The sequence below is a fragment of the Manis pentadactyla genome, chromosome 16, assembly GCF_030020395.1.
Source record: "Manis pentadactyla isolate mManPen7 chromosome 16, mManPen7.hap1, whole genome shotgun sequence".
Taxonomy (NCBI): domain Eukaryota; kingdom Metazoa; phylum Chordata; class Mammalia; order Pholidota; family Manidae; genus Manis; species Manis pentadactyla.
The window spans coordinates 65,871,531-66,015,709 of NC_080034.1; the positions used below are offsets into that span (position 1 = coordinate 65,871,531).

The 144,179-nt window shown below is 38.5% G+C and overlaps 1 protein-coding gene across 1 annotated transcript; it reads left to right on the plus strand.

The window, feature by feature from the left end:
* Positions 1 to 4,425: 4,425 nt before the first annotated feature.
* LOC130681266 (bromodomain adjacent to zinc finger domain protein 2B-like) lies at positions 4,426 to 111,612 on the plus strand. Its single transcript, XM_057493903.1, has 25 exons — positions 4,426 to 4,549; positions 28,213 to 28,348; positions 28,755 to 28,876; positions 46,405 to 46,615; positions 51,262 to 51,354; positions 51,469 to 51,530; positions 54,736 to 54,801; positions 63,602 to 63,667; positions 65,303 to 65,365; positions 74,516 to 74,575; positions 78,284 to 78,424; positions 80,686 to 80,940; positions 81,885 to 82,099; positions 82,969 to 83,043; positions 83,843 to 84,056; positions 88,982 to 89,044; positions 90,810 to 90,954; positions 95,005 to 95,589; positions 95,766 to 95,961; positions 96,170 to 96,467; positions 100,717 to 101,027; positions 101,415 to 101,550; positions 109,479 to 109,615; positions 109,890 to 110,033; positions 110,304 to 111,612. Exons 3-25 carry the CDS (start codon positions 28,820 to 28,822, stop codon positions 110,428 to 110,430), a joined length of 3,720 nt encoding a protein of 1,239 aa, XP_057349886.1. The 5' UTR covers positions 4,426 to 4,549; positions 28,213 to 28,348; positions 28,755 to 28,819; the 3' UTR covers positions 110,431 to 111,612.
* The last annotated feature ends 32,567 nt before the right edge of the window (positions 111,613 to 144,179 follow it).

The window sequence follows — 144,179 nt, forward strand, 5'->3', positions numbered from 1 at the left end:
ATATTTATAGATTCAGAAAAAGTATCCAGCACCCATTCATGATAAAATCTCTCATCAGACTAGGAGCAGAGGGGAACATCCTAACTTTGAAAGAGTATATCTACCAAAACCCTGCTGCTAACATCATATGGAATGATGAGAAGCTGGAGACTTCCCTACTAAGATCAGGAACAAGGCATGGGTATCCCCCTCGCACCATTTATATTCAACATTATATTAGAAATCCTAGGTAGTGAATAGTACAAGAAAAATGAAAAGTGTACATAGATTGGGAAGGAAGAAACAAAATTCACCTTGTTTGAAGATGATGTGACTGTGTATGCAGAAAATCCTAAAGGGTCAACAAAACTATTAGAATAAGCAATAATAGCAAAGCTGCATTATACAAGTTTATTATACAAAAGTCAATTGCTTTCCTATCAGTAATAAACAAGTGGGATTTGAAAAAACCTCTAGCCAGAATTATTAAGAGAAAAAGAGAATCTACATGCATAAACAGAATCAGAAATGAGAAAGGAAAAGTCACTACGGACACCACAGAAATACAAAGAATTATTAGAGAATACTATGAAAATGTATGTGCTAGTCAACTGGATAGCCTAGAAGAAATGGAAAATTTTCTAGAAAAATAGAACCTCCCAAGGCTGACCAAGCAATGAAAGGAAAATCTAAACAGACCAATTACCAGCAATGAAATTGAATCAGTAATCAAAAAACCACCCAAGAAGAAAACCCGTGGACCAGATGGATTCACTGCTGAGTTTTATCAGACATTTTGAGAAGACATAATACCCATTCTCCTAAAAGTTTTCCAAAAAATAGAAGAGGAGGGAATACTCCCAAACTCATTTTATGAAGCCAGCATCACTCTAGTACCAAAGCCAGGCAAAGACACAACCAAATAAGAAAGTTACAGTCCAATATTCCTGATGAACATAGATGCAAAAATACTCAACAAAATGTTAGCAAACCAAATTCAAAAACACATCAAGAGTTTTATCCATGATCAAGTGTGATTCATCTCAGGGATGCAAGGATGGTACAACATTTGAAAATCCATCAACATCATCCATGACATCAACAAAAGAAGGACAAAAATCACATGTTCATCTCCATAGATGCTGAAAAAGCTTTCGATATAATTCAACATCCATTCATGATAAAAACTCTCAACAAAATGGGTATAGAGGGCAAGTGCCTCAACATAATAATGGCCATATATGACAAACCCACAGCCAACATTATACCTAAAACAGAGAAGCTGAAAGCTTTTCCGTTAAGATCGGGAACAAGACAAGGATGACCACTCTCCCCGCTTTTATAAAACATAGTAGTAGAGGTCTTAGCCACTGCAATTGGACAACACAAAGAAATTAAAGGCATCAAGATGAGTAAGGAAGAAGTCAAACTGTCACTGTTTGCAGATGACATGATACTATACATAACAAATCCTAAAGAATCCACTCCAAAACTGCTAGAACAAATATCTAAATTCAGCAAAGTTGTGGGGTACAAAATTAATACACAGAAATCTGTTGCATTCTTGTAAACTTATGATGAACTAGCAGAAAGAGAAATCAGGAAAACAATTCCATTCGCAACTGCATCAAAAAGAATAAAACACCTAGGAATAAACCTAACCAAGAAAGTGAAAGTCCTGTACCCTGAAAACTACAAGACACTCTTCAGAGAAATTAAAGAGGACACCAATAAATGGAAATATATCCCATACTCTTGGGTAGGAAGAATTAATATTGGCAAAATGGCCATCCTGTTTAAAGCAATCTGTAGGTTCAAAGCAATCCCTATCAAAGTCCCAACAGCATTCTTCAATGAACTGGAACAAATAGTTCTAAAATTCATATGGAACCACAAAAGACCCTGAATAGGCAAAGCAATCCTGAGAAGGAAGAGTAACGCAGGGGGGATCTCGCTTCCCAACCTCAAGCTCTACTCCAAAGCCACAGTAATCAGGACAGTTTGGTGCTGGCGTAAGAACAGAGCCACAGACCAGTGGAACAGAATAGAGAGTCTAGACATTAACCCAAGCATATATGGTCAATTGATATATGATAAAGGAGCCATGGGTATACAATGGGGGAATGACAGTCTCTTCAACAACTGGTGTTGGCAAAACTGGACAACAACACGTAAGAGAATGAAACCGGATTATTGTGTAACCCCATACACAAAAGTAAACTCAGAATGGATCAAAGATCTGCATGTAAGGCATGAAACCATAAAACTCTTAGAAGAAAACACAGCAAAATTTTCTCGGACATAAACACAAGCAACTTCATGAACGTATCTCCCAGGACAAGGGAAACAAAAGCAAAACTGAACAAGTGGGACTGTATCAAACTAAAAAGCTCCTGTACAGCAAAGGACACCATCAACAGAACAAAAAGGCATCCAACAGTATGGGAGAATATATTCATAAATGACAGATCCGATAAAGGGTTGACATCCAAAATACATAAAGAGCTCACGCACCTCAACAAACAAAAAGCAAAGAATCCAATTAAAAAGTGGGCAGAGGATCTGAACAGACAGTTCTCCAAAGAAGAAATTCAGATGGCCAACAGGCACATGAAAAGATGCTCTACATTGCAAATCATCAGCGAAATGCAAATTAAAACCACAATGAGATATCACCTCACATCAGTTAGGAAGGGCAACATCCAAAAGACAGACAACAACACATGCTGGTGAGGATGTGGAGAAAGGGGAACCCTCCTACACTGTTGGTGAGAATGTAAATTCAACTATTGTGGAAGGCAGTATGGAGGTTCCTCAAAAAACTCAAAATAGAAATACCATTTGACCCAGGAATTCCACTCCTGGTGATTTACCCTAAATGCAGGAGCCCAGTTAGAAAGAGACATATGCACCCCTATGTTTATCGCTGCACTATTTACAATAGCCAAGAAATGGAAGCAACATAAGTGTCCATCAGTAGGTGAATGGATAAAGAAGATGTGGTACGTATACACAATGGAAGAGAACAAATCCGACCATTTGCAACAACATGGATGGAGGTAGAGGATATTACGCTCAGTGAAATAAGACAGGCGGAGGAAGACAAGTATCAAATGATTTCACTCATCTGTGGAGTATAAGAACAAAGTAAAAACTGTAAGGGACAAAACAGCAGCAGACTCACAGAACCCAAGAAGGGAATAAAAGTTCCCAAAGGGAAAGAGACTGGGGAGGATGGGTGGGAAGGGAGGGATAAGCGGGGAAAAGGAGCATTATGATTAGCGCACCTAATGCTGGGTGGGGGGGGCACCGGGAAGGCAATATAGCACAGAGAAGACAAGTAGTGACTCTATAGCATCTTACTGCGCTGATGGACCGTGAGTGTAATGGAGTATGTGGTGGGGACTTGAAAATAGGGGTAGTGTAGAAACCATAATGTTGCTCATGTAATTGTACATTAATAATACCAAAAAAAAAAAAAAAATGAGGCTATTTGGGTGGAGCTTTACTCCACTCCAAGAGATGTCCTTATGAGAAGTTGGGGCCTATGGAGAAACACCAGGTATGTGCATGGCAGACAGAAGGCCATGTGAAGGCGCAGCAAGGAGGCAGCCGTCTGCAAGCCTAGGAGAGAGGCTTTGGGCCAGACCAACCCTGCCAGCCCGTGGATCTTGGTCCTTAAGCTCCAGAACTCCATGAAAATAAGTTTCTGTTGACTAAGCCACCCAGTCTGCGGACTCCTGTTATAGCAGGAGTGCCTTCTCCCTCCCGCCAGTCACCAAGTCCTACCCACCCTACTTTCTAAACATTTCTGCAGTCTCTGCAGCCTAAGCTCTGCATACCCATTCAACTGCCCTCGTCCAGCACCCCATCAAATCTTTTGTGGATGCCTGTAGCATCCTCTGAGTAGTCCTTCTGCTATCGCTTTGCCCCCACGAATCCAGTCTCCAAAGAGAGGCCAGAGTGCTCACTTAAAAATGGAATCCTTTCCCCTGATCTAAAACCCTTCAATCTCTCAAAGAATAAAATCAGAACTTAATTTGGCAGGCAGGCCGAGCATGATCATGAGGGCCGTCAGTCGGGGACGGGCAGCCATTGGGCGCAGAAAGCGTAATCCGGGGGCGGAGTAGTAGCTGCAGGCTCCGCCTCCGTCTTTATTCAACCGTCAGTAGCACGTTGAGCGTTGCAGGGATACCATCGGCCGCCGCGTCCTCCGTTCTTCGAGCCGCCGTACCGTGTGCGCAGCGGGCCGACGGAGACCAGTGATGGGCCCGCGAAGTTCTGGGCCCGCTGTGTGCTTGGCTGCGCCTTCCTCCCGACCTCGGCCCCCAGCCTCGGATCGCCGCGTCGCACCCGCTGGGCTCCCGGCGCCGCACTCGCCCCTTCTCGGCTGTTCCGCGACGGGCGGAGGGCGGCGGTCGGCGCGGACATGGAGCCGCTGGCCCGGCCGGACTTCAGAGACCTCGGCTGAGAAGCGGCTCCCGCTTCCGCGGATCTGCGGTGGAGTGTCCCGAGCGGGCCCCGCCGCTTCAGGGGTGAAGACGACAGCGACGGCCCTGCGGGCTGGAAGGTACGTGGCCGCGGGGCGCGGCGGGACCCCTGCCTCCGCCTGAGGGCACGGGGAAACCGGACAAGGGGGCGGCCGTGCGAGTTGCTCGGCGAGCCGCTCGTGGCCCGTGGGGCCGGGAAGCGGCCGACGCGGGTGGTGGGCGCGCGGGGCCCGGCCGGGGGCCTGGAGTCGGCGCGCTCCGCCGGAGGGGCCGCCCGGGAAGGGAGGGAGCGGAGCAGGTGCGCCCGGGCGGACGTCCGAGCGGCCGGCGAAGTTCGCCGGGGCAGAGGGGAGAGGGGCTCGCCGGAGCCGCTGCTCCTCGGTCCCGGCCCAGGTGGTGAGCGCGGCAGCTCTCCTCCCCGCGGCGCGCGTCCTCCCAACCCAGGGCCGCGCCCCCGACCTGCCCCCGCCGCCCGGGACGGGGCCGCGCAGACGGGGTGGCCGGTGGGCGTTTTGTCGTGTTTGGATTTTTCTCGGCGGGGACCTCGAGGGCGAGGGCCGGGCGGCTGAAGTTCAGGTTGGACGGGCGGCGGGGCGGCGGGGGAGAGGCCCCCCGAGGCAGCGCCTTTAAAATAAAATATTTTTTCATTAGGTACCTCTCGTTTTTTTAATTGGGAATGAAGTTTCTTTACTTTGATCTGGGAACTGACAGGGAATTTTCTTGTATTTAGAAATTCACATTTTTCTGGCATTTCGGTTTGTAATCTGCAGCTGAGTAATTTGTAACTCGCCACAGAGATTCTGAGACAGGGACCGTGGGTGTAGTCAGAGTAGCGTGAGGGCCTCTGGAAAAAGACGCCTACCAAAACTCCGTATTAAACAATTCAGCAAAGTCAGAGTCACATTAATTCTTTAAAGTAAAGTATCAAACTAGGACTATAAGCATTCTTAAGTGAAGATTAGTTAAAACCAAAAAGCCAGGAGTAACCCGGCCTGGAATGTTTGAACATCCCCCAGATAAGAAAGTAGCTCAGCATAGCCCATGTCTTCATTGTGTCAATTAAAAGAGGCTATTGTAAAATTTACTTCAGCCTGCCTAAAGGCCCAGTTTATCTTTAACTTTGCCCAGATGCCTCCTCCAGCCCCAAGTCAAGGACTATATAACCTGGGCAACTAATGTGGTAATAAGCCCAGTCACAAACAACAAAGTAAAAGACAGGAAGCATCCCGTCTTAAAGATAAGATTGCATTTGAATAGCCAGGAAGTTAACAAGATACTTTTCTTTTTTTACTAAGGTATTACTGATATACATTCCTCTGAAGGTTTCACATGAAAAAAACAATGTGGTTGATACATTCACCCATATTATCTAGTCCAGGCCCCTCATACCCCATTGCAGTCACTGTCCATCAGTGTAGTAAGATGCTACAGTCACTATTTGCCAAGAAGTAAGAATCTTTATTTTATTTTATTTTATTTATTTTGGTATCATTAATCTACAATTACATGAGGGACGTTATGTTTACCAGTTTACCCCCTTCACCAAGTCCACCCCACATACCCATTTGTCACTGTCCGTCAGTGTAGTAAGATGCTTTAAAATCACTACTTGTCTTCTCTGTGTTGCACAGCCCTCCCTGTGGCCCCCCCACCACATTATACATGCTAATTGTAAGGCCCCTTTCTTCCCTGCCCCCCTTCTCCCTCCCTTCCCACCCATCCTCCCCAGTCCCTTTCCCTTTGGTAACTGTTAGTCCTTTCTTGGGTTCTGTGAGTCTGCTGCTCTTTCGTTCCTTCAGTTTTTCCTTTGTTCTTATATTCCACATAGGAGTGAAATCATTTGGTAGCTGTCTTTCTCCGCCTGGTTTATTTCACTGAGCATAAAATCCTCTAGCTCCATCCATGTTGTTGCAAATGGTAGGATTTGTTTTCATTTATGGCTGAATAATATTACATTGTGTATATGTACCACCTCTTCTTTATCCATTCATCTACTGATGGACACTTAGGTTGCTTCCATGTATTGGCTATTGTAAATGGTGCTGCGATAAACATAGGGGTGTATCTGTATTTTCAAATTGGGCTTCTGCGTTCTTAGGGTAAATTCCTAGAAGTGGGATTCCTGGGTCAAATGGTATTTCTATTTTGTGCTTTTGGAGGAACCTCCATACTGCTTTCCACAATGGTTGAACTAATTTAAATTCCCACCAGCAGTGTAGGAGGGTTCCCCTTTCTCCACAACCTCGCCAACAATTTGTTGTTGCTTGTCTTTTGGATGGTAGCCATCCTTACCGGTGAGAGGTGATATCTCATTGTGGTTTTAATTTGCATTCTCTGATGGCAGGCGATGTGGAGCATCTTTCATATGCCTGTTGGCCATCTGAATTTCTTCTTTGGAGAAGTGTCTGTTCAGCTCCTCTGCCCATTTTTTAATTGGATTGTTCACTTTTTGTTTGTTGAGGTGCGTGAGCTCTTTATGTATTTTGGTTGTCAACCCTTTATCGGATCTGTCATTTATGAATATATTCTCCCATACTGTAGGATGCCTTTTTGTTCTGTTGATTGTGTCTTTTGCCATACAGAAACTTTAGTTTGATGTAGTTCCATGAGTTAATTTTTACTTTTTTTTCCCTTGCTTGAGGAGATGCATTCAGAAAGAAGTTGCTCATGCTTATTTATATTATGTTGTCTTTTAAGAGTTTCATGGTTTTATGACTTACATTCAGGTCTTTGATCCATTTTGAGTTTACTTTTGTGTATGGTGTTAAACAATAATCTAGTTTCTTTCTCTTGCATGTAGCTTTCTAGTTTTGCCAACACCAGCTGTTGAAGAGGCTGTCATTTCCCCCATTGTATGTCCATGGCTCCTTTATCGTATATTAATTTATCATATATGGTTGGGTTTATATCAAGGCTCTCTTGTCTGTTCCATTGGTCCATGGGTCTGTTCTTGTGCCAGTACCAAATTGAGACACTAAGTTTCTTGTCAGTTTTCTGGACTATTTTGCAGAGTTAACATAAGAAATTTAATGCTTTGATTCTTTCCCAGAATAGTAGTTTCTTGGTTTGGGAACATATCAATCAAGGCTGCCTGCCCTGCTTTCCAGATGGGCTGAGTTATTGTCTGTTTGTTAAATAATAAGTTAAGAATCTTGCTTCTTAACTTCTTGAGTGTTAAAATGCAATTTTATCTTTAAGGTGGAATCCTTCCTGCCCTTCACTATGTTTTTTACAGCAGGGCCTGCCTGCTGTATTAATTGCCCAGGTTATATATGACTTGATTAGGGGCTGGAGGAGGAAAAGCAGCATCTGGGCAAAGTTAAAGAAGATAAGCTGGGCCTTTTAGCAGCTAAAGTAAATTTTCCAATAGATTCATTTTATTGACACAATGAAGACATGGGCTATGCTGAGCTACTTTCTTATCTGGGGGATGCTCAAACATTCCAGGCCAGGTTACTCCTGGCTTTTTGGTTTTAACGAATCTTCACTGAAGAATGCTTACATTCCTAGTTTGATATTTTACTTTAGAGAATTAAAGTGACTCTGACGTTGCTGAGTTGTTGAATATGGAGTTTTGGTAGGGGTCTTTTTCCAGAGGCCCTCTCCCTACTCTGACTATGCCCACGGTCCTTGTCTCATTATGACAGCTAATTATTTTTGCTACATTAAATGTTAATATAAATTGAGGTGCGAATGGGCATAACATCCTCATTTCCAAATTGTAGCTTTTATCATGTGTATGAGAACCCTCCTGAAATGACAAAGCATTATACTCAATGAGTATTTTTAACATTAAATGATTAGGTATTACAGGAAATAACTGATACTTTACTTCCTGGCTTAACCTCTCCAAGGGCCCAAGGGCCAAATTTAGAGTAGGCAGGTAGCCTAGCACAAGTAAATTTACGCACCCACCCCAAACCCATCCGAACTCTCTTTACACCAATTTACATTCCCAGAAGTAGCATACCCAGGTTTCTTTTCCACCACATCCTTGCCTAAACTTGTCTCTTGTTTTGTTTTGTTTTGTTTTGTTTTGTTGATACCTGCTATTCTGACTGGCGTGAGGTGATATCTCATTTGGTTTTGAGTTGTATTTCCATGATGACTAGTGATGTGAGAATCCTTTCATGTGGTTGTTGGCCATCTGTATGCCTCCTTTTGAAAAATGTTTGTTCAGGCCCTTTGCCCAACTTTTTATCACATTGTTTTCCATTTGCTTTTGGTGTTGAGTTGTATGAGTTCTTTATACATTTTTGGTATGAGCTCCTTATCAGATACGTCATTTGCAAACACATTCTCACATTCATTAGGTTGTCTTCTCACATTGTTGATGGCTTCCTTTGCTGTGAGGAAGTGTTTTAGTTTGGTGTAGTGTCACTGGTTTATTTTTGCTTTTTGTTTTCCTTGCTGGGGAGACATATCTAGAAAAAAACTGTAATGCCAGTGTTCAAGAGTTTACTGCGCATGCTTTCTTCTAGGAGTTTTATGGTTTCTGGTCTTACTTTAGGTCTTTAAACCAGTTTGAGTTTACTTTGTGTATGGTGTAAGACAGCAGTGCAGTTTCATTCCATTGTATAAGGCTGTCTTGTTCTCCCAGCACCATTTTTGGAGACTGTCTTTTCACCATTGCGTATACTTGCTTCCTTTGTCACGTATTAACTGACCGTATAAGTGTAAGTTTATTTCTGAGCAATCTATTCTATTCCATTGATGTGTGTCTATTTTTGTGCCAGTACCTACTCTTTGATTACTGTAGCTATACAACACAGTTTGAAGTCAGGAAGCATGGTCCTCTCTCTATCTTTATTTTTCTTTCTCGAGATTTCTTTGGCAATTTGGGGTCTTTTGTGGTTCTGTACACATTTTACATTTATTTCTCTAGTGTTGTAAAAACATGCTATTGGTATTTGATAGGGATTGCATTGCACCTGTAGATCGCTTGGGGGTATTAAGGTCATTTTAACTATATTGATTATTCCCGCCCATGAGCATGGAATAGCTTTTTTACATATTTGTGTCAAATTCAGTTTCTTTCATCAGTGTCTGATAGTTTTCAGAATGCAATCTTTCTCCTACTTGGTTAGATTTATGTCTAAACTTCATTCATTTTTATTATTTTTTATCTTTGTATTTTTATTTTGTTATGATTAATGTACAATTACATGAAGAACATTATGTTTACTAGGGTCCCCCCTTCACCAAGTCCCCCCCACAAACCCCATTATAGTCACTGTCCATCAGCGTAGTAAGATGTTGTAGAATCACTGCTTGTCTTCTCTGTTGCAGAGCCCTCCCCATGCCTCCGTCATATTATACATGCTAATCGTAATACCCCCTTTCTTTTTCTCCCACGCTGATCCCTCCCTTCCCTCCCATTCTCCCCAGTCCCTTTCCCTTTGGTAACTGTTAGTCCATTCTTGGGTTCTGTGAGTCCGCTGCTGTTTCGTTCCTTCTGTTTTTGCTTTGTTCTTATACTCCACAGAGTATTGGAATCATTTGCTACTTGTCTTTCTCCACCTGGCTTATTTTAGTGAGCATATCACCCTGTAGCTCCATCCATGTTGTTGCAAATGGTGGTAGGATTTGTTTTCTTATTGCTGAATGATATTCCATAGTGTATATGTACCACCTCTTCTTTATCCATTCATCTCCTGATGGGCACTTAGGTTGCTTCCATTTCTTGGCTATTGTAAATAGTGCTGCGATCAACATAGGGGTGCATATGTCTCTTTCAAACTGGGCTCCTGCATTCTTAGGGTAAATTCCTAGGAGAGGAATTCCTGGGACAAATAGTATGTCTGTTTTTTGGATTTTTGGGGAACCTCCATACTGCTTTCCACAATGGTTGAACTGACTGACATTCCCACCAGCAGTATAGGAGGGTTCCCTTTTCTCCACATCTTCACCAACATCTGTTGTTGTCTGTCTTTTGGATGGTGGCCATCCTAACTGGTGTGAGGTGATACCCCAGTGTGGCTTTAATGTGCAGTTCTCTGATGATTAGCAATGTGGAGCATCTTTTCATGTGCCTGTCTGCCACCTGAAATGGCTTCTTTGGAGAAGTGTCTGTTCAGATCCTCTGCCCATTTTGTAATTGGATTATTTGCTTTCTGTGTGTTGAGGTACGTGAGCTCTTAATACATATTTTGGATGGCAACCCCTTATCGGTTATGTTATCTATGAATATATTCTCCCATCCTGTAGGATGTCTTTTTGTTCTACTGATGGTGTTCAAACGGAATCTTATACCCCGTGCCATGTCATTCCAATTCTAATTTTTTTTTTTCCAGAACACCAATTGACTGAGAAAACTGTTATGAAGAGGAGAAGATGTGATACAGGAAAATCGAGCCTAAGCTGAGAAGTGAGATGGTGTGGAGACTGGTAGATAGTATCTTTCCATGTGTTGCTTTCAAGGGTCATAGCGAAAAAAGGTTGCTAAGGAGATAAAGCCCTGGGTGTTTACATCACCTGGTATCGGTGGAGCCACCTAGCCACTAGCCATTAATGGGAAGGCTAGCATGCGGCACTGTTATCTTTCCTGCGGAGTTAGACGTGTGGCATCCCCCGTTTGCAGTTCTGTCAGACCCTGTGTGGGACTGTCCTGGCACTGGTGGTGGTGGACCTGAGAGCTCTGCCATTCCTGCTGGGCTGTTCCAGCATCCCTCTCAGAACAAGGCCTCAGTAGTGCGCCTGGTAGAGAGAGAGAGAGAGAGAGAGAGAGAAAGAGAGAGAGAGAATTGCACTCAAGAGACGGGCAGTTTTTTTCTGTAGCTCCATGAGCATGTTCCTGATGTTTATTTTGAGATCTGTTTCAGGAAGATTGATTTGAGTCCTGTTACCAGGTTCCTTTGACGGTTCATATTTGTAGGTGACGCCCTCTAGCTCCCAGAAGATTTACTCTCTGGGGCTGCTCAGCCCTTTGGGGGGATGGCAGGGGTCACGGGAGCAGCGCTGGTGCCCTCCCCTGCCGGGAGGAAAGAGGTCTCTCCTGCTTCCCGGCCACAGTGCCTGTCTCCACTGCCAGGGCCAGTTTGCGGAGCACGCAGGGAGAAGCTGCCGTAGGTGGGGACGTCCTCTCGCTGGCCTGGTGCGATGGTGGGGGCCGCCGGGTAGCAAGCCAGTGCCGGCAGGGAGGCAGGCCGTGTATCAGTCACAGCACGGTAGGGGGGCCTCGGAGCTGTGAGGCCAGCCAGGGGGACGGAGCGACTGGAGCTCCTAAAAGTTCTCCCGCCTGCTGGGCAGAGTGCACCCGGGCAGTTTGGCGCACCTGTCCTTTCTCCTTAGTGGCAAGCTCTGGAAGCCTTGTCCCTTTAGCAGCTGTCTCGCTGTTAGGAAGTCTCTCAGACTGCCCGCCTTTCTTTTGTCCCATAGCGGCCGGATGTGGATCCCTGTGTTGTCCCACAGTGGCTGGAATCTCAAGTCTCTGGAAGTATTCTGCCTGTCTTGGCTTTCCAACCCCACCGATCCTCCAGAGCGCACTATGTATGGTAGGTTTGTGCTCCCAGAGCACATCTCCAGGGCTGGGTGTTCAGCAGTCCTAGGCCTCCACCCCCCTCCCCGGTTCCGTTTCTCTTCCTCCCTACTGTGAGCTCAGGTGTGGGAAGTGCTTTGGGTCCCTGTGGATCACGGCTTTGTACGTCACCCTTCTCCTTGAGGTGACAGCCTGCCGCAGCAGCCTTCTTCCCTGCTGCTCTTCCAGAATTTGGGGTAGTTGTTCTATTTCCATATTGTACATCTGTATGTGGTTCTGGGAGGAGGTTTCTTCCTCCCATCTCACGCCGCCTTCTTCAATCCCATCAATCCATCTTTTTTTTTTTTTTTTTCAATTACACTTGTGTAGGGTTCCTTTCCCCACCCCTTTGACTTGTAGTTTGTCTGTGTCCTTGGATCTCAAGTGAGTCTCCTTAAGGGAGCACGTAGGTCATCCTGAGTTTTCATCCCTTCTTCTAATCCTGTTTCTTTTGATTGGAGCATTGAAAGTCTGTCCTTTCATTCTGATAATTGATAGCTGTGGCCTTATTGCACTTTTAAATTTTTTATTTATTTTTTATTTTGTTACTATTAATCTACAATTAGATGAAGAAAATTATGTTTACTAGACTCCCCCCTTCAAGTCCTCCTCAGAAACCCCATTACAGTCCCTGTCCATCAGCGTAGTAAGGTGCTGTAGAATCACTGCTTGTCGTCTCTGTGTTGCACAGCCCTCCCCATGCGCCCCCCCACATTATACATGCTAATCGTAGTACACCCTTTCTTTTCACCTGCCCTTATCCCTCCCTTCCCATCCACCCTCCCCAGTCCCAGTCCCTTTCCCTTTGGTAACTGTTGGTCCATTCTTGGATTCTGTGATTCTGCTGCTGTTTTGTTCCTTCAGTTTCTCTTTGTTCTTATACTCCACAGATGAGTGAAATCATTTGGTACTTGTCTTTCTCCACCTGGCTTATTTCACTGAGTATAATACCCTCTAGCTCCATCCATGTTGTTGCAAATGGTAGGATTTGTTTTTTCTTATGGCTGCTTATTGCACTTTTTAAACTGGATTTCTTTCTTCTTTTTTGTTTGTAGTTTCACTCTGTTCTTTCATCATTGCTCTCCTGGTCATGAGCAATAGCTTTGTTATAATTGATATGTATCTATATCTATCTATCATCTATCTGTCTAATCATATATCTGTCATCTTTCTATATCTTTCTATCTATCTATCTGTCTTTCTATCTCTCTATCTCTCTATCTATCTATCTATCCATCTATCTATCTATCATCTGTCTATCTAATCTATCTATCATCTATCTATCTATCTATCTATCTATCTATCTATCTATCTATCTATCTAATCTAGTCTGTCTATCCATCTATCTATCATCTATCTATCTATCTATCTATCTATCTATCTATCTATCTATCTATCTATCTACCTATCTTATCTATCTATCTATCTATCTGTCTATCTATCTATCTATCTATCTATCTATCTATCTATCTATCTATCTATCTGTCTATCTATCTATCTATCTATCATCTATCATCTGTCATCATCTTTTTGTCTGCCCATCTATCCTTAAGTACAGAACAGTTAACAACACAGCTTATATGTCACTTCCCTACATTGTACTTCCAAAAATCTTGCAAGGTAACTAGGCTGTAGAGATAGCACTGCATTCACTGAGACACTTGCAGGTCGAGTCAGCCGCTTGTGCTTACAAAACCAGTAAATGGTGGTGCAGGGACTTCAGCCCATATCTCTGTCCTCTGTCCTCTTACCTCCTTATCACTTGCTGACTGTATTCTAGCCACATTCATTGACTAAGTGCTCCCTGAAGACCACAAGTATCCTTCCTCTGGGCCTGTTGTAGACAGAAACCTAAACTTGGTGCTTTGCTCACCACCGTGTTTGAGGCACATCGGTGTCACCGCTGATAGGAGGAGGGACAAATGAAAAGGAACACCAAGTTCTAGACAGGAGCAGTTGGGAGCAAAGAGTGTGTTGTTGAGTGACGTGTTTGAGTGTCCAAACTTCCCTCTTTATCTAGTTAAATACTTCTTTACATTTTTAAACATCATGAAATCTACTGATTTCAAAAGCCCAAACACATGTTATTACAGCAATTCAATTGTTGAGGTGAGAAAAAATGAGAAGGGCTTCACTCTACCACTTAATCTATGACTGCATACTATTAAAACCAAACAAAAAGAATCCACTGTGGCTGGAAGGGCTCTTTTGTACTCACTGTCTCTCTGGAGACTCAAACAGAATCCCCCTTTTTTTTTCAGTTTCACTTGTGTAGGGTACCTGTCCCCACCCCTTCAACTTGTAGTTTGTCTGTGTCCTTGGATCTCAAGTGAGTCTCCTGTAAGGGAGCACGTAGATGATCTTGAGTGAGCGATAGCTTTGTTTAGTATTATGATTTCCTGTCTACCTACCTACCTGTCTATTTATCTATCCATCTATCCATATCTATCTATCTACATATGTATGTATGTATGTATCTAATCTATCATCTATCTATGTCTATCTACTATCATCTATGTACCTAATTAATCTGTATGTATATCTATCTGATCTATCAATCATCTATGTATGTATCTATTTTCTCAGTTTTGTCAATGTTCTGTCACTAGGTGCACATTCATTCCTTAACCTTCCCCACTTAGAATGCAGTCTGTTTCCAGTGAGTCTCAGACTAAGACATATGGATACACATACACAGTAATGGCTTAGTGTGATGTCACATTTCCTCCTTGTATTGACCTGCTTCACTGAAAGTCAGCATTTCTCTTAGATTTTTTATAAAAGTTCACATATATGTAAATGGAAAATTCACTACCGATATGCTGTGCTTGAGTGGACAAACTACCTGACTTTTATTTCCAACTAATTTTTGTGTCTAAAAATCCTATCATTAGCCACTCAAACAAAGTAATGAATCGAGAAAATTCTTTTGCAGCAAATATTTATTTAAACGCTTAGTATGTCCTTGGCATTGAGGTAACTCTATCAATAGAAGAGTCAGCAAGTATCATATATACTAGTGCAAGTGATGTATGTAAATTATTTCCTTTGATTATCTCAACAACTCTGTGAAGTACATCGTGCACCAGATGAGTCTGAGGTTAGTTATTTTCCCCAAAGTTACCCGAAGCTGTTAAGTGAGAAATTTGGATTTGCACAGAGTGTTTGATTATAAATAGTCTACACTATTAACATCTTCAGCCTCTTGTATCTTCCTTCTTTGGAAATTGCAGCTTCAGAAGAGTGGCAGATGTTGTTATGCCAATGATTATATCAAATATACCAACAATTGATTTGGAAACAAGGGTACAAGTGAGCTGAACAGGTGTTTTAGTAATTGTATAGCAGGAAGAAGCAGTTATGTAGTGATGGTACTTAAGCTAGAAAATGAAGACTATGTAGGAGTTAAGCAGCAGAACAGGGAGTGGAAGAGTATTTCTAATAGAGGAAATCAAGTGGCTAAAGGATGTAGAGCAGGAAAGAGACTGGGACATTTGAGGAAAAGATAGAATGTGGCCAGTTATTGCCTCAAACCTTGGAAGAGTGGGGAAAATAGGCCATAGAGTATGTCAGTTTAGATAGAGATGCTCATATGTGGGTTTCCATGTTGAAAATATTGGAAATTTTTAGCAATTACCTGTGTCATGAAACAGAAGGGTAGGTTTAGGAGTAAGACTCCCCAAATGGGAAGTTTTGTAATAAAAAAACAATAAGTAAATAGATACCTTGGTTACTTTGTAAGGCTCTGCTGTACCACAGTACTACACACTGGATTGTTTACACCACAGACATGTATCCTTTCACAGTTAGGGGTCTAGAAGTCTGAGAGTGAAGTGTCACCAGCTGGGTTCCTGCTGAGGGCTGTGGCCTGGGGTCGGCTCCATGCCTCTCTCCTAGGTTCTGGTGGGTTTTGGCAGTATTTGGCTTATAGAAGTGTTCCCCCAAACTCTGTCTTGTCAGTCACATGCCATTAGGCCTACATGTATATCTGTGTTCAAACTTTTTTTTTTTCTTGTTATTAATCTACAATTACATGAAGAACATTATGTTTACTAAGCCCCCCTGTTCACCAAGTCCCCCCCACACACCCCATTACAGTCACTGTCCATCAGTGTAGTAAGATGCTGTAAAATCACTACTCGTCTTCTCTGTGTTGCACAGCCTTCCCCATGCTACACCCTACGTGGTAATTATACATGATAATTGTAATACCCGCTTTCATTTTCCCTGCCCTTATCCCTCCCTTTGCACCCATACTCCCTAGTCCCTTTCCCTTTGGTAACTGTTAGTCTATTCTTGGGTTCTGTGATTCTGCTGCTGTTACGTTCCTTCAGTTTTTCTTTGTTCTTATGCTACACATATGAGTGAAACCATTTGATACTTGTCTTTCTCCGCCTGGCTTATTTCACTGAGCATAATACCATTTAGCTCCATCCATGTTTTTGGGAATGGTAGGATCTGTTTTTTTCTTATGGCTGAGTAATATTCCATTGTGTATATGTACCACATCTTCTTTATCCATTCATCTGCTGATGGACATTTAGGTTGCTTTCATATCTTGGCTATTGTAAATAGTGCAGCGATAAACATAGGGGTGCATCTGTCTTTTTCAAACTGGAGTGCTGCATTCTTAGGGTAAATTCCCAGAAGTGGAATTCCTGGGTCAAATGGTATTTCTATTTTGAGAATTCTGAGCAACCTCCATGCTGCTCTCCACAATGGTTGAACTAATTTACATTCCCACCAGCAGTGTAGGAGGGCTCCCCTTTCTTCACAGTGGAGAACGTTGCCAACATTTGTTGTTGTCTTTTCAATGATGGCGATCCTTACTGGTGTGAGGTGATGTCTCTTTGTGCTTTTAATTTGCATTTCTCTGATGAGAAGCGATGTGGAGCATCTTTTCATGTGCCTGTTGGCCATCTGGATTTCTTCTTTAGAGAACTGTCTATTCAGCTCCACTGCCCATTTTTTAATTGGATTATTTGCTTTCTGTGTGTTGAGGTGAATGAGATCTTTATATATTTTGGATGTCAACCGTTTACATGGTATGTCATTATGAATATATTCTCCCATACTGTAAGGTACCTTTTTGTTCTACTGATGGTGTCCTTTTCTGTACAGAAGCTTTTCAGCTTGATATAGTCCCACTTATTCATTTTTGCTTTTGTTTCCATTACGCGGGGAGATATGTTCATGAAGAAGTTGCTCATGTTTATGTCCAAGAGATTTCTGCCTGTGTTTTTTTCTAGGAGTTTTATGGTTTCATGTCTTACATTCATGTCTTTGATCCATTTCGAATTTCCTTTTGTGTATGGGGTTAGACAGTGATCCAGTTTCATTCTCTTACTTGTAGCTGTCCAGTTTTGCCAGCACCATCTGTTGGAGAGACTGTCATTTCCCTGTGGTTATGCCCATGGCTCCTTTATCGTATGTTAATTGATCATATATGTTTGGGTTAATGTCTGGAGTCTGTATTCTGTCCCACTGGTCTGTGGCTCTGTTCTTGTGCCAGTACCAAATTCTCTTGATTAGTGTGGCTTTGTAGTAGAGTTTGAAGTTGGGGAGAGAGATCCCCCCCACTTCATTCTTCCTTCTCAGGATTGCTTTGGCTATTTGCGGTCTTTGGTGTTTCCATATGAATTTTTGAAGTATTTGTTCCAGTTTGTTGAAGAATGTTGTTGGTAATTTGATAGGGATTGCATCAAATCTGTATATTCCTTTGGGCAGGACGGCCATTTTGACGATATTAATTTCTCCTAGCCAAGATCATGGGATGGGTTTCCATTTGCTAGTGTCCTCTTTAATTTCTCTTAAGAGTGTCTTATAGTTTTCAGGGTATAGGTCTTTCACTTCCTTGGTTAGGTTTATTCCGAGGTATTTTATTCTTTTTGATGTAATTGTGAATGGAATTGTTCTCCTGATTTCTCTTTCTATTAGTTCATTGTAGTTGTATAGGAAAGCCACAGATTTCTGTGTGTTAATTTTGTATCCTGCAACTTTGCTGTATTCTGATATCAGTTCTAGTAGTTTTGGGGTGGAGTCTTTAGGGTTTTTTATATACAATATCATGTCATCTATAAATAGTGACAGTTTAACTTCTTGTTTCCCAGTCTGGATTCCTTTTATTTCTTTTGTTTTGCCTAATTGCGGTGGCTAGGACCTCCAGTACTATGTTGAATAACAGTGGGGAGAGTGGGCATCCCTGTGTTGTTCCCGATCTCAGAGGAGAAGCTTTTAGTTTCTTGCTTTTCAATGTGATGTTAGCTGTGGGTTTGTCATATACGGCCTTTATTATGTTGAGGCACTTGCCCTCAATGCCCATTTTGTTGAGAGTTTTTAATCATGAATGGATGTTGACTTCTGTCGAATGCTTTTTCAGCATCTATGGAGATGATCATGTGGTTTTTGTCCTTCATTTTGTTGATGTGGTGGATGATGTTGATGGATTTTTGAATGTTGTACCATCCTTGCATCCCTGAGATGAATCCCACTTGGTCATGGTATATGATCCTTTTGCGGTATTTTTGAATTCGGTTTGCTAATATTTTGTTGAGTATTTTTGCATCTACGTTCATCAGGGATATTGGTCTGTAGTTTTCTTTTTTGGTGGGGTCTTTGCCTGGTTTTGGTATTAGGGTGATGTTGGCTTCATAGAATGAGTTTGCTAGCATTCCCTCCTCTTCTACTTTTGGAAAACTTTGAGGAGAATGGGTATTATGTCTTCTCTGTATGTCTGATAAAATTCTGAAGTAAATCCATCTGGCCCGGGGTTTTTTTACTTGGGTAGTTTTGTAATTACTGCTTCTGTTTCGTTGCTGGCAATTGGTTTGTTTAGATTTTCTGTTTCTTTCTGGGTCAGTCTTGGAAGGTACTATTTTTCTAGGAAGTTGTCCATTTCTCCTAGGCTTTCCAGCTTGTTAGCATATAGGTTTTCATAGCATTCTCTAATAATTGTTTGTATTTCTATGGAGTCCATCATTATTTTATCTTTCTCGTTTCTGATTTTGTTGATGTGTCTTGATTCTCTTTTTCTCCTACTAAGTCTGGCTAGATCCTTATCTATTTTTATTTTCTCAAAGCACGAGCTCTTGGTTTCATTGACTTTTTTTCTGTGGTTTTATTCTTCTCAATTTTATTTATTTCTTCTCTGTTCTTTATTATGTCCTTCCTTCTCCTGACTTCAGGGCTCATTTGTTCTTTTTCCAATTTTGATATTTGTGACATTAGACTATTCATTTGGGATTGTTCTTCCATCTTTAAATATGCCTGGTTTGCTATATACTTTCCTCTTACGACTGCTTTTGCTGCGTCCCACAGAAGTTGGGACTTTGTGTTGTTGTTGTCATTTGTTTCCATATGTTGCTAGATCTCCATTTTAATTTTGTTGTTGATCCATTGATTATTTAGGAGCATGTTGTTAAGCCTCTATGTGTTTGTGAGCTTTTTTGCTTTCTTTGTACAATGTATTTCTAGCTTTATACCTTTGTGGTCTGAAAATTTGGTTGTTAGGATTCCAATCTTTTTGAATTTACTGTGCCTCTTTTTGTGGCCTAGCAATGTGGTCTATTCTGGACAATGTTCCATGTGCACTTCAGAAGAATGTGTATCCTGTTGCTTTTGGATGTAGAGTTCTATAGATGTCTATTAGGTCCATGTGTTCTAGTGCGTTGTTTACTGCCTCCATGTCCTTACTTATTTTCTGTCTGGTGCATCTATCCTTTGGAATGAGTGGTGTGTTGAAGTCTGCCAAAATGAACGCATTGCATTCTATTTCCTCCTTTGGTTCTGTTAGTATTTGTTTCACATATGCTGGTGTGCTGTGTTGGGTGCATATATATTTATAATGGTTATATCCTCTTGTTGGACTGACCCTTTATCATTATGTGATGTCCTTCTTTATCTCTTGTGACTTTCTTTGTTTTGATGTCTATTTTGTCTGATACCTGTAGTGCAACACCTGCTTTTTTCTCCCTGTTTGGATGGAATATGTTTTTCCATCCCTTGACTTTTAGTCTGTGCATGTCTTTGGGTTTGAGGTGCATCTCTTGTAAGTAGCATATAGAAGGGTCTTGCTCTTTTATCCATTCTATTACTCTGTCTTTTGATTGGTGCATTCAGTCCATTTGCATTTAGGGTGACTATTGAAAGATATGTACTTATTGCCATTGCAGGCTTTAGATTTGTGGTTACCAAAGGTTCAAGGTTAGGTTCTTTAGTATCTTACTGTCTCACTTAACTCGCTTATTGTGGTGTTATGAGCACTGTCTGGTGATTCTTTATTTCTCTCCCTGCTTATTCCTCCCCCTCCATTCTTTATATTTTGGGTGTTTTATTACGTGCCCCTTTGTGTTTCCTTTGACTGCTTTTGTGGGTAGTTGATTTTATTTTTTGCCTTTAGTTTATTTGGTTGGTCTGCTTTCTTTGCTGTGATTTTATTTTCTCTGGTGACATCTGTTTAGCCTTAGGAGTGCTGCCATGTAGAGCAGTCCCTCTAAAATACTGTGTAGAGGTGGTTTGTGGGAGGGAAATTCCGTCAACTTTTGCTTGTCTGGGAATTGTTTACTCCCTCCTTCATATTTAAATGATAATCGTGCTGGATACAGTAATCTTGGTTCAAGGCCCTCCTGTTTCATTGCATTGAATATATTATGCCATTCTCTTCTGGCCTGTAAGGTTTCTGTTGAGAAGTCTGATGATAGCCTGTTGGGTTTTCCTTTGTAGGTGCCCTTTTTCCTCTGTCTAGCTGCCTTTGAAACTCCTTGTCCTAGATCTTTGCCATTTTATTTATTATGTGTCTTGGTGTTGTCGTCCTGGGGTCCCTTCTTTTGGGAGTTCTGTGTACTTCCGTGGTCTGATCAATTATTTCCACCCCCAGTTTGGGGAAGTTTTCAGCAATTATTTCTTGAAATACACTTTCTATCCCTTTTTCTCTCTCTTCTTCTGGTACCCCTATAATGTGGATATTGTTCCTTTTGGATTGGTAACATAGTTCTCTTAATATTGTTTCATTCCTTGAGATCCTTTTATCTCTCTCTGTGTCAGCTTCTAAGCGTTCCTGTTCTCTGGTTTCTATTCCATCAATGGCTTTTTGCATCTCATCCATTCTTCATTAACATCCTTCCAGAGATTGTTTTATTTTTGTAGTCTCCCTCCCTACTTTGTCCATTAGCTCTTGCATTTTTCTCTGCAGCTCCATCAGCATGGTCATGACCTTTATTTTGAATTCTTTCTCAGGAAGATTGGTTAGGTCTGTCTCCCCAAGCTCCTTCTCAGGGGTTGTCTCTGTTAGTCTGGTCTTGATCAAATTCTTCTGACTTTTCATGGCGATAGAGGTAGTTGTGGGGAGTTGACGCATATGTCAGCTGGGAGAACATCCCTTCTTGCTATTTTGTGGCCTTAGTCTCCTGTGAGAACAGCGACCCCTAGTGGCTTGTGCTGGGCAGCTGCATGCAGATGTGGCCTCTAAGTCTGGCCCGAGCGGCTGCTCTCGGTGTGGCCGGCCTCAGGTTGCTGCTCCACTATGGCAGAGCATTGCCGGAGGGGGAACGTGCCGGAGGCTGTTCATCGCCGTGAGGGGCCTCCAAGCTCCACTGCCGCCCAGGGGGTTAGGGCGCCCAGAGTTCCCCATGATTCCCAGCTTCTGTGCTGAGCACGCCAGGACGCTTCCATCCAGCTGTGGGGCCCCTGTCCCTTAAAGACTTTCAAAAAAGCCCTCGCTTTTCTTTTGTCCCAGGGGCGCCAGCTGCGCTGACCCACTTGCAGGTTTTACCGTTCTGTTTCCCTAGTGTCCAGCACACCATGCACTGTGTGTCTCCGCTCCCAGTGTGGATGACTGGGGCTGGGTATTTAGCAGTCCTCGGCTCCTTCTGCCTCCCCGCTCCGACTCCTCTCCTCCCACCAAGGAGCTGGTGTGATTGGCACGCTCGGGTCCCACCAGGCCGTGGTTTGTATCTTACCCCCTTCGTGTGGCGCTAGGGTCTCGCAGATGTAGATGTAGACTGGCTGTTGTACTGTATCTTCTGGTTTCTCTTTTAGGAGTATTTATATGTGTTGTATTTTCAAAAATATATGTGGTTTTGGGAGGAGATTTCGGCTACTCTACTCACGCCACCATCTTCGCTCCTCCTCCCTCTGTGTCTTTTGATTGGTGCATTTCCTGCATTTACATTCAGGGTAATTATCGATAGATATGTACTTATTTCCATTGCAGGCTTTGCATTCGTGGGTACCATAGGTTAAAGGATAGCTTCTTTGCCATCTAATCGTCTAACATTAACTCACTTATGCTGTTATAAACACAGTGTGATGATTCTTTATTTCCCTCCCTTCTTTTTCTACCTCCTCCAATCTCTGTGTTTTAGGTGTTTAATTCTGTACTCTCTTGTGTTTCCCTTAACTCCTTTTGTGGATAACTGATTTTATTTTTTGGCTTTAGTTAGTATTTGTTGTGCTTTCTTTGGTGTGATTTTATTTTCTCTGGTACCATCTATTTAACCTTAGGAGTACTTCCATCTAAAGCAGTTCCTTTAAAATACACTGTACAGGTGTTTTGTGGAAGGTAAATTCCCTCAACTTTTGCTTATCTGGAAATTGTTTAATCCCTCCTTCAAAATTAAGTGATGATCTTGCTGGATACAGTATTCTTGGTGCAAGGCCCTTCTATTTCATGCATTATGTATATCATGCCATTCTCTTGTGGCCTGTAAGGTTTCTGTTGAGAAGTGTGAAAATAGCCTGATTTGTTTTCCTTTGCAGGTGATCTTTTTTCTCTGGCTGCTTTTACTACCCTGTCCTTGCCTTTGATCTTTGCCATTTTAATTATTATGTGTCTTGGTGTTGTTCTCCTTGGGTCCCTTATGTTGGGAAATCTGTGGGTTTCCATGGTCTGAGACTATTTCCTTCCCCAGCTTGGTGAAGTTTTCATCAATTATTTCTTCAATGACACTTGCTATCTCATTTTCTCTCTCTTCTTTGGTACCCCTATAATGCGAATATTATTCCATTTGCATTGGTCACACAATTCTCCTAAGTGTTCTTTCATTCCTGTAGATCCTTTTGTCTCTCTCTGCCTCAGTTTCTCTGTATTCCTGTTTTCTATTCCATCAACAGTCTCTTGCACCTCATCCAGTCTGCTCTTAAGTCCTTCCGTTGTTTGTTTCATTTCTGTTGTCTCCCTCCAGAAGTCATCCCTGAGCTCCTGCATATTTCTCTGGAACTCCATGAGCCTGGTTATGACTTTTATTTTGAATTCTTTTTTAGGAAGACTGGTTATACTGGTCTCACCAGGCTCTCTCTCTGGAATTTGAGTGATTTTGGACTGAACCAGGTTGTTCTTCCTTTTCACGGTGATAGAAGTGATCACTGGCGAGTGGTATGTGTGTCAGGTGGGAAAACAAAGTCCCTTCCTGTTTTCTGGTCGCCTTGCCCTTCTCTGCTTCCTGTGCCCGTTAACTGCACACAGGGAGCAGTCTCTGGGTTAATCCCCTGAGCTACCTTGGGTGGGGCGGCCCTCAGGATCGCCTTAGGCACTGGCAGGGGTTGCAGGCGAGCTGCATGTGTTCTCCTGCGAGAAAGGCACCCCTTTGTGACTTCTGGACTTTGCACCGGCTTCATTAAGCTTGTGCCAGGCAGCTGCTGCGCACAGGGGGCAGGTTCTGGCTCTGACTCTGACTCGTTTAGGTGTGCGCTGGGAGAAGATTCTGTGTGGTTGCTGTGAGTGGGGCTGCTCCCCTGCTGGTCTACAGCAATGGTGCTTCAGTGGTTTGCTTGCAGCGCCCACCGGGGAGAATGAACAGGCTGCTTATCGCTATGATGGGCTTCGGAGCTGTGTTGCTACCCAGGGGTTTAGGGCACCTGACGTTCCTTCACATTCCCAGCCTGCTTTTCTGTGTGTGCCTGGACGATTTAGTCCACCTGTTAAACCCTTGTCCCCTTACGACTTTTAACGTGCCTGCTTTTCTTTTGTTCCAGGGCAGCCAGCTGTGGGGACCTGTTCCTGGTCTCCTTCTCGGAATTTACTTTCCCATTTCTGTCATATCCCGTACACCGTGCTATGTGGGTCTGTGCTCCCAGTGCAGATTACAAGGGCTGGTTGTTGAGCAGTCCTCTGCTTGCACTCCCTCCCCAGGTTGATGCTCTTCCTCACCCCAGTGAGCTGCGGTGGGGGGAGTGCACGGGCCCCACCATATTGCAGTTTTGTATCTTACCCTTTTCGTGAGATGCTGAGTTCTTGCAGATGTAGGTGTAGCCTGGCTGTTGTCCTGTATCTTCTGGACTCTCTTTTAGGAGTAGTTGCATTTGGTGTATTTTCAAAATCTATATGGTTTTGGGAGGATATTTCTGTTGCCCTACTCACGTCGCCATCTTGAGTGAGTCCCCTCGTGGTTTTAATTTGCATTTGCCTGATGATTAGTGATGTGGAGCATCTTTTCATGTGACTGTAGGCCATCTGTATGCCCTCTTTGGGAAATGTCTCTTCCGGTTCTCTGCCCATATTTTAATGGGTTCTTTGTTTTGTAGTATATTTATCCAGTATATATTGGATGTCAGCCCCTTATCAGATATATCACTTTCAGATATGTTCTTCCTTACAGTAAGTTGCCTTTTCATTTTGTCGATGTTGTCCTTTACTCTACAGAAACTTTAGATCGATGAAGCCCCTCTTGTTTATTCTTTCTTTAGTTTCCCTTGCCTGGGGAGGTGTGTCGAGAAAAAATTTACTCTTGCTGATTTTCAAGAGATTCATGCCCATCTTTTCTTTAAAAAGTTTTGTGCTTTCATGCCTTTAGGTATTTAATCCATTTTGAATTAAGTTTTGTGCATGATGTTAGACAGTGATGCAATACCATTCTCCTGCATGTAGATGTCTGGTTTTCCCAGCACCATTTATTGAAGAGACTGTCTTTTCCCCATTGTATATTCTTGCCTCTTTTGTCATATTTTAATTGACCATATAAGTGTGGGTTTACTTCTTAGTTATCTGTTCAGTTCCGTTGATTCATATATTCTTGTGTCAGTACCATACTGTTTAATTCACTGCAGCTTTGTAGTATAGCTGTTTACCCCCAGCATTGTTCTTCATTGTCAAGGTTTCTTTGGCTCTTCAGGGTCTTTTGAGGTTGCATATAAATTTTAGGATCTTTTCCTCTAGTTGAGTGAAAAATGCCATTGGTTTTTTTATAGGAATTGCATCGAATCTGTAGGTTGCTTTGGATAATATGGCCAATTTAACAATATTCATTCATCCTATCCAGGAGCACGGGAGAGCTTTCCATTTATTTGTGTCTTCCTCAGTTTCTTTCATCAGTGTCTTAGAGTTTTGAGAGTATAGGTCTTTATCTGCCTTGGTTGAATTTTATTCCCAGTGATTTTATCCTTTTTGAGGCAATCATAAATGGGATTCTTTCTTAAATCTCTTCCTGGTAGTTCATTTGTATGTGTAAATGTGGCAGATTTTTGTGCATTGGTTTTGTTTGCTGTGACTTTTACTGAGTTCATTTATTAATTCTAGTAGTTTTTTGATGCAGGTTTTAGGGTTTTGTCTATACAGTATCATGTCACCTGTAAGTAGGGGCAATTTGACTTCTTCCTTGCCAGCTTGGATGCCTTTTACTTGTCTGGTTGCCGTGGCTAGGACTTTCAGGACTATGTTTAATAAAAGTGACAGTGGGCATTCTGGTCTTGCTCCTGACCTTAGAGGATAAGCTTTCAACTTTTTGCAATTCAGTGTGATGGCAGCTGTGAGTTTGCCATATATGGCCGTTGTTATGTTGATGTATGTTCCCTCTCTACACACTTTGTTGAGTTTTTAGCATAAAAGCATGTTGGGTTTTGTGATCCTTTTTAGTACCTATTGTGATGACAATCGTTTTTGTCCTTCCTTTTGTTAATGGGATGTGTCACATTGATTTGCAGATACTTCACCATCTTTGCATCCCTGGAATAAATCCTACTTGTTCTTGGTTAATGAGTTTTATAATGTATTTTTTAATTCAGTTTGCTGCTAATTTTTTTTAGGATTTTCACAAATGTGTTCACCAAGGATGGTGGTGTCTTAGTGTTCCTTTTTTGTTCTGTTTTTGTTGGATTTGGTATTGGGGTGATGCTGATCTAATAAAAAGGTGTGAAGTTTCCTTCCTTTTCAATGTTTAGAAGTAGTTTGAGAAAGGTAAATGTTAACTGTACTTGAAATGTTTGGTGGAAGTAATTTTTTAAAACCGTCTGGTCCTTGACTTTGTAAACAGTGTTTTTTTTTTTTTTTGATTATCAGTGCAGTTCATTACTGTTAATCTGTCAGTGGAGATTTTCTATTTCTTCTGTCTGGTTCAGTTTTGGAATATCGTGCATTTCTAGGAGCTTCTTACAACAGCCTCTTGCAGTCCTTTGTGTTTCTGTTGTGTCAGTTGTAGCTTTTCTTTCATTTCTGACTTGAGCTGTCTATTCATTTACACATGGCCATCCTTTTGCCTCGTCTCCATTTGTTGATGTTGGTGAACTCTAAATAAGCAAATGGAAGAATAAAGTCTAAAGGCCCTGTTTTCTGTGTGGAAGTGCTTTCATTTCTTTGGCGAGGTTCAAGATTCTGTAATCTGTTGGGTCCATTTGTGAACTGTCTGTTCTATTTCATTTATTTGTGTGTATTTATTTATTTATTTACTTTTATTTTATTAATCAGGAGAAAAGAAGTGCAATTTATAGTGTGGCTTGACATTTAAGTCATAAGTTTCATCTTAACACACCTGCCCAATAAAAGGGTGAATGACCTGTGGAAACCTCTGGTAAGTGTTGGTTCTAGACATCAACATCAAGACAGCTGGGTTTTTTAAATGGAGGGTGTCAAGCACGCATTTGGTTTTGACTGGTAAAGCAGGTGGTTAGAACTAGTTGAGTTTTAGGTGTTTGAAAATATTCAGGCTAATGAAGACAGGTTTACAGATCAGGGTAATACTGTAGAATGGAAATACAATTTGTTCACTTAATCTAGTGCAGTTTTATAACTTTCTAATATGTAAGTTGCTTGCCTCCTGAAATTGGAGTTACATGCTTGGCAAGTCTGTTATCCACTTGCAGCCAGGAGGGTCCTTGTTGTTGGAGCACAGATAAGAAACAGGGCAACTAGGAAGACGTGCTGTGTTATTTTTTTTCTATAAGTTTGGTAGTTAGTTTGAAGATTTTTAAATAGCAAGGCAAAATCTAATTTCTCAGTCATCTTCTGGATCCATTAGGATGAAATCGCTGCTTTGGACAGTTACCATGAAGTCTCAGTCAAGGGCTGTCAAGTTCTGTTCCTTCAGTGGTTTCTGTCAGGGCAGAGAAGGTGTCAGTGCTTTTGTGGTTGGGAGACTTGTTGTTTGGGGTTACTCCGATGCCGGGGTTTTTGTTCACGAAGTCGAAGAATGAGCTTCACAAACACTCAAGGTAGGAGAGCAAGGTACAGGCTTTTATTTAGAGATAAAGCGAAAGGACAGAGCTCGTGGCTCACACCTGGAGGGGACAAGAGAGGCCCTGTGTGTATTCATTTTAAATATGTTCCTTTAATTATTGCAGCTGTGCAATTAAGCTTGAAATTTTAACATTTGAGTTCAACTTCTTCTTTATCATTGTATAGATGAACAGGTATTCAAATGAATTGTCACTTCCTGCAATATAGTGTGGTAAGGTTATTGTTGGGATTACTTGGGAGCTCTAAGTCCATTTGAGGAAAATGGACATCTTAGTAATGGAATTTTGATTATGGGCAGTATATCTCTGTTGTTTTGTTTTTTCTTTCATTGCTGTCAAAAATGTTTCACATGTTTTTCCCCAGAGATCTACAAGTATTTTGTTGCATTTGAGCATTTGTATTTTTGCATTTTTTGGTTTTGGTGGATATAAATGATACTGTTTCTAACATATTCCCATCATATGTTAATGTTTGACTGAAAATCAGAATTTTTTATGTTCACTTTGCTCTTAAGTTTATGGTATATGTGTAAAATCCCATCTGGCACAGAGCATCAGGCTCAATTTCTGTTTAAACTTAACCATATATTTTTCACTGAATAATCATATATTGGATTTGAGCCCTTTACCAGGACTTCTAAGAAGGGGCCCAACCATCAGTAGTGACTATGTTTGAGCTATGGGATGCCTGAACCTGCCTTTTCTGGCACGCATTGAGCACGTGTGCTCATCCTGTGCACTCTGGTACCTTTGCTAGAGTGAAGACTTGAGCTTTTGTATCTGCAGGACGCAGGAGGCTGGGCTGCAACTTTGGGATGCCTTGGGAGCCCAGTCCACCAGGAGGAAAATGCGTCCTGTGTTGGGGTCCTGACACCTGCAGATGGGGCTTTGCCATGATTTCTTCTGGATGTTTCTGTAAGGAGTGAGTACAGAACCTGCCATTTTCTGTCATATTCCTAGATGCTTTCTTTATTAAATTCTCATATAGTATTGTAACATTTTTTTTTACGTGTGTTGCATAAAATTTCTTAGGTAAATAGGGCTGGTGTTATCTATACAATAAAACTGTTATGAAAGACCAGAATTAGATTATGTAATAGCTCCAGGGTCTGGGGCATAGTGTGTGCCCAGAAAGAATAATATTTTGTGAATTTAAAATGCTTTATGGAAGCAGATCAAGTGAGGAATGAGCCAGCTCTTAGAGCTTTGTGCCCTTGTGTGAGTCATCTTTAAGGATCTGACCCCGTAATAATTAATGCGCAATGTTCCTCATTCACTGAGGGTTTCTAAGGATTAACTTTATATTATTCTGTATCGTTTTGATTCAGGATTGTTTCTGTAGAGAAATGCCACTTCAGCATCATATACACAGTCATAAAATTCATATCAAGAAATGGGAGCAGCCAGTCTTCCCTGGAACCTGAGGCAAAGAGGAAAAAGTCACACCCTAGTAAGTCCCTTCACTCACCTGTATTGTTACTTTTCCAACATTAAAGTAATTGAGATCCACTGAAAAGTGGAAGTTTAAGTACATTAAAATTCAGAACATTATTTTGAGTTCTACTATTTTATTGATACCAAACCAGAATTTAGTATGCTTTTATGTCCCTAGCTTTTGAAAAGCTAACTTATCAATATGTTGATATCCCTTGTGGCTTGTCATTTTCAAATGGGATTATCATTGTGCTTGATGATTTCTCCTGAATGAGTGTTGAACATAATTTTTAAAAATTAACTTCCTTCACTAATATGTTCTTTGCCAGACCTCTGTGTGAATGTATTTGTTAAAAACATGCATAAATTAACCAAGGGAACATCTATCTATTTTGATACATGATTTGAGTGAGCAAATTTTATGAATCAGGTTTAGAACAAAATACGATGATGTCTTTTGTCTCCATGCCACCTACTGGATGCTGCTTAACACCATCTAAGGTGAAGTTGTTACCAAATGAGACACACCTGTTTCCACTCAGTCAGCATACAGCAAAGCCAAACACTGACCTGAGCAGTGAAACCAAACCCTGACTTTGGGATGTGGTTTTTTTTAACATAGGGAAAGAAGGTGGGCGTTCCCCAAGCAAGGAGAACGGATAGCTAAAGTTTGAAGCCCTGCACTCACTATTGGCTTACAAGCAAGGGCTTGTAAAGGTTATGGGAAAGGGTTGCAGGATGTGTGATGAGCTTGTGGCATTGTTCTGACGGGTCCGTGGTGAGGTGACGGGACTGTTTGAGGAGTGTTAGCTGTCAGCCTTCTGGCGCCACTGAGGCTAGAGTTCACTTGCTCATTGTCAGGAGGTGGCTCGTCTGGTGGAGCCTAAATACCTGTAAAACAAGTCAAGGATACGTGAGTCAAGAGTCAGTCTGTGGCCTTGAGGGGGAAATCAGAGTCCTGGGCCATTTTAGTTTGCTTTACCTTGGTTTGCAAACCCCATTTTCTTTCTTCTTAACTTACACATTCTGATTCCCATACTGTGGGTCATATTTGATGGACCCAGTCTTCTATATCATTGAGATGTCTGAGGGCCTTTATTAGACAGGGAATGCCTGTGCAGTCACAAAACACCTTTAGGACTGAAATCACCGTAACGCTTAAGAGCCAAAACATTGGATGCTTTTTCTAAATGACATGCATTTATGGAAAACAGATTTCCTTAGGTTCCAAGTAGAAATCTGAAGGTACTTTACTTTTGTGTATCTTGGTTTCTGAGATAACAGTGAGATGTTTCTAATCTCCTTCCTATTTCATGTGCTTCCTTCTTGTAATAATTGCAAATTCAAGTTTCTTTTTAGCATGCACATTCCTTTACTTTTTTGGTCTATTTTGAGCTTCAGAAAAAATGTACATAAAACTTGCTTTAGCTTTACATTCCTCTAATATACTTTCTACCTAATGTTCTTTATTGGTAAGCTAGATGACAGGCATTCTAACAAGCATGAGGAATTACATATTGTCCTGGTTTTTCACTAGAGCTGTTTTTTAACCATATGTTTATGATTCATATGATCATCTCATCATGATCAAGTGCATTAAGTTTGAGAGTCTGTCTGTGCCAGCGTGCTTCTGAGTTTAGCACTGTGTATTTTACGTGTTACAACTCCTGAGGGAGTTTTCTTAATTACTAAAGGAATCTAAAATTTTCTGGACTATTCACAGGGGTTTTGTTTTAGTTTCTCATAACTATTGTATAGAATCTTTATTTTACAAGGGTGTCTATGTCTATAAAACCTATAGCATGCTGTAGGATTTACTTCTTCTGAATTGCTTTCATGGAGGAAGCCTGACACAGATTCACACACAGGGGAAGTGGGTGTACAGTCAGGGATTGTCTGCTTGAATTGTGGACAGTATCTGACCATGGAATTCAGATGCTTTCTACCAATGCTTCTATTAATTCTCATAATGGTTAATTTCCTATGACCTTGGAATAATTGAATTTCTCTTAAATATTTAAAGAGCGTATGTATTATATCTCACAATGTAATATTTCAAGTTTACATATTTGTACTAAAGCCAGAAACATTTTCAATTTACTGTTTTTAATTTTCAAATTCATGAAGTATATACGTGTGCCTTATTAAAGTTTTACATTCGTACAACATACTTCCAAATTTATATCGTCTCATTGTGTTTTTAAAAACGAGTGAACTTATAATCATGCTGCTTGGTTAAATTGTCAGTTTTCAGGAGAGTCTTAAAATTATCAGGAGACACCTAAAATTTATTTCCAGTACTCAAAATACCATTCCACAGTGCTAATTTGCATAGAATTTAGTAATATTTTGTATCAAGATTTGGATTCAGCGTAGTGTATATTCTCCTTTGATATTCCATGTATTAACTTTTGAGTCATGTTAACCTGTGTCAAAGTGCACCAATTCCATGTAGTCCCCTACGGCAGCACAGGGGATGTCTGTTCATCACATAGCCCACATACCTCTGCACCATGAATTCCCCTCAAGGTCACGTTGCTCCTTCCTGCCGCTTGCCCGGTAATTTGTCCTTAGAGAATCCCACCCCAACAGAGCCAGAGTGGTGATTCTCTCTCTCCAGTCCCCTCTTCATGCTGCTGGGTCATACCTGCAGGGACAGACTCAGAGCAGCACCATGCAAGAAGCAAAATGACAGCTGGGACCCCAGCTTCTGTCCTCCGTCAGCCTTGTGGAGAGGACTGGATGCAGTAGTTTGGGGGCGCCATGGGCCTTAACGGGAGGAGCGGCAGTAAGAGGGAATGCCCTTGTCCCTGTCCTGTGCCCTGTGGCAAGGGTTCGAGTGTTTTCATAGCAGCCAGGTGAGGAACGGCGTCATGATAGAAAAAGGGGTTTAAAGTTCTCAGTGTTTCCCCAGGCTCCACAAATTATCTGTCACACTGAAGGTACAGTAACAATACAATACTCATGTACTGCCTTCTAAATGTTCAGTTTCTTACAAGGTTGATTAGGTTTAGCTTTACAACTTGGTTCATCTGGGGTAAATCAAGCTCTTCGTCTGTAACGTATTTTGTGGTCAGGTTGACTTAATGGCATAGTATGAACACAGTCATTTAGAAGAGTGTTTTCAGATAATTTCAGACTTACAGAAAACCTGCAATATCCCTGATATTCCTTCATTCAGATTTTCCAGTGGTCACTGCACCACTACATTTGCACCATCATAGAGAGTTGTCCACTGTATTTTTCCAATTAGAGGCATAATTTACCACAGAAATCCTACATGACCCACATTAGAAAATCAAAATTGTTGATAATTCTTACCTGCAGACCAGCTTTAAATATCAGTAAGTGCATCAACTATGAGAAAAATATGTCTGCATTCTGGACCATAGACTTTCTGTCATTTTCATGACCTCACTAAGAATTTTGCATCTATTTTCAATAAGAATATTGGTCTGCAGTCATGTTTTTTCATGGCATCCTAATCTGGATTGATGTCAGGGTAGTGGTGGCCTCATAGAGTGAGCTTGGAAGTGCTCTGTACTCTTCAGTTTTTTCGAAGAGTTTGAGAAAGATTGACATGAATTCTTTAAGAGTTTGGTAGAATTCTCCAGCGAAGCTCTCCGACTACCAGAATCTCTTGTACAGCAAGTGTTCTCCTTTTTTTCATTCATTTATTCTTTCATCAAATATTTATTTATTTTATTTTGGTATCATTAATACACAATCACATGAGCAACATTGTGCTTACTAGATCCCCCCCATTATCACGTGCCCACCACATACCACATTACAGTCACTGTCCATCTGTGTACTAAGATGCTATAGAGTCACTACTTCTCTTCTCTGTGCTTTACTGTCTTCCTCGTTCCCCCGACTATGCTATGGGTGCTAATTGTAATGCCCATTACTCCCCTTCTCCCTACCTTCCCACCCACTCTCGCCAGTCCCTTTCCCTTTGGTAACCATTAGTCCAGTGTTGGGTTCTGTGAGTCTGCTGCTGCTATGTTCCTTCAGTTTTTGCTTGGTTGTTAACACTGCACAGATGAGTGAAATCATTTGGTACTTGTCTTTCTCCACCTGGCTTATGTCACTGAGCATAATACCCTCTAGCTCCATCCATGTTTTTGCACATGGTGGGATTTGCTTCTTTCTTATGGTTGGATAGTATTCTATTGTGTATATAGAATACTCCTCTTTATCCATTCATCTACTGATGGACACTTAGGTTGCTTCCATTTCTTGGCTATTGTAAATAGTGCTGCAATAAACATGGGGGAGGGGGGTTGCATATGTCTTTTTGAACCTGAGAATTTGTTTTCTTTATGTACATTCCTAGGAGTGGAATTCCCAGGTTACATGGTATTTCTATTTTGAGTTTTTTGAGGAACCTCCATATTACTTTCCACCGTGGTTGAACTACTTTACATTCCCACCAGCAGTGTGGGACTGTTCCTCTTTCTCCCCATCCTCGCCAGCATTTGTTGTTCCTGATCTTTTGATGTTGGTCATCCTAACTGGTATGAGGTCAATATTGTGGTTTTAATTTGTATATCCCTGATAATTAGCAATGTGGAGCATCTTTTCATGTGCCTGATTGCCATCTGAATTTCTTCTTTGGCGAAGTGTCTGTTCATATCTTCCACCTATTTTTTAGAACGGTTATTTCCTTTTTGGGTGTTGAGGTGTGTGAGTCATGTATTTTGGATGATAACCCCTTGTTGGATATGTCATTTACAAATATATTCTCCCATACTCTAGGATGCATTTTTGTTCTGCTGATGGTGTCCTTTTCTGTACAGAAGCTTTTTAACATGATGCAGTCCCATTTGTTCATTTTTTATTTTGTTTCCCTTGCCTGAGGAGATGAGTTCAAGAAAAAGTTGCTCATGTTTATATTCAAGAGATTTTTGGCTATGTTTTCTTCTTAAGAGTTTTATGGTTTCACGACTTACATTCAGGTCTTTGATCCATTTTGAGTTTGCTTTTGTGTATGGGATTAGACAACAATCCAGGTTCATTCTCTTGCATGTAGCTGTCCAGTTCTGCCAACACCAGTTGTTGAAGAAGCTGTCATTTCCCCATTGTGTGTCCATGCCTCCTTAATTTTATATTAATTGGTCATATATGCTTGGGTTGATATCTGGGTTCTCTTGTCTGTTCCATTGTTGCACGGGTCTGTTCTTGTGCCCGTACCAAATTGTCTTAATTACTGTGGCTTTGTAGTAGAGCTTGAAGTCGGGGAGAATGATCCCCCCAACCCTCCACTTTTTCTTTTTTCTCAGGATTGTTTTGGCTATTTGAGTTCTCTATGGTTCCATACAAATTGTAGAACTATTTGCTATAGTTCATTGAAGAATGCTGTTGGTATTTTGATAGAGATTGCATTGAATCTGTAGATTGCTTTAGGCAAGATGGCCGTTTTGACAGTATTATTTCTTCCTATCCTTGGGCACAGGATGTGTTTCCATTTGTTGGTATCTTCTTTAATTTCTCTCCTGAGTGTCTTGTAGTTTTCAGAGTATATGTCTTTTACTTCGTGGTTAGGTTTATTCCTCGGTATTTTATTGTTTTTGATGTAAATGTGAATGGAATTGTTTTCCTGATTTCTATTTCTGCTCATTTATTGTTAGTGTATAGGAATGCAAGAGATTTCTGTGTATTAGTTTTGTATCCTGCAAATTCGCTGAATTCAGATATTAGATCCAGCAGTTTTGAAGTGGATTATTTAGGGCTTTTGATGTACAATATCATGTCATCTGCAAACAGTGAAAGTTTAACTTCTTCCTTACCAATCTGGATGCCCTTTATTTCTGTGTGTCGTCTAATTGCTGTGGCAAGGACCTCCATAACTATGTTGAATAAAAGTGAGAAGGGTGGGAATCCTTGTCTTGTTCCTGATCTTAAAAGGAAAGACTTTCAGCTTCTCGCTGTTTACTATGATGGTAGCTGTCGGTTTATCATATATGGCCTTTATTATGTTGAGGGTACTTGCCCTCTATACTCATTTTGTTGAGAGTTTATATCATGAATGGATGTTGAAGTTTGTCGAATGCTTTTTCAACATCCATGTAGATGATCATGTGGTTTTTGTCCTTCTTTCTGTTAATGGCTTTTCTCATATTGTACCTTCCTTGAACCCCTGGAATAAATGCTACTTGATAATGGTGGATGATCTTTTTGATGATAATTTTGATTTCTGTTTGCTAATATTTTGTTGAGTATTTTTGCATCTATGTTCATCAGGGATATTGGTGTGTAATTTTCTTTATTTTGTGGTGTCTTTGCATGGTTTTGGTATTAGAGTGATGCTGGCATCATAGAATGAGTTTGGGAGTATTCCCTCCTCCTCTACTTTTTGGCAAACTGAGGAGGATGGGTGTTAGGTCTTCTCTAAACGTTTCATTAAATTCAGTGGTTTAGGCATCTGATCTGGGGGTTTTGTTCTTTAGGTAGTTTTTTTGATTACCAGTTCAGTTTTGTTGCTGGTAATTGGTCTGTTCAGATTTTCTGTTTTTCTTGAGTCAGTCTTGGAAGGTTGTATTTTTCTAGAAAGTTGTCCATTTTTTCTAGGTTATCCAGTTTGTTAGCATATGATTTTTCATAGTATTCTATTATCATTCTTTGTATTTTTGTGGTGCCCATAGTGCTTCTTCCTTTATCATTTCTGATTCTGCTTACTTGTGTAGAGTCCTTTTTTTCTTGTTAAGTCTGGCTAGGGACTTACCTATTTTGTTTATTTTCTCTAAGAAACAGCTCCCACTTTCATTGATTCTTTCTGTTTTATCTTTCTCGATTTTATGTATTTGTGCTCTAATCTTATGTCCCTCCTTCTGCTGACTTTGGCCCTCATTTGTTCATCTTTTTGTAGTTTCACTGTGAGTTTAGACTGTTTATATGGGACTGTTCCTCTTTTCTGAGGTAGGCCTGTATCGCAGTATACTTCCCTCTTAGGACGGCCTTTGCTGAGTCCCACAGAGAGTGTCAGAACAGACTCCTGTAAGTGTCTGGCCAGCTAGGCTGAGGGACGGCAAGAAAAAATGGCACCCCACAGCCCCTCTTCCCCTGGATACATCTCCAGCATATCCCATCCCTCTGACACACATCCCAATGTTAATCCATAAATCACATATAATTTAGGTGCTTTTCAAACTGCTGGGTCTCAGATGGATCATCAGCACACCCGTCCTCCAGGAGCAGAGGCTAGGCCTCCGAGAGTCCTCTGGCCGTCCCAGAGTTCAGCCACACTGATTCTCAAAGCCAGAGGGCTCATCTTCCTGGGGCGGCCCTGGTGTAGGCTTCATCCCCTCACCCCCCATGCCTGCTCCCTCTCATTCATGGGGGGTGGGGCAGGACAGGAGATGGGGCTGACCACAGCTCTGCCCTTTTACCCTTCTCAGTGTGGCCTCTTCTTGTCATTAGCTATGGAAATTCTGTTTTGTCTTTAGGTTATTTCCAGAGTGGGGCATATTGCATGTAGTTTCCTAGGTGTGTACATGAGAAGAGGTGATCCCAGGGTTTTTCTGCCACGGTCTTCTCAGAATCCCCTCTGTAGCCTACTTTTCTAGGCCTTAATTCCCTCATCTGCAATGTGAAGAATATATATATATATAAGCAGGCCTTTAAGATTAATTCTCTTTTAGGTAAGATATTCCAAAAGTCTTTTTATAAACTAATTACCAGGAAATAAAGGATTCTGGAAGTACACTTACAAATAGACAGGTGGTTTTTTTAAAAAAAGAAGGTAACATTGTTTTATTTGAGCTATAGTTAAATTTACTGAAAATTGTTTAGCCAGAAATAATTTGGTAAATGATCAATTCACTGAATGACTAACAGACCTAAAACCGTCAGATCAGACACCTTAATCCAGGTTTAAAACATTCACCACAGGTATTTCAGGCAAGGCCTAGAATAGGTACAGTTTCCATTTCTGAAAAATGTAAGTTCATTCATTCATTTATATAACATTGATCAGTCAGGAAGTGCTAGGCATCCCAAATATTAATGTGAGAAATTGACAGTTGCCTAGGACTGCAGATCTGAGAGGAAATACTTGAAGCAAAGGTTTGGTGATACTAAAACTTAAAGAACAAAACAACAGCAAAAAAAATCTCAGTAAGGGATATGGCTGGTAATTGTAGGTCTGCTTTTGTTATGTAGCTGTATTCCTATTATTGTTATGTGTGTATGCAATTTAATTAGTAGTTTGATAAAACCTGTACCTGCTTATGTTACTCTACAAGAAGATATGTCAAAGAAATAATCAATCTTCCCATGTTTTCTTCTGTCTGCTACTTCTGTAGCTTTTCTTCTTCCTTCCTAATTACAACCCTTAAATAGAATTCGTGCCTCATATCAAATTTACCGAGTATCATAGTTCTTCCAAGTGGTAAAGATACCTCAAGACAAATGCTGGGCATAGAAGCCACAGGGCATAAATCTGCAAAGAAGTAAAAAGCTAACCTTGTCAAACAATATTGCTTCTCTCTCACCAACTTTACATTTCCCTGTATGGCCCCGGAAGATGACTGGTTAGCCAGAGACGGGTAAGATTCCTCAAGGGAGGAACAACCTAAGACAGGCACAGTCGCAGGGGGGCCATCAGGTGAGAAATTGGGGATCAACAGAGGTGAGGCTTAGAACTTCACCCCCCCTGTTTTGAGAGAAATCTTCTGCATACATGGATGTTTTGTCGCCCTTGTCTAGATTGGATTAACACACAGTCTACAGGCACAGACCTGATCATCTACATTTGCCCTCTTAGAGCACTAAATTATGTTTTCTACCTTTATCTTGCATCTACCTACCACTCCAGCATTTTATCTAAAAAAAAGATAATAATAATAAGGGAGAAATGTGGGATTCACATATAAATCAAGTATAAAAATCAAATCTGACTTGATTGTTTATAGTTCATGATGCATGATCAAAACTGAAAGTTTCTGTTATATCACTGCCCTTGCACTGTTCCCCATGTAAGAACTTATTCACTATGTAAGAAGTTGTTCACCATGTAAGAACTTGTTCGTTATGCTTCAGAAGATTGGAGACTGTTGAGAATTAGGCTTGGGGTGGATTAATGATTGTGCATTGAGTCCCCTATACAGAATTTTATTGTTAACCACCATTTGATCAAGAAATATGAGAGATGCCCTCTCAAACAAACAAACAAAATGAACTCAAAATTGATCATAAGCCAACATGTGAAGTGTAAGAGTTTCAGAAGAGAACACAGAACTATTCAGGAGTAGGAGAAGGGGAAGAGTTCTTGGCACCAAAGCGCAATGCATAAATTAAAGATTGATAAATGGGATTATCTCAGAATGCAAATTAAAAGCATAAATACATACCAGTAGACTAACCCATTCAATGGCTACATTTAAAGACTAATAATAACAAACGTTGGCAAGAGTTTGAAGCATTTGGAACTCTCAACATTGCAAGTGGGAATATGAGACAATACAAGCACTTTAGAAATTCCTAAAAATAAACACTGTATCTCCTAGCAATCCCACTTCTTAGTACTTACCTAAGACAAATGGAAAAATATACCCACATGGAAATGCCTCAAATGTTCATAGTGGCTTCATTCACAATAGCCCGAAACTAGAAATAATACCCACTAACTGGAGAGTGGATTTTGAGAAGTGGTACATCTATATAAGGAAATACCACTTTTTAATAAAAAGAAAAAGAAGTGTTGATACACACATTATCAATGAATCTTAAACTAATTAGGCTGAAAGAAAGAAGTCAGATGAAATAGTGTACATATTGCATGGTTCCCATTTTATAAATTTACAGGAAAAGAAAACTATGTTGTCAAAAAGCAAATTACTAGTTGCCTGTGGCCAGGAGTAGAGAGAAAACTGCACTGTAAAGGGGCAGAAGGAATCATTGGGAGGTAATCGAAATGCTTTTTGCTTGATTGTGATTGTAGATTCATAATTGAATAATATATGTAAATGTGATCAAATTGTACACTTTAAGTGGATGTGTTTATTATTCTGAAGTTTATTATACTTCAGAATAGGTTTTTTTGAAATCCCCAAACTTGAGGTTGGAATATATTGGCTCTTTCTCATGTGATGGCATTGTTCTTCAGTTTGATTAGTGTGTGGATTACATGCATGTATACATTTGTCTAAACCCCTCAAACTCTGTACCTAAGATTTATGCGTTTTACTATATGCAAGTATGCTTCAAAAAAAGAAAAATCTCAGTAAGTTGGCAAATCATTCAGTGAAAGCTGACTTTTGGTGGAATGGGTTCCCTCATTTACTTATTTACTGCTCCCCTCCCTATTAAACCATCCTGAAGTATATAAACTCAAACAAAAATGGGAGCAACAAAAGGAACATAAAGACAGCAACGATATAAAGGCACAAGTGAGACTTGATCACACGTCCTATTAAGACCTGAACACGGGCCGGTGGACAGGGGACTCTGGTTGTCAGTGAGACAGGAAGTCCAGTTACTTAGACAGCTCAGTGTCCACAAGGCACAGTGAACACAGACCAGTTGCTCATGAGACGTTTAGCTATACTTTGGAGTATCATTTATGAAGAGTAATGGGAATATTGAAATAGAAACTCACATTTAAATAAAATTTCATAATCTTAAAAAAATTCTGAATAATGGAAACATTCTAAAATCAATTCATTTGAGGTAATTTTTCTAATCTTGAAATACTTGAAAGTAATAAATTTATTTGCCATTTTCCTCAAGTATTTCTCCATCTTCTATGTTAACTTGGTTCTGGAAGAAAACTTTACTACTCTTTGCCTTTTCCATGTTACTTAGAGGCCACTTCAGACCTGCCTGGTCTCCAGTCGGGCTTCTTTCCCTCACATCCAGGCAGTCCTCTCTCCAAGAAAAGAGCCTCATTATTTACCTGCTTTTCTAGCTCTAGTTCTCAGGCCCTAAGTCAGACCATCTTTATTTGTTAAGTGGACATTTGAGACAACTTTCTGTCCCGACCTCTGCATCCTTTTTCAGACTCATCACCTACTCAGGGTGACGTTCTGGGATCGCCTGAGTCAGAGTGACCCGAGTCTGAGGTCCCAGTTAGAGATGCTTGTCCTTTGAGGAGAGGACGCTCTCCCACTTAACCTCTGTAGAGAATGTGCCTGTATAGAGTAGGTGCCTCAAGTGTCTTAAGTAGCGGAAACTGTCTTTATGATGACGCATCACAGCCTAATAGTATACTGGTATGTGTTACAGTGTAGAGTGAACTTTACTCATTTACTATGATTATTTCATTCAGTCTGAAAAAACTTAAACCTTTTCTTCTCTCTCACCATAGTATTTATAGAAATGAATGTGTTACTGCTAGTGATTTAAATTAGTAACTGTGGAAAGGAGAATTATAATGGTATAAAAGGCTTGATCTGTCACCATCTCTATCTTCTTAGTCATCTTTTTTCACTTTATCCTGTTTCTTTTAGATCTTAAAGATTATTTTCAGGAACCATTTACTATCTTAGTCTTAGAAATTAAAGAAAGAATAAACTCCATTTTATGCATAATTTCTGAATGATGTAAAAGCATAGGAATCAAATGATATAAATTGTATTTGCCTTTTCTAAGGAAAAGTTTATTGACAAAAAATACTTCTTTTTTTCATCACCCACAATTGTTTTGAGTGTTGAGTGAATTAAAGTTTTAATACAAGCTTGATATTTTCCTAACAATCCAGTTCTCATTTTATGAAATCCCGGAGTCAGAAGATAGCCGGTTACATGAATCGCCCTTAGATAGTATTTATTTATAAATGCCAAAAGCAAAAATGTAAATGATGTCATTTGTCAGGTGAATTTTGGACACCAAAATAATCTGTACCTTTTTGGACACAGGTATATTTTCCTAGCTGAATAAAATATAACTGTGTAAAAATTATTACTGGATAAAAAAAAGATTAATTGATGGAACCCTTGAAATTCAGTCAAAAGCTCCCCATGCTGGTGAACATAAAGCTGTTCTGCTGGCTTCCTTCTTAGTGTTTCATGGTGTAAAAATGCAGTTAGTACAAGTGCTGATCCCACTGACTTCATTTGAAATCTCAGCAAAAATTCTCTCGTCAGAATTATTATTTAAAATGGGAATTACTGAACAGATTTAGTTTAGATATTTTTTTGACATGTAGACACTGAGTATATGCATTGGTTTTTTCTGTAACCCTGCCATAGCATCATCTTGACTGTGCTTTCATGCCTGAATATTGTGATGAGTATCAAGTATAAAAATGTCTTTGTAATATCAGTGAAGTACATGTAGTGGCTAATACCCCAGGTTTTAGAGAGAGACAGTCCTGGGTTCAAATCACACATTTCTGTTCCTTATTGCCAGGGCACCTCAGGAAACGATTTAACCTCACTTGGTGTGTGATTCCCTCAATGGAAATACAGGGACAGTAAAACCCACCTTCCTAGGTAAAATGATTATGAAGATTAAAGTAAAGAGTGCATTCAAAATGCCTCGGACAAAGCACGGTGCTTGGACTGTGGGGTCTAACTGTCCTCCATGATGGGGGAAGAGCAGTGCTTGTGTCCATGGCACCCACTGTGTGAGGTCATCATGTGCCATGATTCTGAGCCTGGCGCCACAGCATAAAGGGCAGTCAGGACTGCTGGCTCTGGCTGCAGAAGTGCCCAGAGTGGTTCAGGTGAATCCTGCTTTGAGATTCTTTGAAGGAATAAGAAACATTTAAAAATTTTCTTAACGTTCACAGCAAAGGAATTCTCTGTCAAAAAAGAAGTATAAGGTAATTTAAAATTGTTTTAGAAAGGTTACTTTGAAAGAATGCTTTTCCTATGTCTGGAAATACTACTTTGGACTCCAAATAAGGTCATGTAACAGTGTATTTGTTTTGATTGCCTTACGGAGGACAACCAGCTCTTCTTTATTACCTATGCATTAAGCAGGCTTCTTCCTGTAATACACTAGCGTTATGCTTTTGTATGTTTCCGTAAACCTTTTTTTTCTTCTCTCTCACCGTAGTATTTATAGAAATGAATGTGTTACTGAAAGATTTAAATTAGTAACTGTAGAAAGGAGAATTATAACGGTATAAAAGGCTTGATCTGTCACCATCTCTATCTTCTTAGTCATCTTTTTTCTCTTTATCCTGTTTCTTTTAGATCTTAAAGATTATTTTCAAGAACCATTTACTATCTTTGTCTTAGAAATAAAGAAAAAAAGAATAAACTTTTTATGCATAATTTCTGAATGATGAAAAAGCATAGGAATCAAATGATATAAATTGTATTTGCTTTTTCTAAGGAAAAGCTTACTGAGAAAAAATACTACTTTTTTTCGTCACCCACAATTGTTTTGACTGTTGAGTGAATTAAAGTTTTAATACTAGGTTGAGATTTTCCTAACAATCCATTTCTCATTTTATGAAATCCTGGAGTTCGAAGATAGCCCAATACATGAAACACGTTAGAAAGTATTTATTTATAAATGCCAAAAGCAAAATGTAAATGATGTCATTTGTCAGGTGAATTTTGGACATCAACATAATCTCTACCTTTTTGGACACAGGTATATTTTCCTATCTGAATAAAATATAACTGTGTAAAAATTATTACTGGATAAAAAAAGATTAATTGATGGAACCCTTGAAATTCAGTCAAAATCTCCCCATGCTGGTGAACATAAAGCTGTTCTGCTGGCTTCCTTCTTAGTGTTTCATGGTGTAAAAATGCAGTTAGTACAAGTGCTGATCCCACTGACTTCATTTGAAATCTCAGCAAAAATTCTCTCGTCAGAATTATTATTTAAAATGGGAATTACTGAACAGATTTAGTTTAGATATTTTTTTGACATGTAGACACTGAGTATATGCATTGGTTTTTTCTGTAACCCTGCCATAGCATCATCTTGACTGTGCTTTCATGCCTGAATATTGTGATGAGTATCAAGTATAAAAATGTCTTTGTAATATCAGTGAAGTACATGTAGTGGCTAATACCCCAGGTTTTAGAGAGAGACAGTCCTGGGTTCAAATCACACATTTCTGTTCCTTATTGCCAGGGCACCTCAGGAAACGATTTAACCTCACTTGGTGTGTGATTCCCTCAATGGAAATACAGGGACAGTAAAACCCACCTTCCTAGGTAAAATGATTATGAAGATTAAAGTAAAGAGTGCATTCAAAATGCCTCGGACAAAGCACGGTGCTTGGACTGTGGGGTCTAACTGTCCTCCATGATGGGGGAAGAGCAGTGCTTGTGTCCATGGCACCCACTGTGTGAGGTCATCATGTGCCATGATTCTGAGCCTGGCGCCACAGCATAAAGGGCAGTCAGGACTGCTGGCTCTGGCTGCAGAAGTGCCCAGAGTGGTTCAGGTGAATCCTGCTTTGAGATTCTTTGAAGGAATAAGAAACATTTAAAAATTTTCTTAACGTTCACAGCAAAGGAATTCTCTGTCAAAAAAGAAGTATAAGGTAATTTAAAATTGTTTTAGAAAGGTTACTTTGAAAGAATGCTTTTCCTATGTCTGGAAATACTACTTTGGACTCCAAATAAGGTCATGTAACAGTGTATTTGTTTTGATTGCCTTACGGAGGACAACCAGCTCTTCTTTATTACCTATGCATTAAGCAGGCTTCTTCCTGTAATACACTAGCGTTATGCTTTTGTATGTTTCCGTAAACCTTTTTTTTCTTCTCTCTCACCGTAGTATTTATAGAAATGAATGTGTTACTGAAAGATTTAAATTAGTAACTGTAGAAAGGAGAATTATAACGGTATAAAAGGCTTGATCTGTCACCATCTCTATCTTCTTAGTCATCTTTTTTCTCTTTATCCTGTTTCTTTTAGATCTTAAAGATTATTTTCAAGAACCATTTACTATCTTTGTCTTAGAAATAAAGAAAAAAAGAATAAACTTTTTATGCATAATTTCTGAATGATGAAAAAGCATAGGAATCAAATGATATAAATTGTATTTGCTTTTTCTAAGGAAAAGCTTACTGAGAAAAAATACTACTTTTTTTCGTCACCCACAATTGTTTTGACTGTTGAGTGAATTAAAGTTTTAATACTAGGTTGAGATTTTCCTAACAATCCATTTCTCATTTTATGAAATCCTGGAGTTCGAAGATAGCCCAATACATGAAACACGTTAGAAAGTATTTATTTATAAATGCCAAAAGCAAAATGTAAATGATGTCATTTGTCAGGTGAATTTTGGACATCAACATAATCTCTACCTTTTTGGACACAGGTATATTTTCCTATCTGAATAAAATATAACTGTGTAAAAATTATTACTGGATAAAAAAAAGATTAATTGATGGAACCCTTGAAATTCAGTCAAAATCTCCCCATGCTGGTGAACATAAAGCTGTTCTGCTGGCTTCCTTCTTAGTGTTTCATGGTGTAAAAATGCAGTTAGTACAAGTGCTGATCCCACTGACTTCATTTGAAATCTCAGCAAAAATTCTCTCGTCAGAATTATTATTTAAAATGGGAATTACTGAACAGATTTAGTTTAGATATTTTTTTGACATGTAGACACTGAGTATATGCATTGGTTTTTTCTGTAACCCTGCCATAGCATCATCTTGACTGTGCTTTCATGCCTGAATATTGTGATGAGTATCAAGTATAAAAATGTCTTTGTAATATCAGTGAAGTACATGTAGTGGCTAATACCCCAGGTTTTAGAGAGAGACAGTCCTGGGTTCAAATCACACATTTCTGTTCCTTATTGCCAGGGCACCTCAGGAAACGATTTAACCTCACTTGGTGTGTGATTCCCTCAATGGAAATACAGGGACAGTAAAACCCACCTTCCTAGGTAAAATGATTATGAAGATTAAAGTAAAGAGTGCATTCAAAATGCCTCGGACAAAGCACGGTGCTTGGACTGTGGGGTCTAACTGTCCTCCATGATGGGGGAAGAGCAGTGCTTGTGTCCATGGCACCCACTGTGTGAGGTCATCATGTGCCATGATTCTGAGCCTGGCGCCACAGCATAAAGGGCAGTCAGGACTGCTGGCTCTGGCTGCAGAAGTGCCCAGAGTGGTTCAGGTGAATCCTGCTTTGAGATTCTTTGAAGGAATAAGAAACATTTAAAAATTTTCTTAACGTTCACAGCAAAGGAATTCTCTGTCAAAAAAGAAGTATAAGGTAATTTAAAATTGTTTTAGAAAGGTTACTTTGAAAGAATGCTTTTCCTATGTCTGGAAATACTACTTTGGACTCCAAATAAGGTCATGTAACAGTGTATTTGTTTTGATTGCCTTACGGAGGACAACCAGCTCTTCTTTATTACCTATGCATTAAGCAGGCTTCTTCCTGTAATACACTAGCGTTATGCTGGTGTATGTGTTCCCATGAGGAGACTTAAAGTGGGAAATCTGAAATATCACAAAAGTAGACAAAAGAATGTACATCATGTACCTATCATCAGCTTTAGAAATTATCATATGAACAATATTGTTTTACATATATTCCCATCTACTCCTCCTCTTCCATAATCTGATGAAGCAAATCTTAGACATTGTACTTCATCTGCAAGTGTGTCTAAAAGATAAGAATTCTTGTTTTCTACAAAAGTATGAGAATAGCATTATCATAATTTAAAATGATAACTTCTTGATATCATCAAATATCAGACATTGTTCAAAATTTTCATTGTTTAAATTCTTAACTGTCCGAATTTCCGGACAGTTTGTCTATTTGAATCAAAATCTAGGTAAGATCCAAACATTGGGCATGTTTGATACATGCTTTAAGGCCCCTTTAGTCTTCCCACAGTGTTTTCACTTCTTGAAATTTGTTTGTTGAATAAACTGGGTAATTTGTGGGATTTCCTTCAGACTGGATTTTGCCGTGTAGTTTAATATATACGGCAAGTAAATTTTCCCCGTTAAGTTTTAGTGATTTAATCTGGAGGCTTAATCATTTCCAGGTTTTGTTTTTTGGGAGGGGGAGGATTAGTTTATAGGTGATGAAGTGAACCTCCTTCTGTCGGTCCAGTTGTCTCCCTTTTTTGGTGATTGGCAACCATTCAAATGTAAAGCTTAGATCCATTAATCCATGAGATATTGCAAAATGGTAATAGTCTGACTCTTACATTCCTTCTTGATTTATTAGCTGTGTTTTTTCTATAAAGAGAGTCTTTTGTTTGTTATTTGGATAGCTTCATGTTTGGTTGAACTGATGCTCCTGAGAGCAATCCGTAGAGGTGTCATCACTCAACTAATCTTTTCAAATACCTGCCAACTTTATAGTCATTATGGTTCAGAAATGGTGATTAAGATGTATGTCTATATATGTTTATAGGTACAGGTATATATCTGTCAGTGTATTTAAAGTTGAAATCATTAAAGTAAGAATACGAAATATATACCAAAAGCCATGAACAATTCTAAATGTAACTTGAATAAGAAACTAAAATTTCTAAAGGTTACAACAGCTTTATAAAAATTAATATGTGCAGGTTTACCTAGAATTTTCTGACGTATTGATCACTTGTGTTTATTTTGTTCATAATATTTTATTTCTATAAAATGTTACTTAAAAGGGAATGCAGTGGTGTCCTTTGAAAGAAGAGGATGCCATTCCCCGTGTGAGGGCAATGGAAGCTCATGGGGGACGACCACCGGATCCAGAGGGAGAGCGACCAGGAGAGGATACCAGCGTGAGACAGCGGAGCGGTCGGCCTCCTGATGTTGGCGGTGCTGAATGTGTAGATAACACAGATGGCAAATTGCTAAGACAACTGCAAGCTCAAGGTAGGGAACATGTATCCGTCACTGTAAGAACTGTACTAAAATGTGTTAAGTATTTCTACATGTATTTGACATAGGAATGATTGATAACTACTCTCAGTTTCTAAAAGGTAGGTGATTGTGTTCAAATAAAATGAGAAAATAAGGAGTCCCACTGGTAACTGGAGTTCTTTGATTTAATAAGCGCCTTTCAAGAATCATACTCGTAAACACATCATGCCCTGTGTGTTTAGAATTACAAAGGTAGGTGATGAACTTTTCAGGCTGGAAACTCATTTGAACAGCTCCCAATTCCTTGCGGTGGTACAAGGGAGTAACTCCAAAATATGTGGATCTGTGGAGTAAATTTTCAGTCAAAGAACTCCAATTAGTGGCAAGTCTTAGTTTGGGTTCTTCTGTAGCCTGGATATATAACATTTATTTTCAAAATGCCCAACTAATAAACTTAGGTCAAAAAGTATCTTAAGATCACCAGAAAGTATCATTCATCAAGTACAACGTGCTCAAAGTAACCTCAAATGTGTTCATGATTCAAAATTATCATGAATTATCAACATGAAGTTCCCATGCTGTGTCTCACACAGAGAATGCTGACTAAAATAAAATAGTTCTGCTATGAAGTTTGAATTAACTAGTTACAAGTGTGAAGCCTCTTGAGGCTGTCTCGATATCTATCAATGTGTTCATGTCTTATATTCATAAGCATATATATATAAATGTATATCAATACATGCTTGTATCATAAACATAATATCCATAAGGGTTTAATAATAAAAACTGACTTAAAAGACTGACAGGATTTTACTACTTCTCATAGTTTTTTTTTTCGGAAGGGAAAGCTTGACTGACTTCTATTTATTGTATACACCAGTATAATACTGACTTCTCTGTAGCTCTGTTGTTTTCATTATAAAACAAGTATGCATGATGAAAGCTCATAGGGCATAATGCTTTAAAATAAGACATTGACTCTCACTGACTTTAAAATAAAAGACACTCACAAGTTGGATCATAATTAACAGGTTTTTGGTAGTCTACCTAGAAGTGTGTACATACACTCACAGACACACATTGAAGCACATACTTATGTGTACACGTACATACGTGATGTTCATATATGTATATGTTCTTTTTGATTTCTAAAATAAATGAACTTACTGGTGTATATACCATTCAGCTTTGTTTTTCTGCACTTAATTTTTCTTGAGCATCTTTCTATACAGCACTTAAAAATCAACCTTACCCTTCCAGTGGCTGAATAGTAGGTGAGGCAAAGTATGGCTCTACCATACTTCACTTACTCCGTCTCCTTCGATGAGCGTTGCAGCTATTTCCTGATCTTTGCTATCGCAAACAATGCTGCAATAAAAACATTACACATATCTTCATTCTTTGACGGGTATGGCTATCCACAGTATAAAATTTTAGAGATAGAATCTCTACTCCAAGGGTATGTGCATTTTCAATTTTGGTAGAAAGCAGGCAAATATTGTCTCCAAAGAGGTTGTTCCAATTCATACTTCCACCAGTGGCATATAAGTTAACTGCCTGGCCTGTAACTAATGTCCTGTAAGTTTTTGTCCCCTTTAGTACGTTAATTTAGTACTTTATGTGTTATTTCATTGGGTTACTATTAAGACCTTAATCTCTCCTAAATAGTTAGTCGAGGAGGTTTAAAAAATGTTAATATATGAAGATAGATACATACATGATGAATTTTTAAAATTAGTATTGTCAATAAACCACTGACTTTTCTGAAGAATGTATAATAGTGGGAAGTGTTCATTTTTTACATAAAATAGGAAAGCTTGAAATTAACTGATAACCAAAGCAAGGGATTTTCACGCCTGTTTTGCATGTCTATCACAAGTACCATTCATACTTAGTATTCAAAATGGCAACTTCAAATTTGCAAAATTAACTAATTTTATTTTAAGAAAATAGAAGGTAATCACTCAACTTTTGCCCAGTGTTTTCTCCCGTTTTAGATTTCAAATTGGTCTGTATTCTATGACGTAGCTCTCCCTTCTATTATATTGCATTTTGTAAGTTATGTTACCTTTGACCTATGTACATGTTTTTTCTCAACATGTATATAAATATTAAATAGTTAATGTAAGTAAATGTTATTAATATTTACAAGTATATTTGGTATAATATGCATGTTCTTTCTTGGGAAGGAAAGAAAGTAGAAATGAGTCACCTTGTGACCCCTTTTATTCTGAAAGACTTCTACATTAACGCTTTGGGGTGTTGTCAGAGGAGATTCTAGAAGTTACTGTCATATTTTATTATCCTAGTTGGACTCATCTAGGCTTGTAAAGCGACTTAATTTGAAGGAAGGTTTAGAACAATAAAATAAATGTGGATTTTGAATGTGAAATGAGAGCCCTCTATCTTCTCAGAATAGAGATAAGAATCTGACAGTTTGCATATAAAAAAGACTTTCAAACTATATAAACAAATTAGCTTGTTAATTGGCCAATACTGTTAATATCTCAAATGCTCTAATATATCTACTAATATACCACTCAATTTTATTGATCATAGAATCTGAAATGCCATTGCTGTACAATGATTCATTGTTTTAAGATAGGCCACTGCAGAAGGAAAGTGCTGCCAATTGTTAGATACATTCTGGTTTAGACAAGTTTAAACACTTTATTTGAAAAGTAAACTTTTCTTTTTGATATCTAAGAAAGTAGTTTCCTAAAGCATAAAAGATACTTGTCAAGTTACCATTTCAAAAGTTAGTCATCACAGATAATATATTCAACAGTCATAAACCAAATAAATGAGATGCTGCTAGTAGCTTATTCCTCAGAGCCTGGGTGAAGTTTCTGTGCCTCTTAACTTCTCGTACTTCCTCCGTAGTGTGCCTGATTCTTTAACCTATTTTTCCCATCTTCTCTAACTGCTCATAATAAAAAATTTTAAGCTATATGAATTTTTAATGACTTACCAAAATTATGTCTTCCTTGCTCAAGTGAAAAGATAGCGAGTTGAACTTTTTAGTGTTTTTCTGTCCCAAGGGTTTAAAAATAAAAGTTAACTGTGCACTTGTGTAGAGTTTGAAATTGCTGATAAATTCACACAGAAATACATACCATATACATTACAGAGTTTCTCAGCTGTCGCAGAACACTATGGTTAAGTCCTTTTTAAAATCTCAAGGCATTTAAATTTTCTTAAAGGTTCATAGGACTAGTAGCATATATAGACCTGGAGTCAGAAAGACGTGGGTTTATATCTTGGCTCTGCAATTTAACCTCTATGAGCCTTAGTTATTTCATTTGTAACCTGTGTGTAATGTTGCATATCCTGTAAGGTTGTTATGAAGATTAAACAAGATCATGTACATTTAATATGGCAGGTCAATAAATGATTATTAGTAGAGTTCAAGTGATTTGGGTTCTATTCGAGCATATTCATTACTAGTGAGAATATAATATATAGGTTTCTTAAAACTCTTCATCTGCTACAAAATTTAAAGCAATATCTAATGTTAAGTATTCTAGAGTGATTTTGTAAATGATGTCATGATAGACCACTTTTATAGTTAGAAGTATTCTGACCAAGTTTGCCAGCAGAAGAGAGCATGACATTACAAGCTTTCTGTATCAGTCACCTATTGCCACAGTAATGCTGGGAAACAAACACCCGCAAAACTCAGTGGTGAACAATGCCACGTGGTAATCGGTCAGGCTGATAGAGTCCACCGCAGGTAAGGTAGGCAGCTCTACTGATCTTACCTGGCTTTGTTCACGTGTGTGGAGTCAGCTGACTCCCTGTGTTCCAGCCTCTGGCAGCGTAGCCTTAACATGTCCTGATGATAAAGGTCAAGACAGAAGAGTGAAACTACACTTGTACAAGTACAGAGTACACTCTGAAACATGCACTTGCAGTTACAACTGCTAACATCCTGGTGTCCAAAGATCACGTGTCTGAAGTTAGTATCAAGGGACAAGAAAGTAGATTTCACTTCTTGATGAAAGGAACTGCAAAGTCCCATTTGCAAGTAACATGGATAAAGGGGGGAATGAGGAATTGGGGCCACTAAGTATGTAGATCTCTCCCAGTTTCATACATTTGTCCTTGAAAATAATGAGAACTAGATTGTCCTTAAACCTTGTTGAAATTCTGTATTATTTTTATTTAGATTTAGTCCCTCTGTTTCATAAATGCAATTATCACTGGATTCAGAAACTACCATTTTTATAGCTGAGTGAAATACCATGTTTGGAGGGGGGGCTTTGTATTCTATTTTGAGTTCTTTTGCTTTATTGTTATTTTTAAGACTAAAGCTAAATCATTCTTTTTCCATATTAGCAGCTAGTTTCCTCCTAAACAGGGATTATGTGAAATGTGAAAAAAAAATGTACTTAAATTAGCTTCTGTGATGAGGATTAAGAGAAGCATCATTTTTGTGTGCTTCTGTGTATGGGGCTGTATGTGATGAAAAAGTTGGGCAATTTCTAAAGGAAGTAAGCGTGGTATTTTCTGCCACACCATTTTTCTACCTGGTATCTAACTTTAAAAAATTTTCTTAAAAAGTATGTCCTTTACATGATGGCATTCACATAGATAATTGTTTTTAGGTTAACAGGTAAAGTTGTTAAAAGTATTCCTTGAAATTTTGTGTTTTTCAGAAAAAGCCCAACAAGCAGCACAAATAAAGCTTTTGAGAAAACTCCAAAAGCAGGAACAGGCTCACATTGCCAAAGAAGCTAAAAAACAACAAGGTGAGTGAGTTAAACGAAAACATAAACTTGAAGAGTGAGTACTGGGAGTTCACAGGAGGCTTCTCTTCTTTGTTCCTTTTCTGACGATACCTGTGTTTTGGCTTTTCATCATAGCAATAATGGCTGCTGAGGAGAAGCGACAGCAAAAAGAGCAGATAAAGATTATGAAACAACAGGTATGTTCATGCACTCAACCGGTTTTATAACATAGGTGGTACTTTGGGAGTCGATTTACTTATGTATATATGTACATTATTCTTATTTTGATTTCTGAAATAACTTTCATACTTGTTATATATCTTATTTAGAGAGTTATCATCTTCCTTTATTTAAAATTCACCTCAATTTTAAACCAAGTCTCTAAAGAAATGATACCAAACAATACAATTATGTAAGTACTTTTAGTATCCTGATAGCCTGAATATAAATTAACATCTTGAACAACTTTGAAGATTTGGTCCCATTGCTTCTGAATGTTTAAAAATTATCCCCGAAAATGAGAAAGCATTATTTTCGCATATCCAGTGTTTTATCCAGTGCTCTCCTCTGTGTAGTTTTTAAAATTAAGTATAAGGTAGGTGGAATAATTTTTTAACTCTTACACATAAAGCCTACATGGCAATATACTGAACTTCCTTTAAGATGGGAATGTGTAAACTACTCTCCTATCTCCACATACTCATCGAACTATTAAAGCAAAAAGGAAATGGGGGGAAGTACTATTCTTTAAAAAATTTTAAACTGCAAGTAGTTATTTCTGAGTCAGTTGTTATATAGACAAGCTGCTAAATAATGGCTTGGTTTGTTTTTGATGTGGTTATCTCTAATAATGGAATGAATACATTTACTTAAATACTTTCAGTATTGACTAAAGCAGTATGATTAGAGTTGATGTAGAATTGAGATAGAGAATTTAGAATTTGTAGTCATGCATGTAGGTAATTTGTAGAGTTAAATATCGGCTCTCCTACTTAATAATTTATGACCATAGATGAATTAGTTAACCTCTCAGCCTTGATTTCCTCCACTGCAAAAGAAAAACAATTGTATTATGTGAAAATTGAATGAATGTAAAGTGCCTACCACAGTGACTGGCACAAAGCAAATGCTTGCTTTCTAAAAGATAGACATAAAACATCAAAATGTTTGGTCTACTCCCTAACTGTAATTTAATGTAAACTTGAATTGTTTTCTTAGTTTGTTAATTGTAACTGCTAAAGGCACTGTAAGGTTGACTTTAAAATATATAGTGTGATGAATATATTTATTAAAATACTGTAAATATTTACTGCCTACTAGAGTATATGTGAAAATAAGTTCCTTTGAAGCTGAAATACTGTTGTTTCTGTTACAGTTTTTAATAGTTTATCCTATTTCCTAATGGCTTGAGACCAGTTGTATGCCATTAGCATTTCAAATTAGGCTTTGTGTGACCTAAGCCTACATAGTGTGCTACTCATCAAAAAAAAAAAAATTGATTTTCCAACGTTCCAGGAGCAGTAATACAAGTGACCTGCTATTAGACATTGATCAAGATGCTTCTCTGAGACTAGTCTTAGATTACCATCTGACTTATTCCTAATTGCCAGCAAAGTAAATTAAAGTCGTGCAGAGTCTATTTTAAAGTTTGCAGTAGATCTAGAATAAAATAATTAAAATAATAGCATGTGTTTCTCATCCTCGAGATTATTTTTTCCACCTAGTGGGCCAAAAATACCAGCCGACAGTCCTCAAGGCAGTTTTCCGGAAGTATCAGGAGGCATTGTTATGAAGCAGGAGCAGAGGCAGTGGGAACTGACCAGGGCTCTGCACTCACTGTGTGACTATAGGCAAAATATTTATTTTGTACGAGCTTCAATTTTCTCTTAGGTGAAAAGAAGATAATTTCAACTCCTGTATTGTTATTTTTTTAAATGATCAATTAGCTACTTTATATAAAATGCCCAGTTCATTGGATGGATACTCAGTATTACAAGGTGAACACATATCGTAATAATTTATAGATAATGTTTATTTCTGATATTCCAAATGAAAGTACTGCCAATGTACATCTATATAAATCACTCAGACTAAAACAAAGCTCTACACTGGGTGAGTTCAGTCCAAGGTTCTATACCTATTTCTGTGCTTAAGAGAATAATGAATGACTTTTGTTGACTTGATTAAAGATTAAATTCAGAGTATACTTTTGTCTAAAGTTCTAATCTAAATAAATATTTCAAATGTGGATCAAGTGCGACCTTCTGTAAGACTTGGAAATAAAAGATACACTTGTATGTTTATTTTTGGTGAGCTTATGATATTCAAAATCTAGGATCGCAATCAGCACAATCATAGAATGTGATCAGTCTTCTAAAATCACAACAGAAATTCCAGAAATCTCATTATCCTGCGCTGGATCCCTGCAGGGAATTAATAACATCACTGCAAAGAAAGAAATTTAAATGTATTAAAGTATAGTTTCAAAAGGTACAACTAGCATCTCGAAATGGGGGTGGGTATGGTAATATACAGTAGTATAAAATGTGTTGGTTCTGAAAATCCTAGGACAGCTGCAATTTACAAGTAGGGCAATGTAGGTGTATTTTTTTAAAACTGTAACCTCGTCAGTGCCAATTTGTGACTTTCAAAGGGGTTTAAGAATGTAAAATTGTTAACGATGTGCTTACAGCATATGCAATGGTTTTCTAAAATGAAAATGTAACATCAAAATTTAGATTGCTGAATTCAAACAATAACTAGTACATTACATTTAACTAACTTGAGCACCACTTATAAGTTATTACAAATTATTTCTGTATTTGGCTTACTGTAGTTATTGAAAGTAATGTCATTTATCATGTTACAGCAGTTGTTGGTACTTCGTACAATCACGATGTTCTGTGCACTTCTTTAAGCATTTTTAATTTATTTGTGACACTGAGAAAAAGAGCAAGTGCCTCCCCTATTTTATGCAAGAGTGGTTCTATTTGTTCAAGTTCATGCAATGAGTGACAGTAACTCAGGACTATCCTTAGGTGTCCTGATTTCCTGATAGACTGTTTTATCCTACTTGTCTGTCCAATATTTATTTCCGAATGAGAATTACTTATACTTGCAAATAATTGTAAAGTCTGGAGTTTAACCAGCTTGGTTTATGTTGTTTCTATATTCTTATTTAGCGTTTGTATTTTAAAATTGTTTTGAGACATTTTATAAAGTCATACCAATTTAAGACAGGTGGCATGTATATAAAGTTAAAGTAAATAATTAAAATTTATATCGAGCATGGGCAACCTTTGGTAAATCTGCACTTACATCTTTCATTACTTGATTCCACTTAAATACCTTCCACCTAGATATTTAGTTTATTATCTAAAAATGTCATAATTTTTCCTATAGGAAAGAATTAAGAGAATACAACAAATCAGAATGGAAAAAGAACTTCGAGCCCAGCAAATTCTAGAGGTAGAATTCATAAATTTAATATGATTAAAGTAATATAGTCATGTATTTTAAAGTGTGAAAAATGAAAATTTTATCAGTCTGTTCTCTCACTCTTACAAACTTACATGTCCATCACAAATTATCTTTAGACATAATGCGTAGAGTAAGGACCTCTCTGAACCTTACTTAGCAAGTTTATCTAATCCTAACAGTAAAAATCCAGGAAATAAGTAAAGGAAAAAAAAGAAAGGGGAAACCTCTCAATGGCCAATATAGTCATAAAGATCATACGCTAAAACTCATGGTCTTTACTTTTCAAAACGTCATTAAGTCTTGTAGTTAGATACCTGCTTTTCATTTAGAAATAAAACATGACAAAAGTAAAAGTAAGTGTTTAATGTGGAAATATTTTAACCAGGTTTGTTTTCTGAGTTCGGACAGAACTGGGCTGACAGAATAGGGCTCAAGGACATGCTGGCAACAGCAAAAGGAAAAGCTAAAAGACAGCAAGGGAAAATAGGATAAATAGAAACTCCAAAGCCTAGCAACAGTCTGTAATCTGGTAGTAAATTAGGAAGGAATTTTCAACACCTTAGTGGCCCAAAGGCATTTCTGTTATCAAACTGTGTAGTAGGGTAACTGATGTCAAGAATAACTGCCCAAGTCCTCAAGAAAAAGCCAAATTATGTTAAGTGTACTGTGTCTAAGCTGTACATCTACATGTCTCAAAATTATCCAAAGTATTTTTGTCCAAAATAAGCTTTTTAATGTTGAAAAGTATTATATCCCAAACCCTTAGCTGTTCGGGAAACTGTTGCCGTAAAAATTGGCTTATTCCCTGATCAAGGCGGTTAGCTGAGGTTTTCACAGTTACAGGTTTTTTCCTTCTAAAAACATGTACACATATTCCCTTACCCATTTCAAATTAATTTTAAAACCCTCCAAATTGAAAATATTAAATTACATTGGCAATTACTACTGGATAATTATGAAGCTACTAGTTAATGACTTGAAGAGTATAAAGCTCAAATTTGATAGCATGAGCTTGATATTCAGGATGTGCTTCATGAAAGGTTATGTTTCTATTAGGGAAAAATACCTTGAATTTAACCACACTAGGTTAAATCGGCTTTAATGTTTCATTTAAGTTATTTAAGTAATGGACTTATCTCAAATTTTAAGTATTATAAAAGAAACTTCAAATAAAGTAGACACATGCATTTTTAAATGTTCCTGATTCGTCCTTTAACTTTTATTTTTAAAATCTATCCCGTTTTTCTAAACTTTCTACACTGATGATGTTTTCCTTTAAAAAATCAGAGAACAAGCAACAAATGACATAACATCACTTTTCTGTGATTAAGTTTTAAGGTAAAATAACACTCAAATTATTTCAGAATTTTTACAGAGTTTGAACAAGAAAGCCTGACATACTGTTACGATTTAAGAATTTTTTTATATATCTTAAGTGTAATCTATACCTTAGAAATGAAATTAGTACGTTAAACGTAACGAACTGAGGGGAAATCTGTAATTGTCTACATACATGTTACATACTGTATTGAACCTTGCGAGGCATGGAGCCCCATTTTCAAGTGTAAGGTCATATTCAGTTTGTGGTGGTGCTGTTGCATGACTTTGAGACCTATTTTATATGCACAGGCTAAGAGGATAAAGAAGGAAGAAGCTGCAAAAGCCAAATTTTTGGAGGCTGAGAAACGAAAACAGGTAAATGTTGAGGACAGTCAGAGTTCTTACTTTTTTCTATTTATTTTGTTATCCTTAATCCACAATGACATGAAGAACATTATGTTTACTAGGCTCCCTCCTTCACCAAGTCCCCCCCACAAAACCCTTTCCAGTCACTGTCTATCAGCATAGTAAGATGTTGTAGAATCACCACTTGTCTTCCCTGCACTGCACAGCCCTCCCCGGGCCCCCACCCCACATTATACATGCTAATCGTAAGGCCCTCTTTATTTTTCCCCTGCCCTTATCCCTCCCTTTTCATCCATCCTTCCCAGTTACTTTCCCTTTGGTAACTGTGAGTCCATTCTTGGGTTCTGTGATTGTGCTGCTGTTTTGTTCCTTCAATTTTTCTTTGTTCTTATACTCCACATATGAGTGAAGTCATTTGGGACTTGTCTTTCTCCGCCTGGCTTATTTCACTGAGCATAATACCCTCTAGATCCATCCATATTGTTGCAAATGGTAGGATTTGTTTTGTTCTTGGCTGAAGAATACTCCACTGTGTATATGTACCACCTCTTCTTTATCCATTCATCTACTGATGGACGTTTAGGTTGCTTTCATTTCTTGGCTATTGTAAATAGTGCTGTGATGAAGATAGGGGTGGATGTGTCTTTTTCAAACTGGGCTGCTGCATTCTTAGGGTAAATTCCTAGAAGTGGAATTCCTGGGTCAAATGGTATGTCTATTTTGAGCTTTATGAAGAACATCCATACTCCATTCCACAATGGCTGAACTAATTTACATTCCCACCAGCAGTGTAGGAGGCTTCCCCTCTCTCTCCAACCTCGCTAACATTTGTTGTTTGTCTTTTGGATGGTGGCGATCCTTACTGGGTGAGGTGATATCTCGTTGTGCTTTTAATTTGCATTTCTCTGATGACAAGCGATGTGGAACATCTTTTCGTATGTCTGTTCGCCAACTGAATTTCTTCTGTGGAGAACTGTCTGTTCAGCTCCTCTACTAATTTTTTAATTGGATAATTCACTTTTTATTTGTTGAGGTGCGTGAGCTCTTTATATATTTTGGATGTCAACCCTTTATCGGATCTGTCATTTATGAATATATTCTCCCATACTGCAGGGTACCTTTCTGTTCTAATGATGGCGTCCTTTGATGTACAGAGGCTTTTCAGCTTGATATAGTCCCACTTGTTCATTTTTGCCTTTGTTTCCCTTGCCCGGGGAGATACGTGCATGAAGAAGTTGCTCATGTTTATGTCCAAGAAAGTTTTGCCCATGTTTTCTTTAAAGAGTTTTATGGTTTCATGACTTACAATCAGATCTTTGATCCATTCTGAGATTTCTTTTTTTTATGGGGTTAGACAATAATCTGGTTTCATTCCCTTACATGTAGTTGTCCAGTTTTTGAATACTGTGGCTTTGTAGTAGAGCTTGAAGTTGGGGAGTGAGATTCCCCTCCCCCCCCCCCACTTTATTCTCCCTTCTCAGGATTGCTTTGGCTATTCGGGGTCTTTGGTGTTTCCATATGAATTTTTGAACTATTTGTTCCAGTTCGGTGAACAATGTTGTTGGTAATTTGGTAGGGATTGCATCAAACCTGCATATTGGTGTGGGCATATTGGAGGTTTTTTGGTACAGTATCATGTCATTTGCGAATAGTGACAGTTTAACCTCTTCTTTACCAGTTTGGGTTCCTTGTATTTCTTTGTTTTGTCTAATTCCCGTGCCTAGGACCTCCAGTATTATGTTGAATAACAGTGGGGAGAATGGGGATCCCTGTCTTGTTCCCGCTCTCAGAGGAAAAGCTTTCAGCTTCTCACTATTATGTATGATGTTGGCTGTGGGCTTATCATATGTTGCCTTTATTATGTTGAGGTATTTGCCCTCCATACCCATTTTGTTGAGAGTTCTTGTCATGAATGGATGTTGAATTTTGTCGAATGCTTTTTCAGAATCTATGGAGATGGTCATGTGGTGTTGGTACTTTTTATTTATGTGGTGGATGATGTTGGTTGGTTTTCGAATGTTGTACCATCCTTGCATCCCTGGGATGAATCCCACTTGGTCATGGTGTATGAACTTTTTGATGTATTTTTGAATTTGGTTTGCTAGTATTTTGTTGAGTATTTTTGCATCTACGTTCATCAGAGATATTTGTCTGTAATATTCTTTCTTGGTGGGGTCTTTGCCTGGTTTTGATATTAGGGTGATGTTGGCTTCATAGAATGAGTTTGGGAGTATTGCCTCCTCTTCTATTTTTTGGAAAACTTTAAGGAGAATGGGTATTATTTCTTCTCTGTATGTCTGATGAAATTCTGAAGTAAATCCATCTGGCCCGGGGTTTTGTTCCTGGGAAGGTTTTTGATTACCGCTTCAATTTCTTTGCTTTTAATTGGTTTGTTTAGATTTTGTGTTTCTTCCTTGGTCAGTCTTGGAAGGTTGTATTTTTCTAAGAAGTCCATTTCTTCTAGGATTTCCAGCTTATTAGCATACAGGTTTTCATAGTATTCTCTAACAATTCTTTGTATTTCTATGGGGTTCATCGTGATTTTTCCTTTCTCGTTTCTGATTCTGTTGGTGTGTGTTGATTCTCTTTTTCTCTTGATAAGTCTGGCTGGAGGCTTGTCTATTTTGTTTATTTTCTGAAAGAACCATCTCTTGGTTTCATTGATTTTTTTTTTTTCTATATATTGTTCTGAATTTTATTTATTTCTTCGTTGATCTTTATAATGTCCCTCCTTCTGCTGACTTTAGGCCTCATTCGTTCTTCTTTTTCCAATTTCGATAATTGTGACATTTGACTGTTCATTTGGGATTTTTCTTCCTTCTTTAAATATGGTGGATTGCTATATACTTTCTCTTAAGACTGCTTTTGCTGCATCCCACAGAACTTGGGGCATTGTGTTATTGTCATTTGTTTCCATATATTCCTTCATCTGTATTTTAATCTGGTTGTTGATCCATTGATTATTTAAGAGCACGTTGCTAAGCCTCCATGTGTTTGTGGGCCTTTTTTGCTTTCTTTGTACAATTTAGTTCTAGTTTTATTCCTTTGTGGTCTGAAAAGTTGGTTGGTAGAATTTCAATTTTTTTGAATTTACTGAGGCTCTTCTTGTGGCCTAGTATTTGGTCTATTCTGGAGAATGATCCATGTGCACTGGAGAAGAATGTGTATCATGTTGCTTTTGGATATAGAGTTCTATAGATGTCTATTTGGTCCATCTGTTCTAGTTTGTTGTTCAGCGCCTCTGTATGCTTAGTTATTTTCTGTCTGGGAGATCTATCCTTTGGAGTGTGTGGTGTATTTAAGTCTCCCAAAAGGAATGCTTTGCATTCTATATGCTCCTTTTAGTTCTGTTGGTATTTGTTTCACATATGGTGGTGCTCCTGTGTTGGGTGCATAAATATTTTTAATGGTTATATCCTCTTGTTGCAGTGACCACTTTATCATTACGTAATGCTCTTCTTTATCTATTGTGACTTTCTTTATTTTTAAGTCTATTTTGTCTGCTTGTAGTACTGCAACTCCTGCTTTTTTCTCCCTGTTGTTTGCGTGGAATATCATTTTCCATCCCTTGACTTTTAGTCTCTGTATGTGTTTCGGTTTGAGGTGGGTCTCTTGTAAGCAGCAAATAGATGGGTCTTGCTTTTTTATCCATTGTATTACTCAGTGTCTTTTGATTGTTGCATTCAGTTTATTTACATTTACGGTGATTATTGAAAGATATGTACTTATTGCCATTGTAGGCTTTAGATTTGTAGTTACCAAAGGTTCAAGGTTTGCTTCTTTAGTATCTTACTGCCTAACTTCACTTGCTTATTGAGCAGTTACAGACACTGTGTGGTAATTCTTTATTTCTCTCCTTTCTTATTCCTCCTCCTCCATTCTTTATATGTTGCGTGTTTTATTCTGTGCTCTTTTGTGTTTCCTTTAACTGCTTTTGTGTGTAGTTTATATTATCTTTTGCCTTTAGTTAGTATTTGGTTGGTCTGCTTTCTCTGCTGTGATTTTATTTTCTCTGGTGACGTCTGTTTAGCCTTAGGCATGCTCCTATCTAGAGCTGCCCCTGTACATTACCCTGTAAAAGTGGTTTCTGGGAGGTAAATTCCCTCAACTTTTGCTTGTCTGGGAATTGTTTACTCCCTCCTTCATATTTAAATAATAATCGTTCTGGATAGAGTATTGTTGGTACAAGGCCCTTCTGTTTGGTTGCATTAAATATATCATGCCATTCTGTTCTGGCCTGTAAGGTTTCTGCTGAGAAGTCTGATGATATCCTGATGGGTTTTCCTTTGTAGGTGACCTTTTCCCTCTCTCTAGCTCTCTTTAAGACTCTTCCTAGTCATTGATGTTTGCCATTTTAATTATTATGTGTCTTGGTGTTGTCCTCTTTGGAATTCTGTGTGCTTCCGTGGTCTGAGCAACTATTTCCTCCCCCATTTTGCAGAAGTTTTCAGCAATTGTTTCTTGTAGGACACTTTCTGTCCCTGTTTCTCTCTCTTCCTCTTCTGGTACCCCTATAACCTGAAGATTGTTCCGTTTGTTTGGCCACGCCACACAGTTCTCTTAATAATTCTTTCATTCTTGGACATCCTTTTATCTCTCTCTGCGTCAGCTTCTCTCCGTTCCTGTTCTCTGATTTCTATTCCATCAAAGGCCTCTTGCACCTCATCCAGTCTGCTCGTAAGTCCTTCCAGAGATTGTTTTATTTCTGTAATCTCCCTCCAGACTTCATGCCTTAGCACTTGCATATTTCTCCGAAGATCCGTCAGCATTGTTATGACCTTTATTTTGAATTATTTTTCAGGTAGAGTGGTTAGGTCTATCTCCCCAGGTTCCTTCTCAGGGATGGATGTCTGGGTTAGTCCGGTCTGTATCAAATTCTTCTGTGTTTTCATGGCGATGGAAATAGTTGTGGGGAGCTGGCGTGTATGTCGGCTGAGTGAAGGTCCCTTCTTGCTGGTTTGTGGCCTTCCTCTCCTGGGTAAACGGCGACCCCTAGCGGCTTGTGCTGTTCAGCTGTGCGCAGACAGGGTTTCTTATTCTTGCCCAGCGGTTGTGGAGGAAGCTCTGCTCTGCTGCCGTGGGAGAGGCCGGCCTTAGGCTACTGTTCTGCTATGGCGGAGCCACGTCGGAGGGGAAATGGGAGGGAGGCTGTTTGTCACCGTGAGGGGCCTCCGAGTAGCGCTGCCACCCAGGGGGTTGGGGCGCCCGGAGTTCCCCAGAATTCCCAGTTACTGGGCTGATTGTGCCGGGGCGGTTCCGTCCACCTGTGAGGCTACTGTCCCTTGAACACTTTCATAAAGCACTCGCTTTTCTTTGTCCCAGGGACTCTGGCTGTGGGGACAGCTCGCAGGTTTTACTTTCCCGTTTCTCTAGTATCCAGCTCGCCACACGCTGTGTGTCTGTGCTCCTGGTGCGGATGTCTGGGGCTGGGTATTTAGCAGTCCTGGGCTCCCTCTCTCTCCCCGCTCTGACTCCTCTCCTCCCGCCCGTAGTTGGTGTGAGGGGCGCTCGTGTTCCGCCGGGCTGTGGCTTCCATCTTACCCCCTTCGGAGGCGCTGGGTTCTCGCAGGTGTGGATATAGCATGGTTGTTGTCCTGTATATTCTGGTCTCTCTTTTAGGGATAGTCGTATTTGTTGTATTTTCGAAAATATACGTGGTTTTTGGAGGAGGTTTCCCTGCTCTACTCACACCGCCATCTTGGCTCCTTCCACTGTAATGATTTATAAATAATGCTTATCTCTGCTATTGCTAATGAAAGCACTACCAAGTATATTTTCGTATATCCATATAAATCTCTCAGACTAATAGGAAGCTCTACACTGGGTGAGTAAAGGCCAAGATTCTATACCTATTTCTGTGCTTAAGAGAATAATGAATGCCTTTTGTTGACTTGATTAAAGATTAAATTCAAAGTATACTTAGGTCTGAAGTTCTAAATCTAAATAAATATTTCAAATGTGTATCCAGTGCAACCTTTTCTAACACTTGTAAATAAAACAAAAGATACACTTGTATGTTTATTTTTGTCAAGCTATAATATTCAAAACCTAGGATCACAATCAGCAAAACCATACAATGTGATCAGTCTTCTAAAATCACAACAGAAATTCCAGAAATCTCATTATCCTGCAGGGGATCAATCACATCAATTGAAAAAAAGAAATAAAAATGTATTAAAGTATAGTTTCAAAAGGTACAACTAGCATTGGAAATAGGGGTTAGTATTGTAATAAACGGTAGTATAAAATGTGTTGGCTCTGAAAGTCCTAGGAAAGCTGCAATTTGCAAGTTGGGGAATTTAGGTGTATTCTTTTAAAAGTATCCTCATCAGTGCCAATTTGGGACTTTCAATGGGATATATGAATTAAAAATTGTTAACGATGTACTTATAGCATATGGAATGGTTTTTTAAAATGAAAATGTCACATTATCAAAATTTAGATTGCTGAATTCAAACAATAGCTAGTACATGACATTTAGAGAATTTGAGCACCACTTATAATTTATTACAAATTATTTCTGTATTTGGCCTGCTGCATTTATTGAAAGAAATGTCATTTATCATGTTACGGCAATTGTTAATACTTCACGCAATCGTGATGTACTGTGCACTTTTTAAAACTTTTTAAATATAATTGTGACAGTGAGAAAAAGAGCAAATGCCTCCCCTATTTTATGCAAGAGTAGTTCTATTTGTTCAAGTTCATGCAATGAGTGACAGTAACTCAGGACTATCCTTAGGTGTCCTGATTTCCTGATAGACTGTTTTATCCTACTTGTCTGTCCAATATTTATTTCCGAATGAGTATTACTTGTACTTGCAAATATTTATAAAGACTTGAGTTTAACCAGCTTGGTTTATGTTGTTTCTATATACTTATTTAGCATTTGTATTTTAAAATTGTTTTGAGACATTTTATAAAGTCATAGCAATTTAAGACAGGTGGCATGTATATAATGTTAAAGTAAATAATTAAAATTTATATCGAGCATGGGCAACCTTTGGTAAATCTGTACTTACATCTTTCATTATTTGATTCCACTTAAATACCTTCCACCTAGATAGTTAATTATCTAAAATTGTCATAATTTTTCCTATAGGAAAGAATTAAGAGAATACAACGAATCAGAATGGAAAAGGAACTTCGAGCCCAGCAAATTCTAGAGGTAGAATTCTTAAATTTGATATGTTTAAAGTAATATAGCCATGTAATTTAAAGTCTGAAAAATGAAAATTTTATTAGTCTTTTCTCTTCTCTCACTCATATAAATTAACATGTCCATCACAAATTATCTGTATACATATTGCTTAGAATAAGGACCTCTCTGAACCATACTTAGCAAGTTTATCTAATCCTAATAGTGAAAATCCACGAAATAAGAAAAAAAAAAGGGGAAACCTCTCAATAGCCAATATAGTCATAATGATCATATGCTAAAACTCATGCTCTTTACTTTTCAAAACTTCATTAAGTCTTATATTTAGATACCTGGTTTTCATTTAGAAATGAAACATGACAAAAGTAGGAGTGTTCAATGTGCCAACAGTTTAACCATATTTGTTTTCTGAGTTCGGACAGAACTGGGCTGACAGAATAAGGCTCAAGGACATCCTGGCAACAGCAAAAGGAATAGCTAAGACAGCAAGGGAAAATAGGATAAACAGAAACTCCAAACCCTAGCAACAGTCTGTAATCTTGTAGTTAAAAAGGAAGCAATTTTCAACACCTTTATGGCCAAAAGGCATTTCTGTTATCAAACTGTGTAGTAGAGTAACTTATGTCAAGAGTAACTGCCCAAGTCCTCAAGAAAAAGTCAAATTATGTTAAGTGTACTGTGTCTAAGCTGTACATGTATATGTCTCAAAATTATTCAAAGTACTTTTGTCCAAAATAAGCTTTTTAATGTTGAAAATTATTATAACCCAAACCCTTAGCTGTTCAGGAAACTGTTGCCATAAAAATTGGCTTATTCCCTGAGCAAGGCGGTTAGCTGAGGTTTTCACAGTTACAGGTTTTTTCCTTGCAGAAACATGTACACATATTCCCTTACCCATTTCAAATGAATTTTAAAACACTCCAAATTGAAAATATTAAAGTACTTTGGCAATTACTACTAGATAATTATGAAGCTACTAGTTAATGACTTGAAGATTATAAAGCTCAAATTTGATAGCATGAGCTTGATATTCACAATGTGCTTCATTAAAGTTATGTTTCCATTATATTAGAAAAAAAAACCTTGAATTTAACCACAGTAGGTTAAATCGGGTTTAATGTTTCATTTAAGTTATTTAAGTAATGGATTTATCTCAAATTTTAAGTATTACAAACAAAACTTCAAGTAAAGTAGACACGTGCATTTTAAAATGTTACTTATTTGTCCTTTAACCTTTATTGTTAAAATCTATTCTGTTTTTCTAAACTTTCTACACTGATGATGTCGTACTTAAAAAAATCAGAGAACAAGCAACAAATGACATAACATCACTTTCTGTGATTAAGTTTTAAGGTAAAATAACACTCAAATTATTTCAGAATTTTTACAGAATTTGAAGAAGAAAGCCTGGCATACTGTTACGATTTAAGAATTTTTTTGTATATTTTAAGTGTAATCTATACATTAGAAATGAAATTAGTATGTTAAACGTAACAAACTGAAGGGAAATCTGTAATTGTCTACGTACATGTTACATACTGTTTTGAACCTTGCGAGGCATGGAGCCCCATTTTCAAGTGTAAGGTCATATTCAGGTTGTGGTGGTGCTGTTGCATGACTTTGAGACCTATTTTATATGCACAGGCTAAGAGGATAAAGAAGGAAGAAGCTACAAAAGCCAAATTTTTGGAGGCTGAGAAACGAAAACAGGTAAATGTAGAGGACAGTCAGAGTTTTTAGTTTTTCAAATTTAGTTAGTTTTTGAAATTTATTGATTAAGTATTATTTATTTATTTTAAATGAATTTTGTTATCCTTAATCCACAATGACATGAATAACATTATGTTTACTAGGCTCCCCGCTTCACCTAGTCCCCCCCACAAACCCTATTATAGTCACTGTCCATCAGTGTAGTAAGAAGTTGTAGAATCACTACTTGTCTTCCGTGCATTGCACAGCCCTCCCCGGGCCCCCACACCACCTTATACATGCTAATCGTAATGCCCCCTTTAATTTTACCCTGCCCTCATCCCTCCCTTCCCACCCATCCTCCCCAGTCCCTTTCCCTTTGGTAACTGTGAGTCCATTCTTGGGTTCTGTGATTGTGCTGCTGTTTTGTTCCCTCGGTTTTTCTTTGTTCTTATACTCCACATATGAGTGAAGTCATTTGGCACTTGTCTTTCTCCGCCTTGCTTATTTCACTGAGCATAATATCCTCTTGCTCCATCCATGTTGTTGCAAATGGAAGGATTTGTTTTCTTCTTTTGGGTGAATAATATTTCACTGTGCATATGTACCACCTCTTCTTTACCCATTCATCTACTGATGACACTTAGGTTGCTTCCATTTCTTGGCTATTGTAAATAGTGCTGCGATAAACATAGGGGTGCATCTGTCTTTTTCAAACAGGGCTGCTGTATTCATAGGGTAAATTCCGAGAAGTGGGATTCCTGGGTCAAATGGTATTTGTATTTTGAGCTTTCTGTGGAACCTCCATACTGCTTTCTAGAATGGTTGAACTAATTTACATTCCCACCAGCAGTGTAGGAGGGTTCCCCTTCCTTCACAACCTCACCAACATTTGTTGTTCTTTGTGTTTTGGATGGTGTCGATCCTTACTGTTGTGAGGTGATAACTCATTGTAGTTTTAATTTGCATTTCTCTGATGACTAGCGATGTGGAGCATCTTTTCATGTGCCTGTTGGCCATCTGAATTTCTTCTTTGGAGAACTGTCTGTTCAGCTCCTCTGGTCATTTTTTAATTGGATTATTTGCTTTTTGTTTCCTTAGGTGCATGAGCTCTTTATATATTTTGGATGTCCACCCTTTATCAGATATGTCATTTATGAATATATTCTCCCATACTGCAGTTTACCTTTTTGTTCTAATGAAGGTGTCCTTTGCTGTACATATGCTTTTCAGCTTGATATAGTCCCACTTGTTCATTTTTGCTTTTGTTTCCCTTACCCGGGTAAATACGTTCATGAAGAAGTTGCTCGTGTTCATGTACAAGAAAGTTTTGCCTATGTTTTCTTTTACGAGTTTTATGGTTTCATGACTTACATTCAGATCTGTGATCCATTCTGAGTTTACTTTTTTGTATGGTGGTCGACAATAACACGGTTTCTTTCTCTTACATATTGTTTTCCAATTTTTGAATATTGTGGCTTTGTAGTAGAGCTTGAAGTTGGGGAGTGAGATCCCCCCCACTTTATACTTCCTTCTCAGGATTGCCTTGGCTATTTTGGGTCTTTGGTGTTCCCATATGAAGGTTTGAACTATTCGTTGCAGTTCATTGAAGAATGTTGTTGGTAATTTGATAGGGTTTGCAACAAGTCTGCTTATTGGTGTGGACATGATGGCCATTTTGGCGATATTAATTCTTCCTAGCCAGGAGCATGGGATGAGTTTCCATTTGCTAGTGTCCTCTTTAATTTCTCTTAAGAGAGTCTTATAGTTTTCAGGGTATAGGACTTTCACTTCCTTGGTTCGGTTTATTCCTAGGTATTTTATTCTTTTTGATACAGTTGTGAATGGAATTGTTCTCCTGATTTCTCTATTAGTTCATTGTTAGTGTATAGGAAAGCCACAGATTTCTGTGTGTTAATTTTGTATCCTGCAAGTTTGCTGTATTCCGATATCTGTTCTAGTAGTTTTTGAGTGGAGTCTTTATGGTTTTTTATGTACAATATCATGTCATCTGCATATAGTGACAGATTAACCTCTTCTTTACCAGTTTGAATTTCTTGTATTTCTTTGTTTTCTCTAACTCCCGTGCCTAGGACCTCCAGTATTATGTTGAATAACAGTGGGGAGGTTGGGCATCCCTGTTTTGTTCACGATCTCAGAGGAAAAGCTTTCAGCTTCTTGCTATTCAGTATGATGTTGGCTGTGGGCTTATCATGTATGGCCATTATGTTGAGGTACTTGCCCTGTATACCGATTTTACTGAGAGTTTTTATCATGAATGGCTGTTGAATTTTGTCCAATGCTTTTTCAGGATCTATGGAAATGGTCATGTGGTTTTTGTCCTTCTTGTTTATGTGTTGGATGATGATGGTGGATTTTCGAATGTTGTACCATCCTTGCATCCCTGGGATGAGTCCCACTTGGTCATGGTGTTTGATCCTTTTGATGTATTTTTTAATTTGGTTTGCTAATATTTTTGAGTATTTTTGTATCTATGTTCATCAGGGATACTGGTCTGTAATTTTCTTTTTTGGTGGGGTCTTTGCCTGGTTTTGGTATTGGGGTGATGTTGGCTTCATAGAATGAGTTTGGGAGTATTCTCTCCTCTTCTATTTTTTGGAAAACTTTAAGGAGAATGGGTATTATGTCTTCTCTGTATGTGTGATAAAATTCTGAGGAAAATCCATCTCTCCCTGGGGTTTTGTTCCTGGGTAGTTGATTACCACTTCAATTTCTTTGCTGGTAATTGGTTTGTTTAGATTTTGTGTTTCTTCCTTGGTCAGTCTTGGACGGTTGTATTTTTCTAAGAAGTTGTCCATTTCTTCTAGGTTTTCCAGCTTGTTATCATATAGGTTTTCATAGTGTTCTCTAATAATTCTTTGTATTTCTATGGGGTCTGTCGTGAGTTTTTCTTTCTCATTTCTGATTCTGTTGATGTGTGTTGATTCTGTTTTTCTCTTAATAAGTCTTGCTAGAGGCTTATCTAGTTTGTTTATTTTTTCAAAGAACCAGCTCTTGGTTTCATTGATTTTTTTTTTTCTATTTTATTCTTCTCAATTTTATTTATTTGTTCATTGATCTTTATTATGTTCCTCCAGCTGACTTTAGGCCTCATTTGTTCTTTTTCCAATTTCGATAATTGTGACATTAGACTATTCATTTGGGATTGTTCTTCCTTCTTTAAATATGCCTGGATTGCTATGTGCTTTTCTCTTAGGACTGCTTTTGCTGCGTCCCTCAGAAGTTGGAGCTTTGTGCTGTTGTTGTCATTTGTTTCCATATATTGCTTGATCTCTATATTAATATGGTCGTTGATCTATTGATTATTTAGGAGCATGTTGTTAAGCCTCCATGTGTTTGTGGGCCTTTTTGCTTTCTTTGTACAATTTAGTTCTAATTTTATTCCTTTGTGGTCTGAAAAGTTGGTTGGTAGAATTTCAATCTTTTGGAATTTACTGAGGCTCTTCTTGTGGCCTAGTATTTGGTCTATTCTGGAGAATGTTCCACGAGCACTTGAGAAGAATGTGTATCCTGTTGCTCTTGTATGTAGAGTTCTATAGATGTCTATTAGTTCCGTCTGTTCTAGTGTGTTGTTCATTGCCTCTGTGTCCTTACTTATTTTCTGTCTAGTGGATCTGTCCTTTGAAGTGAATGGTGTGTTGACGTCTCCCAAAATGAAAGCATTGCATTCTATTTCCTCCTTTTAGTTTTGTTGGTATTTGTTTCACATATGCTGGTGTGCTGTGTTGGGTGCATATATATTTATAATGGTTATATCCTCTTGTTGCACTGACCCCTTTATCATTATGTAATGCCCTTCTTTATCTCTTGTGACTTTCTTTGTTTTTAAGTCTATTTTGTCTGCTACTAGTACTGCCACACCGGCTTTTGTCTCCCTTTTGTTTGCATGGAATATCATTTTCCATCCCTTGACTTTTTGTCACTGCATGTCTTTGGGTTTGAAGTGGGTCTCTTTTAAGCAGCAAATAGATGGGTCTTGCTTTTTTATCCATTGTATTATTCTGCATCTTTTGATTGGTGCATTCAGTTTATTTACATTTACGGTGATTATTGAAGGATACGTACTTATTGGCATTGCAGGCTTTAGATTTGTGGTTACCAAAGGTTCAAGGTTAGGTTCTTTAGTATCTTACTGCCTAACTTGACTTGCTTATTGAGCAGTTGTAGACACTGTCTGGTGATTCTTTATTTCTCTCCTTTCTTATTCTTCCTCCTCCATTCTTTATAAATTGGGTGTTTTATTCTGTGCTCTTTTGTGTTTCCTTTAACTGCCTTTGTGTGTAGTTGATTCTATTTTTTGCCTTTAGTTAGAATTTGGTCTGTCTGCTTTCTTTGCTGTGATTTTATTTTCTCCAGTGACATCTGTTTAGCCTTGGTAGTGCTGCCATCTAGAGCTGTCCGTCTACAATACCCTGTAAAGGTGGTTTGTGGGAGTTAAATTCCCTCATCTTCTGCTTGTCTGGGAATTGTTTACTCCCTCCTTCATATTAAATGATAAACGTGCTGGATATAGTATTCCTGGTTGAAGGCCCTTCTGTTTCATTGCATTAAATATATCATGCCATTCTCTTCTGGCCTGTAAAGTTTCTGCTCAGAAGTCTGATGATAGCCTGATGGGTTTTTCCTCATAGGTGGCCTTTTTCCTCTCTCTAGCAGCCTTTAAAACTCTAACCTCATCCTTGATCTTTGCCATTTTAATTATTATGTGTCTTGGTGCTGTCCTCTTTGGAGTTCTGTGTGCTCTGTGGTCTGAGGAACTATTTCCTCCCCCATTTCTGGGAAGGTTTCAGCAATTATTTCTTCAAGGACACTTTCTATCCCTTTTTCTCTCTCTTCTTCTTCTGGTACCCCTATAATGCGAAGACTGTTCCGTTTGGTTTGGCCACGCAGTTCTCTTGATATTCTTTCATTCCTGGACATCCTTTTATCTCTCTCTGCATCAACTTCTCTGCGTTCCTGTTCTCTGATTTCTATTCCATTAAAGGCCTCTTGCACCTCATCCAGTCTGCTCTTAAGTCCTTCCAGAGATTGTTTTATTTCTGTAATCTCCCTCTGGACTTCATACCTTAGCTCTTGCATATTTCTCTGAAGATCCATAAGCATGGTTATGACCTTTATTTTTGATTATTTTTCAGGGAGATTGGTTACGTCTATCTCCCGAGGTTCCTTCTCAGGGGAGGATGTCTGGATTAGTCTGGTCTGCATCAAATTCTTCTGTCTTTTCATGGCGATAGAGGTAGTTCTGGGGAGCTGGTGTGTATGTCGCTGGGAGGTCGTCCCTTCTTGCTGGTTTGTGGCCTTCCTCTCCTGGGAGAACGGCGACCCCTAGCGGCTTGTGCTGGGCAGCTGCACGCATACTGGGTTTCTTATTCTTGCCCGGCAGTTTTGGAGGAAGCTCTGCTCTGCTGCCATGGGAGAGGCCGGCCTCAGACTACTGTTCTGCTATGGCGGAGCCACGTCAGAGTTGAAATGGGAGGGAGGCTGTTTGACACCGTGAGGGGCCTCCGAGTAGCGCTGCCACCCAGGGGTTCGGGGCGCCCCGAGTTACCCGGGATTCCCAGTAACTGGGCTGATTGCACCGGGGTGTTTCCTACAGTTTGAGGCTCCTGTCCCTTTAAGACTTTCAAAAAGCACTCGCTTTTCTCTGTCCTTGGGGCTCCGGCTGTGGGGGCAGCTCGCAGGTTTTACTGTCCCGTTTCTCTAGCATCCAGCTCGCCACTCGCTGTGTGTCTGCTCTCCTAGTGCTTATGGCTGGGGCTGGGCATTTAGCAGTCCTGGGCTCCCTCTCCCTCCCTGCTGTGACTCCTCTCCTCCCGCTAGGAGCTGGGGTAAGAGACGCTCGTGTCCTGCCGGGCTGCGGCTTGTATCTTACCCCCTTCAGAGGCACTGTGTTCTCACAGGTGTGGATGTTGCCTGGCTGTTGTCCTGTATCTTCTGGTCTCACTTTTAGGGATAGTTGTATTTGTTGTATTTTCAAAAATATATAGGGTTTTTGGAGGAGATTTCCACCGCTCTATTCACGCCGCCATCTTGGCTCCTTCCCCTGCACTGATTTATAAATAATGTTTATCTCTGCTATTGCTAATGAAAGCACTACCAAGTATATATATGTACATCCGTATAAATCACTCAGACTAAAACAACAGCTCTACACTGGGTGAGATAAGCCCAAGGTTCTATACCTATCTCAGTGCTTAAGAGATTAATGAATGGCTTTTGTAGACATGATTAAAGATTAAATTCAGAGAACACTTTGGTCTCAAGTTCTAATCTAAAGAGATATTTCAAATGCGGATCAAATGCAGTGTTCTCTAAAACTTGGAAATAAAAGAAAATATACACTTGTATTTTTATTTTTGTGAGCTATAATCAAAACCTAGGCTCACAATGACAAAGTCATAGAAAGTGATCAGTCTTCTAAAATCACAGCAGAAATTCCAGAAATCTCATTATCCTACAGTGGATCCCTGCAGGAAATCAATAACATCAATGCAAAAAACGAAATAAAAATGTATTAAAGTATTGCTTCAAAAGGTACAACTAGCATCTGGAAGTAGGGGTGGGTATGGTAATATTTGGTAGTATAGAATGTGTTGGTTCTGAAAATCCTAGGACAGCTGCAATTTACAAGTAGGGCAATTTAGGTGTATTTTTTTTAAACTGTATCCTCATCAGTGCCAATTTAGGACTTTCAAAGGGATTTATGTATGTAAAATTGTTAACGATGTGCTTATAACATATGGAGTGATTTTTTAAAATGAGAATGTAAGGTTAACAAAATTTAGATTGCTGAATTCAAACAATAACTAGGTCATTACATTTAGATAATTTGAGCACCACTTATAAGTTACTACAAATTATTTCTGTATTTGGCTTACTGTAGTTATTGAAAGTAATGTAATTTATCACGTTATGGCAATTGTTAATACTTCGTACAATCGTGATGTACTGTGCACTTTTTAAATCGTTTTTAATTTAATTGTGACAGTGAGAAAAAGAGCAAGTGCCTCCCCTATTTTATGCAAGAGTAGTTCTATTTGTCCAAGTTCATGCAATGAGTGACAGTAACTCAGGACCAGACTTAGGGGTCCTGATTTCCTGATAGACTGTTTTATCCTACTTGTCTGTCCAATATTTATTTCCAAATGAGTATTACTTGTACTTGCAAATATTTATAAAGACTTGAGTTTAACCAGCTTGGTTTATGTTGTTTCTATATACTTATTTAGCATTTGTATTTTAAAATTGTTTTGAGACATTTTATAAAGTCATTCCAATTTAAGACAGGTGGCATATATATAATGTTAAAGTAAATAATTAAAATTTATATCCAGCATGGGTAAAATTTGGTAAATCTGTACTTATATCTTTAATTATTTGATTCCACTTAAATACCTTCCTCCTAGATATTTAGCTTATTATCTAAAATTGTCATAATTTTTCCTACAGGAAAGAATTAAGAGAATACAACAAATGAGAATGGAAAAAGGTCTTCGAGCCCAGCAAATTCTGGAGGTAGAATTCTTAAATTTGATATGATTAAAGTAATATAGTCATGTATTTTAAAGTCTGAAAAATGAAAATTTTATCAGTCTGTTCTCTCACTCATACAAATTAACATGTCCATCACAAATTATCTGTAAACATAATGTATAGAATAAGGACCTCTCTGAACCTTACTTAGCAAGTTTATCTAATCCTAATAGTAAAAATCCAGGAAATAAGTAAAGGAAAAAAAAGAAAGGGGAAACCTCTCAATAGCCAATATAGTCATAAAGATCATACGCTAAAATTCATGTTCTTTACTTTTCACAACGTCATTAAGTCTTATAGTCATACCTGCTTTTCATTTAGAAATGAAACATGACAAAAGTAGGAGTGTTCAATGTGGAAACAGTTTAACCAGCTTTGTTTTCTGAGTTCGGACAGAACTGGGCTGACAGAATAGGGCTCAAGGACATGCTGGCAACAGCAAAAGGAATAGCTGCAAGACAGCAAGGGAAAATAGGATAAACAGAAACTCCAAAGCCTAGCAACAGTCTGTAATCTGGTAGTTAAAAAGGAAGCAATTTTCAACACCTCAATGGCCCAAAGGCATTTCTGTTATCAAACTGTGTATAGTAACTGATGTCAAGAATAACTGCTCAAGTCTTCAAGAAAAAGCCAAATTATGTTAAGTGTACTGTGTCTATCTGAGCTGTACGTGTATATGTCTCAAAATTATCCAAAGTACTTTTGTCTAAAACAAGCTTTTTAATGTTGAAAATTATTATAATCCAAACCCTTAGCTGTTCAGGAAACTGTTGCCATAAAAATTGGCTTATTCCCTGAGCAATATGGTTAGCTGAGGTTTTCACAGTTGCAGGTTTTTTCCTTCTAAAAACATGTACACATATTCCCTTACCCATTTCAAATTAATTTTAAAACCTTCCAAATTGAAAATATTAAAGTACGTTGGCAATTACTACTAGATAATTATGAAGCTACTAGTTAATGAGTAAGATTATAAAGCTCAAATTTGATAGCATGAGCTTGATATTCATAATGTGCTTCATTAAAGGTTATGTTTCTATTATATTAGGGAAAAAACCTTGAATTTAACCACCGTATGTTAAATAGAGTTAATGTTATTTAAGTAATGGATTTATCTCAAATTTTAAGTATTACAAACGAAACTTCAAGTAAAGTAGACACGTGCATTTTTAAATGCTACTTATTTGTCCTTTAACCTTTATTGTTAAAATCGATACCGTTTTTGTAAAGTTTCTACAGTGATCATAATTTACTTTCAAAAATCAGAAAAAGCAAAAAATGCCATAACATCATTTTTTTCTGTGATTAAGTTTTAAGGTAAAGTAACACTCAAATTATTTCAGACATTTTACAGAGTTTGAAGAAAAAAAAAAGACATTCTCTTACGAATTTAAGAATTTTTTTGTATATCTTAATTGTAATCTATACGTTAGAAATGAAATCAGTATGTTAAACGTAACAAACTGAGGGGAAATCTGTAATTGTCTACATACATGTTACATACTGTTTGAACCTTGCGAGGCATGGAGCCCCATTTTCAAGTGTAAGGTCATATTCAGGTTGTGGTGGTGCTGTTGCATGACTTTGAGACCTATTTTATATGCACAGGCTAAGAGGATAAAGAAGGAAGAAGCTGCAAAAGCTAAATTTTTGGAGGCTGAGAAACGAAAACAGGTAAATGTAGAGGACAGTCAGAGTTTTTAGTTTTTTAATTTATTTTGTTATCCTTAATCCACTATGACATGAAGAACTTTGTTTACTAGGCTCCCCCCTTCACCAAGTTCCCCCCACAAACCCTATTACAGTCAGTGTCATCAGCGTAGTAAGATGTTGTAGAATCACTACGTGTCTTCTCTGCGTAGCAGAGCCCTCCCAATGCCCCCACCGCGCATTATACATGGTAAACGTAAGGCCCCCTTTCTGTTTGCCTGCCCTTATCCCTCCCTTCCCACCCATCCTCCCCAGTTCCTTTCCCTTTGGTAGCTGTGAGTCCATTCATGGGTTCTGTGGTTGTGCTGCTGTTTTGTTCCCTCAGTTTTTCTTTGTTCTTATACTCCACATCCGAGTGAAATCATTTGGGACTTGTCTTTTTCTGCCTGGCTTATTTCACTGAGCATAGTACCCTCTAGATCCATCCATGTTCTTGCAAATGGTAGGATTAATTTTGTTCTTATGGCTGAATAATACTCCACTGTGTGTATGTACCACCTCTTCTTTATCCATTCATCTACTGATGGACACTTAGGTTGCTTCCATTTCTTGGCTATTGTAAATGGTGCTGCGATAAACATAGAGGAGCATCTGTCTTTTTCAAACTGGGCTGCTGCATTCTTAGGGTAAATTCCCAGAAGTGGAATTCCTGGTTCAAATGTTATGTCTATTTTGAGCTTTCTGAGAAACCTCCATACTGCTTTCCACAATGGTTGAACTAATTTACATTCCCCCTAGCAATGTAGGAGGGTTCCTCTTTCTCCACAACCTCGCCAACATTTCCTGTTGTTTGTCTTTTGGATGGTGGCGATCCTTACTGGTGTGAGGTGATATCTCATTGTGGTTTTAGTTTGCATTTCTCTGATGACTAGCGATGTGCAGCATCTTTTCATGTGTCTGTTGGCCATCTGAATTTCTTCTTTGGAGAACTGTCTGTTCAGCTCCTCTGCACATTTTTTAATAGGATTATTCGCTTTTTGTTTGTTGAGGTGCACGAGCTCTTTATATATGTTGGATGTCAACCCTTTATCAGATCTGTCATTCATGCATATATTCCATACTGCAGGGTTCCTTTTTTTCTAACGAAGGTGTCCTTTGCTGTACATATGCTTTTCAGCTTGATATAGTCCCACTTGTTCATTTTTGCTTTTGTGTTCCCTTGCTAGGAATTCGCTCATGTTTATGTCCAAAAGAGTTTTCCCGATGTTTTTATCCAAGAGTTTTTTGGTTTTATGACTTACATTCAGGTCTTTGATCCATTTTGAATCAGCATGTTATTTTTTTTTTAAGTAAACGCTGCGATGGTATACCAGTATCAATTATATTAAAAATAAAAACTCAAAATGACTATATGAAATAATGTTTAGCACAGATAAATGTATATAATGTGTGCTTTTATTGTATGTTTATATTTGTTTCTTTATATATGGGTTTTTTTGTGATGTCTTTAGCTCTTTAAGTAGCAGACCCCCAACTCAGAAATGCAAACTGTTGGATAATGCTTTGTACTGTGTGGTGTTTCTCTCGATCAGAATGATCTCCCTAAAGCTACTTTGTGTTGTTTATAAGTTTCAAATGGCATCTGAAATCTGATTATGTCCTTGGATTATAACTTTCTCTTTGTTTCAATATTAAAAAGTGAAGCCTATAGAAACAAAAGCCTAACGTTATCAGTTATTTACCAATAATAAAAAGAGTTACCATTAATTACCGGGATGTTGTTTGAGGGTCTTTTGAGGGGTTAAAATTTGGTTTCATGACTGTGATTTCAGATACTTAAAAATTCCTAAATATAACTTGAGTATTATTAACAAATGTGTTTATCTCTGCTTTTGCATACAAGGTTTGTGTATAGATGAAAATTGAAAACATCAATTATGTTTGTCCACGATATAAAATGTAAAAAGTAGAGAAAAAGACTGGCTATTGAATATTTTCAATGACTACTAGTACAGATGTTAACGTATCTTTATTTATGTGGCATTTGTAGAATTAATCATTAATTCATGCTTAAATAAGTTTTATATGCTAAAGCACACCAAATATGTCCGTTAGAGCCAGATGATAATTACTATAGTCAGAAATAAAAACAATATTTAGATCAGTTGGTGAGGAATGTTGAAATGATACAGACATGAGAGTCAGGGAAAAGGATAAAAATCCCTCAAAACTGTGCCTGGCAAATTGTACAGCTGAGAATTGAATAGGTGCATTAAGAAATGGGTGAATAAATTAGTTCTTCTGACCACTCTAAGTTCACAGTAACGTGAGAGACATTAAACAGATAATTGTCCCAGAGTTCAATAAATGCTATGTTATGTGGGAGCCAAAAAAGAAATATTAAAGTGCCTGAAGTAGTTGTGGGAAGAGTAAAAAAAAAAAAAAGGCATATGTGTTGAGGAGGAGGAGCTGTGAATTCTAAGCAGGGCGGGGATGACATACACTAAGGTACAGCCTGATGACTGAGTTAGGGCCCTTGGGGTGAGGAAGACAAGGGGCAGAGGGAGTCAGTTTTAACCTTGTATGTACACCTGTCTTAGCTTTGTTGCTGCTTCTCCTCTTTCTCCTCCTCCTCCTCCATCTTCAGCAGCATCATCACATCATCATCCAAGCAGTGCCTCAAACTGTCACGCAGACTTTTCCCAACCCAGCTGTGTCAGTGTCACTAGGGCCTGGCGAATGCACCGAGAGTAAGACGTGAGACTGACCTTGTGGGGGCCTAGGTTGTGACTGTCTATATATGCCATTTGAAACTGGTTCTTTGAGTCATCTTACACGAGAACCACAGGATTTGCATTAGTCCTATACAGTTCATTAAAATTCAGTAAATAAATTAGTGACTAATTTGACTAATAAATTAAAATGGTGGATAAGTTCACTAAATTCACTGAATTTAGAGACGCCATGTTTCCCTTGAAGTATCTTTATTAGTAAACAAAAATGGATGCCTGTCACCAAGTTTTAAAGATCCTACTATTTTCAAAGATTTCTTGGAAATCTCCGTTTTATCCTAAAAATTGACCACACTCTTACCTTCTGTTCCATATTATAGGTATGGTTTTTTAATTGGAAAAAGTACTGCATATCACTAGTTAAAAATGATGCCCAAGAATACACATGCACACACACACAGAACACACAGCTGGCCTTGGAACAATGTGACATTAAGGAAACAACTCTGCATATAACACCTGACTCCCCAGAAACTTAACTACTTATAATAGCCTACCATTGACTGGGAAGCCTTACTGATAACATAAGCAGATCATCAACCATATTTTTTATGTTGTATGTATTGTACGCTGTATTCTCACAATAAAGCTAGAGAAAAGAAAATGTTTTTTCAAATTGTTGCAGATCTCAAAAAAGTTACCAGTGTGTGTATTTTTTTTAAACCTGCATATAAGTGGACCCATGCAGTTCAAGCGTGTGCTGATTAAGGATCAACTGCACAAAAATATATACAGTCATAAGATTATTTTGAAAATCAAAGAGTGACAATACTGAAAAGCAAAATAAGTTATTTCTATGCAGTCCTAAGTCCGTCGCTTAAACCTGCTTGGACAGTTCTGTTCATGGACATAACACAGATCACTTTTTAAATTTTAACTAATGGCTTTTCAAACATAATAATGGTTAAAGAGACTATGTGGGCATGGTTTTCTTTTTAAGGAAAAAGAACGGTCGAAGCAAGAAAAACGTGATGAGAAACGATTAAAGAAAGAGCTTAAACTAGAGCAACGAAGATTAGAATTAGAAATTGCAAAAGAACTAAAGAAGCCTAATGAAGACATGTGCTTAGCAGACCAAAAGGTAAGTTATCATGTAAACCATTTCCTTAATAAGTTTAATTTTTCCTGTGTTCTCACCTCATTCGTCTGCCCGAGCTGCCAGTATGAAGGCTTTCACTTTCAGCTGAGCAGTGGATTTCCAAGTCTAGGTCAGTGTGCTTCTCCTGATGGCCACCAATAAGTCTATTGACCTCCTGCGCTGGAAATGGAAGTTCTAAATATATAAGTGGTGGAGTGCTGCCAATCTTTTTCATTGAAATAAAAACACTGTACAAATGTACAAGGGGGAATGATAAAAGTAGATAAGATTTCTGTTTCATTTGGTCCTTCCTATATGTTTAGATACAGAAAGATCTACCTTCTCCTCAAACCCCCTTAGATATTTAAATAAATCAGGATTTATAATCTGTAACCTCCTTCAGTGCTTTAGACTTGTTAGCTAACTTCATTGAGTATGTTGACTACTTTCCAGGCACTGTGCTAAGTGTTTTTTACGTATGAATTCTCCCATTTAACCCTCACCACAATCCTGTTGAAGAGGTATTTATGCCCATTTACAAGTGAGAAACTTTGACACAAAGAGGTGAAGGAACTTGCCCAAGATGACACAACTCATAAGTGGCACCTTGGATCCAAACTCCAATTTGTTAAACTCCAGGGTCCATACTGTTTATCACCTTGAAAGCCAAGAAATGTGTCCAGTGAGAGGACCTCATGTGTTTTCTCTCCTGTTGTTTTCACAGGTGTTGCTAAAATACGTAAAAGTAGAAATTTGGAAAGAGCGTGATAATCATGTTAACTGGCATAATTTATATACTTATCAGAAGAAATCAATTATGTTTGGCTATAGTTAAGATGGTATTTGTAGAAAATTGTCAATAATACATATTTCTGTAATACTGTCAATAATAGTATAATTAGTCAATAGGATCTATATTATATGCCATGTTCATCTGATAATACAAAGAGTGATTGTCTCTTTTCAGCTTTTTCTAAAGCACTTAAAGCAAAAATATCCTAGTGGGGATTTAGTTATAATAATATTCTTACTTAGCACAAATGCTTTTAACTACAAATAAAAGTATAAACACTAGTTTTAGTAAAACTGCATGTTTAAATTTTCCTATGTCCAGAGAGGGTACATAGGTTAGTTGACACATTTAGTAGGCTCACAGTGAGCAATTTTTGAAAAATCCTAAAAGATCTCTATTTTCTTGAATTTGTTATTTCTGTTTAAATCCATATGCAGTAAATCAAATATAGAAGTCCATTTTAAGCCTTTTGATAGCTTTGTTATATAAATTTTTTAAATCACATGGTATGTGTATGATATGGTTCAAGAAAAAAGATTCAGACTTAGATGGTTTTCAAATGGAACCTGTAAGGTTTGTGTGCTATCAGATATTATCCGCAGTTCTGTTTCCACACAGTATCACTAGAGAAGGTCCTTGGTTAGTTGTTTCAGTAAGTGCAGGGTGGAGGAACATTGTTTAACAAAGACCAGTGAAATAGAAATATGTAAAAGTTCATTTTTTTCTAATCAAAATTTGAAATACTATTATTAAGTCTCATTCATGGCCTTATTGCCTTATTTACTTCCTAAATATTCATGACAACTGGTACTACAGTTTTATCATTAAAATGTTACTATGTGAGCACATTTGAGAAGTAGCAAAAGAAGCTGCTTTCTAATGGGAGTATTGAAATTCAATATTAGTGTTTTGCTACAAGCCTAGAGACTGTTAGTTGCAGTGTAACTGGGTTCTTGATAGGATCATGGGTTCTGGCCATGTGGACCAAATAGTTTATCTGCATTAATTAGCCAAAGATGGTACCATTCTCCCATCGGCCCATAGATACACGGTAGTTTCTGAGCAACCAAAAAAGCATGAATTATTAATCAGTCTCCATCATTAGAAGAAATTAGTACACGTGCCCTACTTAGTATGTCCATGGCCAAGTACTTTTGAAATGCTTATTTCTTCTGTTGCTCCAGTTATGGAACCCATGTTCTATCAATATGTTAATTAAAATTTGTGTTCTTTTTTCAGAATTCTGAGTTCGTATTGAGTTCCACTAAAACTTATTGATGGTTGCTTGGTTTCAAAATCCCGTGCTTAGTACTATGGGGTTGCAGAAATGCCCTCAGGGAATCCACAGTCTAGACGGAAAACCACTGGCAGAATTCAAGAGCAAAGAAAGACGGCAACTTGTTCTATTTCAGAAAATCTGAAGTCATAGCCGTTTTAGTTAATTAGTTTTTTATTTTATTTTATTTTTCAGCCTTTGCCAGAGTTGCCTCGTATTCCAGGACTTGTCCTCTCTGGAAGTACATTTTCAAACTGTCTCATTGTGGTGCAGTTCTTACGAGTCTTCGGTAAAGCTTTAGGCTTTAATGGGAATACTGATGTTCCAGACCTGAGTATTCTTCAAGAGGGATTGCTGAATCTAGGGGACAGCATGGCTGAGGTACAAGACCTGCTTGTGAGGCTCCTGTCAGCTGCTGTGTGTGATCCAGGTCTAATTACAGGATACAAGGTAAAAAAACAAAATACAAAAAATGATTTTAATTTGTACCCTCGGTGCACTGATAACTGGCTTTAGCATATTAGCAGAAGAGTGTATACACTGATCTAGTTTTTTCCGCATCTCACAAAGTTAAGTGTAGATTTGCGTTCAGTTGCAAATGGTCCACATCTAGGAAAACCTGGTTCATAAAGCCTACAGAATGTAGATATTCCCAGATTACTCTTATTTTTCTCTAGCTTTTGGCCAAAACCAAGTGACTTAAGGAAAGTGATATTCAGCAAAAGAGAATTTATAAATCATAAAGAATTAAAATTTATGTATGCCTTCTGAAATTATGCTGTGTGCTCTCAATCACTGTGAACAATTGAGGCGAATGGCAGCACCTCTAAGATCAGCATGATAAGACTCTGTACCTCTCAGTGGATACTCAAGAAATTCAAATGGATCATAATTCCAGCTAAGATACACATTTCAGTCAGCTTTGCTGTAGATAATATGATGGAGAGAGAAGTTTCCAGGTGCACCAGTTGCTTGTTCTTCCATTTTCCTATTTAGGATACCAGACAATAAAGTCCATGACACTCTAGAGCTGGAAAACACAACAGTAGTGCCCCTGGGCCTCCCGCAACCAGTACTGATAGAACGCCTAGATAAAGCCTTAGAAAGCTTGAGATAGTTTCTATAGTCAAAGAAGGTATGATATCTACTCATGAGTTCACATACTCTCCTTCCTGCCTGTTAACCAAGGGTCTAAAGAAGGAATAGAAAGACGCAAGTACTCAAATACCTGTCTATCATCTGTTGTCTATTTTTATCTTTACTTCATTTCAAGTGTGAATTAAGCCCTTTTCAGTAATACATAGATAATATAATAAAAACATTTAAAAATCTTAATTGTTTTTATGTTCTGTACGGTTAGGATCAATACTGACAAAAATGCCAAACTTTTATAGGCCGAAACAGCTCTTGGAGAACATTTGCTGAATGTTGGTATGAATCGAGACAATGTTTCCGAGATCTTGCAGATCTTTATGGAGGCCCGTTGTGGACAGACTGAGCTCACCGAAAGCCTGAGGACCAAGGCTTTCCAGGCCCACACTCCGGCCCAGAAAGCCTCGGCGCTGGCCTTCCTGATCAGTGAGCTGGCGTGCAGCAGGAGGGTGGTGAGGTGAGCCCGTGCCTAGACTTCTCTGGCGCTTCCTTCCTGTTCTCAATTTGTCTAATCGAAATAATTTATATGACAAAGTAACACAAATTACCCATGGAAAATCCAAAGTTTACAGAGTAGCACAAAGAAAACAAAATTACACTTAACCTCACCATTCAGAGATGACTACTACTACTACTACTATTTTAATGTATTTACTGCAGTCTGTTGAAAAGAAAATTTGGATCTTACTGCATGTTCTTTGCTACCATTTTGTTTACTTAATAATTCTGTTAATTATTCATATAAGGAAACATAAAAATAGTTTTTTCTTACCATGGCACCAGAAGGTAGCACGTTTGCAAGAATCCGGAATTTTTTCTTTCTTTGACATCTTTCAGTGATAAATAACTACGTGATTTTCCTTCATAGCCATTAATAGAATTATCCAGCTTTTTATTTTATTATGTGCTAATAACAATTTAATATTAGTTTATTGATGTATTGTACTTTTTAAAAACTTACATTTAAGAGTCAAAGTAAATTTTGCACTCTAGTATTTCAAGTTTTGGTGAACAAATCCATATTCATCTTGTTCTTTCTATTCATTATTTTACATATTTTAATTATCGTTACTTTTACTTCTTTTCCTTTCTAGGAAAAGGATCAATCTGTATATTTCAGAGCCATGCATTTCTACCATTGGTGGACATACTAAGTCTTCTGTATATCTCTTAGCTGTGATACTGTATTGATATAATTTTTCACTTGTTTTCGCTACTCATTGACATCACTTTTAGTTAGCAAGAAATGGCAGCAGTTTACTCACCATGTTAACATATTGCATAATGGATTAATTTCTGTCTTCTAATAAACTTTTGCATTGACAGTGAAATTGACAAGAACACTGATTATATGTCAAACTTGAGGAGAGATAAATGGATGGTAGAAGGTAAACTCCGCAAGTAAGTCCTGTTTTATTAAAGTTAGTATACTGTTTCCCATTGTACAAATTCCCCAGTAAAACATAAATTCCAAACACAGAATTTAAAGTTTATTATGTGTAAGAAATAAAAAAAGGTAAAGCTTAATTAAGATGAATTAAGAAATTAATAAAACCTAGGATGAGAGTCTGCAATGGACAAAAGTTGTAATTAGAGTCATTGAACATCTTATGCTTCAGACTTAGAAAAAAGTCAGTTTACATTTTTGCTTCCAAAGAAGTCAAGCAATCACGTTTTCTAAGATTGTTGTTGGCTATCAAGTTAGTTTTGTCATAAGTAGAATCTGTTTAGAACTGCCACTTTTAAAAATTGCTTTCTAATTAGTTTGCTTTCATAGAGTCTAAAATATCCAAATGTATTCAGAATTAAAGCTTAATTAGTTTCCCACCAGGAAATATAATGCTGAAATTACTCAATTTCTATGTAAGAGGAGATATCTTTGTATAATTTGAACAGAAATTTTTTCAGTCTGAAAGCATGGGATCAGGAATTATCATTGGTCATTGCTAGAGTTAATTTTTTCAGCTAAGTTTTATTTTTAAAATATATTCTAATTCCAGAGAGATCCAGAATAATTCTTAAAAGTCAATATATTCTGTAATTTCTGGAAACATATTTCTTAAATTTCTTTAATTCTAATTTTATTGCCATTGACTTAATACTCACTGTAAGGAATTTTGGTTTAAAACTCATGTTATTTTCTCTAAAATGTATGAAGAGAAGGTTTTCTTGTACATCCTAATTTTGTTACATTTTAAAGGCTCCGAATCATTTATGCTAAGAAAGCAGGCAAGAGAGACACTTCAGGTGGCATCGATCTTGGAGAAGAGCAGCACGCGTCGGCCACCCCCACAGCAGGATGCAAGCGAAGAAGGAAGGGCGGCGACAGTGACGCTGATGGCAACGAGGAGGAGGAGGAGGAGGAAGACAAGGAAGACAGAAAAGGAAAGAAAACCGATGTCTGTGAAGATGAGGTAATCAAGTTTAGGTAGATTTTATTACTTGACAAAGATAACATAACATACTGAAAACAGAATTTGGGGGTCAGGTGGATTTGGGTTTGAATTCCATTTTGACACTTACTTGCCTCAGTTTCTTCATCTGAAAACTGAATATTTATAACAATCACCTTGTAAAGTTTTTTGTGATGGTTTAATAATTGCCCACACATGGGATGGGCTTACACTGAATAAACAAAGGCAAGTTTTTCTTTTTATAGAACATATTGAGAGTTCTTCAAAGAACCATGTAGATTCTTAATTTCAGTTATCCTCTTTCATTCTGGTAAAATCCTAGCTTATATGTGTACAATACTTCATGCCTTGAAAGTATTGTCACATTTAGTGAAACTGATGTATTTCTCAAGCATCATCAGTTTATTATGTGCCTCGCTCTGGGCACTTTTGATCCAAGATGAGTAAGGTACCGAAAGTCCTTTCTCAACTTGCAGTCTCATTGAGGAAGATTTGCCGTAAGAAAATGTAATGTACTACATGTTAACTGCTTTGCCGGTGGTATTTACTCTGTGCTAGGCAGGCGGAAAGGAAGGGCATTGAACCTTTATGAGGAATAGGTCCTCAACGAAGGCTTTCTGGGCCCACTGGCTGAGGCTAAAAGGTGGGCTGAATGTTAACCTGGGGAAGAACCCGTAGAGAAGTGCTCGGGCAAAAAGCACAGCATAAACGGACGTAGGAATCTGAAACCACGATGCGCCTTAAGTGACTGACAAGTGCTTCATTGTTATTAGAGAGCCTCGTAGCAACAACTGTGAACTAGGATTTACACTTTTTTGGTAGGAGGAAGCCATTGCTTCCTCTTTGTAAGTGACAGAATGACAGAGTCACACTTGCTTTTTTTAGTGGCTCCCTATGGCAGCTCCATGGAAAATAGAAGTAGATTTGGGGTAGGGCAAGATCAGAGGTGGGAAGGTCGGTCAGGAGATGTTGCAAGAGTTTAATGAGTTGTAGGGTCCCAAACGAGCCCGATGGTAGTTGGGAAGAAGGAGGAAACGATTTCAGTAAATACTTAGGAAGAAGAATGAGTAGTATTTGAACTGGTAGGTTGATGGAAGGGTAGGATTGATGCCCGACCATCTGGTTTGGGAGGCTGCGTGGTATTCTTGCCATTAACTGAGTTAGAGAAATCAGGAGGAACAGAATAAATAGATGATAGAGGAGGAGGGGAGTGCAGATCAGATAGTGGAAGACAAGAAACGATGGTGGGTTCATTTTGGACATGTTACGGTTGAGGTGCCTTTGCAGCAGTTCTGCAGTAAGTTGGATATAAGAATCTGAAGCCTAAAGATGAGTTCAGTCATGAACATATAGATCTGGAAGTTATTCACACAGACAGTAGTTTAAAATCATGAGGTGGGTGATTTCTGTACAGGGGGTTTGGTTTAGGGAACAGAGCAGTAGACTGAAGTTGGAACCCCAGGGGATGTCAATATTTCAGAAGATCCCGTAGGGCTTCTTGTTGAAGAAGGAGCAGTCGTAGAGGTAGGAGATGTCTGTAATGGTTCAAGGATCTCTGAGGCCATCACCAGAGTCAGTGACTCACTAGGAAGACACACATCAGAATCAGAAAAGGCGTGTGAGCCACAGCCCAGAGGAAACCAGACCCACACTGTTAAGAGTCTTTTCCCAGTGGAGTCACACAGGATGGGCTTAAGTCTCCTAGGAATGAGTTATGACAAGTATAAAACTCCCAGGAGAAAGACAGGTGTTCAGTATACACTCCATTGTTAGCCCAGTTGGGTTCCAGTGAGCCAGTCTATCAGCGTGGGAGGAAACCCTGTGAAATCCAAGTTCCCAGACACCAGCCAGGGACCAGCCTTGTACGCGGGCCTTTCAAATAGAGCAGTCAGACCGGCAATGTCAGCTCTTTTCTACACATGTAGTAGTAGCAAAAATCAAGAAAACTGAACATTTCAAAGGAGGGAGTGATAAACAATGTTAACGTAGCAGGAGTCTAGTGTGATGAGGATCGAAAGTGTCTGTGGGATCGGGCAAGGCAGAGGTCACTGGGGACCAGTGGCAGCACAGTCGTTAGTCGGGTCAGAGCAGGAGCTGGGTGGCGAAGGATCGAGCACCGTAGAAGGTGAGGAGGTGAGATGACTTCTGTAAGCATTGTGCCTCAGAGGAAAAGGTGGTTCCTAAAGGGGACAGACAACCAAGGGTTACTCAGATGTGAAAGGCTAAATATGATTTCGGGTTGAAGGGAGTCAGTAAGAGAGGGGGTTGAAGATATAAAGAAAATAATCAATGGGGCAAGGTAGATAAACTCTACTAAAATTTGTTACTACTTATTTAAATATCATTAATGTCTCTTAACCACATATATCATTTAAAGTGACTTTTTAATTGAATTATAGTTAGATTATAGGGTTTCATTGAGTAAAATCCTGGCAAATGTATATGTTATTAATGTGAGAAAACAGTTAAAAAACTTTTTAAGATAATAATTTTAGGACCTAACAAGTCAAAATAACATTTCTTTTAAGTGATTTTAGAGTTATCTGTTATGATGAAGAACTGGTAGCCACTTATCAATTGCGTTAAAAATTTTAACTATTTAATGAGCCCAATGATAGGATAGATACATTATTCCTCAAAAAGTAGGTTTAGATTCTTGATTAAAGTTTGGGGAGAGTGCCAGGAATTAAAACTCCCTAGAAGATGCATTTCAGGGAGCCTTTCCGTTGAGACCCGTGTGATCGCTCTCTGTTAGAAGGTCCTGCCCTTGACTAAGTCCATCCCCCTTTGTCTCAAAGATGATTCCCTCTTCTCCACACTCCTCATTCCTTCAGCACATGGAGTCTGTATACCTAAACCTTAGAATTGTGTTGAAACCTACGTGAGCTCTAACTTCACAAGTTGGCCTGGTAACAGGTTATGTGGATGATTGAACTTTGACACATAGGGACATACAGTGGCCTCTCTTTTGGTTGGGAAATCATGGAGAACCACGGCAGAGATGAGTTCTTTGTGCTTAGTCTCCTTGCCTTTCTCTCTGACCTTTTAAGTTCTACACATCTCTTAAAATTATAAGGACTATTAGTCAAAACTCCTTTGCTTTAAACAAACCTTAGTAGACACTTTACTTCCTTTTCATCTTAGGGAGAGTCTTAGAAACAGCACTAAGTTTATTTGACTCATACATAGTTACTTTGATGTCTTTTGCAAGTATTTTTTATTACTGTTGCTTGAATTGTATTTTTGTGTAAGCATATTATCAAACATTTGCCCTGCGAGTCAAAAGATCACTTTAGAACCATACAGACATGTAATTATGTAATTATCTATTTGAGGGTCATTGGGCCTGTTCTCTTTTAAGACTTCTTTCCTGAAGTGGAAATTTGTGTTACTGTTAGCACAAACAGTATGCCTAAATGCCTCTGTAACTTGCTCCCCTAAACTGGATGAGAAGTAGATAAATGATAGCTTATACTAAAGCTTCTTTCCATTTCCTTTTGTTGGGGAGATAACTACTCATCCAGAAATACCTGCTCATGAGTGGTTGGTGGCAGTGTGGCTTTTTAAAAATGCTTCTAGAAAATGAGCACCGGAAACAAATTTTACTTTTTTAAACCTAAGAGGTACCTGCATTTTCTAGATACAATTTTCAGAAAGAGGGAAAGTAACCAGTTTGCACACTGTGTGCCTGGAAGTTTGCTGGTTACTTTCAGATCTGTTCTCCTCGGCCCTCACAGATGCCCCCATGTTACAGGAAATGTTGTTATCAATCTACAGATAAGGAAATAGTCTTAGAAGAGTTAAGTAGTTTGCCCATAGGAAGTAGCGTGGCTAAGATACAAAGAAAATACATGTGCCTTTTACTTTATGCTTTCCCTCTAAAACATATAATTTGGTGGTTGTTTTCCTATATTCATTTTCTAGAATGAAAAATTTCATGTAATCACCAGTAAAGTACCACTTACGAAGTTAGTATTATATATCGTAGGGATTATTTTTCTTATAAAAGCTCAATGTGTTCAAAATATAACTTACCTTCTTTGCCCTCAAAATGACTCCAGTGAGTCACTGGTACCAAATGAATGGTACCAGTAGTTTTGCAGTCTCCCAGATTTAAACTCTTACCATAATTTACTACTTCCTTTGTCTCCCTCACCCCTCTCTGCCTCATACCCATGAGTGGCCATGACTTAACATTTCTAATTAGGTAATACTCTCTTTCGTCCATTTGCTTTTCTCCGTTTCTGTTTCTTTTACCTATGTAAGTCCCACATTCTCCGTCCCTCTTGAGTCACTGCAGTGGAATACTAACCAGATTTGACAATGTTCATCCTTTCCCTGCTCCAGGCCATCTTAGGACTATTGCCGTATTATCTTTGTAAGCGTAGTTCTCACGTTTAACCTCCCTCAAAGGATCACGTTATTGACCATGGTCAAGCATTTATAGCTCTAGATCGTTTAACCCTGAACTCATCCTTGCCTCATCTCCTGTCTTACCTCTTCATGTACCTTTCATGTCAAGATACATCAGACTCTTTCTGGAATGCCCTGCGCTTTCTCTGATTGATCGAATCCGAACCATTCTTCGGTAGCTAATTAAGACACAACTTCTTCCATGTAGCCTCTCTCGGTAAAGATTCCCACTAAAAGTAATCTCACCCTCTCCTGAACTCCATGACTCTTAAATCTCTACCTCTTTTGGGGTCCCTATGGCTTCCTCTGTGTAGTGGTTTTTATTTCCATAGTGTGATGTGCATGTGTCTCCCTACCAGATTATTAGTTTACAAAGAACCAAGAGCTGAGGCTTACTCATTCCCATAGGGCCTATCCTAGTGCTTTGCATAAAGGAGGCCTTCATTAAATACCCACAGATTGATTGAATAAATCTTAAAACTTTAAATGATACTGTATTTTGTCATGTATAGGATGAAGGTGACCAAGCAGCAAGTGTTGAAGAGCTAGAAAGACAGATTGAAAAGCTGAGTAAAGTAAGCAGTTTTCAGATTATAGCTTACATCATTTTGGCAGTGTTTTAAAAATCCACCTTGTATGGGATTCCTTTTTTGTGACTGCTAAATAAAAGCAAGCTTCTTGTAAGTAATTAAAATGGAGAGCTCCAGAAACATTCTCACAATTAAACCGTAAAAGTTTCTTGCCAATGTTAAAGTCCTCCCTCTTAAGACATGGTACTAACTTAATCAAGAGCTATATTCTTTAGCTCTTTATTTAAATACAAAATATCAATAAATGCATGGTTTTATTTCTTGGAATTCATAACTTTTAAAATTCAGTCAGATTTCATGTTAATAGTTTCAGCATCCTGTGTTTTATTTATTTATTTATTTATTTATTTTTTTCTAGATAATTATTTTTTATTGAAGGGTAGTTGACACACAGTATTACATTACATTAGTTTCAGGTGTACAACATAGTGATTCCACATTTATATACATGACAATTCTAGGTACCAGCTATCACCATACCAAGCTGTTACAATATCTTGACTATATTCATTATATCCCGGTTACTTATTATTTTACCATTGGAAGTGTGTACTTTTTTTTTTTTTTTTTTGTGAGGGCATCTCTCATATTTATTGATCAAATGGTTGTTAACAACAATAAAATTCTGTATAGGGGAGTCAATGCTCAATGCACAATCATTAATCCACTCCAAGCCTAATTTTCGTCAGTCTCCAATCTTCTGAGGCATAACAAACAAGTTCTTACATGGAGAACAAATTCTTACATTGTGAATTAAGTTCTTACATGGTGAACAGTACAAGGGCAGCCATCACAGAAACCTTCAGTTTTGCTCATGCATTATGAACTATAAACAGTCAGTTCAAATAGGAATACTCATTTGATTTTTATACTTGATTTATATGTGGATACCACATTTCTCTCTTTATTATTATTATTTTTAATAAAATGCTGAAGTGGTAGGTAGATACAAGATAAAGGTAGAAAACATAGTTTAGTGTTGTAAGAGAGCAAATGTAGATGATCAGGTGTGTGCCTGTAGACTATGTGTTAATCCAAGGTAGACGAGGGCAATAAAACATCCACGTATGCAGAAGATTTCTCTCAGAACGGGGGGTGAGGTTCTAAGCCTCACCTCTGTTGATCCCCAATTTCTCACCTGTCCTGTGTTTTATTTTACATTAGTGTACTTGTGGGTTTTCTTTGCACTGGATCTATAGACTGTATATGTATGTACTTCTCATGTAAAACTGAATTTCAGTAGCATTAGTGAAGTATTTCAGGATTAGTATTATGAGATATCTGCATTTTATGTCATTAGATTCATCACACAGTTATTCCAAAATTTAGTCATATGCTGCCTAAGGTCTGCAGCATGAGTATAAAAATAGGCAAATACAGGTATATGTGAGTATTATTTATTACACACTGTAATCATTAGAATTGAGCCAATTGTCTTTGGCTCAGTGAAACACTTGATCACATTGTTTATTACCAAATATAAGACATGCTTTACGATAAGATATCTAATAAAACAAAACGTTTTTTAATCCTTGGCAACAAAAATATTCTAATTACCCTCAAAGTAATTTCTGTCTTTACAACTGTTACTGGAACTGAAGTCAGACGTGTGATATTAGTTCTTTTGCTGCCTTTCTTCAATAGTGAAATCTAGCTGCTCTAAAGCCATGATAAGTATAAAGTCACTTAAATATCCATTTTTAAAGCACTTAACACCCATAGCATAATTGTATGCATCATTTTTTAACAGCAACAGAGTCAGTACAGAAGGGAGCTCTTCGATGCGTCTCACTCTTTACGTTCAGTGATGTTTGGCCAGGATCGTTACAGACGTCGGTATTGGATTTTTCCCCAGTGTGGGGGGATTTTTGTAGAAGGCATGGAGAGCGCTGCAGGTAGGAGCCATTAATCTGTTACAAAGTAATATAACAAACCATACGTTTTAAAACCCTGTTACTCCTTCGATATATTGTGTGCTTCCAGAATCAAATGTGCATTGTGGATAAACATTGTAAAACCTTGTTTTTCATTTCTTTTGAACTCATAATGCCCCTTTCACTGATAAGTATTCCTTTCCAGTCCATGATTTTTCTTCTTCTGCACTTTCTGACATCCACCCATTTAGTGGACACAGATCTTTACCTGTATTGTACTGTGTAGCTGCTGCTCCGTTTCTCTTCCTTCGCACTGTCAAATTTTCCAACATGTGCTTTACTCTTTAACCTTTGCAGCAACCATCCATCCTGACGGTAGCCCTGGAGGTAAACTGCTGAAATCTAAGACCCTTAGCATAAGACTCATTCATCTTGAAGTCTTGTATGTGTTTGAAATTTGTGATTACCTTCTTCTCCATTAAACTTCTTACTTTCTTAAGTATTATCACACATCCTTCATATTCTACCTTTAGACTCTGCTTTTCTGGCTCCGTTTCTGTGAATTAACTAGCGCGGTACACAGTGCATTTATAGGCCCGGTAAACTGTCTTGAATTGAATGTTTCAGAATACTATGTCTGGGCATTTTCAAATGCTTAGATTCTGATGGGGCCACAGCGTCAAGTCAGTGCTTACATGTAGCCATTGCCCGAGGGTGGTGTAGGGAGGCGAAAACTTCTTTCAGCTCGTTTTTTTTGAATACGCAGTATGTGTCGGGCATTTCTGGGCACTGGATGTTCAAAGATAAACAAAACATTAGTCCATGCCATCCATGTAGATGTTTAACAGTCCAATGTAAAGAAGGGACTGATTAATCACATAGGTGTCTAGAACAGGTACTATATAACAATGTAAGTACCCTTGGGGCACAAAGGACGGTTAATAATAATTGAAAATGGTTTAGAATAGTGGCTGGCATGTAAATATTGTTGGCCTATAACAAGCAGAGTTACTCTTCTGCACAGTAATTTATTTCTTGTGAGTCAAAGAATATGAAGAATGGGTATAAAATCGTATATTGGAATGATGCGTGAAAGTCATGGTCTGCCTTCCCAGGGTAAAAGTTGCTGATAGAGATAGAATCAGGGAGGACACTTAGAGGCTTCAGTTGTGTTTATTTTTAAAGATTGATATGAATGGGTCAGAATGTTAGTTAAACAGGAGAGTGTAGTGAGTTCTTTTTTTAACTGATTGCTTAAAATATTTAAACATAAAAATATTTTAAAGCATGGAAAACATAAACTAAGTAACTAATAAGTCAATAAGTAAGTGGGACTGTCATACTAATAAGCCCCTGAACAGCAACAGAAAACATGAACAGAATGAAAAGGCAATCTAGTAAATGGGAAAAAATATATGCAAATCTTATATCTGATAAAGGCCTGTTATCCAAAGTATATAAAGAACTCAAAAGCAAATATGACTCAATAGCAAAATAAACAATCTAAAGATCTCAGTGGACATTTTCCCAAAGAAGACACACAGATGGCCACAAGTACCTGAAAAGAGGCTCGACATCATTAACTGTCAGGGAAATGCAAACTACATTAGATATCGCCTCATCCTGTTAGAATGGTTCTTATCAAAAAGACAAGAAATAAGTGTTGGTGAGGATGTGGAGAGAAGGGAGCTCTTGGGTACTGTTGCAGGGAATGTAAATTGTTGCGGCCACTATTGGAAACAGTATAGAGGTTCCTCAGAAAAGTTAGAACTAGCATATGACCCAGCACTTTCACTTGTGGGTACTTATCCAAACAAATGAAAATGGAAACTCAAATCAGTATCTGCATCCCCGTGTTCATTGCAGCACTATTTGCAATAGCCAAGATAGGGGACCAATCTAAGTGTCTGTTGAAGCATAGTAAGGGCTGGAAAGAACAGGGGATTGTGTGAAATTGGTGAAAGAAAAACTATCTAAAAAATCTCTGTGTACTTAACATCCTTATAAACTTCCAAGATTTTAAAAATAATTTTTACATTTTAATGAGAGGTTTAACTGTCTATAAGTAAGAATTTGGATATTAAAGTTAACGACCCCATGAATAGGCTATTAAAATGTATCACCTCTGAAATCCCCTACTAGTCTCAGACCTAGTGTGGTTAGTCGATCTGTTTGTTTTTGGATATATGAAAGTGATTTTTGAGATACTAGTTCTCAGAATAAATCAAGCACAAATATTAGTACTTCCTTGCTAGCTAGTAACTTGTACAAAATTAAGGAAATTTGCGAGCTTTGGATATATGAAATAAATTATGATATCCATATAAGAATATTATACAGCTGATTGAAGGAAAATGTGATACAGTTCTATGTATCACCATGGAAAGCAATCTAAGGAATATAGTGAAAATAGTAAAGTCATCCTTTTATTTCATCATCCAAAAAGTATTTATTGAGCCCCAGTTTCATAGCAGCCACCATGTTAGGTAGCTGGGATCCTGTTAAAGCAATATAAACATTGCTCTGCCTTTAAGTAACGTTTGTTGAGTTAAATTGTAGTGTGTGGGGTGGGGTATGGAATGAAATATTTTGAAATTAGCAGGTTAATGTGTATAATGGTAAATTCTGCAAAAGAAGCATATAGGATGATGATATTCTAAGGTGAATAATAAGATGGGGACCCTACTTGAAATAGAGTAGTCAGGGAAAACCTTTGTGAATAGGTGATACTTAATCTGAAACATTGAAGGGTAAGGAGCCAGTCAACAAAACAGGATTTCAGGCAGAGGAACACCCAGTGCAAAGGCCCCAAGAAAGGACATAACTTACCATGTTTGAAAAGCTGAAAAAAGGGAGAAAGGTGAGCAAGGTTAGCAAGGACAAGAGTGGTTTTCAGGAACCAGATCATACAGTGTTGGAGGCCTTGCTTAGGCATTTGAATTTTATCCAAATAAAAATGTTGCAGAAAACAGTAGCATCCCATTTATGTAACAGCACAAACTAATAGTCATATGCATGCATGTAAGATTTCCCAAAGGATGTATGGACATGATTGATTAAGCAGTTACATCTGAAGATTAGAAATAGGAACTGAGGGAGTAGGGCAGGAAAGGGTTACATTAGCCTCTTATTACTGAATATTTTACTGTGAACATACATCGTTTTTCAAATTAAATAAAGTAGGTTTATATTTTTCTAACACTTCTTATCAATTATTATTAAAACACTGGTAAAAAATATGGACAAGAAGTTCACTAAGGAGAAATACCTATTATCCTACAGAAAAATATCCAGTCTTATTAATGATCAGAAAAAAATAGAGTTTAGATTCTCACCTCCCGGATATTTCCAAAGACAAAAGTTATTGATAGTCTTCAGTTTCGTTGAGGGTGTAGGCAAACAGATGCCCTTGTGTAAGTATGATTGTATATTGATCTAGACTTTCTGGAGGGCAATTTGACAATATATTTCAAAAACTCTGAAAAGTAATATCTTAGGACTCAGTTTTTTTCTGGAAATGTATCCTAAGGAAGTAAATCAGGAGAAAAAAAATCCAAACACAGATCTAAGATCATTCATCATTTCTAGCATTGTTTCTACTAATGAATAATCGGACCCTATTAATAACTATCAATAGAAGGTTGATTTTTTATGATATATTCCACTGAATATAGTAATTACAATTTAAGGCGTAGGTATATATTTATTGACACATCAGAATAATTAAAGAGTATTATTCAGTAAAACGTACAGGTTGGAAATCTGTAAAATAGGATTTCATGTGTGCATAGAGAATTCCTGGAAAAATTAATACAAAAATGTTAGCAGTAATTTGTATATTATGGCTTTTAATATTTTTTATTATTGTAATTTTTTGTGGTTAGTTACAAAATTACAAAATTTTTTCCAATGAGCGTAACAAGCTAGTGTATAAAAGAAAAAAATGAAGAGTATTAAGTAAGCTAGAGAAATTTGTTAAAGTATTTATGCATATGATTTGATAAATAGCAGTAAATATAGTATGGTTTGATCTAGAGGAACTGATCTTCTTAATGCTTTTGGATTTTGTAGGGCTGAAAGAAATGGCAAAAGAAAGGAAAAAACGAAAAAAAGCAGAAAGCATCCAGACCAAAGAAATATTTGATACTTCTGACGACCCTTTAAATTGTTCAAATCCGGATCATTGTGAGCAAAAGGAAGATCCTAACGAAAAAGATAACACAAATCTAATTCTTCAGAATCCTGGCTCTTTTTCCAAATTAAGCAAGCTTTTAGAAGTAGCTAAGGTGCCTCCTGAGTCAGATGTAACGACCCCCAAACCAAAGAGCGGTGCAGATGGGTGCGCACTGCCTCACCAGAACCGTGGGAGACACTCACCGGGCAGCATGCAGCCAACGGTGACACAGAACGGCGTGGAAGAGACAGACTCGAATCTGGTCAGTACCGGTTCAGGTGGTGCAGGCAAGGTCTACAGTCCTCTCCCCAGGGACCAGTTGTTACTGCCAAGAACACCTTGGGAGGACGCTTCCCTTACCCAAGCCGATGCGCCAGCTGCTTCTTCACCAACTCCTCGGGCCCAGCCGCCCTCTAAGTCACCTGCAGCTCTTGAAGTAGCCAAACCAGTAGATTATCCTAGTCCAAAGCCTATTCCAGAAGGTGGGTACCTTGAGAGGGTTTGCTGTAGCCACTTACTTTATTGTATTGTTACAGATCTCTATATTATAGCTGAATCTTTGATGCTTTTATATAGTTATAAATTTTTTCATTTGTAGCATGCCATTAATTCATATTCTGAATATCTGTAAATGCCCTACATGTTTATCTTGGCTTAGAAATGCAGTTTGGCTGGTGGAGCATTACTGACCCAGAGGATTTAAAAGCTTTGCTCAAAGTGCTACATCCCAGAGGCATAAGAGAAAAGGCATTACAAAAACAAATTCAGAAACACCTGGATTACATCACTCAAGCCTGCATCGAGAATAAGGATGGTGGGCACCTAAAAGAGATTTATTTCTGCTCTCTTGCTTAGTTATGAGAATTAATTCTTTCATCTTAAAGCATATTTTAGTATGTCTTAATCTTAATTTATTACTAATAGGCTTTTTCTTTCCTATCTTGCCCAAAAACAATTTACATTTTCTTAAATTGGTACTACTTTTGATAGTTTGTTACAACCTGCAAACATACTGTTCTGTTTCTAAAGAAGAGTACTTACTGCTCCTTTTGCAAGAGTCAGCTGCCTTGCTTATTCACAAGTGAATTTGTGTGTGTTAAATGTACTTGTACGTGGTGCCCCTGGAATTTCATTCACATTCTGGAAGAAATCATTGAGAGATAAAGTGGATTTTAAAATAAATTTCCTTTCAAATATAGTTACCATTATTGAATTAAATGAAAATGAAGAAAACCCGGTAACTCGAGATATTGTGGAGAACTGGTCAGTAGAAGAACAAGCAATGGAAGTGGATTTGAGGATTCTTCAACAGGTAGAAGATCTGGAAAGGAGAGTCGCATCAGCAAGTTTGCAAGTAAAGGTAAAATTGACTTGGAATAAAATCTGTTTTTAGAATAATGGAAGGTAACTGACATTTATTGTATGCCTGATACATGCCAGTTACTGCGCTAAATGTTCTCACTTTGATTAATTTCCCCCATCTTACAGGTAAGGAACAAGGCTCAGAGTAAGTAACCTGTCAGTGGTCATAATATAGTAAGTGGCTAAATGTGGGATCAAACCAGCTCTGTCCTCCCGAGTTCTTCTTACGAAATCCTGCCCACCTCCTCAGTGGCATGAAAAATACCATTTCTGGTCTGCAGTTCTTCACCACAAGCAGGATTTCATAGTTTCAGCCACGATAAATGTAATGGCAAACTATTTCTGCAATGTTTCATATGTGCCTGGTAATTGTCTAGTATGCAAGCCACGTTATATAGCCATGTTATATGTTGAACTTTCACTCTATATGATTTTAAATCGCTAATTTAAAAACATTATGTTGTGGTACACATACTCACATCCTATGTATATATGTAAAGTTTTAATTATTTATTGACTGGGCATTACCATGTCACAGCCATGATTGAAACTGAAAGGACAACAAAAGAAAAGCTTCACCTTTGTGCAAAAATTTTTGGTTTTAAAAAGAATATAAATGTCTCTTCTCAATTGATAATGTGATGTCTCTGAGAATAAATGGATGGATGATGAATAAGCATGAGAGAGACACTTGAAAAGGCTTAGAAAATGTCGTTTCTGTGTAATTTGATTGAATATTTCATATTTCTCTCAGAATGTGAGACTTACGCCATGATACTGTCCTACCAATGATTACAAATTAGCTGCATTAATTACTTTACTACTGGCATGCAGAAACTTTGGAGGATCTCATCTCAAAAAATGTCATTTTTCCAGAGCTAACAAAAAAATGTCCCTTTTTTCACCACAGACATAGTTACCCACTTAGGGAAACAAAAATTTATCATTTACTGAAATTGTGCTAGCCAACTATATGTATCCTCCTCCTGGTACTATAATACAATATAAAAATGCCTCACTTATCTGGCATCTTCAACAAATGAACTCTTTCTTCTATACAAGTTAATTTTCTGGAGAAATAAAAATTATTCTATTTAGTGCCATCATTTTTTAACATGTGTGTTGGATCGCTTAGGTTACCGTTCCCCTGCCTTTTTAAATTGAGAATAGTGAGTTTGATTTAAATTCTCTTGGTGACACCGGATCATCAGTATGAAGACCAATTATTGGGTAATGATTCCCTCAGGGACTGTGAAGAGGTTTTGCCCCTACAGTAATTTAAAAGGCCCTAGTGTGCTTTACCTTTTAAACGACTACATCTGCTTTCCATAGTCTGTCTTCGTCATCTCTCATGGTTGGTTGTTACTACTTGCTGGTTTGAGTTTGGTTGGTTCTACTCTCCCTGTTTTCCTCCCATGACCATCCCCCTCTGGTTTTAATTCGCCGGTTCTAGATGGCCGTTGGTTGGGAAAGCATATCATCAGCATTTTGAAATTGTATGTAAAGTCAGAGCGTGGGCCTAACGTTTTCCTGGCGACATACTGAGATCTTGGTTTATTGACCTTATCACATTACCGACTGCTTAGATGTTCTTGCCCATGTTCTCACCAGCTAAGATAAATGAAATTGGTTTTTTAAGTGAGATGCTCTAACATCCTATTAATACAGTATTATGGGGTTATTATGGACTTTTTAAAGAAATGAATGGTAATTATATTAGTCTTGAGGAATCTTAAACAACAAGTGATGGAAATAACCACAAAACATTTTACCATCTATAAAAGATTTAATGATTTTTTTTCCTGAAAAGAAAATATTTATGTGGTCAGCCCTGGGAACTAGCCATTGTGAAGACACATTAAGCAGGTGGCCTTGGTACTACTTAGATGCATTCATTTCTATTTTCAATATTGCTGATAATACGGAAATTCTGTTTTATATTGTAGGAAAATCTGCAAGAATCTAGTCCTGATTCTGTAGAAAGCCGAATTACTCTACTAGCTCCTGTAAACACAGTTCCTGTGTCTCTCTTTCAGTTTTCTCTTTTGTAAGCTGATTAATTCCTTCAGCCATCGGTCCAGTGAAATGGTTTCCAGGCGCACGATTCTCTTCTGATTAAACTGCAGTGTCTATATTCTTAAAATGTACCACTCACTATACACAGAGATGCCTAATGTGTTCATGGGACTTTTACTTCCCTTAAACTGACACTATACTTCTCTTCATGCCAATTTGTACTAGCTTTTTAACATCCAAACCATACCGTTGCTAAACTGAGTATGCATTATTAGAAAAAAAATCCTTCTGCGTCTTTCATTGTGCTTTTAAGTGTGTTGTATCACATCCAATATTTCTTTGATTGGTTGCTTAAACTTCAAAGCTGAAATTTACATTTATCATTGCTCTATTTTTATTAATTTCATTTGGGTATATTTTTCAGCATATGAAACTATTTTTATCACAGTCCTGTCATACAGAATATTAAACTTCCTTCCTAGTTTAAGTCACCTGCATATTTAATAGTTGAACCGAGCTGTTCACAAGTATATTAACATGACAAGCCAAATAAGAGAGAGCCCTTTGACAGTGGCAGTGAGGACCTTTACTGAGGTGGCAAGCTGTGTCTGTCACAGGGCTTTGCAGACAATTTTCAACCATCCACCTTCTCAAAATCTAATCCAGTCCTCATTTTCTTGTCTTTTGCTTGCAAAAGTCAAGATGTGTTACATTTATAGGATTCCCTTGATTTAGCAATTTCAGATCCCTTTCAAAATACGGGACTGAGGTTCATTTGTTATGGCATATATGATGCAGTAATGTTTTGTATGTACCTATTATAAATTCATCCATACTTTCTAATAATGAATATTCTCTTGAGGTAAAGAGGAAGAATTCTGATATATAAGAAAAATAATTCTCTCTAAAGAGATTTAATAAAAAGGATCATGTTCATTCTACTTTTTACTTAATATGCTTTTACAAAGTACCTATTGTACATCAGAGTGGACACCACAAAATTGAATAAAATGTGGTTTCTGCCCTCAGAAAGCATTCCGTACAATAGGGCAACAATACGTGTATACAGCCCTGCAGAATCTAGTAACGGATTGTGAAGATGTAGAAAGTCATTCATGAATTTAGGACAGGAATACACTGATTGTGGTGAACATAGGGGAAAGATCAAGGAAGATTGCCTGTAGAAGTCCAGATGGAACTTGAGAAGATGGAGAAGCTTTTGACAGAGAACAAGGAGTGCTACTAGGAAGAGTTAATTACTGGGCAGAGCACCAGGATCAGGAAGCTCAGGACATGTTTGGGGTGTGTGACAAGTCATGGAATTTGATTGCAGTGTAGGATGCCTGAATGGGAAGATGAGCGAAAGAGGGAGATTGAGGTACTTGAATGTCATGGTAAAACTGGACTTTACTGAACATTAGGAACTCTGAAGGGTTTTGAGCTAAAGGATCATTGTAAGCAAGCTGAATTATAAGACATTCATTTATTCAATCAACGTATATTTTGAGTGTCTAATATTTGCCTTCCCACTGCTGGAGGTGAAATGAGTAAAAGTAGACATGGTCCGTGCCCTCAGGGAATTTAGAAGTAGAAAGATATTAATTAAATAATCACAGCAGTATCAGATTGTGACTGCCACAGGTATGGAATATCACATGGTTCTGTGAGAGTCTGTAAGAGGGAGGCTTCCCTCCTAAAAGAGGTCAGGGAAGGGTTCCCTGAAGAAATAAATTCTCACGTGAGGGCCACCGGATGAGTGGAGTCAGTAACTAGGGGCAGAGGAGAGGGGAAAAGCTCTGCGGGCAAATGTAGCAGCTTCTGCAGAGCTCCTGAGGCCAGGATGGGCAGTGCAAGGGCCTGCGCAGGAGGAGTGGCGGAAGGAATGAAGATGGACAGGAGGCACAAAGTCCCTGCTGTCGAGAGATTCCCATTTAAAGTGGGCCCGTGAAAGAACCAGCAGTTGGTGTGAAGTCCCTCGGAATACTTGGCTGATCTCCACTCTACCTCTCATAACACCAAAAGTTGTTAAATTTTCTTCTTCAAACTTCTCTTACAACTTTCTAATAATTTTCTTCCTTATTTTTACCTAGCATTAGGAAACACAAGGTAAAAACTTGTAGTAATGATCCTTGAGCTCTGTTGGCGTCGGCTGCTGTATTTTAAGTAAAGGTAACTCACCCGTCAGGCATTTTAAGAGGAAACCATGCTAACATTACTCTCTTGATATATAGGGTTGGATGTGTCCAGAACCGGCATCAGAAAGGGAGGACTTGGTCTATTTTGAACATAAGTCATTTTCTAACTTGTGCAAGGAGCACGATGGAGAATTTACTGACGAAGAAGAAAGCAGTGCGCATGCACTAGAGCGGAAGAGCGACAACCCCCTAGATATAGCTGTAAGCAGGCTGTCTGAGTTGGAGCGAAACATTGAAAGGAGGTATCTGAAGAGCCCCTTAAGTACCACCATTCAGATCAAACTGGATAATGTGGGCACAGTTACTGGCCCTGCTCCTGCACCATCCACTAGTGGTGATGATGACGGGTAGGTTATTGAAATTAACTTGAAAAATTATTGTGCTTCTTTGCTAATTGGAGCCTATTTTCTATTGCCTGTTATCTATGTATCTTCTTGTATGTCTGTGATCCACATGGATCATGCTATTTGCATGGTGCTTTGTAAAAAATGTTTTTTCTCTTGTTATGTGTGTTGATAATCCTGCGAAGTGATCTTACATTTACCTGATTGTGACTAAGCTTTGAGGCACGTAGCCACAGTCTGTGCACTACATCAAATTTAGTTGCTTAAACCTTATACTTATCGGCTGTTACATGTTTCATCATCACTTGGCTTTCAGTGTGATGATTGTTTCAGATTCGGTAACCGTAAGTGTGGACATGACCTACTTAATTTTTCTGTATTTCAATGCAGAATTGAAGAGGATATTGTTCCCGGTCTCAGGGTGTGGCGATGGGCATTATCAGAAGCTCGCAGTGCTGCCCAGGTGGCTCTGTGCATTCAGCAGTTACAGAAATCCATAGCATGGGAAAAATCCATTATGAAAGCTGTAAGTGTTTTTATTTAAGAAATACTACAACTAATTTACACTGGCCTGTTTTTTTCCCAACCTCCAGATTTTTCTTAATTCTACATTTCTTACTGTCAGAATAATGTATGCTGTACCTGAGTTTTCTTAGTTCCTAAATGCTGTACGGTTTGATACTTTCCTCCTTGTTGTGAGCTTTTTGAAGTACTCTATCAAATGTGTTTATCTTTAATCGCGATTCTCCCTCCTTTAGATATTGTTTATAATTTACTGAAGTTGTCTTCTGTGTTCAGTCAGCATAATAGTTAATTATGTTGTTAATCTAATCATAATAGTTTTTAATGTAAATATTCTGAAGTTGTTAATCCAAATATTCTTTTGCTTCTGTAAACATGGCAGTTGCTAGCATTACCTGTCGTATACATTCATTGCATCCCTAAAATGTTCCTTATGTTTTTATCAATTTTAATTTTTTTAATGCTAAGAAATTCTTAGATAATAAAGAAAATAAGCAGAGAGCTCTTACTTTAACCAATATCATGTATTTGACATCAGATGCAGTTCACATGAAAAGTAGATCTTCTAAGTCTTTTCTCTAATATTTCAAAAATTTTTTTCATCTTCTGTGTTTGAGCCCAGTTAGTCACTATCATGTAGTGACCCCTGTTTTGTACCAGACACCAAATATGTGTTAAATCATGTCTGTGTCCCTTTTGTCTCTTATCACATAGAGAAATATTTATTATACGTAGACTTTTGTGAATTGCTTTACCATTTGCTTTTAAATTATAGATTAGCTTTAACATTCAAACATTTGACATTTGTCTGCATGAATGACTGGAAGTAAGATTACTCAACAATAGTCATTCCCCAAAGAAAAGAAGTGAGCCTTAAATAATTTAGCACTCTTTCCTTCATTCTCATCTCTGTGCTTATATTACGGAAGGCCTTATTCATTCTATATAAATAAATTCGGTTTCTTCTGTATTTTTTCAGTTCTTCCTAAAATGTCCACAGAATAGTGAATCTGCAGTTTTCACAATGTCCTCAAATTTTGGTCTTTCCCCATGTAGACTAGAATTCACCATGAGTTTTAAGACAGTGTCCAGTTTATCTGGTAGCATTTTTTACCAGGTAAAATTTTTTCTTGTAAAAACTATTAAAATCAGTTTTAAAGTCACTTTAGACAAATGTGTTTGGTGGAGTCTAGGCTATAATAATCCAAAAATATTGAATTCCTACAACACAATTAAATTTAAATGGTTGTTTTACTCATCCACCAAGAGAATCATCACAATGTGGTCAGTTTTGTTATAACCTTTACACAAAAAACAAAACTGGTACCAAAAGCTGCCTATTTGTAGTAGACTTTGTTCCTACAATTTACAGAATTTTTTCTGTTTTTGGAAATTCATAACCTTTTCCAGATTATTAATACGCATTTCTCATTAACACCATCTCTCATAATTCTCTTTTTAATGTTCAATAATCCAGTATTTGCTGTGAAACTACCTTAAAAAGAACGCAGAGTTTCATGGTCAGGATGAATGAGTGCATTGTAACCTTTAGTTAGATGTAGAAGTGCCCGTAATAATCCTCGTAAGTCCTAGCAGAATGTTTAAGTGCTCAATGCCTTTAGAAGTACCCATTTGCCAGACACCAGCCTTACCAAGAAGGAGCTGGCATAATTTGCCTCTAGATAATTTTCTGTCCAGGGTGTTCTTCATATTGTTGCTAATAATAAACAGTAGGCAACATCTACTATTTTTTACTGTAGCAGCAAAGGAATTAAAACCAATATTAATACATTTGCTCTAACATATTGTGAGCTGTTTACTGTGATTTTTCAAAAGTGATATGAGCTTGCTATCTGTCACCCTTTCCTAATAAGTGTCAGAAAATAATTTTATTTTTAAATGAAAAATGTGCGAAGTAAAACAGACTTCATGGTATTTTTAGTATATTTAGAAAACTATTAACTTAATATTCATGAATTAAATCTGTTGTTAGAGGGGTTGAAATATAAGCTTCCAAATGTTTTGCAGTGAATATTTTTACAATAGAACGTGTAATGATGTAACTCAGTTTTGGAGAAATAATACCATATTTAGTGGTATGGTATTAGGAAGTGTCATAAAATAAAACTGTTGGAACATTAAACTGCAGCTTTTGCTCTTAGTACACATGCCAATTTCAGTATGACACATGTATCTCATATAGTTGGTAGGTATTTACTAAAGTGAATAGTTTTCTATTTGCCATTTTGGTAAGATTCTTAAGCTATCATTAGTGTACATACTGTGTTATATAAGACTATTTAGACTTTGTGGATTAAGACTTAGTGTATTGAAGTTAAGTTTGAATAGTTAAGCTATTTTGCTTATAAGAATCTATGAATACGTAACTTTCAATTCGTATAAATAACTTATAGTTTAAGTCTTTTCATTATTTGAAAATACTGGTTGCAGGATATTCTCTACTGTGACGGAGTATAAACGAAGTGTGAAAATATATAATGTTAGTATTTACCATTTTTTTAAAGGCATCTTGAAAGTTTTGACTGTCCAACTTCCCTCCTTTCCCTTTGTGAAACTTGTTATACAGGATATGTATGCATGGGAAAAAGCATTGCCTTTACAGATTTTAAAGTTTTTAATGGTATTAGAAATTTGTCAAGAGAGAAAATTTATTTTTATTTCTGGAAAATCTATGACTTCTTAAATTATTTTGTTTAATTTTTATATATGTTTTTTTCCCTTAGAAATCATTTTGTAGGGTCCATTTTCTGCATTTGTGTCATCTGTTTGATTTTTGTTGATTTTCCCAAGTTTCCTGGGTTGGACATGTTTGATTTTTTAATCAATCACAAATGGGTTGACAATTTTAGTCAAAATATAGGAATATCATTTTATTACACATAGTTCTGATACTAATACAAGTTTCCTAATTTTGATCTTGAAAATTACTCTAACTCATTTCTTTCTCAGGAGATCATGAGGATGCTAAGATAAGGAAAAAATGAAATGTATTAAAAAATTACACACCCTGTATTTAAAGCCATTCATTGCTTTATGGGCTCTAATGTCATGTTAATTATTTCCTATGTTAATGTGTGCATGCTTTGAAAGTGTGTACAGGCATTCAGCCTCTAGCTTTGTTCTTTGCAGTGTACCTGAAATGTGCATTTACCCCAACTAAACTGCTCACCCCGTCATGTGGTCCCTATCTGTGTAACGAGAGATACATAGATGTGTATGGCTACTGTATATTTGTTAGCAAGCAGAATGTTGATTACTAATATGAATTAGGAATTGTGGTGTGTTTAATATCCCAATAACTGTTCTTCACAATAGTATTGATTTTAAATGATTTTTCATGTTTTATAGTACTGCCAGGTCTGTTGAAAGGGCGATAATGAAGAACTGCTCCTCCTTTGTGATGGCTGTGACAAGGGCTGTCATACGTACTGCCATAGACCTGAGATTACAGCTATACCAGGATATACAGATATACAGGACACTGGCAGTATCCATGTGGTATAGCTGTAATCTTAGGTCTATGGCAGTACATATGACGGCCCTTGTCACACATAAGAGGGATCAGAAACTGAACCTTTTAATGGCCAGATCAAAATAGAGTTACAGAGTTTTGTGAGGATTTTTTTGAGATAGAATTCACATAAAATTCACTTTTTAGGTGTGCAATTCAGTGGTTTTTAATATATTCAGTTACATATGATCACCACTATTTAACTCCAGAACATTTTCATGACCGTAAAAAAGTTTCCTTGTACCCATTAGTTGTCACTCTCCCCTTCTCCCTCAGCCTTTGGCAACCACTACTCTACCTTCTATCTCCACGGATTTCCCTCTGCTGGTCATTATATATAAACGGAATCATAAAATAGTTTGCCTTTTGTATCTGCCTTCCCTTAGCACAGTAGTTTCAAGTGCTAAAGGGAATGGTCTGGAAAGGAAAAGAGGCAATGGGCAGGTGGGTGTTTGGGACTGAGTTTATGGAAAGGTAGTTGCCAGTAGTGATGAGGTCAGGCGAGTAAACAGGGAGAAGAGTGCCTGACGGAGGGGACATCTAGTAAAGAGTCTGGCCCTCAGTTCATGCTGCCCCTTACACCTCTTACTCCTTACTTTATAACTCGGCCAACTCATTTTTTGCTATATTATCATATTGCTTTAACCAATAGGTATGAGCCTTCACACTTCTAATTTAAATGTGACTGGCAAGAGACTTAAAATGTATATGCTTATTATCAGACTGCGTTCATACAAAAACCCCTCTCTCGGTGCCATGCTCAGTGCCCCTCCCTAAGCCAGTTCCCGTCTTGTGCCTCAGATCCCGCCCCCTTGTTCTCTTCACCTGCATCAGCATCTCGTCCTCCCCTGGGTTCTTCTCCTTAGCTTCACTTCTCCTGCATCCACTTCCCGCATTTCTCTCCTTTCCTTTACAGAATAACTCCTGCTGGACAGCTTTGTTCTGATTCTCTCGGACTTCTCTTCTCCAAGTCGCTCTGGGACTCTTTCTAGTCAGATTCTCACCTTCACAGCTTCTCTGAAAGTGCTCCTATCGTGGCCATTCGTCAGTCTGGGGATCAGCGCTTAGGCCTCACCTGACCCACCCATCAGTTCCAGAGCACACCCTCCTTGCAACCCTGTGTTCACTTGGCTTCTAGTACCATACTTGGTTTTCTTTCTGCCTTTGCTCCTTTTCAGTTTCCTGTGCTGGTTTTCTTACCTTCTTGATCGATAAGCATTGGAGTGCTTTCTTAGCTTCAGGGTTATCATCTGTAAAGTGGGATAGCATCTCCCTGGCGGGGTTTGTAAAGATCAAATAAGTTCACGAGTGTAAATATTTTTATGAATTTAAAGTTCTGTGACCCATTTATATTAATGTGTATGGTATTTTAGACTGTTTTACAGAATAGCAGAGGGTCTCACGTGGCATCATATTTACTAAGTTGCTTTCTTATTACGTGATCATCTTTGTCATCTATAGTCAACTATAGTTTAATAATAACCTTTATTGGTTGTACATGAATTATCTTTTAGTTTAGTCACAGTGAAGCTATAGAAAGTTTCTCTAATACTTTATGAATTACTAACAAATTAGGGTTTTAAGTCCTGGGGTATCATCTGGTAGGCTATAGGAGATTTCTGTTCCGATAAATTTGGTTAAATAATATTCTGGCTCTCTCTCATTCAGGGTATAGACCAGGAGATGTAAAGATCTATAACCTCATTCCAGCCCTTCTATGTAAATACAGCTTTCTGAGCCTCTTCCCTCTTCTTAGTTTTTTAAATGTAGTGAATTAGATGTTATATTTCTTGTAGCAATGAAAAATAAACATTCTATTTTGATTTATAAGGATTTTTAAAGTTAAATTTTAGAAATATCTTCCTAGTTAATTCATGGTTATTTACAAATTTTTATGCTGTATACCTTGTACTCCAATGGCTATTTCTATACACATTATTGTGGTTAAGTATTTTTATCCTGTGTGTATGTGCATATTAATGCCAAGATATATACATAGAATGAAAAAGCCTTATGTGTGTATGTATACGTATTTATACACACTCACAGAGACACACACACACGAGAAGTTTCAAAGTCCAGTGCCTATGAAAGCCACACAAATAACACAGAAGAGTTGAGACTATGGCAGACAGGGAAGTCATGCCCCCATTTAAGTGTCAGTCATCACTCCTGCCAATTGTTGTCATGTAGACATGTAGGTCCAGTGTTCTAGGATCTGCCAATATTTCAAGATTATGGATCTTTATGCATGTCCTCACAAATGTTAAATGTTGGCAACAAATTCAGAACTTTTACAAGCATTATGAGCCAAACATAGTAACAACACATGCTGTGGGCTGTTTACGGTCTGTGAGCCACCGCTTTACAACTTCTGATACATAAATGTACAAAAACAAATATGCGATGGTATGTACAATCTGATAGGTCCTGCTTAAGACATACTGAAGGTCCTCTGTGCATTCTAACAAGGTAGAAAGGGTGCAAGGGAAATATCTCTGTCTAATAAAGTAATCAGGTAACTGAATAAAAGCTTGTTTTTAAAAGTGTATGTGCACAATCTAATGAAGTAGTCTGACAAGTATCAATAATTAAAGAAACAAAAAGAGACTTTATTACCATTTTGTAACAAAAGTCTTTGGATTCTGTGGTTTAAATTTCACATTTTCTTACTGTGAGTATTGTTAGAAAATGATCTCAAGTAACATCTTAGTTCAAATAGGAACTAGAAGCGTTAGCCCATTGTTCATGAAATGTTCTTTTTATGTAAGACAACTATTCAGTCTTACTTAATCTTAATTAAATGGACATTTTCCTCATTATATATTCAGCATTCTCTTCTCTTTTTTTTATGATTTGGGGGTTCTAAAAGCTCAGTATAATATGAAAACTCAATCGGATTTTATTGAGTAAAGATTAATAAACTAAATGGAGAAGAGACTTAGTAAAACATTTTAATTATTTCCATCAGTGCAAGAGGTAGTGATTCTTTGATATGATATGGGAAAGGTGTTAGATTTATAGTTTGCCTTATTTTAATCCATTAAAATAACTCCTTAATTATGCATTTAACATCCCAATAGAGTACCAAATAATTGTAATTGCTTAAAAGCAGTTTTTAAAAAATGTTGGTAAAAGAATCATGAAATCCTCAAGGAAATTGTTACGAAATACTCTAAAGTAATGTTTTCCGCCAAGTTCAGTTCAAGAATATAGGCAACATTTAATTAGGGCTAGACTGAATATCTAACTCCACATTCTAAGATTTTTATTTCAAGATTTCTTAACAGTCTGAGTAAGGAGTAAATAATTTTCTAGAAGAGGATAAACGCTGTTCTAAAGAATCAAAACACAAACCATATATTACCAGTGACCTTGCATATTTCTCTTCTTTGATCTGTTATATTCATTGTAACTTTAATTCTCAAAATAGATGCTTATTTCCCAATTTCTAAATTGGGGGATGTTGGGAGGAGGCTGGGTACTCATTGTTACATCGATGTGCTGCCTACAAATTGTTAGACTGCATAAGGGCCACATTGGGATTCGTTTGTTTTTTTCCATATACTTTCAGAGCTAGAATGACCTTACCAACTGAGTGACTTATCTTCTTCTACAGATAAGCAAACAGAGCCTCACAGATATTTTTTTACAAAGTTCCATAGCTAATTACTGACAGAGCATAGCTGGCATTCATACACTTAAATTCCAAAGATGATCTATTTTATGCTATTTCTTTACTGTTTTCCCCAAAAACATCTTTTTTTTTTTCTTCTCCTCATCTTTAATAACACTGCTTTGTTCACACCTGGGAACCACAAGTTTCTGGAACTCTCTTCTTAACAGCAAATGCTTTTCTGAGAAAAATAACAGTTTCCGGAAGATATGACCGTTTATAAAAGACTTTTGTTCCTATTTGACACTTCATGAGCCTTATTTCATGTTTCGGGTACCTTTTTAATAACCTCCTCAACTTTCTTATTAGTATTCTCTATATTTCTATGTATATTCACCTTTGTTCTTAATTATATTGTGCTCTAAAGGATAGTCTTTATATTCCTTCCATTAGTGACATTCAGTTCATTCAAAAGAATAGTATCTTTGATTCGTTCAAAGTCTAAAGGAAAACTGCTAAGTTCTGTAGCACCAAACATGGTGCCGTGAGATCAACATCTTCGAGTTTTAAGAATTCTTTAGAGTTTTCATGCATCATTAGATTTTAGCCTAGTATTATCGGAGATCAAATTCATAGATCTCTTGAAAATAATAAAACTATCAACTTTTTGGGTGAGAAAGAGTATTCTTTTTGTTTATTCTGTCAGATTTTCATAATTTAAAATAATAGAAGGGCTATAGAAAGTTATTTTCTTATACCTCATATATTATTTTTTTAATTAAAGGCAAGTTCACTGAAAAGGGGCCGCAAAAACAGAAAAAGGAAAATAGAGGAAAACACCTGCGGTACTGGAGTAAAACAAGAACGCTGTACTCGTGGAAAGAAACTGAAACAGGACAACTCTGACCCGACTCTTGGCAGGTATTCTTTCTGTTCCCCTGTCCTATATGTTCATAACACCCCACTGTATTTGTTTAAAGACCGTCCACCATATTAAAGGTGACTTTTTGACTGTGTAAATAGGAACTTTCCTATGTAATGTAAACTCTGTACTATAAGTAAACGTATCCTTTCATCTTTTTTTATGAATTAATTTGCATTGTCTTTGAAAGAGAATGAAAGCTAAACTTTTACTAAAGGTAGATAACTCTAAAGCATGGATATTGATTTCAAACATTATTTTCTCTCGTACAAGCCTTACTAAAATGCAAACTCGTCTCAATAAAGACATGAAAAAAAGAAAAATAGAAGAAAACACCTTCACTAACTTACCAAACCAGGAAAGCTTTAATTCTGTAAAGAAAAGGAAGCAAGACCACTCTGACCTGACTCTTTCCAGGTATAATTTTTGTTCCCCTGTCCTATATATTCATAACATCCCATTGTATTTGTTTAGAAACCTTCCACCATACTAAAAGTGACTTTATGACCGTTTGTGTAAATAGGAATTTTCCTATGTAAAGTCCACTCTGTACTATAAGTGTATTCTTTCATGTGTTTTTATGAATTAATTTGCATTGTCTTTACTTGGAAGAGAATGAAAGCTCAACTTTTCCTAAAGGTAGATAACTAAAGCATGGATAGTGATTTCAAACATTACTTTCTCTAGTACCCTTACTGAAATGGACAGTCATGAAGATGCACGGCCTTTTGTAGAACTGCCGGAGTGCAGCACACGGAGTCGTCTGCGTTTCCGCCTCAGGGATGGAAGACACGTTTTTATTAAAAGTGCGTAAGCAGCTTTATAATAACATGTCTGATATCTGGGGGTCTCGTCAACAAGAAATAAAGTGGTTAAACACACACACAGAGCAGTCTTTCAAGAATGATCATTTTCTTTTAAACAAATACAATATCCCTGAAAAAAGGAAAGCGTGGTGTGCATATTGGCTACTTTGGGCTGGTGTTTTCATCACTGGTGGTACATACTCAGCAGGAGCAGCTGGGCAGGAAGTAGTGGGCATGGTATGAAAATGGCAGTTGGTCCAGTACTAATTGTCACTGTACGTGTGGGTATCATTTGTTCTGTGACTGACTTGCACTCGAGGTGCCCTAGGGTGAGTGTATCCTCAAGCCCCTGGCACGGTTCTCCTCAAATAACCAAAGTCCTCCTAAGCCTCTGCTGCCACCCAACTACAGGTATCCACAGCATACTTTCATTCGGATGCACGAGGCCTTCGCCGTAACCGTCATCATTTCTGTCCTGGTTGCTCTGTAGATTATAGATCCCGGGCCTACCCGCAAGTTTGTATTTCGATTGCCATTCAAGTGGTAATCAATGAATGATAACCAATGAGTGCTCTACTGTTAAACCCAGGGTATCATCAATTTGAAATAATATGTAGAGAATAAAGTAATGTTTATTTAGTTGTTAACCATAGTGCAAATCAAGTGAAAGTTATGTGTGGGTATGGGGATATCTTGAACTCAGAAGAATTAAGTTATCATAAATGCACAGTGATCTCTTTTCCTGGTTTCAACCTCAAAATGAAATTTGTTAAAAGCACTAATTTTAAAATGAGGGTATCTAATCTGCCTTTGGTACCTTATGCACCCCCTCTGTTCTCCTTTTTCCATTTCTTCCACCCCCAATACCTTTTCAAAATATTTAAAATCCTATTCATTTAGCCTCTCATTAAACACATCCTCAACAAGGAAATCTGATATCAATCATTTACTCCTTATTGTAAGTTTTCTTTGTGGGCTTCTTTCAACGTTATTTTTATCTTAAGTATTTCCATTTAAGAAATGAAAGAAGTTTGTGTTGTTAAAATAATTCAATTTCAACTGGAAGTTAAGGGAGGTATTTTAAGAGAATCAAAATTTTCCTTCCAGAGAAATATGACTGTCATACAACACAGGGAAACTAGTAGAGCCTTATCTACTAGGAATTTCACTTCAATAAGATCTCTTAGGCTTGCTTGAGCCATTTTATAACTCTACCTTTAAAAAAAGACTTTTTTTTTTTGGTATCACTAATCTACAGTTACGTGAAGAACATTATGTTCACTAGGCTCCCCCCTTCACCAAGTCTTCCCCACACACCTCTTCACAGTCACTGTCCATCAGCATAGTAAGATGCTGTAAAATCACTACTTGTCTTCTCTGTTGTACATCCCTCCCCTAGCCCCCCCCCCACTGCACATGCTTATTATAAGGCCCCCTTTCTGTTTCACCACCCATCCTCCCCAGTCCCTTTCCCTTTGGTTTCTGTTAGTCTGTTCGTGGGTTTTGTGATTCTATTGCTGTTTTGTTCCTTCAGTTTTTCTTTGCTCTTATACTCCACATATGAGTGAAATCGTTTGGTTCTTGTCTTCCTCTGCCTGGCTTATTTCTCTAAGCATAATACCCTCTAGCTCCATCCATGTTACTGCAAATGGTAGGATTTGTTTTCTTCTTATGGCTGAATAATATTCCTTTGTGTATATGTACCACATCATCTTTATCCATTCATCTTCTGATGGACATTTAGGTTGCTTCCAATTCTTGGCTATTGTAAATAGTGCTGCGATAAACATAGGGGTGCATCTGTCTTAAAAAAAGACATTTTTTTTAAAACTTCAACTATATACAATTGAGGTAATTCCCCTAATTTCCTTGAGCCCTTCAATTTCCTTCCCCCATATATAGATAACTTTAATGTCTTCCCAGTCAACCTTTTATATATTTGTTTAGCCACATGTATCTTTAAAAATATGTAGTGTGAAATGCTGGGCATAGAAGTCACAGGGCATAAATCTGTAAAGAAGTAAAAAGCTAACCTTTTCAAGGAATATTGCTTCTCTCTCACTTACCAACTTTACATTTCCCTGTATGGCCCCGGAAGATGACTGGTTAGCCAGAGACGGGTAAGATTCCTCAAGGGAGGAACAACCTAAGACAGGCACAGTCGCCGGGGGGCCATCAGGTGAGAAATTGGGGATCAACAGAGGTGAGGCTTAGAACCTCACCCCCCGTTTTGAGAGAAATCTGCATCCGTGGATGTTTTGTTGCCCTTGTCTAGCTTGGATTAATATTTAGTCTATAGGCACAGACCTGATCATCTACATTTGCCCTCTTACAGCACTGAACTGTGTTTTCCACCTTTATCTTGCATCTACCTACCACTTCAGCATTTTATTAAAAAAAGAAGAAGGGAGAAATGTGGGATTCACATATAAATGAAGTATAAAAATCAATCGAATAATCATATCTGACTTGATTGTTTATAGTTCATGATGCGTGATGAAAACTGAAAGTTTGTGTGATATGACTGCCCTTGCACACTGTTCACCATGTAAGAACTTATTCACTATGTAAGAACTTGTTCACCATGTAAGAACTTGTTCGTTATGCTTCAGAAGATTGGAGACTTTTGAGAATTAGGCTTGGGGTTAATCAATGATTGTGCATTGAGTCCCCTATACAGAATTTTATTGTTAACAACTATTTGATCAATAAATGAGAGATGCCCTCTCAAAAAAAAAAAAAAATAGTGTCAGTACCAAATGATTTCCCTCATTGGTGGAGTATAACAACGAAGCAAAACTGAAGGAACAAAAGACCAGCAGACTCCAAGAAGGAACTAGTGGTTACCAGAGGGGGAAGGGGTGGGGGCGGGGTGGTGGGGAGAGAGAGAGAAGGGGGATCGAGGGGGTATTATGTTTAGTACACATGGTGTGGTGTGTCACGGGGAAAATAGTGTAGCACAGAAGGCATATAGTGAATCTGTGGCATCTTACTACCCTAATGGACAGTGACTGTATTTGGGTATGGGTGGGGACTTGATATGAGTGAATGTAGTAACCACATTGTGTTTTCATTTGAAACCTTTATGAGTATATCAATAACCTTAAAATTAAAAAAAAATAGTGTGAAGGATATATGTACATGCAATGTTTTTAGACTTATCAGTTGCATTATACTAGAAACCTCGTTCTGTTTTTGTTTCAAGTTGAATAAAATATATAAATCTAGTTAATGACTTTGATGCTGCAAGGTACTCCATCACAGGGATATATCACATGTAACATCCAGATTTCTCTAGGAATGCAAACTTAAGTTTTCTGCAGCTCCTTGTCACTGCAATGACTTCTCATACATGTCATATGTGGACTCATGGGTAGAAGCCAGTTATCAAAATGGTCCCAAATGATTCTCACCTTCTGGTATTCATGCCCTGGTGTAATCCTTTTCCACACTGTATCACGGTTAGCCAGGATGACCGGCATAATATGGCAGAGTGATGGCAGGTAAATTCCCAGACTAGGTTATAAAATATGCTGTTGCCTCTACCTTGTTCTCTTGGATCACTTGGCTCTCAGTGAAACCAACTACGGAGAACGAAGAACTGCACCAACTTGGAAGCCATGTGACTGTGGCATTTTAGACGTGGATCCTTCAGCCCAAGACAAGCGTTCGTTCAGATAACTGGAGCCCAAGACAACATCTGGACTGCAACTTGCTGAGAGATCCTAAGCCACACAACCCAGAAAAGCTCCTCGTAAGGTTTATTTTCTGTTTTTCAGTATAATTGGCATGCAGTATCCAATGACACGCATATCTCAGAGACAATGCCGGTTCAGTTCCACACCACAATAAAGCATCTCAAGCAAGAAAGTGAAATGGATTTTTTGGTTTCCCAGTGCATATAAAAGTTACCTTCACACTATAGTCTCTTAAGTGTGCAATAGCATTATGTCTAAAAGCCTGTGTACATAACTTAAAAATACATTGTTGCTGAAAAATGCTAGCCATCATCTGACCTTTCAGTCACTTGTGATCCAAGGTCACCATAACAAATACAATAATAATTTAAAAGTGAAATACGATGAGAATTACCAAAATGTGACACAAACATCAAGTGAGCAAATGCTGCTGGAAAAATGCCAATAGACTTGCTCAACTCAGGATTGCCCCAAAACGTCAATGTGTGAAAACCACAGTATCTGCAAAGTGCAATAAAACAAGGTGTGCCCATATTTTTTATTTAGGGTTTATATCATTTAGGGTGTATATCATAATGTTTCAATGTTTTTATATATTGCAAAGTGACCTCCAAATGTCTAGTTACCGTCTGTCACCATACAATTATTAGAATATTAGTATATTCCCTCTGCTGAACCTTACATCCTCATGACATGTATATTTTGTAACTGGAAGTTACCTCTTAATCCCTGTCACCTGTTTCACCCACTACCCACTGCTCCCTGCACTGGTAACCAACAGTTTGTTCCTTATCTATGAGTCTGTTTTGTTTTACGTTTGTATTGTTTTTTTAGTTTCCACATACAAGTGAAATATGGTATTTGTCTGTGTCTGATTTATTTCACTTACCATATTACCCTTTAGGTCCACCCATGTTGTCACAAATGGCAAGGTTCCATTCGTTTCTATTGGTGAGTAATCGTCCTTTGTGTAAATTTATCTTCTTTATCCAATTATCTACTGATGGATAATTAGGTGGCTTCCATATCTTGGCTATTGTAAATAACGCTGCAGTGAACGTGGGGGTGCATATCTCTTTGAATTGGTATTTTGGATTTTCTTTTTTTAAGTTTTTGAGGGACTTCCATAATGTTTTCCTTAGTGGCTGCACCAACTTACATTCCCACCCACAGTGTACGAGGGTCAGGTGGTATCTCATTGTGGTTTGGATTTGCATGCTCCTGATGATTAGTGATGTGGAGCATCTTTCCATGTGCCTGGTGGCCATCTGAATTTCTTCTTTGGAGAATTGTCTCTTCATATCCTCGGCCCACTTTTTAATCGGGTTATTTGCTCTTTGGGTGTTGAGGCTGTAACATTTCCAGAACATCTCGCCTGGCTTTAGTATATCTGCATATCAATAGGGGTCTGAGGTGGAAAGAAGTATGGCTTTAGTGCATTTGCATCTTTCCTGGGGTGGAGAAGTTCATCTCCATATCAATGGGTGATTACCTGGGCAACAGAGGGCTTATCTGTACCTGAGAGGTGAGAGGGAAGGGGGGTGTTGTGGCTGCTTGAGCAGAGAAGAGAGACGGCCAGGGACTGCAGTTTGTGAGCAATAAACGGGTTTTAAACTTTATTTCTCCATTTAACTGATTTTGGTTTTTAGGCGTATTTTGCCCGGGGATTTCCTTTGCCCAGACTTACAAATGGTCAATATAGTCTTTTGGTATTTAAGCTAATACATTAGAGATCAGCAAGGTGAGAATCAGCAGGCAAGTCATTACATGATTAGGGAATTAGACCAAACCTCTGTGGTAAACAGATTACAGCTTGACCTGAACATCATAATTTTCTACCACAAGCAATCTAACAAATACCATTTCCAATGATAAACCTCCATGTCTTGAGGTGGACACAATAAGAAAACCCAAACCTTTCAATATTACCTAGAAATTTTTGTCCTAACCAAACAGACTTATAAACACATTTTAAAAATTGAAAACATACAAAATAAGTATAGATTCAATTAAAAATACTTAGTACCAGGGTATGTACGTGTTTGCTAAATCTCTCTTGTCTTTCTAAGTGAAGGCTAATGGTTATTAAGTACTTAACAGTCTCAAAAGCAATAGCTTCCTCAGAGGCCCCTGCTATTGACATGAAGTCTCATTTTAACTTTCAAGGCTAAGTTCAAGATATCTGATGCTTGTAATTTTCTTAATCCACTAAATGACATAGAGAAGTTTATTTGGATGTGAACATTACATTAGACAGTTTTTGATTATTCAGCTAAATATCAGGTAACATTTCCTCACAGCGGTAATAAAAAGGAGAGTGGAGAGGAATCTTGGAGTGATGGCTACATTATGGCATAGACTATGGTGATGGTCATGGATGTAGATGTACAACTCATCAGGCTGTACACATGAAATATGTACAGCTTTTTGTGTATCAATCATACCTTCATAATGTTTTTGTTTTTTTTTAAAGAGCCATTTTTAAAAAGCAGGTGCTTGGAAAGTAACAAGGTTTGCTTCACTGAATGGACAAATGGCCTTGCTGGAGGGCTGGAGAGAGGATGTCTAAAACTGCATCCACTTACAGGGGTCAGAATGCACCAGCCCAAGGCTGCATGGCACCAACAAGGGACCTTGGCCTTACTTCTGGATGCTGGTGACTTAAGAGTCCTTCTTGTTTCTCCCCACCCCTATATACCTGTTGTCACTGGGACCACCGAAATTGGATTTAGGGAGAATTACAGTCCTGTTTTCTTCTTATGGCTGAATAATATTCCATTGAGTATACATGCCACCTCTTCTTTATCCATTCATCTACTGATGGACACTTAAGTTGCTTCCATATCTTGGCTATTGTAAAAAGTGCTGCAATAAACATAGGGGTGCATATATCTTTTTGAATCTGAGAAGTTGTATTCTTTGTGTAAACTCCAAGGAGTGGGATTCCGAGGTCAAATGGTATTTCTCTTTCTAGTTTTTTGAGGAACCTCCATATAGCTTTCCTCAATGGCTGAACTAGTTTACATTGCCACCAGCAGTGTGGGAGGGTTCCCCTTTCTCCACATCCTCACCAGCATTTGTTGTTATTTGTGTTTTGGATGGTGATGATCCTTACTGGTGTGAGGTGATATCTCATTGTGGTTTTAATTTGCCTTTCCCTGATGATTAGCAACATGGAGCATCTTTTCCTGTGCCTGTTGACCATCTGAATTTCTTCTTTGGAGAACTGTCTCTTCATATCCTCTTCCCATTTGTTAATCAGGTTATTTGCTTTTCAGGTGTTGAGGCGTGTAAGTTCTTTATATATTTTGGGTGTTAACCATGGGTTATTCGCTTCTGATGCCCCTGCCACCTCCCACTTCTCTGCTATCCAGCCCAGTACCTTCAGGGAGTGAGGAATGGGTGCCAGTGGGCATGGGACTCTGTGCTGGGGCCCAGTATCATGAGATTGCAAATGTAAAATAAAGGAATGAATGAATGAATCTCCTGTATTTTCTTTTTACAATTTAAATTAACATCCTTCCAAATATGTAAAAATGGGGGTGTTTTTAAAATACAAACAGCAAATAAAAAGTATTCCACATCTGTTAATTTCTATAATGATTCACAACTTTTTTCAGATATTCAAATGGCATTTTATGTCCTTAAATATTATTTTATACATTTGTTCATATAGGCACTGTATTTTTGTTGCATTTATTCCTAAGTGTTTTTCCCAATTAAAAAAAAATTCAAACCTACAGAAAAAAGGAACACCTCATTTACCCTTCATCCTGGACTGATCAGTTGTTCACATTTTGCCATATTTGCACACCCTCTCTCTCTTTCTCTTACAAAGCATTTGAAAGTAAGTTTCCGAAACTGGATCACTCCACTCCTAAAAAATTCTGCATGTGGTAAAAGTGTAAGATAAATTTTAGCCGGAATAAGCCGGTGAAGAGAGGTAACAAAGGGCCAGGTAGTTTACTTGAGTGCAACTCCCGGGTGATGTTCCGCGGTCTGGGTATTACAGGCCGGGGAAGTCACACCTGGTCAGGGAGGTGGGGGCTTGTAAGGGGTTAGGAGGGGGAGGAGTGGGCAAGCTATACTAGGGAGCGTGGAGAGGTATGATTGGCTAAAGGTGACATAATAGACTAGAAACTTTTTTCCTTCCAAGAGGGAGGGGGCTGACATCCGCATCTTAGTTGGCCCATCAGAAGGATGGAATTCAGGGAGAGCTGTCCCCTTTCCATGTAAGGCATGGACCTTGGGGTCTGGTCTGTTCTCCCCCTATGGCATCTCTCTGTTCTATTTGCATGTCCTTGTTTTTCCTTCCTCCAGCCTAACATTATACACTTGAAACCAATATAATATTGTATATCAACCATAGTCTAATTTTAAAAGAATGGACTTTAACTCTGAGGTAATAATGGGCACAGGAGGATTTTTAAAAACTCATTTCTGGCGTTCTAACACTGCTTTATTTATTAATGTCATAGCTGCAGGAAATGGAATGTCCACTGCTACTAGAACTCCAGTCAGACACTAAATAAACCATGACAAGCCTAGAGATGAAAAGAAAAGTCAAGTGTTATAAAGAAACCTTGATTATAAAGGAATGCCAGTGATGCCGGGGTTCTTGTTCCCGAAGCCGAAGAATGAGCTTCACAAACACTCAAGGTAGGAGAGCAAAGTACAGGCTTTTATATAGAAATAAAGTGAGAGAATAGAGCTCCTAGCTCACACCAGGAGGGGATAAGAGAGCCCGTAGTGGTGCATTGTCTAGGGGGTTTTATAGGCAGTTGAGGATTTTTTGAGAACATGATAAAAACTTAGGGGTGTGGACTTGCATCACCTGCCCTGACCTCAAGGTGGGCTCGGTCATAGTCTGATTGCCAGGGCTGACAGCGGAGTCATGGGTTATGAACACTCAGACACTCCAGGCCAAGTTGCTCCTGGCCTTTTGACCTTTAACTCATCTCACTGAAGATGTCTGTATTCTTAGGTATCTTTCGCTCGAGAATTAGTGTGACCTTGACCTCCCTGCATAACGCTTAACAGAGTTTCAATGGGGACTTCTTTGCCCATTGTTACATTGCTCTGACTGTAAATTTTCTGCCCTGCTTTTCCCAGAGGACCTCACCCTACTCTGACTACACCCACCATCCCTGTCTCAGCAGTATAGTTCCACAGAACTTGTTATTTTCAGCAGAACATTTTCTTGTTGGAGTCACCTGATTTCCTGCAGAGCATACCACTCTCTATCATTGATCTTTGTAATGGCGATCCTAAGGATCCACACTCTAATTTCTTTTTTCTACAGCATCAAGGAAAACTTAAATTATGTTTATTATGATTTCTACCTCCTCTATCAATCAAAATTTCTTGGAAAGTCTTTAAAAAAGTATACTTGGATAACCTATTAATGCAGTGGAAAATGAGAAAGAGTGCCATGATCAGGAAGCTAAAACTGAGAAATTCTTGAAAGAGGGAAAACAGACAGGGTCACATTTATAGAGAAACAAGTCTAGAGGGAACCTTCTCCAAAACAGGGGCAAGAGAGAACTTCTATAAAAGTGTAGGGCACGTCCTGGAGGAATAAAGTTACCAGGAGAGGCCCCGGGGACAATCAGGTGATTCAGGAGCAAGGATGCTTGGAGCAGATGGACCAGTTTCTGCTTGGACTGAGCAACAGACAGCAGTGACCTTTGCTGTAAGGAGAAAGCAAACACTGTCGGTTCTGGGCATCAAGAGACAGCGAAGTTCCCCCAAAGCTAATGAACTTACCTGTAAACTACCAAAATAGTTTTTCTAATACTATTGGAGTATTATCACCGTCTCCCCCATAGTCCTCATCTGCAAGCTTGTATCCATAAACAAAGATCCTCAAAAGCACAGAGAGACAAAACAGAAAGTCACTACACATTTGAGGAAACACACCATGAAAGAAGAAAGAAATGTAATAAAAAGAGCTAACACTTAAGGAAGCAGCTAATAGAGCAAGCAGGAAAGCCTCAAAAATGAGTATAATGGTATCCTTAAAAAGACTCAAAAGGCCGTTTGTGTTCATTAGAAAGAAATAACACAAGTTCTGGGCAATGAAAAGCAGTTCGCCTTCCTCCGCTACAGCCTCCTGCCGCCGCCCAGTGCTCACTGGGCTCGTTTGTTGCACATCAACTACTTCCTTTAAAGGAGCAGCTGAGGAGGGGCTGGTGCACACCCAGGCCAACAAAAAGCCCCAGGAGGCAGTTAAACGGCAGAGCGATTTTTCCTAATCACATCTGATAGCATTAACCCCCTCTGTTTAAAACTGTTTAATGATTTACAGATACTCTGAAGACAACACCTGAAGTTGTTGGCATAGGCCTGAAGCTGCCGCCTGAGCCAGCTGCTCTCCTCCTCCGTCCGAGCTTGCCGCAGGCTCCTCTCCGCCCCTCTGCCCCTCTGCCCCTCACACTCTCTGCTGGGCCTCCCTGTATTGCGTCTTCTACCTGCAAAACATTTCTCCTCTTCAGTGAAGTGAGCTTCTACTCTCAGTCCTCAAATCAGTCATACTTCAGAAAAACAGTTCCCTGAGATCTGTATTTGGGTCACAACTTCCTGTTATTTATTCCTGTGTACCTATTTTGAGAACATTTATTAAAGTTTTGCTTTTAAATATCTACCTGACTATAAACTTCGGAGGCTGGCTGTGTATCAGGTCTGTTTTTATTCATCACTATATCCTAGCATTCACTAGAATACCTTGGTTTTTGTTGGATGAAATAAATAACATTCCAAAATTCCTGTACGTTCTCAGAATTAAAACATCCCAGGACGTGACACGTTCCATAATTTTAAAAAGGAGCTTCACATATTTAGACATTAAACCGTTTCAAAATCATATATAATACATGTTTGATAAATGATGGTTGCAAAACAACTTTTCCTAATCTCTACTGAGAAACGTGGATGGGAAACCCTTGTTAAATTAACTAAACAAGAAGATCTTTAGACGAAGTGGCTTTAACGTATTAGTAGCTCATGTAAGCAAACCACAACCCAAGCTTCAAGGTTAAGAAATGAAATTCTAAGGATAACCAATCACAAACATCCAAGTGGGCTTTCCCAAATAACACAACCACTTCAGTTATAACCAAAGCATTCCCTTGATTTCTTTCTGCCTCCTCTATAAAAGTCTTTCCAACAGTTCCTTTTAGTGGAGGGCTCCCAGCCACTTCTAGTTTGTGCTGCCTAATTTGAATCCATTTTTGCCCAGATAAATTCTACCTTCTGTTCATTTCTAAGTTTGTTTCTAAATTACCCCTTTTTGTAAGAACACCAGCCATTTTGGACTAGGGCCCACCAGAAGAGCTCATTTTAACTTGACTAATTCTGTAAGCAGTTTTAACGTGATCCTACTTTCATATAGGGTTACATTCTGAGCTCCTAAGGGTTAGGACTTCAGCATATCTGTTTTGGGGAGACACGGATCACCTAAGACTGAACTTCTAAGAATGGTGTTTTACTAGATCAATATTTCAGTGTAAAAACTAAAGAGTTATTTTATTTTTTGTTGTTGTTGTTTCTACTGACCTTAGAACAGCTCGGCAGTTCTTGATTATTTCCCTGGTGCAGACCTATTCTTGAAAGTGATGATAGCTATTGAGGGCAGATACAGCCATCACCATTGCTGTGTGGGTCAGTTATCTTTCTTCCTTTTTCCTTTTATCTTATATTCTTTCATTCATTCATTCACTTGTTTATTTATTAAAATATAGTTATTAGCTACCTGTGTGGCAGACATTGCACTGGGCATTGGATTATGCTGCTGATAGAAGGTGTACAAACCCTGAGCATTAGAACACTATTCAATAAATTTTGTCACTCAGCTTGCTAAATTGTATTCTTAGTATAATAAACATTTTTACTATGGTTTTCTAAGTTTTCTGACCCAGAAGTATGGAGGGATGGTTCCCTTCCAATGCGGAACCATATTTTGCCCAGTGATTTTTGTTCAACTTTTTATCATTTAGGTACTTTCTTTAACTCTTCAAAAGTCAACAAAAGAAAATCTACAGAACTGTGCACAGGATAAATTCTACCTTCTGATCTATGAGCCCGTGTGTAAACTCTTACAGTAATGTCAAATATGTTATACTCTGTGATCAATTCTAAGATGGAGAAGAAAAAGTAAATTGAATAGCAATTCTTAGCACTTAAGGAATGGAGTGGGCACTGCTGACCTTCTGCTAAAAAAGATGTCAATCAATGTTTCAGCTCCCAGACTACAGCTCGGTGCTCAAGCTCCAGTTTAGTTCTCTTTCTGCAAGCAGCGAAGGGACCACTGCTTTTGAAAAGTAGCAAGTAAACCACCAAGAGCCAGAGAAAAGTCAGCAAGGAATTGCACCACCAGGACATGAAATGAAAAGAGTCAATAAGAAGCTATTATAGGAAAGGTTTCCTTGTTCTTTAGTTAAGACTGATTTCTACTTATAAAGTCTAGAGGCAAAGTTTTGAATATTGACTTTCTTTTGAGAAGTTGGGAATATATTTTTGTTAGGGGTGGTAAGCGAGGATTCCCACTGTAGGACACTGGGGAGTGGCCTCTGATGCATGCGTACATCCGCAGCCTCCCCGAGCTGCTGTGTCCACGCCCGTCATGCCCGCCAGCGCTCGATACTTCCCACGCGGCTGTCTGTCTCTCTCCCTTCGGCCTCCCATGGGGGGATGCGACTTCTTCTCGGCTGTCAAAACCAAGTCAGCTGTGGTAGTCAGCTACTTGCTTGCCCTTTCCTCTGATCTTTCTTTCCCTAGTTTCATAAAATAATATTTTGGAGAACTAGAAAGAAAACAGAAAAGCGAAGGGTTAATTTGACAAATGCCCATACTCAACACCATTCACAATTAGCAACTGTTCACATTCAGTCATGTTTGTTTCAAGTATAATTTATTATTATTTAAGAAATAAATCTCAGATTGATAATATCTTTTAGTTATTACCATCATCGGTCCCAGTTCCTCCTCTCTGCAAATACATCATTTCAAGAGTTTTGTGAATGTTCCTATATTGAAGATTTAACGCTTACCTATGTCTATATATAACTGTTTTCTGTGCAGTTTCAAAAATGTATTTAAATACTCAAATATTTTCATATACTTAACATTCAGCATCTGCTCTATTCCATGTTTACATTTACATTTATAATTTACATTATATTACAATGTACCCTGTTTAAAATTATTGTGACTACTCAAGACCTATCTTGCCATCTCATTTTAGTCTTTTTTTTACAGTACTTTCCCTTTATTTAAAAAAAATTTTATTGAGGTATGATTGATATACACTCTTATGAAGGTTTCACATGGAAAAGCAATGTGGTTACTACATTCACCCATATTATCAAGTACCCACCCATACCCCAGTGCAGTCACTGTCCATCAGTGCAGCAAGTTGCCGCAGATCCACTATGTGCCTTCTCCGTGCTACACTGTTCTCCCCGTCATCCCCCACACCATGTGTACTAAACATAATACCCCTCAGTCCCCTTCTCCCTCCCTCCCTCCCCACCCACCCTCCCACACCCCTCCCCTTTGGTAACCACTAGTTCATTCTTGGCGTCTATAAGTCTGCTGCCATTTTGTTCCTTCAGTCTTGCTTCATTGTTATACTTCACAAATGAGGGAAATCATTTCGCATTTGTCTTTTCCCGCCTGGCTTATTTCACTGAGCATAATGTCCTCCAGCTCCATTCACGTTGTTGTAAATGGTAGGATTTGTTCCTTTCTTATGGCTGAATAGTATTCCACTGTGTATAAGTACCACATCTTCTTCATCCATTCATCTACAGATGGACACTTAGGTTGCTTCCATAGCTTGCCTATTGTAAAAAGGGCTACGATAAACATAGGGGTGTGTATATCTTTTTTAATGTGAGAAGTTGTATTTGGGTATATTCCAAGGAGTGGGATTCCAAGGTCAAATGGTATTTCTACTTTTAGTTTTTGAGGGACCTCCATATTGCTTTCCACAATGGTTGAACTAGCTTACATTCCCACCAGCAGTGTAGGAGGGTCCCTTTCTCCGCATTCTTGCCACCATTTGTTCTTATTCTTTTCGATGCTGGCCATCCTTACAGGTGTGAGGTGATATCTCATTTTGGTTTTAATTTGCATTTCCCTGATGATTAGCCACATGGAGCATCTTCTCATGTGCCTGTGGGCCATGTGAATTTCTTCTTTGGAGAACTATCTCTTCATATCCTCTGCCCATTTGATAATCGGGTTCTTTGCTTTGGTGTTGAGGTGTGTGAGTTCTTTACATATTTTGGATGTTAATCCCTTGTCAGAAATGTCATTTACAAACATATTCTCCCATAGTGTAGGATGCCTTTTTGATTGGCAGATGATGTCCTTTACCGTACAAAACTTTTTAGTTTGATGTAGTCCCTTGAGTTCATTTTTGCTCTTGTTTCCCTTTCTCGAGGAGATGTGTTCAGGAAGAAGCTGCTCATGCTTCTATTCAGGAGATGTTTGCCTATGTTTTCTTCTAAAAGTTTTATACTGTCATGACTTATATTCAAGTCTTTAATCCATTTTGAGTTTACTTTTGTGTATGGGGTTAAACAATAATCCAGTTTCACTCTCTTGCATGTAGCTGTCCAGTTTTGCCAACACCAGCTGTTGAAGAGGCTGTCATTTCCCCATTGTATGTCCATGGCTCCTTTTTTGTATATTAATTGACCATATATGGTTGGGTTAATATCAGGGCTCTCTAGCCTGTTCCATTGTTGTATGGGTCTGTTCTTGTGTCAGTACCAAATTGTCTTGATTACAGTGGCTTTGTAGTAGAGCTTGAAGTTGGGGAGCGTAATTCCCCCTGCTATATTCTTCCTTCTCAGAATTCCTTTGGCTATTTGAGGTCTTTTGTGGTCCCATATGAATTTTAGCATGATTTTCTCTAGTTTGTTGAAGAAGGCTATGGGTATTTTGATAGGAATTGCATTGAATGTATAGATTGCTTTAGGCAGGATGGCCACTTTGACAATATTAATTCTTCCTATCCGTGAGCACGGGATGTGTTTCCATTTCTTGGTATCTTCTTTAATTTCTCTAATGAGTGTCTTGTAGTTTTCAGAGTATAGGTCTTTCACTTCCTTGGTTAGGTTTATTCCTAGGTATTTTATTCTTTTTGATGCAATTGTGAATGAAATTGTTTTCCTGATTTCTCTTTCTGGTAGTTCGTTGTTAGTGTATAGGAATGCCACAGATTTCTGTGTATTAATTTTGTATCCTGCAACTTTGCTTAATTCAGATATTAGATCTAGTAGTTTTGGAGTGGATTCTTTAGGGTTTTTTATGTACACTATGATGTCATCTGCAAACAGGGACAGTTTAACTTCTTCGTTGCCAACCTGGATGCCTTTTAGTTCTTTGTATTGTCTGATTGCCGTGGCTAGGACCTCCAGAACTATGTTGAATAGAAGTGGGGAGAGTGGGCATCCTTGTCTTGTTCCTGATCTTAAAGGAAAAGCTTTCAGCTTCTCACTGTTAAGCATGATGTTGGCTGTGGGTTTGTCATATATGTCCTTTATTATGTTGAGGTACTTGCCCTCTATACACATTGTGTTGAGTTTTTATCATGTATGGATTTTGAATTTTGTCGAATGTTTTTTCAGCATCTATGGGGATGATCATGTGGTTTTTGTCCTACTTTTTGTTGTTGTGGTGGATGATGTTGATTGATTTTCGAATGTTGTGGCACCCTTGCATCCCTGGAATAAATCCTACTTGATTATGATGGATGATTCTTTTTGATGTATTTTTGAATTTGGTTTGCTAGTATTTTGTTGAGTGTTTTTGCATCTATGTTCATCAGGGATATTGGTCTGTGATTTTCTTTTTTTGTGGTGTCTTTGCCTGGTTTTGGTATTCGAGTGATGCTAGCCCCATAGAATGAGTTTAGAAGTATCCCCTTCTCTTCTATGTTTTGGAAAACGTTAAGGAGAATGGGTGTCAGGTCTTCACTAAACAGTTGATAAAATTCAGCGGTGAAGCCATCTGGTACAGGAGGTTTGTTCTTAGGTAGGTTTTTGTTTACCAGTTCAATTTCGTTGCTGGTAATTGTTCTGTTCAGATTTTCTGTTTCTTCTTTGGTCAGCCTTGGAAGGTTGTATTTTTCTAGAAAGTTGTCCATTTCTTCTAGGTTATCCAGTTTGTTAGCATATAATTTTTCATAGTATTCTCTAATAATTCTTTGTATTTCTATGGTTTCCATAGTGATGTTTCCTTTCTCATTTCTTATTTTCTGTGTGTAGACTCTTTTTCTCTTGATAAGTCTGGCAAGGGATTTATCTATTTTGTTTATTTTCCCAAAGAACCAGCTCTTGCTTTCATTGATTCTTTCTATTGTTTTATTCTTCTCAATTTTATTTATTTCTGCTCTAATCTTTATTATGTCCCTCCTTCTACTGACTAAGGACCTCATTTGTTGTTCTTTTCCTAGTTTCATTAGTTGTGAGTTTAGACTGCTTATATGGCATTGTTCTTCTTTCTTGAGGTGGCCTGTATTGCTATATACTTCCCTCTTATCAGAGATTTGGCTGCATCCCACACATTTTGCGGTGTTGAATTATTGTTGTCATTTGTCTCTATATATTAGTTGATCTCTGTTTTAATTTGGTCATTGATCCATTGTTTATTTAGGAGCATGTTGTGAAGCCTCCATGTGTTTGTGGGATTTTTTTACAGTACTTTCCCTTTAATTTTTCTCCCTTTTCCTGATTTCTTGATTTCCATTGAATTGTTTTGATTTTCTTGGTTCAAGTGTTCCACTTTCACTGATTTAAAAACTATGCATTCTATTTATAAAATTTGTCCTTCATGTTACCATGCATGTGCTTCATGTTGCTTTTTTCTAACATATGGAGTTAGTATCTACCTCTCTTTATCAAAACAGGATCCCAAGCACACTTTTCTTTTATAACACATTCCATGGAAGGCCCCCAAAGTCTTTCTCCTTTTGATATCTTTGGGAATATTAATTTTAATTTTAAAAGTACATTAATATTTATTTGTGCAACACATGCTATTAAGTTTTTTCACTCACCATTGCTTCTTGTATATCATCTTATCTCCTGGAATAATTGTTCTTCATGCTGGAACACATCTTTTAGAGAAAGTATGTAGGTGGTGAACTTCTTGAGTTTTGGGTGCTTAAAAATGTCTTGGGTTTAACCTTACATATGACCAATATTTTCTCTGGATATAGAATTTAAATTCCATTGTTTTTCCTCCTGTTCTTGAAGATAGTGTTCCATCTTCATGGCTCCAGTGCTTTTGAGGAGATGGCAAGTGTCAATTTGGCTCTGGTTCTTTTTGGGTAATCTCCCTTTTCACCAGTCACTTTTGGAACTTTAGGCTTGGTACCCTGAAATCTCACTACTACATGCCTGGTGTCATTTTTGTTGTGTTTTTTGTTGTTTTTACTTATCCTCTCATGTTCAGTGGGCCCTTTCAGTCTAAGGATTTGTGCTTTCTTGTTCCTGGACAATTCTCAGCCATCATTCCTTCACACGTTGCTGACTTCCATTCATTCCATTCTGTGCTTTTGTAAAGCCATAAGATCGATATATCTTCCATGTCTCTTAACTTTTCTCTTAAATTTTGATCAGTATGGGCTATGGAAGAATCCCTTCCTGGACCTTCTTGCTCTCTCATTCACCCTTCAGGTATTTCCATTTTCCTTTTCAAGCCATATATTCACTTATTTTTAGATTTCAACAATTGTAATTTTCACTTTCAAGACCTCTGCATTTTTTCATGACGACCCTTTCTTGCACCCTGGATGTAGCACTCCTCATGTCTCTGATACAGGGTTGTCTAAGTCTTGTGGGTCATGAAGCTTCTCCAAATTGGGGTGGCCCCTTAAGAAAAAGAATACAATGAAATAAGTGAAGCGGATAAAGAGGGACAAACTTCCAATTATAAAATTAATAGGTACAGCATGGGGAATATAGTCAATAATCTTTGTAAAATGACAGTAATTATACTTATCGTGGTGAGCATTTTGTGAAACATAACTATTGAATCACTATGTTGTATAACTGAAATGAATACAATATTATATCAACTATGCTTCAATTAAAGAAAAGAAAATAACCCAAAATTGCTTGAATGAGAAAATAAACCATAACACATTTCAGGAGACTTGGAGCTTCAGGTTCTTTTCTTCTGAGATCCCTTAGAAAGTTTACCAGAATGCTTACCTAAAAATGGGCTTCCCTGCTTGTCTAGAACGCCCTGTAACCCCTGGCAATTCCCAGCCTTCCCAGGGACCCTCTGGCTCATGCTGATGGACATCCACACACACATAGATAGTCTTTCCAGGAAGTTGTAGTGTTTGATGGGAGGAGAGCTGGAATATGTGCTCAGTCTACTCAAAACCGGTTCTGGTTTTAGCCAAGGTGTATGGAACAATCACCTCTTTTTCATTGATTACTTTGTTTCCATCTCTTGTTGTAGGTTAATAGTTTATGATTCTACTGTGGTTACCTTTTACTGTAATGGATACTAAATTATTTTTGAAATAGAAGAACATATACACTATAGGGAAGGAAAAAGTTTTTTCTTTGACCCTACTGGGGTTCTTGGCTGGGTTTGAAAATCAAACTGACAAGAACAGATTGACAGGAGAAATGTGTATGCATTTAGTGTATGTTTTACACAACATGGGAGCCTTAATGAGGAAATGAAGACCTAAAGAAACAGACCAACAGACCTGTATTCTTATACTGGACTTGAGGAAGAGTGGACAATTGTGGAGGAATGTGATAGGTTAAAGAGTATGAGGTAATTATAGTAAACTGGGGGAAACTTAGCAAGCCCTCTTTGTTAGGAATCTTTGTCCACAGGCATAAAGATGCTCCTTTCCTCTGCGTATAGGAAGGTCACTGTCACATGAGGATTTTATGACCTGTTTCAAGGAAAACAGTAAGGCGTTAGAGGTCAGTGTGATCTACCTGCTTAAAATACTCAATATGCCAACGTGCCGTATTTTGATGTAGTGTGCCCCGAACCCCATTCACCTACACACACACATATAGTTACAGGGTGAGGAAACAAATTGATCCTGTTTCTAATTAAGTTTCTTATCAAGGAACACAGTGAAATATAGAAATGTTTTAAGATATCATTTATATTTAGGCAAATAAGCTGCTTTTGGGGGATGAAAATATAATCTAATATGCTGGTAGTTAGTTAGAAAGGTACAACTTTTTGTTTTTCTAATCCCCTGAGAGCTTGAGTTTACTAATGCTGTTCTTTGAAAACTTTTCAAAAGCTAGAGGAGTAAAATAGAAGTAAATTAAAATATAGTTATTGTTCAAAAAAGCAAATCAGAAATTAAAGTTTAAATAAATACAAATAATTTCATTCTTAAAAAGGTCAAGTTTTTCTTTTCAAAAGAGATAAATTTTTATGTTCTTCTCTCTAAAGTGAAATTGCCATAATAGCCACAAATAACCCACACTGTGCCTTTGTGTAAATTAAAGAAACATGACCCTACCGTGGGAAGATATATCCCTGCCCTGGAGGGCTCCCCTTCCTGGAAGACAGGGCTCTCCCCTGAAGCACCAGGTCTGAGAAGAAGAGCTGAACCAGTTTCAGAGCTGGATTGTCCCCTTGGCTGGGATCCTCACCCAGGGTGTGACCTGTGTGTTTGTATGGTGCACCACTGAGTACTGTATACTGATCACTTGCAGAATAATCCCTTTTTATGAAGTAATTTCCCACTCGTTAGAATTTCAGTACCTGCTCTATGAGTGCAATATATATATATTTTTTTTCCACAAATTTGCTTCATCCTCATCCCCTGGGAACTTGTTAGAAACAGACCAGAGCTATTGATCAGAATCAGACAAGATCCGCAGAGGATGATACACACTAAAGTTGCACATGTGCTGCTCTGTGTTACTTTTAGACATGTAGAGCAGACACACGGGAGCAGGTGGCAAAATCCAATATAAGAAGTTCAAACCTCCTTAAGAATGGGGATTCTTAAGGCAATTACCATTTATAATGCCTTTTGCTGACTATTCTGATTATTCAACAGGTGAAGGTTGGGGGTTTACAGATATTAACCCATTCTTACCTAACCACTGTAGGTTTTAGACATGCAGGGTAGAACAGCAGAAAGTAGTCCACGTAATGTGGGAAAAGTGTTTGCTTAAGGGTACGGCATAGCACACGCAGCACTTTGCAAGTAATTTTGACCATTTTCTCCTTTATTTCTACTTTCTCTTCACAGACAGATGCTAAGAGCAGACAGATCACCGCCGACCTGTTCCCTAGGCTGCCAGATGCTTTTGCTTCCCTCTACATCCTAAAATGCCAGGCATGCTGCAAGGTGGGGAGCTCGTTAGGCCACGGGGAGGGTACGACTAACTTTTTAACCCTCTCTGTGTTCTAGTTTATTGTGCTATATAATAACTGCTCTTTTCATTTCTTTTCATTTTGACTAATCTTATCCATTTTCCTCTAGATTAGTGCTGAAAAATTTTGCATTGTCTCAGAATAGATTCCAGGACTCTAGTGGTCAGTTTAATATGCCTGTTGGTGGACTTCAAATTGCATCAGTGAGGTGTACTGCTCACTTCTGCAGCAGCTCCTTGGAAAGATCTCGCAACTGCCTGCACTCGTGTGTGCTTCCCTGCATTTGGAATTTGTTAGTTTTGCGGTTTTCTTTGAAGGAGACGTTGTGAAGCAATTTATTTAGATACCCGGCGATTGTTATGAGTCATGCTTAGCCAAAATTCCTTGGAATTAACGTGAGTGTTCACAATAATGTGTTTCATACATGACTGCAACTCTTGTGTCCTCTTTTGGAAGCTAATGTCACAAACCCAGTAACACCTGTCAAAGCTTGATGTTTACATGAAGCATTTTCTAACAATTTTCTTCCAGTCTGTTCTTCTGAAGTTTTGGAACTAAAAGAAAATAGAATTAATGTAAAACACTAACAATTAAGCAAAAGGAACTATCTCCAGGTGCTGCAAGATCCCACAGTCATGTAGAAGCCTGAAGTCTCACATCTGGACTTTTGAACACGTCTCCCCTTGGGGTGGGGTGGGGATCACTGGAAATGACGTGGCATTGGATCCCAGTTCCGTGATTGGTTTACAGACTCCTGCCCCGCCTCCCTGTCACCCAGCCGCACTCCCTTCCCTCCTGTTTCCTAAACAACCTGAATAGTATCTGAAAAAGGCTAGAGTTGTCTACACAAGTTGAAATTTAAAACTCTCCCTCCCTCTTTTTTTCCTTCAGTCTCTGTGGGCAGCATTTTGGGCATCTCCTGGGGTGTTTACATTTCAAAGACATGTAAGATTTACACCCTCAAGGGACAGAGGAAGACTGCAGGTTTTCTCCTGGGAGTTTTCTGGGTAATTGCTATTTAAGATTTTCCCTTTGTATTCCAACAGACTCATAGACACTGAGAAGTGATTGGTGGTTACCATGGGGGAGGGCTTGGGATGGGTGGGTGGGGAGGGTGAGGGGGATAAAGGGCCACAGAAATTCTCAGTCATAATATACGTTGGTGGCAGGGATGGTGGTACAACTTGGAGAATATAGCCAAAGATTTTGTAACATCTTCCTATGTTGACAGATAGCAAGTGCACTAGTGGGGGTTGAACCACTATGTTGTATACTTGAAACCAACATGAGATTGTATATCAGTGATACATCAATTAAAAAACTTACAAAAAAACCTTTTCCTTTGTGTTATGGGTCAGACAGCATAGGATGATGTGCCTGTTTCCACATCAGTGGCCACAACATTCTCATCATCCTTCTCATCACTTTCACAGGGATGCCACCTCTTAGCGTTTTAGGCATCGTCACAGGTGCTCGGGCCTTAACCTGTGGCAGCTTGTGCCCTCCTAGCTTGGCCAAATGGCACGCTAAGGTCTCCAACTTATCATTCTTCTCCCCACCTTCTTTGCTAGTCCCAAAGCTAACAAAATAGTGGACAACTGCATGTGTTTTTCTAATCTCAGCTCTTGTTCCTAATTTGTAACCTGAGCTTCAGCTTCTGGTGGGGCACTAGTTTCTAGCCAAACTGCCACAGCGGAGGCCAGCTCACTAACCGTTCATTCCTCTTTGCTGTAGTGCTCCACATGCCATTCCTCAAGTAAGTGCACTAAAATATCCAGGGTTTGGGGGTTACCCCCATAGTCGTGTGGCAGCCTACAAGCATCTGACATATGGGCCACCTCACCCCACGTACAGGTCAATGGCCAGCTCAGGATTTCCCCCATGGATGCCTCTTTCCCAAGGTTCATTTCTTTGGTTTCCTGACTGTCTTGCCAATTGTTGGTTCACAACCTCCTTGAGAGCATCCTTGGTGTAATCTGAAATCAGCCTCTGTGTGTGGACGACAGAGAAAAAAACAAAGAAACAGAACTGGATGAAGCTTGTTGGAGGCAGCACAAGATTAGTAGATTTCTGCACCCACCTGCCAAATCTTAAAGTTCACATAGAGATCTTAACTGGGTTCAGTTAATGTGCACCATCCAGAAGGTCTCAACCCCACATCACTATCTCAAGGCTATGTCCTTGGGGAAGCCTCTGGGAGTGGTGAAGGCAAATGCAATGCACATTCCAAGAACAAGCGAAGGGGTGGAGGGCCTCCAACTGCCCAGGTCCAGCTCACAGGTCAACCTGCTGTCATGTCCTCTCAGTGTCCTATCCACAGTGCCCTTGCTTCTGCAGTGACAGCAGCTCCTGTTATACAGGATGTAAAATTATTCAGAAAAGGGCAGGATAATGCATACACATTTTACCTGCTTGCAATGGTTGGCAATTTATTTCGAGAATTTATTCTCTATACCAATTAATTTATAATTGATCCTACTTTCTGTTAATTTGTAGTTTTGAACCATAATTGATGGCCGTGTGTCTAAGGTGTCCTGAGGCCTTGTATTTCATCCCTGTTGGCTTTGAAGGTACTGCGGACATTGAGTTAGGAACCCTTTGTAGTAAGAGCAGCTTCTGACCCCTGCTCCTGGTGATCATCCTTCCCGCCACAGCCCCGGGGCCTGGAACTTTGTCTTGTGAACCTGAATGTCAACAAGAGGACAGTTTACTTACTGGGATGAGCCCAGTTTAAAGCTAACGAGCTCTTCTTCCCCTTTCAGGGCACTCCAGACATAACCTTCTGAAACCTCACCAGCCAGTGTTCCTGTGCAGAGCAGCCAGGGCAAAACTCAGCCCCGATGACCTGACAGACGGAGTGCCCTCGCGGAGGAGGCAGAGGGAGGGAAAGTCTCTAGTGGCGCTATTGGGACTGCAAAGTCAGAACACGCCTTTCCAAAATGGTCCTGGTCTCTGCGGTGGGCAGGTGCTGGGCTACTAGAGTGCTGCATTTTAATGACACGGTGGCCTGACCTGCTATGTGGCCTTCTGTGGGCTGCCAGAGGCTGCTGAACAGGCTTTCTATAAGACATCTGTAGCTTCCACCCAACTCAGAAACAAGTCAATAGAAGGTAATTCATTTGTAATTTGGGGCAGACTGCTAGTGCTATATTTTAAAGTTACTATAGCATACTGATTTTTAAAATAAATCATGTGCCCTACCTTAATTCAGTTTCTCTCAACATTAAAGTTATGTTTTAAAATTATGAATGTTAGTGAAACCAGAATGAATTCACTAATGTCTCTAAGTTGACTTTGCTTATTGCCCTGTCATGGTTGATGTGTTATTATGTTCTCTACTCTACCGTCCACGAAAGATCTCACTTTCCTTTTGTGATTTCCTTTCTTTGAATGTGTCTGGGACCTCCTTGATTAGGTACTTCCTTACTCCATTAAGTGTGTTTTTTAGTCTCACGTCTTGAAATACTTTTTAAGTCACATGAGGATGGGAGATGTATCTTATGCCACTTCATTGGCAGCCCCATTTAGCTTATTGTTATGTGTCCGGAAAAGAAGCAATGTTTCTCACGCTGGTTTACAGGTGATCTCATAAAGTAGTAAAGGAGTCAGTTCTCCAAGAAGACACATAATCCTTAATGTATATGCCCCTGACAACAAAGCATTAAAATATGTGATGCAAAAAATAACAGAACTGCATGGAGAAACAGATGAATCCACTATTATGTTTGGAATCCTTCTCAACAACCCTCTGTCAGTAACTGACAAATCCAGAAGGACAAATATTAGTAAGGATGTACTTGTACTGAACAGCATGAGTAATCAACTGGCTCTCACTGACATTATAAAATAATTCATTTAACAACAGCAGAGTATCCATACTTCTTCTAAAAAATTTTTAATTTAAGTATCATTGATATACAATCTTAAGATGGTTTCATAAACAACACTGTGGTTTCATCATTCACCCATATTTTCAAGTCCTCACCCACTTAATTACAGTCACTGTCTATCAGCGTAGTAAGATGCTATAGAGTCACTACTTGTCTTCACCGTGCTGTGTGTGACCTGCCTTCCCTGTGACCTACCTATACGGTGATTGTGAATTATAGTGCCTCTTAATCCCCTTCTCCCTCCTCACTCACCCTCCCCAACCTCTCCCCCAACTAGTCCCTTCTTGGAGTCTGTGAGTCTGCTGCTGTTTTGTTCCTTCAACTTTGCTTTATTTCTATAGTCCACAAATGAGTGAAGCCATTTGGCACTTTTCTTTCTCTGCCTGGCTTATGTCACTGAGCATAATACCCTCTAGATCCATCCATGTTGCAAATGGTAGGATTTCTTTTCTTTTTATAGCTGAATAATACTCCACTGTGTATATGTACCACATCTTTTTTATCTATTCATCTACTGATGCACACTTAGGTTGCTTCCATACCTTTGCTATCATAAATAGTGCAGTGATAATCATAGGGGTGCATATGTTTGTTTGAATCAGTGACCTTGTTTTCTTTAGTACCTGTTCTACTTAAACTCACAAAAAGGATTAGAAAAGATATTCCACATCCTGGGCTAGAAAACGTATCTTAAGTTAAAATAGTAGAAGTCATACAATGTTTGCTTAGATCACAATGGAAGTATAGTAGAAAGAAAAAACAGAAAGATTGCCGGGATATCTGAAAATACGGAGATTAAAAATCATATTTGAAAAATAATACATGGGTCAAAGAGGAGATGTAAGGCAAAGTAAAAAATTTTTAACTAAATGGAGATGAAATACAACAGCTTAAAATTTGTGGGATAATGTGAAAGCAGGGCTTGGAGGACAACTCATAGCACTTAATGCATATATTAGAAAAGAAAAAGAATCTAAAACCAATAATCTAAAATATACTGAAGGAAACTAGATAAAGAAGAAAAAATTAAATCTAAACTAAAGATACAAAAAATAAAAATTAGAGCATAAATCAATGAAATTGAAAATATAAAGGGCAATAGAGGAAATCAACCAAACCTGCTGCTTCTTTGAAAATATCAGTGAAATTTATTCACCTCTAGCCAGGAAAACTAAGAAAAAAGAAGACACAAATACTAGTATCAGAAATAAAAGATGGGCCAATCATTACTGATCCCATGGACATGAAAAGGATAATAAAGCCAACACAACACTGAAGGAGAAGAAAATAGGAGGACAGACAGTACCCAATCTCAAGACTTAATATAAAGCTACAGTAATCAAGACCACTAGTGTGATAGTGAAAGAATATAGATATAGATCAATGGAACACAACAGAGAGCCCAAAGCGGGAGCTACATGAATATAGTCATGTGATCTTTCACAAGGAACAAAGGAAATATAATGAAGCAAAGACAGTCTTTTCAACAAATATGGCTTGTACAACTGAGCATACACATGCAGAGAAATGAATCTAGAAACTGACCTTATAACCCCTTCAAAATTCAAAATCGATCATACCCATAAATAAACTGCAAAACGATGCAACTCCTACAAGATAATATGGTATTATTCAATTAGATTACTTTGGGTATGGTGATGACTTTAGAAAGAGCAATAAATGCATGAATCGTGACAAAAAATAATTGAGACCCTGGATTTCATTAAAATAAAAAATTTCTATTCTGCAAAAGACAATGTCAAGGGAATAAGAAGACAAGTTACAGACTTGAAAAGAAACTTGCAAACAACACATCTAAAAATGACTGTGACCCAAAATATACAAAGAATTCTTAAACTTCAACAATATAAGAAAAACAACCCAGTTAAAAAATAGGCCAAAGATCTTGGCAGAATGGTCACCAATGAAATTTACAAATGGCCAATAAGCACATGAAAAGGTGGTTCAAGTTATATGGCATCAAAGAAGTGCAAATTAAAACAACAGAGAGATACCACTACATAGCTACTAGAATAGCCCAAATCCAAAACACTGACATCAAGTTCTGGTGAGATGTGGAGCAACAGAAACTCTTATTCATTGCTGTTGAGAATGTAAAATGGTATTGCCACTTTGGAAGACAGTTTGACATTTTCTAACAAAACTAAACATACTCTTACCATATGATCCTGCAATGGTTTCCCAAAGGAGTTGAAAACTTATGTCCACACAGAAGCCTATGCATGAATGCTTACAGCAGCTTTATTCTTAATTGACTAAACTTGGAACCAACAAAGATATCCTTCAGTAGGTGAATGGATAAATAAACTGATACATCCAGACAATGGAATATTGTTCAGTGCTTAAAATAAATGAAGTACCAAGCTTGAAAAGACATGGAAGAACTTCAAATATATATTAGTGAAAGGAGCTGATCTGAAAGGGCTGCATGCCAAGGGCTATGGCGCCAACTGCATGACATTCTCTAAAAGGAGAAACTATGGACACAATAAAAAGATCAGTGGTTGACAGGGGCGGGTGTAGGGAGAAAGATGAATAGGTGGTACATAGTGGATTTTTAGGGCAGTAAAAACACACCATATGATACAATAATGATGGGCACACATCATCATACCATTTGTCCAGACCTATAGAATATACAACACCGGCGAATGCTATATAAACTAGGGACTTCGGTGATTATGATTTGTTAATGTAGGTTCATGTATTGCAACATATGTACTACTCTGGTGGAGGGATGTTGATAGTAGGGGAGGCTGTGAACCTAGAACTATGATAAAAAAAAACCCTTAATAAAAAATGATTAAGAAAGGAACATTATGAGCAACTCTGTGCCCACACATTTGATAACCCAGATGAAATGGGCCAATTCCTTGAAAGACAAAATCTACCAAAATTATACAAGAGATAGATAATCTGTCCAGGCCAGTATTTATTAAAGATATTGAAACAGTAATCAATAACCTTCCAAATCAGAAAAGGCCAGACTGAGATGGGATTACAGTGAATTCTAACAAATACTTAAGGAAGAAATGATGCTGGTTCTCTGCAATCTCTTCTGGGAATTAGAAGCAGAATAAATATTTCCTAATTCATTCTGTGAGGCCAGGATGATACTAATATTTAAACCAAAGAAAGAAATTACAAGAAAAGAAAACTACAGACCAGTATCTCTCATGAACCTAGACGCAAGAGTCTTCCCCAAAACATTAGCAAATCAAATTCAAACATGTATCAAAGTTTGTGTGTGTATGCATCCCAATCCAGTGGGAGTTATTCCAGACATACAAGTATTATTCACCATTTGAAAAATCAATTAACCTAATCAATCACCACAACAAACTAAAGAATAAAAATCATATGATATTTATAGATTCAGAAAAAGTATCCAGCACCCATTCATGATAAAATCTCTCATCAGACTAGGAGCAGAGGGGAACATCCTAACTTTGAAAGTGTATATCTACAAAAACCCTGCCGCTAACATCATATGGAATGATGAGAAGCTGGAGACTTCCCTACTGAGATCAGGAACAAGGCATGGGTATCCCCCTCGCACCATTTATATTCAACATTATATTAGAAATCCTAGGTAGTGAATAGTACAAGAAAAATGAAAAGTGTACATAGATTGGGAAGGAAGAAACAAAATTCACCTTGTTTGAAGATGACGTGACTGTGTATGCAGAAAATCCTAAAGGGTCAACAAAACTATTAGAGTAAGCAATAATAGCAAAGCTGCATTATACAAGTTTATTATACAAAAGTCAATTGCTTTCCTATCAGTAATAAACAAGTGGGATTTGAAAAAACCTCTAGCCAGAATTATTAAGAGAAAAAGAGAATCTACATGCATAAACAGAATCAGAAATGAGAAAGGAAAAGTCACTACGGACACCACAGAAATACAAAGAATTATTAGAGAATACTATGAAAATGTATGTGCTAGTCAACTGGATAGCCTAGAAGAAATGGAAAATTTTCTAGAAAAATAGAACCTCCCAAGGCTGACCAAGCAATGAAAGGAAAATCTAAACAGACCAATTACCAGCAATGAAATTGAATCAGTAATCAAAAAACCACCCAAGAAGAAAACCCGTGGACCAGATGGATTCACTGCTGAGTTTTATCAGACATTTTGAGAAGACATAATACCCATTCTCCTAAAAGTTTTCCAAAAAATAGAAGAGGAGGGAATACTCCCAAACTCATTTTATGAAGCCAGCATCACTCTAATACCAAAGCCAGGCAAAGACACCACCAAATAAGAAAGTTACAGTCCAATATTCCTGATGAACATAGATGCAAAAATACTCAACAAAATGTTAGCAAACCAAATTCAAAAACACATCAAGAGTTTTATCCATGATCAAGTGTGATTCATCTCAGGGATGCAAGGATGGTACAACATTTGAAAATCCATCAACATCATCCATGACATCAACAAAAGAAGGACAAAAATCACATGATCATCTCCATAGATGCTGAAAAAGCTTTCGATATAATTCAACATCCATTCATGATAAAAACTCTCAACAAAATGGGTATAGAGGGCAAGTGCCTCAACATAATAATGGCCATATATGACAAACCCACAGCCAACATTATACCTAACACAGAGAAGCTGAAAGCTTTTCCGTTAAGATCGGGAACAAGACAAGGATGACCACTCTCCCCGCTTTTATAAAACATAGTACTAGAGGTCTTAGCCACTGCATTTGGACAACACAAAGAAATTAAAGGCATCAAGATGAGTAAGGAAGAAGTCAAACTGTCACTGTTTGCAGATGACATGATACTATACATAACAAATCCTAAAGAATCCACTCCAAAACTGCTAGAACAAATATCTGATTTCAGCAAAGTTGTGGGGTACAAAATTCATACACAGAAATCTGTTGCATTCTTGTAAACTTATGATGAACTAGCAGAAAGAGAAATCAGGAAAACAATTCCATTCGCAACTGCATCAAAAAGAATAAAACACCTAGGAATAAACCTAACCAAGAAAGTGAAAGTCCTGTACCCTGAAAACTACAAGACACTCTTCAGAGAAATTGAAGAGGACACCAATAAATGGAAATATATCCCATACTCTTGGGTAGGAAGAATTAATATTGGCAAAATGGCCATCCTGTTTAAAGCAATCTGTAGGTTCAAAGCAATCCCTATCAAAGTCCCAACAGCATTCTTCAATGAACTGGAACAAATAGTTCTAAAATTCATATGGAACCACAAAAGACCCTGAATAGGCAAAGCAATCCTGAGAAGGAAGAGTAACGCAGGGGGGATCTCGCTTCCCAACCTCAAGCTCTACTCCAAAGCCACAGTAATCAAGACAGTTTGGTGCTGGCGTAAGAACAGAGCCACAGACCAGTGGAACAGAATAGAGAGTCTAGACATTAACCCAAGCATATATGGTCAATTGATATATGATAAAGGAGCCATGGGTATACAATGGGGGAATGACAGCCTCTTCAACAACTGGTGTTGGCAAAACTGGACAACAACACGTAAGAGAATGAAACCGGATTATTGTGTAACCCCATACACAAAAGTAAACTCAGAATGGATCAAAGATCTGCATGTAAGGCATGAAACCATAAAACTCTTAGAAGAAAACACAGCAAAATTTTCTTGGACATAAACACGAGCAACTTCATGAACGTATCTCCCAGGACAAGGGAAACAAAAGCAAAACTGAACAAGTGGGACTGTATCAAACTAAAAAGCTCCTGTACAGCAAAGGACACCATCAACAGAACAAAAAGGCATCCTACAGTATGGGAGAATATATTCATAAATGACAGATCCGATAAAGGGTTGACATCCAAAATACATAAAGAGCTCACGCACCTCAACAAACAAAAAGCAAAGAATCCAATTAAAAAGTGGGCAGAGGATCTGAACAGACAGTTCTCCAAAGAAGAAATTCAGATGGCCAACAGGCACATGAAAAGATGCTCTACATTGCAAATCATCAGCGAAATGCAAATTAAAACCACAATGAGATATCACCTCACATCAGTTAGGAAGGGCAACATCCAAAAGACAGACAACAACACATGCTGGTGAGGATGTGGAGAAAGGGGAACCCTCCTACACTGTTGGTGAGAATGTAAATTCAACTATTGTGGAAGGCAGTATGGAGGTTCCTCAAAAAACTCAAAATAGAAATACCATTTGACCCAGGAATTCCACTCCTGGTGATTTACCCTAAATGCAGGAGCCCAGTTAGAAAGAGACATATGCACCCCTATGTTTATCGCTGCACTATTTACAATAGCCAAGAAATGGAAGCAACATAAGTGTCCATCAGTAGGTGAATGGATAAAGAAGATGTGGTACGTATACACAATGGAAGAGAACAAATCCGACCATTTGCAACAACATGGATGGAGGTAGAGGATATTACGCTCAGTGAAATAAGACAGGCGGAGGAAGACAAGTATCAAATGATTTCACTCATCTGTGGAGTATAAGAACAAAGTAAAAACTGTAAGGGACAAAACAGCAGCAGACTCACAGAACCCAAGAAGGGAATAAAAGTTCCCAAAGGGAAAGAGACTGGGGAGGATGGGTGGGAAGGGAGGGATAAGCGGGGAAAAGGAGCATTATGATTAGCGCACCTAATGCTGGGTGGGGGGGGCACCGGGAAGGCAATATAGCACAGAGAAGACAAGTAGTGATTCTATAGCATCTTACTGCGCTGATGGACCGTGAGTGTAATGGAGTATGTGGTGGGGACTTGAAAATAGGGGTAGTGTAGAAACCATAATGTTGCTCATGTAATTGTACATTAATAATACCAAAAAAAAAAAAAAATGAGGCTATTTGGGTGGAGCTTTACTCCACTCCAAGAGATGTCCTTATGAGAAGTTGGGGCCTATGGAGAAACACCAGGTATGTGCATGGCAGACAGAAGGCCATGTGAAGGCGCAGCAAGGAGGCAGCCGTCTGCAAGCCTAGGAGAGAGGCTTTGGGCCAGACCAACCCTGCCAGCCCGTGGATCTTGGTCCTTAAGCTCCAGAACTCCATGAAAATAAGTTTCTGTTGACTAAGCCACCCAGTCTGCGGACTCCTGTTATAGCAGGAGTGCCTTCTCCCTCCCGCCAGTCACCAAGTCCTACCCACCCTACTTCCTAAACATTTCTGCAGTCCCTGCAGCCTAAGCTCTGCACACCCATTCAACGGCCCTCGTCCAGCACCCCATCAAATCTTTTGTGGATGCCTGTAGCATCCTCTGAGTAGTCCTTCTGCTATCGCTTTGCCCCCACGAATCCAGTCTCCAAAGAGAGGCCAGAGTGCTCACTTAAAAATGGAATCCTTTCCCCTGATCTAAAACCCTTCAATCTCTCAAAGAATAAAATCAGAACTTAATTTGGCAGGCAGGCCGAGCATGATCATGAGGGCCGTCAGTCGGGGACGGGCAGCCATTGGGCGCAGAAAGCGTAATCCGGGGGCGGAGTAGTCGCTGCAGGCTCCGCCTCCGTCTTTATTCAACCGTCAGTAGCACGTTGAGCGTTGCAGGGATACCATCGGCCGCCGCGTCCTCCGTGCTTCGAGCCGCCGTACCGTGTGCGCAGCGTGCCGACGGAGACCAGTGATGGGCCCGCGAAGTTCTGGGCCCGCTGTGTGCTTGGCTGCGCCTTCCTCCCGACCTCGGCCCCCAGCCTCGGATCGCCGCCTCGTACCCGCTGGGCTCCCGGCGCCGCACTCGCCCCTTCTCGGCTGTTCCGCGACGGGCGGAGGGCGGCGGTCGGCGCGGACATGGAGCCGCTGGCCCGGCCGGACTTAAGAAACCTCGGCTGAGAAGCGGCTCCCGCTTCCGCGGATCTGCGGTGGAGGGTCCCGAGCGGGCCCCGCTTCAGGGGTGAAGACGACAGCGACGGCCCTGCGGGCTGGAAGGTACGTGGCCGCGGGGCGCGGCGGGACCCCTGCCTCCGCCTGAGGGCACGGGGAAACCGGACAAGGGGGCGGCCGTGCGAGTTGCTCGGCGAGCCGCTCGTGGCCCGTGGGGCCGGGAAGCGGCCGACGCGGGTGGTGGGCGCGCGGGGCCCGGCCGGGGGCCTGGAGTCGGCGCGCTCCGCCGGAGGGGCCGCCCGGGAAGGGAGGGAGCGGAGCAGGTGCGCCCGGGCGGACGTCCGAGCGGCCGGCGAAGTTCGACGGGGCAGGGGGGAGAGGGGCTCGCCGGAGCCGCTGCTCCTCGGTCCCGGCCCAGGTGGTGAGCGCGGCAGCTCTCCTCCCCGCGGCGCGCGTCCTCCCAACCCAGGGCCGCGCCCCCGACCTGCCCCCGCCGCCCGGGACGGGGCCGCGCAGACGGGGTGGCCGGTGGGCGTTTTGTCGTGTTTGGATTTTTCTCGGCGGGGACCTCGAGGGCGAGGGCCGGGCGGCTGAAGTTCAGGTGGGACGGGCGGCGGGTCGGCGGGGGAGAGGCCCCCCGAGGCAGCGCCTTTAAAATAAAATATTTTTTCATTAGGTACCTCTCGTTTTTTTAATTGGGAATGAAGTTTCTTTACTTTGATCTGGGAACTGACAGGGAATTTTCTTGTATTTAGAAATTCACATTTTTCTGGCATTTCGGTTTGTAATCTGCAGCTGAGTAGTTTGTAACTCGCCACAGAGATTCTGAGACAGGGACCGTGGGTGTAGTCAGAGTAGCGTGAGGGCCTCTGGAAAAAGACGCCTACCAAAACTCCGTATTAAACAATTCAGCAAAGTCAGAGTCACATTAATTCTTTAAAGTAAAGTATCAAACTAGGACTATAAGCATTCTTAAGTGAAGATTAGTTAAAACCAAAAAGCCAGGAGTAACCCGGCCTGGAATGTTTGAACATCCCCCAGATAAGAAAGTAGCTCAGCATAGCCCATGTCTTCATTGTGTCAATTAAAAGAGGCTATTGTAAAATTTACTTCAGCCTGCCTAAAGGCCCAGTTTATCTTTAACTTTGCCCAGATGCCTCCTCCAGCCCCAAGTCAAGGACTATATAACCTGGGCAGCTAATGTGGCAATAAGCCCAGGTCACAAACAACAAAGTAAAAGACAGGAAGCATCCGTCTTAAAGATAAGATTGCATTTGAATAGCCAGGAAGTTAACAAGTAAGATACTTTTCTTTTTTTACTAAGGTATTACTGATATACATTCCTCTGAAGGTTTCACATGAAAAAACAATGTGGTTGATACATTCACCCATATTATCTAGTCCAGGCCCCTCATACCCCATTGCAGTCACTGTCCATCAGTGTAGTAAGATGCCACAGATTCACTATTTGCCAAGAAGTAAGAATCTTTATTTTATTTTATTTTATTTATTTTGGTATCATTAATCTACAATTACATGAGGGACGTTATGTTTACCAGTTTACCCCCTTCACCAAGTCCACCCCACATACCCATTTGTCACTGTCCGTCAGTGTAGTAAGATGCTTTAAAATCACTACTTGTCTTCTCTGTGTTGCACAGCCCTCCCTGTGGCCCCCCCACCACATTATACATGCTAATTGTAAGGCCCCTTTCTTCCCTGCCCCCCTTCTCCCTCCCTTCCCACCCATCCTCCCCAGTCCCTTTCCCTTTGGTAACTGTTAGTCCTTTCTTGGGTTCTGTGAGTCTGCTGCTCTTTCGTTCCTTCAGTTTTTCCTTTGTTCTTATATTCCACATAGGAGTGAAATCATTTGGTAGCTGTCTTTCTCCACCTGGTTTATTTCACTGAGCATAAAATCCTCTAGCTCCATCCATGTTGTTGCAAATGGTAGGATTT

Coding starts and splice junctions, on each gene's coding strand:
- LOC130681266 (XM_057493903.1), top strand. CDS start 28,820: ATGGGAGCAGCCAGTCTTCCCTGGAACCTGAGGCAAAGAGGAAAAAGT. Junction 90,955..95,004: donor AGGCATGGAGAGCGCTGCAG/GTAGGAGCCATT, acceptor TGGATTTTGTAG/GGCTGAAAGAAATGGCAAAA. Junction 110,034..110,303: donor TCTGACCTGACTCTTTCCAG/GTATAATTTTTG, acceptor TACTTTCTCTAG/TACCCTTACTGAAATGGACA.